The 144,179-nt window shown below is 37.8% G+C and overlaps 3 protein-coding genes across 5 annotated transcripts; 2 read left to right on the forward strand and 1 right to left on the reverse strand.

The window, feature by feature from the left end:
* Positions 1–11,243: 11,243 nt before the first annotated feature.
* MGAT4C (MGAT4 family member C) lies at positions 11,244–19,156 on the forward strand. The gene is made up of 3 exons (XM_054224472.1): positions 11,244–11,393; positions 15,976–16,123; positions 18,000–19,156. Exons 1-3 carry the CDS (start codon positions 11,265–11,267, stop codon positions 19,154–19,156), a joined length of 1,434 nt encoding a protein of 477 aa, XP_054080447.1. The 5' UTR covers positions 11,244–11,264.
* Positions 19,157–53,182: 34,026 nt separating this feature from the next.
* On the reverse strand, positions 53,183–66,370 carry NTS (neurotensin). The gene is made up of 4 exons (XM_054183949.1): positions 66,208–66,370; positions 61,976–62,037; positions 55,570–55,794; positions 53,183–53,497 (listed from the first exon to the last, which is right to left on the reverse strand). The coding sequence occupies exons 1-4, from the start codon at positions 66,266–66,268 to the stop codon at positions 53,351–53,353; spliced, it is 495 nt and encodes a 164-aa protein (XP_054039924.1). The 5' UTR covers positions 66,269–66,370; the 3' UTR covers positions 53,183–53,350.
* Positions 66,371–84,028: 17,658 nt separating this feature from the next.
* On the forward strand, positions 84,029–114,401 carry RASSF9 (Ras association domain family member 9). 3 transcript variants are annotated; one of them, XM_054187974.1, is made up of 2 exons: positions 84,029–84,281; positions 108,834–114,400. In XM_054187974.1, exons 1-2 carry the CDS (start codon positions 84,235–84,237, stop codon positions 110,107–110,109), a joined length of 1,323 nt encoding a protein of 440 aa, XP_054043949.1. In that variant the 5' UTR covers positions 84,029–84,234; the 3' UTR covers positions 110,110–114,400. The 3 variants fall into 3 exon arrangements, with proteins under 3 accessions (XP_054043949.1, XP_054043948.1, XP_054043950.1); XM_054187973.1 differs by lacking the exon at positions 84,029–84,281 and adding an exon at positions 84,379–84,575 and having other exon boundaries at positions 108,834–114,401; XM_054187975.1 differs by lacking the exon at positions 84,029–84,281 and adding an exon at positions 84,582–84,648.
* Positions 114,402–144,179: the final 29,778 nt, after the last annotated feature.

Below are 144,179 nucleotides of genomic sequence, written 5' to 3' on the forward strand. Positions count from 1 at the left end.
CTAAGCTTTGTTTATTTAATTGTTTCTTGGGGAAAATAGAGAACTAAAACATTTTTTGCCATTAGAAAGTTTGATAGCAAATAGTATTTTATTGTCATGTTTTGAGTTTATTTATGTGACATACGAAAGAGTGGAAAAGGTCATTTAAGCCTTTACTGATTGACATGTTTGTCATATGCTAAGGATAAGAAAGTCTATTCACCACATCTGACAGATTGGCTATATCATCCAGGTATTTTGTTGTTTTGTTTTTTCTTTAGGGTTTCTTTTTTTTTTAAAAAAAAGGTGGGGGAGAAAAGTGTTTTTCTTAGGTTACAAAATTATCTCTAGCACAAACAAGCAGATACCCCCAAATATAATGTTAGTAACCAGATAAATTGAAGCTGGAAGCAAAATGAGATAAGCATCTCCTGAAAAAATTGGAAACCAATGTGCTACAAAACAGAGGTAGTAGTCCCTTCTCCTTACCTACTAGCCCTTTGAATAATGGTGCATCAGTTTAATCAAATGAGGCTCCAGCTGCTTACTGGATAGCAGAGATTTCTATGGGAAGATGCATGCAGAAGTATGCAGGCTTTGGAGAGATGTTCCCTACCCAGATGGAACTAGTTTTACTTTACAGGTCACAGCGACATGGGGTAGCATGGCCCTGCTCACTGAAAGCAGCTTTAGATAAGTCCATAGGCTCACAGAGATCCCATGTTACCACCTTCATGGATCTGAAATGTCTGTTAGCTCTATGTGTAGCTATTCATCCGAGGCCTCTTTTCACTCTGCTTAGAGCTTTTTTTCTGAAGTCTACAGGAAATCTGGTGATTGAGGTTGAAATCGTCATTGTGGCAGTTGAAAGCTGCTAGTGTACCTAGTCTGCTTCCTTTCTATGAAGCATTTATTTACAAGGTCTCTAATCTAGCATTAACTCAGAAGGCAGAAGCAGTGATCATACTTGCAACAGCAGCTATTAACCCCTCCCACTACAGATCCCACTTAGCTTGCATGACCTAATTGCATTACAGTGCAAGATACAACGTTGCAGATTTTATCGTACCTCTAAAACCATCTCCATTAGTTATACAATCAACATTAGATCAAGGCTAGACTAGCCCATAATTAGCAAAGTCCACTTAACAGCAAAAATAATTTTAATTATTTCTTGTTAAAAAACAAATAAATACAAACAAGACTACCAGTTTGTGAGTTCATTAATAGCTTCAGAGATATTAGTTGGGTTTCTACTAGTAAATCTGACTGCAGAATCAGAGCTGAAGATGACAAATTTTGGACATACCTTGTCCACACCGGATTGCTTCTACTGAAAAGAAATGATCATAGCAATATATTTTGTGTGTGAAAATATATGAAGTTCAGCACACAAAACATTTAAAAAAAGAAACAAAAACCAAGCAACAAGTGTAGGATTTAATAAAGAATTGTTTTCATTTTATAAATGCTTATTCACCAAAATTTACTGAAGTTCATCATGTTTATCTTAAAACAATAAACTAATTGTTGGTCCCAAACACCCATACGTAGTTTTCTAAGCCTTCTCTACAGAATGAGTTATTTTATTGATCAGGAAGCTGCTGTCTGGGTGCTCAGTGGAAAGTCTTAATGAAACACTTATCTTAGAAAAAGATTAGTAATATGGCCAGTGAAAACCAATTTTCTCATGTTTGATCTCCTAATCTATTTTACATTATTTCCCAGGGGTACCATGAACTTCACGGACACATGGCTCTGTGCAAATAATCAATTATATGTCAGAATCTCATGAGTGTGAGAGTTGCTCTATAACAGTTACCCACCTTTCTAAATGGACTGTTTCCTCTTTTGAAATAGGCAAATCTAGTACAACTGGAGGGTAAAGGACCCAGCAATGCCATTAGTTAAAAAAAGAAAAAAAATTATTCAGAAATCACACAATGAAAATTCATTTGTCAGTGAAAAATATGTAAGCATGTCATGCTAAAACATCTTTCATTACCTAACATGGGTCCCTTAGATGGTTCAAGACCATCTAAGGAACCTGAAGGTTCCCAAGTCCATGGGACCTGATGAGATTCATCCCTGGGTCCTGAGGGAACTGGTGGATGAAGTTGCTAAGCCACTATTCATCATATTTGAGAAGTTGTGGCAGTTTGGTGAAGTTCCCACTGACTGGAAATGGAGGAACATAACGCCCATTTTTAGAAAGGGAAGAAAGGAAGACCCAGGGAACTACAGGCCGGTCAGTCTCACCTCTGTGTGCAGCAAGATCATGGAGCAGATCCTCCTGGAAAGTATGCTAAGGCACATGGAAAACAAGGAGGGGATTGGTGACAGCCAGCATGGCTTCACTAAGTACAAATCATGCCTGACAAATTTGATGGCCTTCTACGATGGCATTACAGCGTTGGTGGATAAGGGAAAAGCGACTGGTGTCATCTGCCTGGACTCCTTCAAAGCATTTGATACTGTCCCACGTGACATCCTGGTCTCTAAATGGGAGAAATGTGGATTTGATGGCACTTGGTGGATAAGGAATTGGCTGGGTGGCCGCACTCAAAGAGTTGCAGTCAATGGCTCGATATCCAAGTGGTGACCAGTGACGAGTGATGTTCGTCAGGGGAACGGGTGCTTTTTAACATCTTTGTTGGTGACATGGACAGTGGGACTGAGTGCACCATCAGCAAGTTTGATGATGACACCAAGCTGTGTGGCACGGTCGACACACTGGAGGGAAGGTATGCCACCCAGAGGAACCTGGACATGCTTACGAGATGGGCCTGTGCAAACCTCATGAAGTTCAACAAGGCCAAGTGCAAAGTCCTGCACATGGGTTGCGGCAATCCCAAGCACAAATACAGAGTGGGTGGAGAATGGCTTGAGAGCAGCCCTGAGGAGAAAGACTTGGGGGTGTCAGTAGATGAGAAACTCAACATGACCCAGCAATGTGTGCTTGCAGCCCAGAAATCCAACCGCTCCTGGGCTGCATCAAAAGAAGCATGGCCAGCAGGTCAAGGTAGGTGATTCTACCCCTCTACTCTGCTCTCATGAGACACCACCTGGAGTACTGCATCCAGCTCTGGAGCCCCCAACATAAGAAGAACATGGACTACTTGGAGTGAATTCAGAGGAGGGCCATGAAGATGATCCGAGGGCTGGAGCACCTCTCTTATGAAGACTGGCTGAGAGAACTGGGGTTGTTCAGCCTGGAGAAGAGAAGGCTCCAGGGAGACGTTTTAGCAGCCATTCAGTACCTAAACGGGGCCTACAGGAAAGGTGGGGAGGGACTCTTTATCAGGGAGTGTAACAATAGGATAAGAGGTAATGGTTTCAAACTGAAAGAGGGTAGATTTAGATTAGATATAAGGAAGAAATTATTTTCTGTCAGGGTGGTGAGACACTGGAACAGGTTGCTCAGAGAAGCTGTTGATGCCCCATCCCTGGAAGTGTTCAAGGCCAGGCTGGATGGGGCTTTGATTAACCTGGTCTAGTGAGAGGTGTCTCTGCCCAGGGCAGGGGTTTGGAACTAGATGATCTTTAAGGTCCTTTCCAAACCAAAGAATTTTTTGATTCTATCATATACTACACAAAGGATATCTTCCCGGAAGTGAATACTTATCACAAAAAAAGTTACATGTTCCTCATCATATAAAACCTCTGAGGGTTGTGCACCTCCAGTAATGCCACCTTCTGACAGGCCACAAACACTGTGAAGCAAGAAGAGGATGGAGATTATCACAAGTCAGTGGCTAGCATCACCTTTTAGGTTAAGGTTGCATCAAATGATTGGTCCATATTAGTCATACACACATGCAACTGAATGCAGGCTCTTTTTTTATTTTTCTCCACATCAGGATTACAAATGACTAAATGATGGCGGATGACACAAAACTGTGAAGAGTAGCTGATATGTCACAGGGTCGTGCTGCAATCCAAAGGTATCTTGACAGGCTGGAGAAATGAGCTGACAGGAACCACATGAACGTCAACAACAGGAAGTTCAAAGTCCTGCACCAACAATAACCCCAAGCACCAATATATGCTGGAGGCCACCCAACTGGAAAACAGCTTATCAGAAAAGGACCTGGTAGTCATGCTGGACATTAAATTGAAGAATAGCCAGCAATGTGCCCTTGCAGCAAAGAAGGTGAATGGTATCCTGAGCTGCATTAGACAAAGCACTGCCAGCAGGTCGAGGGTGGTGATCCTTCTCCTCTACTCAGCACTGGTGAGGCCACAGCTGGAGTGCTGTATTCAGATCTGGAGTCCCAAGCACAAGGAGACATGGACATATTTGAGACAGTCTAAAGGTCACAAGAATGATTGAGGGACTGAAGCATCTCTGTTCAGCCTGAAGAAGACAAGGCTCAGGGGGAAACTTATCAGTGTATATGAATACCTGAAGGGAGGATGCAAAGAAGACTGAGCCAGGCTCTTTTCAGGACAGGACAAAGTGCAAAGGGCACAAACTGAAACACAGGAGGTTCCTTCTGAACATCAGGAAACACTTTTTTGCTGTAAGGGTGACCAAGCACGGGCACAGGCTGCCCAGTGTAGTTGTGGAATCTCCTTCCTTGAAGATATTCAAAAGCCACGTGTACACAGTCCTGGGCACCCACCTCCAAGTGACTCTACTTGAACAGTGGGGTTGGACCACAATGAATTCTGGAGTATCCTTCCAACCTCAACTATTCTGTGATTCTGCGGTTCTGTGAAAAAGCTACTCACTTTTCTGTTAGATGAGGCTACAGGAAATATTGCAGAGAAAACCATAACCAGATTTAGCCAGGGTCAGATGAAACTTTTCTCATTAAGCCTAATTGACTTTGGTCAAGCACTTACATTGATTTTCTTTTCACCACCAAAATAAGTTTGTCTACATCTCTGTCCAATTCCACTACAACAGTGATGTCCAGGTTACTTGATTACGGCAAAAGGCAAGCTCTTAGCTATAAATCTCAGGTAAGAGACTGTGGGACCTTGAGGCAAAAGTTAGCTCACAGAATAGGTGTTGCTGAGAGATTAGCTCACATAGTCTGTGCTTTGGGTGAAGGGACTGTGATCTGCAGGGATGTCTGCAGCCCAGATATCCCTGTAGTTTATTCAGTTTGATGCCTAACAGACTCAAGAAATTTGGTTTGCCTGATAGCCCATTGTATGCAATAATCCCTGCACTCACATACTATAGAAATGTACTGTATGATAATTGTCATGATAAGTTTCAGCTTTCTGTTGAATCTATCAGTGCTTGTATCCATGTCTTCCTTTCGTTCATTGATGAGTCAGTGGATAAAATCTCTTGAATATCTATTTAACTCAATCTCTGTCGTCACCCCACTAGAAATTCTTACCTCTGAATGGTGCCCAGTGCTATTTTCAATGTTTGAGGATTTCTGCCTGTATTTCTGATGCAGCCTAAATTCCCACTCATGTATCTTTAAAAGCTTCTAATCTCTCTCTGGATGTTACAGTGAGCTGTCTCTTCCCTCTTCAGGCTCATGCTGTTTTATTTTCACCTCTACTTTGTCTCTGTGAAGCAGAACTTGAGGGCTATTTCAGATTCCTTTGCCATTTTTTCTTGCCTTCCAGGCTCTTTCCACATCCCATTAACTCATTGTCTATATTATTTTTCCTAAAACCCATTTTTTACTCTACTACATACTTGATAAAATATATCCAGTGGTATACACTGCCATCCATCCAGTGATGGATTAGATAGTGCTTTACCATCTAAATCAATACGTCTTCACACTTCTTAGTCACCTCTTCCCCTTGATTAGACTTGACTCCTCCACGCCAGAAGAAATACATTACGTTTTGCTCAGAGCACTACAGCCAAAGTAAGTTTTGTGACTCCATTTTATGTCACTCTGAAGCTGTCAGACAGGGAAGACACTTCATCTTCCAATACCCACATTGAATTTCAGCTCTTTACTTTTCTGTATTGTTTTGTAACTTGACTCAGCTGAAACATCTGTTCCCTCCAAAACTCTCATCCCTTTTCCCAAATTGTTGGGTTCTGTATATATCTATATGCTACACCAGTGTTTGAAATAATTTCTCACTTTCTGCAGATCAAGTATGAACATGCCTTTCAAATCCTTTTTTAAAGTACACTTCTTTTGCTCAACCTTTTATTAACGTTATTTTTTGAGTAATCTACCCACTTGTGTACTTCTTTTTAAACTTTCTGTATCAAGAATATAAATCTCAGAAGACATGATAATCTTTAAACTATTTACTTTGAGCATGTGGAGCTACACAATGATAAGCCATCAAAAAATATATTATGGCCAATTTAAAATGCGCCCCCTACCCTCTGGATTTGTTAGCCTCATTCTGGGTTAAACCTTCCTTTCCCCCAGACCAGTTTTTACTTCTCTGCTGCCAGTGACAGCAAACATCCTGCCTGTCAGCCTTAAACATTTTATATATACTTTCAGGCTTTCAGTAAGACAGACAGAGAATCTTGCTGGGAGTCTATCTGAGCCCCATGGAATAGCTTATCCATTATAATTTTCCACTTCACTACCAACTGTAGCTCAAATGTATATCACCACTTAGATTTTGTTTTTTCTGTCTTGTACAAGAAAACCATGACACATGCAAAATGTAATAATAACCATGTAAAAACAAAAAACCTTCTTTCTTTTCCTTTTTTTTTTCCCTTTTTTTTTTTTTCTGGAAGTGTTTTCTTTGCCACTTTGTAAAGAGGACTGAATATAAACCTTGAGGCATCACGTGCAGCCTTCCAAAAAGAAAAGCTGAAAAACATATTGGACAAGCATTAAGGACTGCAAGTAAAGCAATTCAGTTAGACAATGGTGGAATCATACGTCACAAGGTTGAGGAATGAAGAACCTGCTTCTCAGTGTTTTAGTCAAATCAGGGGTTGCGATAAAGTTCACAAGGGCTTTAATAATCCAATCACGGGGTTTTGTGTGTTATCTATGGATTTTGTTGATGTAATAATTGTGGTACCTTCTGGAATACAGACCTTGCAGTGACAGGCAAAGCTACATGCCTAATTTGGAAATATTACAGTATAAAAATAATGCAGCTGTCATTTCTGATAGCCATCAGTTCCTCTGCAAATAAGCAACTTTTCTTGAGCTGTTTGGGCATGGCACTCAAGGAGACCAGAATATAATCCAAAGATAACCTTGTTGCTACATCTCTGTACAACTGTAGATACAAGCAGATTCACTGCGTTTGTTAGGTAAGGCTAAGCCATTAACAGAGGTTGGCATACTTAAGGGTAAAGGAACACCACTGAGCATTTTTAAGTACGTGTTTGAGGATAAAGCATCATCCAAGTAAAGAATAATCTCTGAAAGTAGGACAAAAGACAAATCCCTAGTATTGTCAGAAAATGATGAAGAATTAGAGTGGCTTGAACATGAAATGGTTCACCACAGCGAGTATGCATGTATCTGATCTGGAGGAAATTACTATGGGGCTGGAAAAAAAAGGTTTTTCCTCTGAAAAAAAGGAAAATAAGGGAAAAAATCTTGCTTTGTCTTGCATTTGCCTCTTGGGAACAGCTACATTCACATCATAATTGAAAGATGTTTAAAAAATTTTTATCAGCTTTAAAGTTAAATATTTTAATTTCAGGTTTTGGTTTCAAAAATTTGACTTGTTAAGAACAAACTCTTGCTGGAAAGTCATTTGGAATTTGGTTTTTAAAGCAACAATTTTTAAAATTCTTCTAAGTGTTGCAAATTCTACAAGAGAAAGCATCGCGTTATCATGTGAAAATCAGTCTTGGCCTTTGCACGGCTTTCACACCTTTGAAGATCCTATAAAGAACAGCTTCTTCACTCTGTAAGCTATGGCATTGAATTTTTTTAGTTCACTGTCTTTTCATTGCTGTATCATTTTAGAAAGTCAAAAGAATTATAGTTTTATATTACTATGCAAAACTGCACATGTATATGTGATGGCAAATATATATTTAAGGATCTGGGATCTGAAGAGATCCCTCTGAAGAGACGGAGGAAAACAATACATCTCATTTAGAAAGGAAAAGATTTCTAATTCATGCATGTTTATTAATTATTACATTTAACTGCTTAATGACAGTTTTATGAAACAAATTGCATTTATACCATCCTGATAGCTACTTAATTGTGCCTGAAAAATGAAGGCATAAAATCTTCAAGCAAAGCTGTGACTTCAGAATTGAATTATGAGTTGAAGCATTTATTTTTTTTTTCAATATCAGAGTCTCAGTTTTGAGTCAGGGTGAATATCCTGCTCAAACGGGCTTAAAGAACAGCAGGGGTCTCACCGTGGGAAGTTCTGACACTATTTTTCAAAAGATGACTGCCATCGCCTGCAAAAAAAAGTAAAATTTACCTTCCTTTTTCCTTGCAAATTTCACTTGCGCAGTGCTCCACAAGGCAGCGTCACAGATTGGAAACGGAGCTGCAAGAAGCAGTAGGTCTAGGAAACGTGAGTGATTCTGGATGTGCATATGTATGAGCCTGTGCGCATTTTTAGCTAAAGGCTTACAGTATAAAGCATGCCAAATAGTCCCTTCAGACAAACCGGTCGGAAGGGCCGGGTTTAGGAGCAGGTCGAAGGCTGGCAAGTGCGCGTCGGCAGTGCCACCTGCTGTCAGTGGTCGCCCCGCGGCCTCCTCCCTGCCGCGGGGTCCGCGACGGGTCGCAGCCGGGTCGGAGTGTCCTTCCCTTCGGGTCCTGCAGTTGGTATTAACCTACCAATAGGTCTTACGGACAAAGAAACCTCACTGAAACGGTGCTTTTAACCGTTTCACGGACTCTACTCGTAAAATGAGAACGTTGTGTTGACTTTGTGTGAAACCAACGCATGAAATGCAAGTGTTTGCCTCTGAATGGTGGCCGTAACAGGCTCTCTCTTGTACATAAGCATTAGTAATGTCAGTCCCGTGTTCCTCCAGTCTCACCTGTCTAATTCCCTCAGTTTCTATCTCTAATCCAACATAATAATGATCTCATGAAAACTGCACGGGGAAAAACTAATATAATCTAACCAGCAAACATAGCTGTAAGTCCCCTTCCTCCCACTTAGGGACTTCAGTCAGGCTGCACAGAGCAAAGATGAGGGAAACCCTGTAATACTGCAGCCCCATTAGTAAACATGGCACATACAGTCATCCTGTGACTGCACTTATTTATTCCTAAATTTTCCAAAGAAAGACTACAATATGTGCAACTGTAGTGTATCTCTGTTACCCCTGAGGCTGCCAGTGGCTGCCAAGTGCTCCAACCCAGACTACTTGAACCTTCAATAGTCAAGTTAGTTCATGCTATTCTCTGAGACGTGTCAGTATTTAATCCATATAGTTATCCCTGATAAGTTTTTAAAAGAGTGTATTGCTTTGAAAATCAGTAGTTATGCTGGGAGGAAAAAAAAAAAAGAAAAAGAAAAAAAGAAAAAGAAACAAAATCAAAATTAAACACAAACTGTATATGTAACACAGTCTTTTCTAAAACAAGGGCAATCTTTCATTTCCACAACAGCCTGCTGGAATCCACAGACACTCAGCAACTGCTGTGCTGTCATGGGACAGGACAAGAGTTTGGAGATTCATGGCCCTGGCAGCTCCTTCCTGATGTTTATTGTCATTAGATATTAAGGAAAAGGAAATTGTTGCCGTAACTTAAAAAAATAGCTACACTGAGCTTTTTCAGCTTTTTCAGGATAATCAGTCCACTGCAATTCAGCCAACCCTCAAATAAATAGGGAGAGAAATATATATTATTTCTTTTTTTTTTTCCTTTGTGCAACATGTAAGTTGTTCTTATTCTCAACATAATGATTTTTAAATGATTCTGCGTACAACCAGTGTCCATTTGCTGCCATTCATCTTGAATCTATATGGACAAAACCTTGCAGTTAAAAGTTTGCATTGCTAACACTTGATGTATTCACCTCCTTGTTCTCTAGAGTCTAATGGACTCATATTTTATACTGTTAGATATATTTAATCAGTTCAGCAAAGCAAATATAGATTGAATTTTGCACTTGGAAGGTTTTTTGTTAGTAGTCCAGAAAATTTTCTGTATGACATGACAAATCCTTTATGGAACTCCTAATTGGGCCTATTTTATGTCAGTTTAGATGTTCAGCACTTTCAAAAATGAAGGTATTTAAATGCAGAGTTTAACCACTGCATATGCAGTGCTCTTTACTAGTTCACATAGGCTAGCTTTAAACTCTCCATTTGTACATTTGATAGACAGACATTTTTATGGACAATGGTCAAAATACATTTGTACTTAAACAAGTGAGAACACAAATGATGAATTTATAATCTACTTTTTAGTTAAGAATCCCTCTGACATTGGACAGTCTGATTTGGAATCCGTTTCCTTAGTTTGTGGCCAGATCTTGTTCAAACACATACAGTCCTACACAGGTTAATGCTGATGATTTGGTAGCCAGGAACAACACACAGCTTGCTTTAAATAGTGAAATGACTAAACTGAATATGTAACATTGTGATATGACTAGACAGTCCTCTTTATTGAACTTGAATTGAGCTACTGAGTGGCTTTCTGGTCCTCTAAGCCACTCTTCTTTGTCTGATTCGTCTAGTTGGAGCAGTAAGGACTTTCCAATACTCTGATGTGTCCAGTCTAAGGTGGATATTGACCTTTCTTCTTCTGGAGAAAATGACACCTCCAGTGACAGTCTTTTCATCCCAATAGAGAGATCTAAGTCTAAGGGATGTTGCAGAGTCTTGCTATCTCCTTCTAAGTGCGATACTGAGAATACATCAGATACTGCATTTATGTCTGGCAGTACTGGTATCCAGACTTCTCCTATTGACAATGATAATGAGTGAAGCATTAGCTTCTTCCTTGCCTGTTGGCCTGAGCTGTCTTTGGAAGGAGACATGGGTACACAGGGAAATAGGGCAAAACATCATCTTCTTTTGACATCAAGTTGGGATCTGACAGTTATACATGGGATACAACTATTAATGCACTCCTGCCACAGTGATATAATTCCAGGCTAAAATAGGTAGGATAAAGTGTGGTTTTTTTCTTTATTGACAAAAAAAGAAAAAAGTTTAAATTAAATTATAGTTAAGATTGTATGTTAAACTTGAAGATTACCATGATTAAATTAAATTAGTTACACCTCAAGGGTATAGTCTAAGCATGTTTGAAAGGATTTGATACTTCTGAAGGTAAGTTATTTTGCTATCATGTTTATCAGATGAGCAAGTCTTGTAACTCTGTGGTTTTCTTTCATAGGTGACACTACTGTATGCCTTTCTTCACATGAGACACAACTTGAAATATTTTGATAAAATGAGATGCTTGCGGAAACGATCAGCAGTGTCGTTCTTAGGAGTCCTGGTCATTTGCTTGCTGTTTATGAACTTGTACATTGAAGACGGTTATGTTTTGGTAAGTTTCTTAGTTGGAAGTAATTATCCAGGAAAAACAGAACAGGACACATCCCTAGTTAAGCAGTAAAGTCCATAGTTCCTGCAATTTTCCCTGTTAGTGTACGATTAACAGTGAAGTATCCTCAAAATGTGTCCTTCATGATGAAGCCGTCTTATCACAGAGTGTGTCAGTAAGATCCTAACAGTCCTTTTCACAGAAGTAAAATATGTCATTGTTTGTTGGCAGTACAGGAGATAATGAATGTAGCAAAACACGGAGACGTGTCAGATATCTTCCTTTGAGTCAAAACAACCCCTGTATTTTCCATACTTCTGGATTTCCCTCAAATTTGATGATTTGATGATTTGAAAATCATCTACAACCAAAATATTCATGTGATCTAGGAGCTCCTTTTTCAGTCCACACTGCAAATCTTACCTGTGAATACTGTATTAAACAATATTACAGAAATACAATTATAGAAGAGAACTTACACTAATTCCACATATTTCAAGCTCCTTTTATGAATAATTTCTTTTTAGTGCTTTTATTCTGTGTTTTTCTCATTTCCTGTACCCCACATTTGAGTCTGGCAGGTTTACTGATTCTATGATTCTATAATCCTATGATTCTGTGATACCTAGTGTAAGTTTATGATTGTGAAAAAGATTTATTGAAAGATCTGCTTTAGGAATTTCAACAAGTAAGCTGCTGACAATGTAACCTAACTCTGCAATTTATACGTAACCTATGGGTGTCTCAGTGCTGAATGTCAAGTAAGCTCTGAAGACTTGATTAATGGATTGAATTACCAGTTCATCTGAGGTTGGACTGGGCCCAGTAAAAGAACATGAAATTAGTAACTGGAGCTTGCAAATTGTAAAAAGACTAAACTGAATATGTAACATTGTGAAATGATCAGACAGTCCTCTTTCTTGAACTTGAATTGAACTACTGAGCAGCTTTCTGATCCTTTATGCCACCTTCTTTGTTTGATTCGTCTTATTGGGACAGTATGGGCATTCCAATATTCTGAAAGGTGAAGTCTGGTCTCAGTTGGATCTGAAAAGCAACACATATGAAAATACATAAATAGTAAAATCCTTACATGTATTTAACAAAACCATAGATAACTTGCCAGTAATTTTAATGTAAAATATTATCCTTGTAACATTACTTACACAAATATTGTAAATATTTGTAAACGTTAAATCACTGAAAAGATAACCCATGCTTCTAGCATGTTACTCTATTTCAGACATATTGCTTTCTCTAACAGTACTTACCCTAAGGTTTTGCACTATGTTTTATTTATTCATCATTTCTTGGTTGTGATAGAATTTGACCTGGCTTATCACATTTTTTTTCCCAGTGGTATTTTCCCTGATGCTTCTTCTCCTTTCACTAATTGCTTCGAAGTCCCGCAGATGTTTCTGAAAGCGCTTTTATTATCACTGCTAATGGTGTTCCTCTTGGTTTGTTTTTGAAATATTTTCCTGTCCTATTTGCCAACTCCCCAGATGGCTCCATGTCTTATTCTTAATTTGCTCTTTTCCCCCTCTTTTTTAGAAATTCACTCTCTTTCATTGCTTCTCTCATCACAGTTCTGGCATGTTTGCATGCATGTAGCTCCCAGCCAAGTCTCTTGCCAAGTCTCCTGCCAAGTCTCCTGACAGTTCTCCCAGATCTCTTGGTACCTTTATGGTCCATCAAGTGTTTTTCAAATGTGTTAGGCTGCTGACTTTTCACTTTATTTATTTATTTTTATTTTCAACTTTCCTGAACATGTCTGACAGCTTTGTTAACTTGTCTGGTGTGTTTTCTCTGCTGAGGCAAAAGATGAGCAGTTTCGGTGTTGGTGGTGAGGACAGACACACTTGGGGGTAGCTTTCAAGGATGGGAGGCTAACCAGTTCCCCTCAGGGAATGGGAATCTGAAAGCCCTCAGAGGCCTGAAGGCCCTCTGACTTTCTGATTGTAGCGCGTCTCCTGCTGGAGTATCTCCTGAAGGTAACTGAGAGAGGAAGGCCCAGAGTTTCCCCTCCCAGTCTCAGGCAGCAGCAGGCTGTGCAAGGGGATGTGGCGCTGGTATCTCTTTCACCAGATTTTCAGCTGAGATGAGTGGCCTTTTTCAGGACATTAGAATATCAAAGTGAGATTCATTGTGGCAAATCTTAAGAAGGGAGAGGAGAAGTTTTCCTTTTCACTCAGAGACTCTCACATGTCTGAAGAATCCCTTCACTGTTTTCTGCAGGTTATTTACTGTGGAAATAGAAAGTAAGGGCTCACCTGAGAAAGTTACTTAAGTATGTTTGATAGAGGATATACAGAGCTGACGCATGTGTGTCAGCAGAGCAGTTTAAGTGCTTCAGCTGCAGTGTGTGAAACACATCAGATCAAATATTTTGAAGACATACTGAATTAATATAACCAAATACTGCAATATCTGCAGCAATTTTTTTTTATACATATTCTGAGTTGTAAGTAAACTGTAAGTGAAGCATGCCTTCTGAACTCTTCTATGAATACTAATCATTATTTTGGTGACTGTGAAAATAATAATACTATTGTAGCTGACACAGCATCCTCAGTGGAGTAGAGTATCTCTATAAAGAATGGAGAACTTCTGGCAGTTCTTCCCATGGCACCCACAGGAACCTCCCAAGCTCCAGCAAACACTGGAATGTAGTTAGTGGTTAGCTAACAGAAGAAAGCCAGAACCATCACAGAAAAAAATAGAGAAGACAGCTAAAGAGAGCTGACTAAGCTCTTCAGCTTCACTGACCTCTGCATAGCAGTCAGAGGTAGAAGAACCAGATTTTAAATTTGTGGAAAAAAACATATTTCAGTTTTTGCTTTTCACTCAACAAAGGAATGCAAATTACAACAGTTTAAAAACCAAACCAAAACAAAAGATTGTTAGTCATTTCTTGAAAGGCATTTCTTAAAGAGGAAAAAAAATAGGAAAATTTTTGTGGTCAGTTCAAATATTCTGCTTGTTAAAATCAAAACGTTTTGTCCTGACATTCTGTATTTCTAAACATTTTGAAACTTTTTATGTAGAAAGACCTCGCCGAATGGGTTTCCATTCCTAAACCTTCTTATGAAACAAAGAATTTTGTTGCTCCATTCTGGAACCAATGACACATGATGTTTTGACATTAAAGAAAGGCTGGGTTTAAAAAAAGAAAGTTTTTGGACCAGCCTTTTTTTTTTAATCCATTTGACAGTTTTCATCAAAATCTCCTGAAGTTTTGGTGCATTCTCTTCCTAGCCCACTAAGTTACACTTTAGTCTGAAATACGATCAACATAAATCTTCCTTTGATAACTTATGAGCAAATGAAAGGTAGCATAGCACCACTTAGAAAGAAATTACTGGATAGACATTGCAGATCAAGAGAGCATAACAGTGCAGGTAGATGCGCCTGGATGTCCACCAAAGGTCTTCACTAACATTAGAAGTGGGTTATTTACTACTTCTATAAAAGAAAATAATGAAATTAAAATGAAACTAGGATTGCTTTACAGAAATATTTCTTTGTGCTATAAAATACATCTTTAACACATTTTTAAATATTTATACCATTGAATATGAGTGCTGTTTACTGTTTCTGTGGTTGTTCTTGACAGCTGCAGTACTATCACTGTACAATGCTCCCATTTAATGACAGAACAGGAAGTTTTTAGTGCATTAGCATACTGCATACAACAGAAGAAATGAACTAATTCATACATTGGCCTGTCATCAGATTACAATCAAGTACTGTAAATAAGCAATCCTACCTTTAAATTCAGTCTCACGACACTACAACATTTTAGATATTTTCCCTGTTCTTAAGGACTAAGGTACAGACTTTCCCTGAGATTCAACTGAGCTTATGGATAGGGCACTGCTGATGAAGCCGCTCCTTCCCTTGTGTGACTTTACTATGACTCGAGAAGCCTCTTGGAAGAAAAAGACGGGAGAAGGAGGCAGGAAGAGGAGGCATGGTGATAAATATGCCTTTTTTCTATACCATCAAGCAGTGTTCACCAAAACCAGAGAGAGCTTTGGCTGTCTGGATGATCACATGCATTTCTTCTTATCACAAATCTCAATTGGAACGACTCAGAAAAATGTCAAAATAAGCCAGATGTCAGGATCTAGTTTCGTCTTTCCTTTGAAACAGTTTTGGTGTTTTTTTGAATCACTGAAAATATTTTAAAAAAATCTCCCCCACTTCTCCATCTATGAAAATTATCTCACCTGTTGCTGATTGATGCTTTCTGATCCTGATTTTGAATACCGCAGCATTTTTTGGCAATAATTTAGCATTTGCAACCTTTCCAGAGTTTTTTGTCCAAAATATTTTTTTTATCTTTTCATGTTACCGTAATCTGAAGGGTTATGGTAGATTTTCTGTAGCCAAAAATGTATGATATTCAGTAATGGGTTTTTAAAAAAATGAGGTGACATCTACATGCTTTCACGAAAGCTGACACTGAAAAATGTTATTCTTGGAAACCTGCCTGTCCGTGTTTCCTCTTTGGCTGGCATTCACAAATGTGTTTCTCTCTGTCTCTTTCCCTCTCCTATTCTTTTTGTTTTCTCACTAATAGGAAGGGGACAAGCAATTAATCAGAGAAACAGCCACGCACCAGCTCAACCCAGAGCGCTATGTTCACACTTTTAAAGATTTGTCTAATTTCTCAGGATCTATAAACATTTCCTATCGCTACCTAGCTGGCACGCCTTTGCCAAGGAAAAGTAAGTAACTGCAATCTGAATGTTATGAAATGAGGTAATTTAAAAATGGGTGAAATCCATACAGTCCTTGTGGTATTTCTAGGCAAGAGGGGCTGAGTTACGCAGTGACGATCTCAGAGAGTTAGTGGGACAGCTATCTCTCTCTGCATAGGCAGTTCCTGGGCAGCTGCTGGTTCAGCCCGAGCAGTGAGTGCCCCACAGCCTGGTTGCCTTCTGACCAAATGCCTGATGTGTAGTCATCCTGCAGGCAGCCCCTGAATGGTCTGTGCGAGTATATTTTTGTGGATCTTCTCCCAGGCTTCCCCCAGAAGATTTAGAAAGAAAGAGCAAGGCACATGCTGGTGGTGCTCTGTAACCACTCCCTGAGACCATACTGTCAGCCTCTGTCTGTATAACCAGTAAATCCAATCTAAGGTATGCTTGGGATCACATAGATACACCCTTCAGGTCCCCTGTTCTGCCAGTCCAGCAGCTATGAGTGGATCTCCTTGTTCCTTTATCTCTGATAAAGAGGGAGGTGAATTGTACTATTATGGGGATGGTAAAGGAGGATTCTTCTCGCAGCCCTCTGAAGATGGACTATCTACTTATTCTGACTTCAGGCAGGGTTCAAGACTTTCATCTCAAAGTGAAATATGGCCATACCTAACTTTTAGACAGGTGTCCTCTGGGTTCCAAATCCATCATTTCACAAACATAAAGAAGGCTCAGAAGTCCAAGCACAGAAGGTAAAATAAAATCATCTATGAGTTGTTGATCTTCACAGAAAGCTATAAAGTAAAGTTTGTTCAAATTAGATTTGAGAAATCTGGGCTTATGTAGGCCGAGTAAATGGCTTCTAGGGGTTGTACTTCACTGTACAACTGCATTTTGAGCACACTTAAGCCTAGAGGGAAACTCTAAATCACTTTATCAGAGCAGTCTTTTACAAACCACAATATTTTAAGAAAGTTGGGGTAGGTTCAAGTAAAGTACGCCCTGTCACTTATAAAGTCTTAACATTTTTTTACATCAGAAGTTAAAAAAATAAAGATATATTAGCAAATATCTAAAAAAAAACCCTGATTTGGACTGCCGGTAAAAATGCAATGGCAGTGACTCCAAAACAGCAGAGATGAAAATTCTGCCCTCATAATTAAGATGCATCTCTCCCAAGAAAGATGTAACAGCATTAAAAATTATTTATACAAGCACAGGTATGCAGTAGTAAGTTCTCTTCTACTTTAAAATAATATCTAAATTATATCTTACAAGAGGGAGTTCCCTGTAAAATGCTCAATGAGTCCTGAAAGAGGGTTAGAAGAAGAGCTATGATCAAGGAAAATTGGACGAATTCAGTTAAAAATGAACACACAGGAAAAAAATTATCCATGCAACATTGATAAGACTGTAAAGTTATGCATAAATGTAACTAGTGTTGTAGAGTGTTTAAAATTATAAAAGTTTGGCAATTGATCTATAGCTCATGTTTTTGTGCTGCATTTCATAGTTCTTTGCTTTAAAACTATTGTGTGAATCATATCTCATAATCCCCTTTCTTTTAGCAGATTTTACAGCCTTATCATTGCCTATGTGGTTTCCTCTACCAGGCATATACGTGCACATTGCTTTGGCTTTCGTCCACTTCATGCCGTTCCTTGCAGTTAACAAGTGAATGTTTAATGCAATAGTCTCCATATGTCTATTTGCTTGCAATGTGATTCTTCTTTAATGAAAAGACAATAAGCATCCTTTGTTGCATGCAGCTTAATATTCTCAGTCTTCACCACTGAAAAGGTTTATTTAATATAAGCACAGCTCTGGAGGATAGCTTTGTGGTGTGAAATGGTTTCTAGCGTCAGATACTCAGTTTTTGTTTGAATTGTCTTTTGTACAGGATATCTTACAATTGGGCTATCCTCTGTGAAACGGAAAAAGGGAAACTACTTGCTTGAGACCATCAAGTCCATATTTGAGCAGTCAAGTTATGAGGAACTCAAAGAAATTGCAGTGGTAGTGCAGCTGGCAGATTTTGACTCAGCCTGGTGCGAGGGGATGGTCCAGGATATTTCACAGAAATTTGCACATCACATAATTGCGGGCAGATTAATAGTTATTCACGTCCCTGAGGAGTATTACCCTGTACTGGATGGCCTCAAGAGAAATTACAATGACCCAGAGGACCGTGTGAAGTTTCGATCCAAACAAAATGTAGATTATGCTTTCCTGCTTAACTTTTGTGCTAATCTTTCTGACTATTATGTGATGCTAGAAGATGATGTTCGCTGCTCAAAGAATTTTTTGACTGCTGTTAAGAAAGTAATTACCTCACGAGAAGGATCCTACTGGGTGACTTTGGAATTCTCCAAACTGGGATACATTGGAAAGCTTTACCATTCCCATGACCTCCCACGCCTGGCCCATTTTTTGCTGATGTTCTACCAAGAAATGCCTTGTGATTGGCTGCTCATCCACTTCCGTGGGCTGTTAGCTCAAAAGGAAGTGATACGTTTTAAGCCATCTCTGTTCCAGCACATGGGATACTACTCATCTTACAAAGGAGCTGAAAACAAGCTAAAGGATGATGATTTTGAAGAGGAATCATTTGATATCCCTGACAACCCACCTGCAAACTTGCACACCAACATGAATGTATTTGAAAACTATGAGGCAAGCAAGGCTTACAGCAGCATTGATGAGTACTTCTGGGGTAAAGCTCCTTCTACTGGAGATTTCTATGGGATTGTATTTGAAAAGCCCATTAAAATCACTAAAATTAAAGTTGTCACTGGAACTGAAGACCGGCAAAATGACATTTTGCAGCATGGGGCCCTGGAAGTAGGAGAAAAGATTGTAGGAAGTAAAAAAGGGAGACAATGTACCACTTACTTGAGACTAGGGGAATTCAAAAATGGGAATTTCGAAATAACAGATTTAGAGCACAAAGTTCTGTTTGATATTAACTGCATGAGAATACTTGTTACCAAAAGTCAAAAAGAATGGCTGATCATTAGGAGCATTAGCGTCTGGACTTCTCAAACATCAGTTCAATAAAGCAAAGCCACCTGAGAAGGTACAGGGTGCGTACAATCAGCTGGGTCCCAACTGGTGCCATTCCCCAGAAAAACTGACACTTCCAACTCTTCACTAGAGACACAGAAAATCTGGGGAAATCACAAAACAAGCAAAGCAATTTATTTTTTACTAGTTTGGCCAGGCAATATACAAACACTTATTTGTTGAAAATTTTGAATTTTATAAGAAATGCACAGTTCTCAATCCTCTCTTGAGATCTTGAACCCCTTTTTTATTATCATTTCTCTGTAAGAGAGATCTTCTGGACTAAACAGAACAAAACAAAGCATCCTATAATTACCAAAAGTTGTAAAGCTATGACGAGTATGTTGTGAAAAGAAATTGGATTGCACCTTACGCATATATAAATATAAAATGTTATGGTAGTATGCGTTTGTACAATAGTTGGTGATGTGTTTCTTTTAAAGGCAGTTGTGACAAGGAAATCTGTCCTGAAACTGGCAGTTTCATTCTGAGCACTGTAAGAAAATAGTGTGGCTAATCATTGCAACTTCTTTTCAAAAGGGAATGTATGTAAAATTATAAATCTGACATGACAACTATGTAAAAAATAGATAATTGCATCTGTTATTCTGTCTCAACAAATATCCTTTGTTCTTTTTCCTGGGTCCTTTCACTGAAACAAGCACTACTTGGATTCTGTATTACTTAGGGGACCAATTTTCTCTCCTTATTCGAACAAAATGCCTCACAGTAAGCAAGCATTCTGCTTGAGTACAGATGTCGCTATCAAACCCAAGCACCTCAAGGGCAACACTGTTCTCTTAGACAGGCATCTTAACAGATCTCAGCTTCAACATTTTCTGTTCCTTCAAAATATGCATAACTCCCTACGAGAAATTTGCACATAGCTGAATACCGCAGCATGCTTTCCAAGGACTGTTATGCATTCCACATCTACATGTCCAGTCCATGTATGATACAAACATTAAGTGTGTCAGGTTAATCAATTGGAGGTGAATGTAATCACCAGACTTTCCTGGATGATCTCTAGCCAATAGAGCACACACAAAATGAAGAATCTTGATTCAATGAAAAAATAATGTATTTCTAAATTAATGTGGGTGTTTTTTCTTCAGTTTTCTAATTCTAATCATGTTAGTTTTGTAGACATCTTCCCACTGCCTCAGGTTATTCCCTGTAGGCTTATTTTTCCTGGCTTTAGCCAATAAGCAGAAAAGTTCCCTCAGTCCTCACGCCCCATCCCTGGAAGTGTTCAAGGCCAGGCTGGATGGGGCTTTGAGCACCCTGCTCTAGTAGGAGGTGTCCCTGCCCGTGACAGGGGGGTTGGAACTAGATGATCTTTAAGGTCCCTTCCAATTCTAACCATTCTATGATTCTATGATACTGTGACTCAGCTCTGGGTTTTTAGTGCATCACACAGGGAGGCTGTATAGCTACATGATTTATACTATATGCTTACATTTGGATTAGGAAAATCTGTGAGGGGTTTTTCCTCTAAGAAATTCTCCAGACTCTCTCAGTAGACACACTAAGAAATCCATGAGTATCAAATGTGACACAAGTGAACACAGCATTGTCAATCTCATGAATACTGTGGTTATCATCTAATTGCATGTATGGGTTTTAGTTAAATCTGGAAGGCAAGGATTACATTTCAAGAATGCCTTCACTGTCCAAGAGTGAACTAAGCACTGTACTCAGTACATCCAAACCTAGCATGGCTATTTCAGAAGGGTAAATTATTCAAAAATCTACACAAAACAGCAATGCAATTGCTTTTCCTGGTTCATAAATCCTGGTAAATTCAGGTCCAGGTTTGGCAAATCCCCCGATACAGACGTAAAGGTCCATTTTAAAACAAATCTTCTGATATATGCTTCTACATAATTCAGAAAAGCATCCTCTTCTCAAAGAAAGTCTTTGTTTCTTTGTTCCTTAATACACACCTAAATCTCTGTTCTTCATATACATATCTCCAATAAAATAGATTAAAGGCAGTGTACATGTTCAGTCCAAAAAGGAGAATAGCACCATTTTTTAAAAGGAAAAATACGTGCTAATCTCAAATGGTTACAAATAGTTATGAAGGACTTGCTTTTTAACAGTCATCTTCCATGACTGTCAAATAATTACTTGATAATTAGTCCTCAGTCAGCACGAATTCTTTTAATGAACTGCCATTCCTCTATTTTTCCTTTCCTTGATCATTAACTATTAGTGCCAAATAAACATAATTAAGTTAACCAGGTACATTACTTTTACTTTTATTCAGAAATGCAGTACGTCCAAATCAATCTTCTAAATTAGAATGGAAAATAAATTCAGTCTCAAGGTTTAAAATGTTCTTTTAATCAAAACCACATACAATGTGAATGGCTAGTATGTATTAAATGCTCTCAACATAAGCCTGATGTAACTTAAATGATACTTTTGAATTAGGAGCTGAACAAAATTGCTTTCCTTTTTAAAACAACAGTAACAATGAGTCTCATCTTTGATACCATGGCTTAGCAGTGAGACCTCTCATCTGGCTGTTACCAGTCTGAGAAGGTCAAACAAATGCCAAGTGAGTACACTCCGAGGAAGCTTTCTTTGGGTGTAGATAGCGGTACATGCTGGGAATGAGAGGCATGCATTACTCTTCCTGTTGAATTTGAGTTGGTTTGGAAAAAAATAATTAACAATGCATCTGTTCCAGGAGAGGAAAGAACGCAGTTCTGTAAGCTAGTGTTTTGGGCATTCACCTTCGTGCGTGGGTCCCAGCTCCCACCTCACAGATTGCATATTTTATGCAACTCATCACAAGAAAAAGGTTGCCAGATTTTTTTGGGGGAAAAATGATAAACAGTTTTCAGACAAACTTCAGAAGTATATATTTGAAGATACCTTTTTTTTCTTCATGTCCTAAGAAAATTGATTGCTTTCTGAAAGGGAAATATTTAATCAGATGCGTCTATGTTCAGTAACACTTCTCAAAGTATGGATTTTCTTTTCTTTGGTGATGTAGCAAAAGATTAGCAGTGTCACAAAGCATCGTTTATTGGTGTATACAGTTGGTTCTGTGGGTGTGTGTATCCTGGGTTCATTTGTGGACTGAACATCAATGTTTTCATACTGAAATGCCAATACTGAAAATAATACACTGTGGTCTGCGCACTGATTGATCTAATCTTCACTAACATACATTTATTGTTCCTACTGGCACATTTTGGGATTCCTCATTGTGTGATGTCCCTGGGCCTTTTTTTTTAGTTCTTAACCAGAAGCCAGTTTGTCTTCTATCTTTCTTCACACAGTGTAATCCCTCTGACATAGGGAATTCTTGGGAATTAAAATACTACTCACTTCAAATTAAAAGAAGAATGGAGCCCTTCATTTAGTGCAGAATAAGCAAACCAGAAGACAGTAATTTTCAGGCAAAACAGTTTTAGCATATTTACTATATGTACTTGGATAAAGATAATTCACGAAGGTGTTATTTAAATGTGTTATTTTTAGATCAGTGTTCTAACATTATGCTCTGTTTTATTCTGCTCAGTATTCTCTAGTGTTAGGCACTAATGTTTTTGCTTTTATAAAGGGAAATCAGGAAATTGTTCATTATTGAATTATTAAAAGTTAAATAAACAGCAAACGGTAACACCTTAGAAAATATTTCATCTTGGAAAACTATTAAAGGAAAAAAAAGCATGGTTAACCATCTAAAAAACTGCTTTCATTGTGAAGCATTTTAGAGATTCTGATGGAAATGATGGTTCTTACTACTCTCATGTTAAATTTACAGTTCTGTTAGGCTACATTTCAATAACTGTTAAATTATGAGTAGAAATACAGATCATGTATCATGAGCTCAAGCAGTGTTGTATCCTCAAATGGTACAGTATAATGTTTTGCAAAACACAGGTGGAAAATACAGATGCATCATAACGAAAACAAATTAAGTGGTTTTGGTGTCATATTCTACATACAAAGACAAATGAATTGAAGTGTCTCCACCACTCCATCAGCTTTTCAGATAAGGTAAAACAAGGGGCTTAATCCTTTTTCTTCTCTCCTTAGTCCTTGGACATGAAAACTCCAAAATATTTATTGCCTTTAGTGCAAGCACGATTGACCTATATAACATAAAAGACTGTAAATGTTGATTTTGTAAAATAATTATTTTTTAAATATAAACAAATATTTGCCATACCTTTTCCATTTTAGTTTTAGCCATCCTGGAAGGCTGAAATTAAAATTGTCTGGAAACAGATGTATTTTGGGATCTCCGGAGATCCAAGTTCTTGCCTCTTTTACTAGTTTTGTCACAGCAAATACATTCTGTGTCACCTAGGTATTCATGCCCTTTAGCAGCACAGTCAGGCATGTAGACTAAGGCTAGATTGCAGGTTCTGCTGTAAATGATGAGAAAGAGAAGCACTTCCAGAGTCATCTCAGCACACAATGGTTGTCCAAGATCTGTTTCTCTCTACTGACTATGGTGGAAGGCTAGGCAAGTTATTTGGCCTGAAAGTTCATTTCCTCGATAATTAAAGACACCAGACATCTGTTTCTTTTGCATGATTACATATAATACATACAAATCTAGATAAAAAATGTATAATACATATAAACTTTTACAGATAATTTCCTATCAGCAGCACACACTCGGGATGTTCAGTATCTTCTCCATAAATACTGTCTTGCAATTTCAATGAAATTTTTTTTCCACTTTAAAATAAGGAATCTTGAATTTAAAGCTTTATTTATTACATGATAGTTTAACAATAAAATTAAGGACAGAGAAAGATTAATTACAATAGCGTGTCCATAATAGTAGTTTGTCATTAAATTGGCATAAAAATGAATTGTCATCTGGGCAGATATTAGGCTATTTTTCAGCCACATTTCTAGGTATTTTTTCAACTGTCATACTACCTACTACAAATTCTCAAATAAAATTCCACTTTGTCCTGACAGTTGTAAAAAGGCTCTTAAAATTCCATGTAGAACTTGAAAGTACTTTAAGTAGGGTTATATTGCTAATTAAACCCTTTGCCAGCCCTTTGCTGGGCTTATGTAAGAGTTCCACATTTAATGAGTAAAGCTGAACATCAAAAGCTGATGCTCATTTCCTCCATTCAGCTCGTTAAATAGCTGCCTTCCCTCTTTCTTGCTATTTACTCATTAACATTGGTTTTGCTTTTGCCAGTTCAGGAAAACCTGCCTGGCAGACATGGAAATCTCGGGCTGTGAATTCTCAGTCTCAAAGATACTTTGTTTGTACTTTATGAAATGTTCCCATTTCTTAACAGACACGTACCATTTTTCAAAAAACAGCACAAGCAGAGTGTTCGGTTTCTTAGGCTCTCCCTTGGTGTTATTAGAGTGGGTTTTCTTCCTAGATAACTGCATCAAGTAAAGAAATTCAAAAAGACATCGCCAGGAAAAAAAAAAGAACTGCTATGCAAAAGACCTACTTTTAATTTTTAAAACCGGGTTCAAAGGTTTCTTTGTGATCAGGCTTCATCTATGCTGAGCAATTTAAGTAGAAGAGATGAAAATACCATGACGGCAAGAAAAGGTTAAATAATTATTATGTGTGTATATTTCTGTTGTATGATTGCACTTAAACTCACTTATCATTTAAAGGTGTCTGTTTGTCAGAGTACTGTCATTGTATTAATCCTTGGCCCCTAGAACTGGTCTTTTTTGCTGTCTCAATAAAAATAATAGATTCAGTTTTCAAAAGCATTGCCTTGGGCATGCACACTGATGTTGTACACAAAGAACAATATTGGCTGTCTGTCCAGCCTGCTGTAATGCAGCACTGGAATACTTATGTCTACCAGAGTGGGGGTAGAAATGTAACAAGGAGCAGTAACTATCCTTGCTACAATACCTGTAATATTTTTGGAAATAAATGTAAGATATAAAAGACCCTTTGGCTTAATGCCTTCTCTTTAACCATAGTACTATTCAGTTTTCTTTTAACTGTAGATACCACATTTTCATTCGTTTAAGTTGGGCCAAAAGTGCGTATAACCCAAGAGGAAAAAGAACACTTTAAAGGAAATTTGACAACAAGTTACTGTATACTTTGTTTTCTCAAATGTATGTTCACCTTGTTCTGATAACCTGGATTTAGAGTTCCTGCTCAAACTGAAGTTTAGAGCTGCAATTTAAAACGTTCTGTCTTTTTTTTCCGTAGTATGCCATGCAACGATAAGAGCAGAGATCTTAAGTTATAAGTTAAACCCTTATGCCAACAGTTGCGGCTACTGGAAGTCCCTGTTTTTGTGCTGATGCCACTTGGGATATTTCAGTTCATCTGCAACTTCAGAGTCTATTCTAATGTCACGTTACGCTTTCACCAGCACACACAGGCATTCCCTCCCGCTCTCTTTAATTTCAATACTGAATAAATGAACATCATGAATAAATATTGCCAAACCACTTTCACCTCCATTCAGGAAACTGGGACTGTTACTGTCATTTATTTCTCAGAATTACTTCCTTCATTTGGCCATTGCTCACTATATTTAAATGCCACATCTGCTGAGAGGACAATAAGCATGCTATAATGAGACACCCTTTAAAGGGAGAAGTGCTAATTCTTTTTTTTTTGCTGTATAACTCTAAGGGCACGCTATTCGATTGTGTGAAAATTATATGTGTACATTTTTACCTTTGTGAGAATCTCGTAAAGCAAACTGGTTTTGTGAATCTCTCCTGCAAATGGTTCCTGGCAGCAGTCTGGTTTTGCATTTGCAAAGTAAGCAAGGTTTCTCTCCTCCACAGAGCTGAATAGCATCTTTCAAGGAAGGAAAAAAAAAGCCCAAACCAGGTCTTCTCTCTAGTGGTTGTCTGCCACCTTTCAAGGATGCAATTTCTTCTGTATGTTTCCTCCCTTCTATCCCTCAAAATTGTATATTAAAATCAACATGTGGTCTCTCTTCTGCCTGATACCTCAGCTCGCTCCCCTCTGCACACTCGTATTTTTCTTTTGGAAAGGGATAGTTTTAATTTATGCAGAAACTCTTATATTTGGGGAATAAATGACACAACATAGCCAGAAATCTTTTCAAATTTTTTTTTTCCATTTTTTTTAAGCATTCAAAATGAGATATGCAATATGTTCCCTCAAAGGAGATAAAGTGTTTGCTCAAGTAAATTTTTGTTAACTTCTCCTCACATAAAAACAAACAAAAAGTCGGATAAGGCCTTTTAGGTAAGTAAGCATGTGCGTGTGTGTGTGAATAAAAAAGTTGCAAAAAACCACATCTATAGCTGCCTTCTGCACCAAAGACTTTAAGCTCTCTGGCTAAGGAGAGAAACCATTTTTTGATCAAAGCAGTGTGTCAGAAATAATTTGGACATTAACTTTTCTACAGTTAATCACTCTTTCTTCTGATACTAAGCCAATTCCATAGAATATAAACTCTTGGGTAATATCTCTTGCCAAGCTGTTGCATGTATTTTGTAAACAGATGTTACTTTTCCTGACTGTTGATTATAATTAATACATTTACCTTGACCATAAATTATTGATAAAATATTTTTCTTGTCTTGTTCTATTTTGAAAACTTTTTTCTTTTTTAAACTGAGGAAATGCATTTGCTCTTTCCAATAGCTTTAGTATAAACACTCTAGAACATGGGATTAGGAACCACATGTGTATTCTAGTACAAAACTGGATTCTACCATTGTACTTGTAGCATATTTGAGAAAAAAAGTATTCAAGCCATAAAAGTATATTTAAGCATTTATCTGTTCTAAAAAACATTAGAGCATCTTTATTTCAGGCCTTTGTGAGAAAAAAATGCACAAGACCATCTTACTGGAAAAATTCCCTTTCCCAAACTTTAATTTCTTCTGCGAGCAGCAAGGCAGTTCTCCAGTTCTGCTTCACGAGACCTAGTTTCTTTGTAACATGTATTTCCATCACCTCCACAAAATTAAGTCAGATTCCCACCAGGTTTGGATGCATTTAGTTCAATGAACTTTTATCTTTTTATGCTTATTAAAGATTGAACAGCTATGTTCCATAGTCCCAAACAAGAAAATATTGTAAAGTTCTGGTCTCCTTGTTTTGATAATTAGTGGCTAGTAGCTGTTTTTATTTATTTATTTTCATAGACATAGATTTCCCGAGGGGTGGAAAAAATGGTTGGATTTCTGTCATCACCTTCTTCATATCCAGATTTTGCTATTCCCTCATTCACTGCAGGCACAAACTCATACAGTGAAAAAAATCCAAATAAACAGAAAGGCATTGTAAGCAATAGGTTTCTGGAAGAGACAGGAGCATGAGAGAGAGAATTAGAAGCTGTCTTAGATATTTCAAGTTCAGTACAAAGAAAGCTAAAGAACATTTTCTCCTGCTGTCCTGCCTTTTCACTGTGACATTTCTTCCATTTCATGTGCCTCTGTGGATACATGATTTAAAGCTCATCACACTTAGTGGGAACTTTTCTATTAACTTCACACTACTTTGCTATGCCGCTTCAGCTATAAATCTTCTGTCATGTAAGCCAGCTTGCTTTCTGGTCGAACTACGCCATGCTGTGTAGATGTACCCTCTAGCTGCCTACGTGGTTTTAAAGCTGGGATAAATCACTAACCCAGCAAACATTTATGCAGATGTTTAAGTTAGAGAGGTGTCTACTCCTGCTGAGACTGGGTACTGAAGCCAAACTTGGCATGCTACATCACCTCAAGGACTCCTTGGGCGTACATTATAGCACCATAGGCCTCTGACTCACACCCAGCCACACACAGCTATAGTGGTTTACAACCGTACCACTTGCCAGCTTCTGTTGCATCCCCCTCTCCTCACTTTGCTTAAAGTCACAGCCCCAACAATGGAGCCGGTGGAAGGGAAGAGCTCAGCAAAGCCACTGCTCGGTGAAACATCTTTGTGCAAACCTACTTTCATCAGTATTTTAAATATGCTGGGGACATGGCGTGTCAGTGGCGTTGCCCCACACTGCCTTCTGCCCCTGCCCTACCAGGCAGCAGTGACTGGCAGGGAGCTGGTTGCCCAAAGTGCTCAGCTGGCCCTTAAAACAGGTTCCTGTTTTTTGACATTTCCTTCCCCAAAACAAAACGATCCTTCTTGCCATCGTTTGCGGAGCTATCACATTTTTGTGCATTAAGCTTTGGAATAGCAAAGTAATAAAGATATTAAGGAAAGAAAAGAAAAAAATAATAATAATTAAAAAAAGCTTTTAACTCTAAAGTCTCCCAAATTTGTCATTAGCAATAGGTCCAATAACAAATTATAAGCCTTTTTTTTAAATTTTTTTTCATTAAATTTAGATTTCTTCAGGGTTTTTTCCGCCCACGTTTATTAGTTGCAGAGGCAACTAAAACTGAAAAACAACAGCAAACCTTTCCCACCCTTACTTCTCAGTTTGCATAGATTTAGAACTTTTTAATACTTACACACATGGAAACATCTACCATCTGGTGAGCATACTTTGGTCAGACGCTCTGCTCCCAGTAGTCAGGACGTGTTGGAAAAATTCCTAGTTCTTAAAAAAAACCAAACAAATCCTTCTCTGTGCCAGGACAGTTTGTGGGCCAGATGCTTATCTGAATTACCCTGGTGCAAATAACTACTTGCCATACTAGTTGAAAAACAAAAGCTATACCTAATTTTTTTCCTTCTTTATTTTATTTTCTTCAATTTAATGCTATAATTAAACAGATCAAGATGATTAAAATAGCCTCAAAAGTCTTTTAAGGGAAACAGGACCTTTAGTTTAACTCAGAATAAGAAACCAGAGACTTAAATTCCCTTCTCTCTCACAAAAGCAAGTGCTAAAGCAGATCTCCCAAGAATTTGAACCTCTGAATCTCAGAAACCTCCTTCCTCCTTCCTCATCTCAGTATGAGCTATAGAAAAGCACCTGTCTTCCAAAACAGTCTTTATTCCAAAGGATAAAATTAATAAATTCATAAATAGGGTGTACATCTACTAGGACTCTTATGAGAGCTTCTTCTGCTTGTCCCACATTTCTAAAATGCTGCATTCAGTAGCTTTATTGCCTTCACTGCATTTGTGTTAATAGACCCAGTTTTCACGTTTTGGTCTTTAATAACATAAAATTCCATAATCAGGAATTATTTTTGTTCTTCCTGATTGTTTCAGTTCACTGAAGTTTTCAGACAGAAATGTGAGAGACACATAGAAACAATTAGAAAAAATGTTTATAGCCTTCAGGAGAATTGTTCATTTTTTATCCCTTTTGTTGGAAAACAGATTCTTTTCTCCCATATGGCACCTCAGAACAGAGTTTTTGGCACTCACGCTGCTATTTGCAACATATTCCTAAGTGCTAATGCACCTTTTTTTTTTTTTCCCCTCAGATGCTGTTTTTAGTTTTCTGTTGTGTCTAAGCAATCACTGTCTGTTATGAACCTGAGGTGTTTTTTTGTGGGTTGTTTTTTTTCCCTTTTTCAGCTGCACTGGAATCCAGATGAGGACATGCTAACAGCTTCTCTTTGGAGGTTGCATCTATTCTTTTTTCTTTATCAGAATGGGAACTATTTGTAAGAAACAGTCCATCTGGTAAATTGAGCTTGTATTTTCTTTTTTACTGCTCCAAAAGAAAGGATAGAGAAAGAAGTGGGGCTAAATTGCCAGAGCACTGTTACTGAAGGGCATTTTTCCTTTGGAATGCCCTGCCATGCTTTGGTAGTGAGCATGTAGGGTGGCACACTGGATTACATCTAAACAGGCAAAGCAGAGAAATTTCTTTAGCTTAAACTATTCCTCAAGCCTGAAGGTACAGTTCCACTGCTGCTGAAGAGGAATCAGATGTGAGAAGGGGACAGTCGCTAACAAAGCAAAGGATGACTCAGGTGTTTCTAGTGCTCCCAAAATATTCTATTATTTAAAATACATCAAATAATCCAAAACCCACTGAAATTAAAAGGAGTGTATGCCTTCATTTTAACAGGTCTTTGATCACACTCTAATTTGGAAATTATCTCTAATCATTAACTAGTCTTAGTGATGGCATTTTGAGACAACAGCCATGAAAAAAAAAACAAAACACTGTTGGTATTGATAATTTTTTAAGAAATTCTCTTCAGAGTTATGCAAAATTTAATTAAAATCAGTTACCACCATATCCCCTAAGCTGAAAATAGGGTTTTGTCGTCCTGCCCGCCTTGTGTTTCTGTCTTTCCCACCTCCCTGCACTGTGCTGCTACAAGTACCAAATGAGTCAGATGATAGTGAATCAAAGAGAGGAATAAAATACAGATTATAACTTTGTTGTTAGTTCAGTTACCATTTTGCCATATCTGTGCTTGTCCTGGCAGAGCTGAGGGATTGGAGCTAATGTTGTTCAGTTAGATGGAAAGAAGACACTGTCTAGTTAATGACTAAGCAGTTGTCTATAGCCCCTGAGGTACTTATAATCCCTTTCCTTTAGTGTCTGTATTAGCACATATAATAATCTTATTGCCTCAGATCTAAAGATATAAAAACAATAAATCAAGAGAGAGAAAGAGAGAAGTGTTAATTCAAGCAGATGAAACAAAGCAAAGAAATACTAAGAGTTACCAAGACCATAAAGTAAAACTATATCATGACCATGAGCTGCGCCCAGGTCTCCATGTCTTCTCATTGTTCAGCTGCAAACATTTTGTTTGGATTTTTCTTATTCTTTGGCCTTTAATAATTTTACATAAAATATAATCTCATGGCCATAAGAAAATCCCCCCCAAAATAGCAATTGCCTGTGAAGTTATCGATCTTAAAAAGTAATACCGGTAATTAAATTCTCTTTAATTTCATTCATATCTCCTGCTACATTTTTGCTAACTGTTTTTATAGCCCAGCATTTTCCACACTGTAAAATCATACTGGTTTGAGAACTTCATCTTAACATGCATAAATTAGGACTTATTTGAATGCCAGGTATGGATTTTAATTCTCCATAGACAGAGGTGAACGCTGTTGCTAGCAGTCAGTTAAAGACAGCTGAGTATAAACCAGCAGCTTTATGAATAAGCTAAGAAAATTAAAATCAGAAAACCTAAGAATAATCTTACGGTTGTACTAAGAAAATCTTCCAATTAGAGCTTATAAGTCTATCAGTTCTTTTACAAAATTCGTAAACACGTGCATATTTTTATTATCTACTAAAGGCATAAACGTAAATAAACGTGTATGGCACGTCATTGACAATTGTCAATAGAGTGCATGAGATGATTGCAGAGAACAAACACGGACACTTTTGCAGGACCTTGGAGTTGTCCCAGTTTCCGTGTTTAGATGTCTACCTTCAGCATATCCCACACTTCCCACTACTGTGTGAAGGTTCCTACTTCCCCCAAGACACTCAAGACTGTGAGCAGAAGACAATCCTGGAGGCAGACTTCATTGTCAGTAAACAAGTTTCAAAGTGAGAGGATGCAAAGTCATGCCAGTGTGGAAGGAATGTTGTGGGAAAAAACAGGAGTGTTTTTTCAGCATAGTTGTAAAACTAGGGGCAGAAAACAGGCGACTAATTGAATTAAGTCTTGTACAATTTTCTAATGTAATTTCCTCAAACACTTTTTTTTTTTTTAAGACTGAAAAGGACATTTGGAATCGCATGGTTTTGTAAAATAACTCCAATTTTCTGTTTGCAAGATGAACAGGAGCTTTCAGCTTTAAAATAATGATATCAGAAAAACTCTGTTATAGGAAGGGAGAGAAATTGTAAGGCTGGAAGGGATAAAACTACATCAATCCTTTCGATTTCATAGAGGGCTGGACACAAAAGTTATGACCTTTAGTAAAGCAATTTTAAAAAAAATGACAAGGGTGGGAAAAATGCTTCTAGTGAAGCGAGGTCCATTGGGAGGCAAGTAGAGATTGAGAGATGCCAGACAGCTGTAGCATAGATCAATATCAGACGGATTCAGGAAGGCAGGAGAAAATAGAGATGAAGAATGTGAACCGATGAAATTTACACTCACATGAATAATTTTCTCTGAGCTGTCACTTAAAGAAGCCAACAATTCAGACAAAATGATATTTCCTATTTCTTTGTTGTTGTGCTAGAATAGAAAATAGTGAAGTCTAATGGGACCTGTGACGTTAGGTTTGGAGACACCAAATCTCTACTAGTATTACATGCAGGTTTTCAGTGTGAAGGCTGGGTTCTGAGTTATATGCATCTCAAAACGCCTGAAGTTGAGTTCGGTTCAGAAGTTATTTTCATGGGTGTTATCAGCCTACTCCATTTATTTGATTACACAGTCTCATTTTTTTCATTGAGTTCTTTTTTTAATTTCCGTTTCAGCTTAGTGTAAAAATATCAGAGATGTTATACTCGCAATATTTCATATTTGCAATTCTGCTTGTTTTAAATTAAAAATTAAGAAAATCAAAGAGACGAAAGTGGGAAAAGAAAAGAAAAATCACCTAACCTTTCAGCATTTTCAAATGCATTCAACTTGATTCTGGTCCATAAATGGGAAAAGTTTGTAATTGTTATTGGGCAGGATTCATCTTCGTGAGTAGATGTTCAGTGCCATTTTAAATATTAATATTATTTGGTATTGGAGACATCTGAAATCCAGGGTTGATCAATAGGGTATGGGATGTTAGGTAATAAACAGCCTTCAGAAGTGTCAGTGGGTGGCCAAGTATTACTACTTTTCTTTGTGATAAAAAACAGCAATAAAACTAAATATTAAAGCAACCTAAGGCTGAAGCATCTGGTTTAAGATAACCAGTATAGGAGCATCTATAGTCAGTAGAGAGAGATGCTGGCTCCAGGGAGCTATTCATTCCACGCTAGGTTAAGTGCCAAAGAGATGGCAACCTCTCAGAGTACTTCTCTTGCAAGAGGCTGTAATGGGACCTGGATAACTGGCTTAGACAAGACTTCCAGTGTTGAGTGGACTGACAGAGTGACACGTACCCTATGGTTTTGTCCATTAGTTCTATTACCCCCACACATCCACCCCAAAGACCACTCAAACCGATGTTTTAAACTTAAGATGCTTGTCTCTACACTTTTTTTCCAAAAAAAAAAGAGCAACACTTACTGCCAGTTTGCTGTTTTACTAATTTCAAGTCATTGTACAAGAACTTGAGGATTGGTTTGAAAGGCTGTCCATTCTACTGTAACATTTTGTGCCTGGATTTTATTTCGTAGACACTGATGTTTTGTCCTAATCATTTCAATGTGTATTTCTGCAAGGAACAGTACAAGGACTAATTAATGTTCTATGTTATTAAACTCACTTTTCTTCATAAGTTCCTTCCATGTTCTAAGAATCGTCTAAAATAATAAAGAACCTTGTCTCAGACTAAAAAAAAAAAAAGAAAGAAAAGGTTGTAATGTTCTCACAAATTAAGCATAAAGTTTTAAAACATCTTTCAGCTTTACTGAGTTTATCATTCTCACCAGTAGTACAATCTGTGGGTCAGAGGTTTATGGACTTAGTGTGAATATCAAGATGCTGAATGCACAAAAGCTTGTTTCCAAGATAGTTAAAGCTTCTTACTGTGGAAAACTACAGTGTCTAATTCCAGTAGTAAGAGCCTGTCAGTAACAGACCTGACCCTTTGTACCCTTTTACAGTTCACATACAGCTGCCTTGCCCAAACCCTTATTAGCCTTGCCCAGCAGTCTTTATAGAGCTTGTGCTGGGGTTTGCTGTGGCTAACAGGGAGGGAAAATTTCACAATTTTGAGCTAATGTTCAGCTTTCCAGACCTTTTTTTTTTTTTTTTCCCTTGTTTGTTATTTGGAATAAGGGTACCACCTACTGGCCATAGGTTTTTTTGTGAAATTCATCTGAAAAACACCCTCTTTTACTTCTGCTCAGTGCCTCTTATTCCTTCCCTATTGATTAAAGCAGCCTCATTCATACCTTTCCTGACATTTCATACCATACTGGGCGTGTGGATTTGAACAATGTTCTTTTTGCTATAAATATACGTATCAATAAAGGTGAAATAATTGAGACAAATATTATGCAGAAGGCCAACTGTTCTTGCTTTAGTGTATAGTTTTATTGATGCAGGTAAGCATTCATATATGAATGAACAGCTTGATTTCTCCAGTACTAGTCAGGAATCATCTCCAGAATCGTATACTTTCCTACACAGAAATGTGAAAGAGCGCTCTTACCTCTCACTCATTCAAGGGTATAGGAAACAACAAAGTCTTCCTTCTCACGATTTTCATCTCAGGTGTCCGACCTCATCCTACACACTTTCTACCTCTGCAGCAGCAGTAGGACACGACCAAACTCTTCCTCTTCAGCCTTCATTTCCCACCAGTGTGTGAAGCAGAGAAGAGGGGGGGAAGAGGTGGAGCTTCATTTAGGAGTAGCAAGGATCCACAGAGAGACTCTAAAGTCCCATAAGTGCCAGGAGGGGCATGATCTAGGTTGGGTAGGAGAAACTCAGCAGTCATTCTTCTCTTTCCTCACCCAGCACATTCACACTACTGACTCATTAAACAGTTAGCAACGTGAAATACTGCTGACCCTTTCCAGCCTCACTTCTAAGGCTAAATTTCTGAAAGTTCCTATTCATGAGCCTTTGTCCTGCCCACCCGGTAAAAATAAGCCTCATAAATTCTGCAGCCACTACCTCCATACCCAAAGGCCGAGCCTCCCTTCCTTGGCACCAGCCTACTGATGCCATTCTCCTGGACTCACCCCAAATTCCCACCACCACAGCTGATTCTTCCTACCTCGTTTCTTACAAAATTGAAATTGCCTGTGCAGAAAATCTGGCATTGGCTCTGATTTGAGCCTGACACATTTCATACAGTAAATATGAAAAGCATTTAAGAAAAAGAAAATCAAGAGGTATTTTAAATGACATTTATTAAGTATTTTACAAAGAATAATTACTGGATACTAAGGGTGATATTTCATCTGGTGGAGAAAAGCATGATAAACAAATAGCTACAAATTAACAATTGACAAATTCTAACTTGCACTGTTTATTTCTAATTTTCATCAGTTAGGGTGATTAGTCTTTGGAAAAGATGATCAAAGGTGGGAGTGAGTCTATTTGTCTTTTTGAAGCCTTCAAGTGGGGACCGGAAATTAGCTTTAGCCTTGATTACATTCTCTTGTCTCCCTTGTAGAGGAAAGGAGAATCAATGATTCGATATTTCATTCATCGTGTATTAATTATGATTCTCTGAACTCTATCCACTGATAAAAAATGTCTGAGCACCAATTTAGACATCTGGACTGCAAACCTCAAACTGTTGCTTACTGTAAGTCTAAAAAGCAAAGAACATATAGAGAGGTATAGACAGGAAAATAACATCAACTTTTGTATACTGCCACTGAAATACATCATGTAAGACCTATTTTTCTAAACATAGGGTTTAGCTCAGGCTGCCATACTTGCAAACAGGTAGGACAAAGCTCAAAGGACTTATGGAACTGGCTTCAGAAGATCAGAAAGACTGTGGCTATTCAGACCAGGCAGCAGACAGTTAAAAGATGTGACATTAACTAGTACAATAAATTTTCATAACCTTTACTCAAGTCATACAACCAACTGGAAATTCCAGAATTTGGGATGAAGCGGTGGTGTTTGTACAGTTGGGTTTTTTTTGAATAAAACTGATAGACTGCTAGGTGTGCTTTCTGATTTTGTCACTTTAAGCAGGGGAAAACTGAACCTTTGGCAAAAAATAGGACAAATAAAATTGCCTTCTTTGCAGTGAAAAAGGAGACTGCAGACTAATCCTGCAGTTCCTTCAGCCGAAGAACAGAATGGAAGATTTCATATTTTTTCTTGAATAAATTTTTATTGCATTGAAGGCTGTGTATGAAACTACTTTCTGTGCTATATGTAGTCCAGATGCTTTGGAGAGCTTCAGTCATATCCAACAGTAACGTGTTTTGCTGGGCCCGGCTGGGATACAGTTAACTTTCTTCATAGCAGCTCATATGTTGCTGTGGTTTTAGATTTGTGACCAAAACAATGCTGATAATGCGGTGATGTTGTAGCTACTGCTGAACAGTGTCTGCACAGCACCAAGGCCTTCTCTGTTGCTCACTCTGCCCCCCTACTGAATAAATTGGAGGTGCACAACAGGTAGAGAGAGGACACAACCAGGCAGATGACCCAAACTAACCAAAGAGATATTCCATACCATATAGCATCATGGTCAGCAATAGAAAGGGAAAAGAGGGGGTTTAACCGACTTTTACTCAGGAACTGGCTGGACATTGGTCTACCCGTGGGAGGTGGTGTGTGATTGCACCACTTGGTTTGTTTTCTTTCTCTCTTCTTCCACTTATCCTTCCTTTTTTTTTTTTTTTAATTATTATTTCGACCTCCAGGTTTTCTTGCTTTTACTCTTCCTTTCCTACCCCACCATCCCACTGTGGGGGAGAATGAGTGAGCGGCTGTGGGGTGCTTAGCTGCCTACTGGCGTTAAACCACAGCACATGGAGAGAACTGAGAAAGCCATACAAGAATTTTAAAAGTATAAATTTTATACTTTTAAAGTATAGGGCATACATAGTAAAGGGCATACAAGAATCTCTTTTAGGAAGAATGCAATTTTCTGAACAATGAGCTGCCCAGTGGTACAACAGAACTTTAGGCAATGGAACAATGTAATATAGCTAGGTCACATTAGTTTTAAAAAGGAAATAGAAGGACTCATCAGAAAGCAGACTATTTGTCCAAAAAAAACCCTTAGAAGTGGATAACAAGGATGCTGTTTTTCATTCTTCAAACATTAACATAATTATAGGTTGAAAACTAAAATCCACCCTCTTAAAAAATATTCAAAAAGAATTAACTATACAAGACGTGATTAACTTGTGAAACTCATTGCCATGTGATTGAAAAGGCATGAGCAGCTGCTTGCAAAACTGGCAATATTAGGCATAACAGAGATGTTGAAGATTACTCTAAGTATGATAGATGTATTCCTTGCTTTCATAAATACCTGTGGCATTAAAATGGTACAATCTTCTGAGTCATTTTAGCTGCACTTTCCACTAGATGTATGTTTCCTGTTTTCTCTTTGCAGTATAGCTTAAACCCAATCCTCTATTCCCAGTGGAATCGGAGCCCCCGTCCCACGTGCTTAGGTGCACTATGAAAAGTATACCTGCTTAATATAGTACGATTAAATTATTCTAGGCTTTTGCTTTAAAATTTAATTTAATTTAAAATAAATAAATAAATAAGAACACTTTTCATCTATGTGAGATAATGACTTACCAGAAACATAGGCCTAATTTTTTAAAAGTTAAATCTGAACCATTCCAGTTTTTGGTGGGTAGGAGGAGGCTCAAAATCTGAGTCTGGATATTGAACTGAATTTAAGAGCTAGCCCCCACTCTTGCAAAGGGGAGCACCCAGAAACAATGAATTTTGAAGCAGGTGTCCATATGTGCTGGGTACAGCTACGAATTGTGTCATCCTGCGCATAGCCTCTCTTAAAAATAACAAGCAAAAGAAACAGACCCTATCCCTCCTTGACTATGTGGCAGCCTTTCTGAACACATGCCACATTCAACATTTTCCTTATGTCGCCGTCGAGATGTCTTCCGCGCGGGTACACTGGGAGGGGAATGGAAGCTTTAGGCCATTGAAGGCCCTCTCCTTCCTGCACCACTCCCTCTGGCTTTCTAGAGACCAGAGGCAATCCTTCTATCAAGTATAAGAGAGGCAGCAAAGCCAATGCCAAAATTTTTATCCACAACAACCCATTAGGCCTGGTCAAAATGTTGTAACAAAACATTTTTCCATCACAAAATGCCAGTTATCTGGCCTTGGCAAACTCCTGTGTACTGGCTGATCTTGCCAAAACTCCAGCAGAAACTGGCAGACAGGTGGACCACTTGGCTGTGACCTAGCTGAGCAAGACTTAATTCCCCTGGAAAGCTTTTGCTGGCTTGCTGGTATCCAAGACTGCATAAGGTGCCTGGCTATAAGCCCGCTTAGGTCTCTCTGCAGCCACTTCCTCAACATCTAGTGGTACCAGACCTCAGGTCCCCAGATAACTGGTTGGTGGAAATTTGGGATGCCTGAGCATTTAGCTTGGGAGCCTAGCAGCTGGCAAAAAATACGTGAAGATACTGAGGATCCTGGAAAACAGCTTCAGAGCAGAATATTTACTTCTACAATAAAACAAACATCAATGTAATTATTTGGCTTTTTTTTTTTACAATATTTTTCTAGTAAGGTTTTTTTTTAATGGATATATATTTTATTTCTAATCTTGTTATATAATATAATATATTGTTATCTTGTTATATATATAATATATAATATTTAACAACGTTTGCTAGTGATAATACAGACAGCACATGCTCACCACAGAGAGAACACAGATACTACCAGCATATATCATGAACTCTGGTAACACATAAATTTTCAATGCAGTGCAAAATGAAGTTTAGCTCCTAAAGTGCATGGGCAATATGAGCAGAATTTTTTCCCTAAGATTTTAACCAAAATTTGAGGGGAAAAAACTCCTAATAACAAAAATAAAGTCATCTTGCTACCAACTTTTTGAAAGAGAAAGAAATCAAATATTACCAATACCTAGAATGTACAGTAATAGCCTATATTCTATATGATAAATCTTTCTTGATATTTAGCAAAATATTTTGAAGTATCTTATATCATAAGGTGCAAAATTCTGTCTTGTCTTGCAAAGCAGATACATTAAGAAACACTGAAGTGTGTATTTAGCTTTGAGAACATCCTTAAACCCCTTAAAAGTAAATTCTGTAAAATTAAATAACTGTTTGAAGTAAATAAGCTGCATAGAGCAGTGTGGAAATTTCTCATGTTTTTAAATGATTTGGTACACTAAAGCCTTAAGGGCCCACTGAAGTCAATTAGTACCAGGAAACTAAAGCTTCCCAATTATTAAGGCAGGTTAACTGCTCAAAAGCTTTGTCTTTCTCTTTACTTCCACCAGATGGTGGTATGTTGCAAAAAAAACACACTCGTGAAGACTGTTCCACTCGTTACCTAAAAAGCAAGTGAAATTTTTCATTAGTAAAATGACTTTCCTTCTAGTCTGTTCATTATCGTTTCAGATATCAGATAGCTTTATTTTCACCAGATTAAGTAGGAGAGATATTCACATTTTTTGTTTTTTAAAATAAAATATTTTAATGTATTTCTAACCCACTTCAGCAGTGATTCCCAGCTACACTGTTTTAATCTATTTCTTTTTAGCAGAGTTACTAGTTGTATTTTGCTCTCTGTCTCACCTGTAATACCGGTGCGCATTTCTGGTGGCTTAAGTGTAAGGTCCTGGGCACTCCAAAGTAAGTACTTAAACCGTATTTAGATATCATGATATAATTCCTGTATGTTATGAATGCTTTGACATCAGCTCAAGGAAGATTTAACTTTGGCTTAAAGATGGGCCTTGGCTTAAAGATGGGTCTTGGCTTCAACACAGGAAAATTCCTGATGATTCTGAAAGAATTGCCTCAGCTAACAGGTAAGCATGTGCGTAAAGCCACATCAGCATCTCCAGTATCTTCTAGAACTGAGTAACTCAGTAGAAACTGTGAATTTTGAAGTTCTTACAGGGTATGGGGTTTTGTTGCAAAAGCTGTGGGTATTGGTGGCAGGAGGTGATGTGACTAGTGATGTTTCAAGCTTTGTTCTAGGTAGTCAATACTCTTACACTTCATCTCCAAGTATTGACTTAGAATCTGTATATGTAGCTATTTAAGTGCTTACACGTAAAAAAAAAAAAAAAAAAAAGCTGAAGGGCTCCCACTTAAAAACTTTGTATTCTCATCTGAGAATATAGTGATTTTTTTCTATTGAGAAACTGTAATTTCATCATCTGAGCTGAGTGGAAGCTGTATGTGACTGGTTTTAACAAAGGAAAAACTTAAAAGGCAAAACATAATGTTGCCTATGCTTTATTCACCGTGTCTCTCCAGGCTATGCCTTGATATGTATTTGCAAGAAAAAAAAAGGGGTCCAACTTGCTAATCCTTAAATTCCAGAGGGTGAGCTTGGGGCCCCTGGGAATATGACGCTTAACGCAAGTCCTGACACTCCACCCTAAGCTGTGTGGATGTGAAAAATAGGCTTCCAGCCTGGAGCAGGGCTGGTTTCTAATTATCCTCTGTTCATGTGAAAGTCAACTCTCAGAAGCTAAAAGTAATTAAAACAGATATTCTACCCTTTGGTCCCAAAGATGAAGCAGCCCAAACTCCCAGCTCTGTCATCCGTAGTCTGCCGAGTTGTTCTCTGCCAGGTTGACTTCTGCCTCCTCAGCTACCTGCTCACTGATAACGTAGATCATCGTAAGACCACTGATCGTGAACAGCAGCTTATCATTCGGTCTCCCTACCCTGAGCTACCAAGTGACTGATGTGACATGGGTGCATGCTGAACTGGTTGTGTCCTCTACAAAAGCTTCTTGAATTGACAGTAATCTCCTCAAGTCCACAGTAGGGACTAATCTACCTCACACAAAAAAAAGAAGACAAAGGGAAAATGTATGTTTTTGTCTGCTAAAATCAAGTGTTCACCATGGCCTGGGAAACTGATGCACCACAAGAGTTATGGAAACTTTTGTGATTTATTCATAGCTTTATTTACACCTGAAAATGACGCTGAAACACTGTCAGAGCAGGGAATTTGATTCAAAACCTCCCAGTAAGTTTCAAGTGGCAGTTTATGGTTTACATGCTGCCTTAGTTTGTAGGTGCTTAGCTTGAAAAAGTTCAGGGAAAAAAGCCGTATGAAAAATGTACCATTTTCTAAAAGGCAGTCTTGATTAACATGGTACAAGTCAGGTATGCAGAGCCAGTAGCAGGTTTAAAAAAACTGATTCCTTATTTTACAACATGTCAAATAGTGTCTGCTTGCAACGGTAAGGTCTAAGACATTGTGTTTGCTATCAGTTGCCGTAAAACAAGGCAAAGAGCATTATCCTTAGAGTCTCTCTCTCTTGCTTTCTCTCTTTCGTCTTTGTCTGCTCCTGCCCAGAATATTCACCAACTCATCACTATTTCTCTTTTTCTTAAAGATTTAAAGAAAAAGTACACATCTGATAACAATATATTCCAAAATTTTGGAATACAGATGCAAATTTTATAGCTTCAGGCTCCAGTTCCAAAATTAAATCAAATCCTGAACGAAAGTTTATAGTGTATAAAACCTGATAAAAACTTATTGATAGTTTATTGATAGTGTATAAAACCTGATAAAAAACGTCAACAGTAATCACAAACACTTTTGAACGGAAAATTGTGATTGCCAGCCCAAAACTTCAATAACACTGCTTTTGCTAGTAACAGAATTACAAATGTAAAGATGGTCTCTTTGAGATTCATGATTCACCCAGAAACAATGGATAATCTGTAAAATGAAAAAGAAAGCAATACTCATGCCACTGATAACAAAGATAAGTTAAAGAAGGGTGAGTATTTTGTTTGCACAGAGAAATTACTCAAGGTACATAAACTTCAGCACATTCACAAATACTTATTGAATCAAGACCTAAATACTGCAGTATATGCAATATTCTGTCATATGCTGTAAGTCAGCTTCCCTTTTAGAGAATGTTTTCAAGCTTTTCTGTCATTTTCTCCGTGACAAAAATTTCCAAATTGACATAATCTCTGTGGCCACAGGAGTTTCACAGAACACATCCTTTGAAACAAATGTTTAATCTTTAATCATTTTTCACACTCTGCAATATTTTTTTCCCAACAGTTCCTTACGTAGATTGTCTTCAAGGCTTTCTTTAGCTGCAGATACATAACACACTGATAGCCACAGGCCGGTATTTTCTATCAGATCTGAGAAGCTAATTTTTAATTCAATAATACAAACTTACTGCTAAAGTTTTACCTTATGTCCATGTTATCCGAAATGTTATTTCTATGTTATTTCTCTCCCCTTTTTATTTCCAGAAATATTTCCTAAATCTTTGACAGTTCTCTCAAGCATCCACTCAATGGGTATCCCACATGGCACTGGAAAAATATTTTCTATGACACCAGATAGCAGGACCATTACTTCAAACTGGCTTTATTCTTTTTCACCATTGTTTCAGGGTTGTTTCATCATTGTTTCTTTTGTTGGCTCGTATTTTTTGTCTCATGATGTAGAGAGAAATATTGTGTAGAGAGAAACTTCTATGACTCATTTCAGCTCAAACTAAGATTCACCTGCCATATTTGTAACACTCAAAGATGAATTGCCAAGTCCAAGGTAGACTGTTTGTTAACAGACAGATAATTCCTGATGCAGGAAATGCCTCTCTCTTCATTAGTCATGGAGGAAGTCTGCATAACTAGCTTAGACCTCGATATCTAACTTTCAGATTGTTACAGCTACATGAGATAAATTCAACGTGAAAAGTTTATATTTGCCAGCCTGAAATTGTGAAGGATTGAACTCAGTGACCTGGATGGCATCTTCTGTTCTTACTGTCTTTTGTGTTACTTCACATCAAATTTCATGCGCTTTCAACTCTGTAGTGACACTAAGTTTACAATTCATGCAACATCAGGATGCTTTTAAGGAATTCCACAGGAAACTCTGTTTTGCTGAATAGTACTGATCTCCTGTAATTTAGAATGGGACAAATTTCTAGAGACCAGTTAAAAAAAAATAAATAAGTGCAGCAGGATACCCATGTATGTTACTCTTTTCAAAAATAAAAAAAAAAAAAGATTAGACTCTGGCTTGTGCACTTCCACATTGTGCTGCTGACTGCGTGCTACTTCAATAGGAAAACTGAAATACTAGTTCTCACAAGTTTGATTTCTGCAATCCCAGACAGACAGGTAAAAGCCTGCTGTTTCATGTTCTTGGAAAAGGACAGACATAAGGTCGTTGTACTCAGTGTCAGAAAGGAAGCAACTTCAAAGGACTTGTTTAAAAAGTCCTTTAAAAAAAAACCCAACAACTTTTAAAGAAGTTTAAGTTATGTAGGGAGCAACATAATATCTCTCTCCCTGTATTCTTCATTTAGCTTTAATAGCAGCTATTTGCTCCTTTTTTTTTTATTATTTGGGTCACCTATGCTATGCATCTGATCATTTCCAGCTTCCAGAACACTGCATTGCTGTCACCTTTGCAATATCTGGGGTTTTTTTATATGTTTACTGCTGCCTTAGAAAACCCAGGCTTCTCTAACAATCACATCTTTTCCTCTTCTCCCACTCCAAACTGTGTGTTCAGTTCAGGTCCAGTGTGACTGTACAGGACCTGGAACTGATTTTGTGAATGTTGGAAGGTGACCATCAGGCATACTACCCAGTAGTGCAGCTCACACTGACACTAGGCAAGATCAGCTATGGGGCATTGTTTTGGCCAGCTCTGCTAATACACACCAAGAATTATGAAACTATTGGCATTTTTTTACACATGAAAGAAGCATAGACATTCATTTTTTGGCCAGAAAGATCAAGTAACATCCCTGCAAAGATCTTCTTGTGATGAGATACAGCTTAACAGAGACATGGCAGAGGACATTATATGCAGTGTCTTCATATAAAAGTGTGTGCTCTGTGTTGTATACCTATATATTAGCAAAAGAAATATTGACCATTTTTTTTGACCTTTTCCCTGTTTCCCCAAACCCTTTCCACAGTTTGTACAAAACTGTGCTGTTTAGTAAGCTTTAGCTTACTATAGTATCAGTCTCAATGACTATATATAATGGTGAATCTGAGCTATCCTTTCTCATTCACACCTGGTGCCAAACACATTTTCTTGGTAAAAGTTTAGCTAAGGAAGATGAGTCAGAGACACTTTGAGCATCCTCAAAGGGGCAGATGCACTTCTAGCAGAAAAGCACCAAAGTGCTTAAGTGAACAGAAATCAGGTTTACAAGCACCATGCTTCAGATATTTTAATGCTCACTCTATCTAAATAAAGACTTTACTTTTCACAGTAAATGTCAGCTCCTTCTTTCGCATTAAGACATGCCTTGGAAAGTGGTGCAAATAGTACATTATGTTTCTTCACACACTACTGAAAGCTGCTAATAAGGCATCAAAAATGTTTTAGCACAGCATATCTTCTTTTCCCTTCTGCCTTGTTGAATGCTCAGAAGAGATCTTGTTTATAAGCTATATTCATCCAGGTCACAGAAACATAGATTTCGGGACCAGGTCAGATAGTATTGAAGTAGGCTGATTTGCCACAATTATGCTGTATATGTGAAGAAAATCTAATTTTTTTCAAAGACCAGTTCCAGATTACTTTTTTTAAAATAATATAAATTTCTGGAGGTTTTCTCTAAACTTTTATCTGTGAAGTCTGTCTGATAAAAACTGCAGTTCTCAATGCCACTCCTTGACCTTAGGAGGGGAGAAGTTGATGTTAGGCTGAAGGAGAAGTTTCACAGAGATTCAGATGTTTCTCATAGGTATTTTTTTCCCCCAAAGGAAACACAGCGTTCAGAAATGTAGGCTCACACATTTTTTGTATGAAGTCTAATATCAGTGATCCCAGATCATTTCAGTTTCTGGACACAGTGAGTGGGTTCTCAACAGATATTTTGCTGTTCTTTTTCTGTATCTTTAACATTTAAAGGAAACCTCATTTGGAGTGCCAGCCATGCAGAAATCATCCAGGTTTGAACCCTGAAGACTTGCACGTTATTTTGCATTTTCTGCACAGCCTCATTTGACTTTCTCTATTCCCTCCAATTATAAGAGCATCCTATCTGAAGAGGAGCAACAAACCATATAGAGTAAAGAGAACAGAATGGACTAAGAATGGAAATACAGAGGAAAAAAAAATCAAAACTACTAGAGAAAAAAACATTATGAAAAACTAAATTCATTTTTTTTTAAGTTAACTTAGTCCATGTGCAGCAACGCTTTTATTACCTAGGCATAGTTTGTATTAGAACATTTCCTGGACCTCTTCATTGTCCTTGATACTATACAAGTATTTAACAAAGATATTACTTAGACTGTTCAAAGAGTAATTTCTTCACTTTGCATTAATAATAAGTACTAACTTAAATAGAAAGAAGAAAGTGGGAAACAGATCATATTTCAACCCTGTAAACAAAGGTGAATTTTCCCTAAAGCATAATCTTCTCTATGCTAGCGTTAGATAGTGTCAGACGTTCGAGTTAGGTGTTAGTGCTAGATACTAGTTTTAGATATTTCTAGCATGCAAAATATCTTATTACCATGGAAAAACCATAAAACCTGAGGTGTCGTCAACATGCAATCATGAGCAGTAATGAAACCCATACAAAATTACTTTCTAATTCTGTTTTTTTTTTAGTTCAAAACTCTGTTGTGGAATAGGGAGTTACTTTCAAGTCTTTCTGTCTTTCTATATTTCTTTGGGGGTGTAAAGGATGTCAAGAGATCATTACCTGAGCGTCATTTTTGAACTATATGTGTAGCTACACTTCCTGAAGATTATCAGGGCATGAATGACACAGAGGATTGGGTCAGGGTTCTGGTTAAGCTCCATGCCAATATTCAAAGCAATAAATATGAATTCTGAAGCTGCACATATTGGTTTTAACAATATATACATCTTAGACTAGTATGACACAAAGAGAAAATAGAAAATCTATATTTAAGAGCTGGTGGGAAGAAAACTAATCTGTACAACTATAGACTAATGTAATGTAGTAGAATTTGAGTCTTTCAATGAAAAATTTAACTAGCTATGTGTAAAAGGTAATAAAATTCAGTTCACATATTACTCAATATTTTTCTCTGATAAAATAACTTTCTTTTATACATGCCAAATGCACTATATGTAATTTATTTTTATTTCAGTAACGTTTGATTCAACCCTATTAGGAAACTTGCTAAATGAACCAGAGTAAATAACGGCACAGGAATTTGAAGTAGGACAAGGAATTAGGGCTATGGTGGATGAGAATGAGCAGATCAGAGATGGAAAATATCAAGGGACATTAATAATTAAATTCCTAATTCACTCTTTTTTGAATACTTTCGTAAATTGTAATAAATGGTCTCACCACAGTGCAGGGAAAAAAAAAACAACACAAGGAAAAGAATATAAAGTAGAGAAGATAAGCAGTGTATGATCTATCAATGTATACACACCTACAAATGTAAATTTCTTGTTACCTTTCAAGAATGAAATGGTCTTCTGCTTTATGATCAGGCCTTCTCCTTGGAGCTAAGTTTTCTTCTGTTCTTTTTCATAGTCCTTAAGAGGTCTTCCTTGCCCCCTGCAATCCAATTCGTGGTATCCAATACCGCCATGCCTTCTAATTCTGAGACTAGCGTGAGAAAATGGACCTAATTTGTTTGAGACATGATTCAATCAAGCCTTCTCAAACTTGGACAGACTGGTGTTGATAACTCCAAAGTATTAACAGCAATTGGTATTTCAGCCCTACTCAGTATTGACATTCCTAGCTCTGCACAGCTTACTGAATGATTGAACTGACTCTGATTTGTGTCATTCCTGACCCTTGCCACCCACTCTCTCCTTTTCCTGATCAGCTTTCTTTAGTTGTTCTAGTTTCAGCTTAAAAACTCTCAATTTGAAACCTCTCAGTTTCAAACTGCTTTTCTTGATTCAAGGGTTGGGAATGGGGGCCAGATGGTTGCCTTACTATCTTCTGCAGTGGACTCCCCTTTTTTTTCAGAATATCCTGTATCTTCTAGTTCATACAGCCTGTGTACACCCTAGTCCTCAACTAACAATAACCTAGCTAGACTTAAATCAGTGCTAGATTCCCTTTCCTCCTTTCTCCCTGACCTTCCCCTCCCTTTCTCCCTCGCAGCTTCCAAATACATGTGACCTATGCCTCAGCCAGCTCTGACACTCTTTGGTTGGAGCCAGACAGAAGGAATACTTAGTTAATGTCTTCCCACATTTTCTCATGAAGTCCCTTATCTGTCTGTATTTCATTTCCCATTTGCTTGTTCCCTTACAGCCCCTTTCAGTTCAACTCCCTAATACAGAAATCTGTAAAATCGCAAAGGTAAACTGGAGGTACATGTAATATTTATAACCCCCCCCCCCCCCAAATCATAATGTTCATAACTCCCTCATTCTCCACAGGCAGGGTTTTGGAATAGTAACTCTTAACTCCACTATAATGGAAAAACTGCTTTCAGTAAATGGTAACTTTTGAGGAGAATCGAAGTTAAGTATTCACCAAGGATTTTAGCATCAAAAGCAGCTGCAATCTTAGTACTTCAGTGCCTTCTGCATACTAAAGACAATCATTTAGAAATTTGTGTCATTATTGTCTATTGCTGCAGTAAACAGCAAAAGTACCATGGTACTGTAGTATTCTGCAGTTACATATCCCCATAAGTTATATGTTATTTGCTGTAACATTGAGACTAATTTGAATAATTTCTTTATTTGTGGGTACATACACATGTACCTTTGCTCCATGTGGTGCTATTTTTTTGATTTCTTCTTTTTAAACAGAACAAAAGACATGTTGTCTGTTCCAAACAGCTCTTTATTTAAAAGATCATTAAATAAGATACCAAAATACAACAACAACTGCAGTATATGGGTTATACAACCACCTTAAGGATTTGGTAGTACACAAAAATAACCAACAGATTTAATTCATGCAAGAACTGTTAAGTAAACTATTTCTAAGACCTTTTCTATACCTGCTATAAAATAGGAAATCTTTGTTTTTATTTTTTTTTTAAGGAGGAGGATTGTTTTTTAACCACAGGGGTTATTCATTGAATCAACAAAATTGGTTTTTGCGTCATAATAAAAGGCTTTGCAATATTAGATTCTAGGAAGTGTTGTCTTTAAATACATACAAAAAATGTGGGTTTGAAAAAAAATATTTGGAGGAATCACACGATTCATTCCATACAAAATGATTCCCAAGTCATATTGCTGTGTGACAACTTTCTTTAAGAAAATGATGCGCAATATAGCATATGCTAGTTGGTTTTTTTTTTCTTTTCTCTTTTTTTTTTTGTACGTATTAATTTTAGACTTTGAGTTAAATACTTACAGGGGGAAAAAAACCTTAAATTCTAAAACACTGGATTACAAAAATACGTTATTCAGCTTGGATTTTTAAATAATGAATCAGAAAAAGCTGCAATAATGATGTCAAGATTGTCTTTTAGGATGTTTCCAGTCTATTGTCAAGATCAGATTCACTGACGTACAAACCCAGAAGTTTTTCATTCAGATACTGTTAACACTTTGTTAAGCAGCATAGACTCTACATCTGGACAGAGGTCCTCAGGCTGCTGGCAGTCGCTTATGAAAGCAATGCGTAGACTATCTGCGAAGCCCCTTATGTAGACATAAGAGAAACACATCCTGCGAAGATTCCTACAACTGAACTTCAAGACTAAAGTAGAAAATGGTTCCAAACTAATGCTGCACTGTAAATTTTGAGACAAAACAGACTGGTACTTGACCCACTGGGAGCTCAAACAAATGCTGTTCCTTCGTAATTCAAGTCCGGTTATGTATAGTCCCATCATTTCCTTCAGTATGAGGGGATGTGAGGAGTCTCCTGAGACAACATCTGTACGGTCTCATCTACTTGGAAAATGCAAGTCTTGGTTGGGCAACCAACAGCTCCTGAAGGCTTTATGTTTCTTAAGAGCTGACACCCTCCAAAAGTTCCTGTGTGGCTCCCATGCCATTTCCCCGTATCGCCACCTCAGAGGAGTCATTCGGCCAGCCAAAGTTTGCCTGATAATGCGGTACCACAAAGCTCTCTCTAGTCCACTGTCTGATTATTGGGTCTGTCAGATCCATACAAGTATCCTGGATCTGTCAGGTTTTAAAATCTGATCATCAACATTATGCTTTTGTGTGTATCTCAATGTGACACCTGCTGGATTCAAGAGATTAGATGAGAATGTCAATTTGCAGTAGCAATGAATAAAGACAAACAAATATGTTTTAGCTCCTCATGCTGACAAAGCTTAAAAATGTGATTCAGATGCTCCCTGGCAGTCCAGGAAATAGAGGGAAATAAAAATAATTTGACATCTATTTATTACTTTATTTAGATGTCAGGGCTATTTATTTATTTATATATTTATGGTCTCACTCTCGCACGCATGCTCTCCCTCTGTCTTTATTTGCAGGTTTTTGCAGCCTCACTCACAACTTCTGAATGCTTGAATTTGGTAGAAATTAAAATCTCATTCCCCGGGTTCCTTGTGGAGATCAACCCCTCCCTCCACATTCTTTGCTTCCTGGACAGCAAGGTGGAAGTTCTGGCTCTATCGTTACGTTGTGGAAGTCAGTATATCTTACTTTGCAGTTTCTCTGCAACTCTTGTTTTATGACTGCCTTCAGTCAGTCCAGTATTTTGGATGTGGAGAACGTCAATGATCAGTTTGGAACCTTGGGGAATTTCAGAAGAACCTGCTCCTCTTTCTGCCCTCCTACACTCAAGTCTTATAGTGGTGGCTTGCATCTCCAATTTGACACTGCGTAGTGCAAACTGATAACTAATCTTGGGGAAAAAGAATAAAGATCAAGACCAAAGTATCATGTCTCCATTGTGTGTTAGTTAAGAGTAGGGTATGAGGCACAGCCACAATCATACATTGCAAAATTAAATCTCTTTTAATCTGCAAACTCCACATTTCATCCACTCTGTTCACACCACAGCCATTAAACTCTTACCTAAAACATAGAATAAAGTTTAGTCTTAAAATAGAAAAGACAGAAAACAGCAAATTTTATAATATACCACAAGCAAGACTCAAGAAAGCTGAAGACTTACTTCATCATCACATTTAACCTCGAGAACAGTAACCATTGTTTTTTAATGTTTCTTTTAAAGAAAAACTAACAAATCTATGCTTCAGGGATGACAAAATTATTAATTTCTCTATGTTTTACTTTTCTTGTATAGGACATTTGTAAGATTATGGATGATAACTGTTAAAAATATATAAAATCAAATTAAATCTCAGTTACATTTAATTCTACATTAGAAATAACTGAGAGGTTTCTGCAATTGCTCTGTATGACAATATCCAATATTTTAGGAGTATGAGAAATAATGAAGTATAAAGTTTCTGAATAATTGGTATGATTATTCATCTATGAACTTAGTAAAATGGAATATGTAGGAAAAAATGTGTTCCTTTGTGGAGACAGACAGCAAATATCTCAGTAATTGCCTTTATAAAACAAAATTGTTCATATCAAGAGGCAGTTCTTTAAGCCAAGGTAGCATTCTGAGTTAATGATCTTCAAAACAACATTTTTAAACTTGAGGCAATTACGGAAAAGGAAAAAAATACCACCACTGTCTGAATTTACGAATCTTTACATACTGTGAGGAACTCCTCTGGCTTGAACTTTATTCAGCACCCCTTGCTGCTGCAAAGCAATGCACAGCTCGGGCCAAGGCAGGTACCCGAGGATCCCACTGAACGAATGTGAGAGACAAATACGCATAAGCCTGCTTATTTTTTTGCTGCCATCATCCAAAAAGGAGGGCTGAAGAAAGGCTGTGATTCCACAGCAGCGAGGTCATCAGGAGGTAGCAACAGCTAGAAGTGAGAGGAGATTTCAGGATCCCCCAGACACCAAAATAGCCCTTAACAGCTCTGTATACCTGGCTTAATCATATGGTTTAATTGTGTTTTCTAACATCTTAATGCTGCTATGCTTGCTTTTTGCCAATGACCAATAAGCTGAAAGGCCAGCTTTGGCTTTTGTATCTTTACTGACCATGTTACAATTATGGATATTGTTTCCTCATCTAGTTAGGACTGTCTCTCAGTTCCTCTGACATTCCTCTGACAGTTTCCTGAACGGCTCCGTCAGAGGCTAGGGAACAACTGAACAAGCTGCCTCCTGCCATACTTTAAGCTCTGCCTCCTTCAGTGGCACAGAGTAGCTGACCCTGTGTGGATTCGCAGCGTGCAGAAAGGAAATGGGTTATTTTAAGCCATTTTCAGTCAGTCCGTCTGGCTAATCTGTTAACTCTACGCTGCAGGGAACAAGTACACAGTCACAGGGTAAATCCCACTTGAGTGTGGAGTACTAGATGAAGGTGGAACAGATAATCATCATCATTTGAGGTCCGCCACCATCACCGTGAATATCTAAATCACTTCCAAAATGAAACATGGAAGGGTGCTTTTGTTTTCAAAAATTTTAACATTCTCTATCAGATGACAACCACCTTATCCTTTTAGGGGATTACCTTACCCTACTGTTTTTTTTAACTCTTATACTCTTAAACTGAACACGAGAGAAAAATATCAGCGCAAGCTATTTCTTTTTGTCTTATTTTTCTGTGTTCCCCATGAAATAGTGATCTGAAGCTTTTTTTCTTTTTTCCTCATATATTGCTAGCAGTGAATTTTGGGACAAACTCTGTTCTGCCTTGCTATTTCAGACCAATGGGTAATTTAGAATTTAAAGTGTCCATAACTAGTCCATGACTAGGGAGCTTGTAGTTTTGTTAGGAAGAGGGATGTTTCTTAGCCACTTGAGAGCATACTGTGTCTCCAGTCTAATTCTATGACAGTTTCATAAAAAATAAAGGGTATGAATCTGCTAGAACCTTACTTAAGCAAAGCCCTTAAGCACATTAAGCATTTAAAACATTGAGACCAAATGTGCTTAAGTGCTTTGCTGTATTCAAGTCATAACAATTATTACAGTAATTAGTGTATGCTCAGTTATATCTTGTGAGTGCATGCATTTATTTGCTATTGAGTAAATAAACTGATTAACATTTGTAGTGAGAAAAGGAAATACAATTAGCTTTACTACAGTAAAAATACATTTTACTGTAAAAAAACCATCCTTCCCCATGTAACAAAATTGCTATAGCGGTTGGTATGGGTATGTTTTTTCTATGTATATCCCTGTGTATGTTTAATAATAATTGACCTGTGACAGGATTTAGAAATTCTCTGAGTGTTTTTCTTCAGGCAATTTGTTGGAACAGCATTGCTTTGAGGAAATAGCTCAAACATAAAACAGGTACATTTTCAAAAGCAACGTCTGTCCCATTTCTTGCCTCCTGATCTGAGCATCCAGGCTTCTGGATGCTCATCGATTCGTTGATCTTGGACTGTCCCTCTATTTTGACTGTTGTTGTGACCCCCAGTTCTTTCAGAGTGTTTTCCTCCAGACTGGAACCCAGGATCATTGAGATCCTAAGTCTCATGTACACATCACAGACACAGAGCTGGAAAATCTGTAAATTTCAGGTGACACTCGATTCCTCATGGCCTGAAAACAATTTTTTCCATGCTGGGAGCTCCCCTCTCTGTCAGCTTCCAAGGCTGTCTTTAACTCCTGAAACTGCCTGTTGTTATTACAAATTAGTAGAGGAAGGGAATGGGAATGCCTTTTAATTGTAAGTTTAAGGTGTTCTAATTTTAATTCCTCTTGCAAATATTTCTCCCAAGTTTCTCATATAACCAGATTAGTATTTTGACTTTAACAGTGACAGCACAGGAGCATGAATCAGCTTTTATTTTTTGTCTTTATTTTTTTTTCCTGAGCATTCGTAGATTAAGTAAACATTGCAAATTTTTTTACTGATTTAATAACCTGTTTTTCTTATTTAGTTGGTGATACACAAGACTCTGAAGCACATCTGGATTTGTTATCCCTAGCATACTCTGTTAAAATCTCCTTTAGGTATTGTTTTCTTAAATTATGACTTTTCAGTGGTAAGTTAGGAGTCAAGAATTTAAAACTCATTTACAAGCAGACCATTTAAAATACAAATTTTGAAATTGCCATTTAATAGCTAGCTGATAGTATTTGATTCCTTTCTTAGACCTAATCCCTAAGAAATTGAATTGTCCAATATATAAAATATCGTGGCATTTTTGACCAGTGTATTATACAAAAATTTGCAAGCATATATACGTTTGAGGTGTTGCAATAAGAAACTGTAAGATTCCCAGTATGGTTTGTGGACAATATCAATTTACTTGGTGTATGTCAGTGTGCTTTATAAAATAGGAAAACACTACAATATTGTTGGAAATATGTTGAAATCTCAGTTTTGTACAATACATCATGCTTAGAAACTAGATTTATTTGCAAATGTATTGGTCCAATTAATCTCAAGTAGGAAAAAATCACAATCAAGAAACAGCAATTGCAAAAAAGACACAGTTATCATCTTGATGATTTTCCATAATATGTTTTCACACAAGTATGATTTTAGATTTAAATAAGATAACCATAACGCACAGTTACCTATAAACTAAATATACATTGTTTTCTTCTGCTGCATCAGTAATATGAACTTCTCTTGAGTATGTATGGTCTTCTAGCTTTGTTCACATGTAGCTGTCGTTTCAGAATATAGGGATTTTTTCTTTTCATTATTTCCTTCTCTTGGCTTGAGTTATCTAGATCAAAAGCATCTTGCTGAAGTAACTGTAGGATGCAAGAAGAGACACAATGTTATCAGCTTTTTTTGGTAATGAAGATTATCAATTCCTAGCAGTTTTATAAAACTTTGTTTTAATATCTGCCACCAAGAAAAGTCTTTACCATAATAGTTGCAGCTTTAAAAAAAAAAAAAGAAGAGGAAAGCCCAAAACTCAAGACATGAAACTAAGGTCAGGCTAAAGTTGAGATGAATCCTATGGAGGTGATATTTAAATTCCACTGAAATGAATTAGATCATTGGTTTTGACTAGAGAGAAAAGCTGGTATGTCCTTTCTGGTCTAAAACTCAAATTGACTGAAAACTTCCTAATGTTTGTCACTCTGTAATCACTCATTTAGGCTAAACACCTCCTAAAACACCCACTGCTTGCTGGCTTCAGCTTTTGAGCAATATTTTTATCTGCAACTTCCTACAGCTGAAAAATCAAAATGTGCAATAAACAAATAAGAAATTAAATAAAGCATAAGAAAGCCAAAATTTTGACAATCAAAACTTCTTATATAACTCTATTTAAACTTTTATTTGGAGTTTTTAAAGTGTTTTCTTCAGATGCATTCTTGCTTTATCTGTTAAGATTTCATCCATTCTCTCACCACATTCTTCCATGGTCAAGTACAGTCCTACTGTCTGGCTGAAAGGCATTAAACTGAAAACATTTTTATACTCACCTCAGTATTTCCCTAAACAATCAAACTCTGTTACTCACTTAATTACTTAATAAATGAGTGCTCATCTAAATTCTATTAAAATGAATGGAAAGACTCTCATGGTTTCAACAGACTTTGGAGTCAATCCTGGATGAATAAGATCACAAGAACTTCTTTCATTACAGAAATGGTTTATTTCAAGCCTTCTTCAGTCCTTCTCCCTCTGGCTCTATCCCTTCTTCTTTTATTGCACTTTATAAACCACTGCACTGCATAAGAATGTTCCTAAGATGAGAGAGGAATATTTTTTTTCAGTTTCACATGCAGTACTGTTAGGAGTGATGCTCCCCAGCCACCACATGAGATGATGATGAAACAGCAAAGTAAGGAACTGTGATTAAGTCATATGGGCTATTGCATATAGTCAGCTCTGTGGTAGCTCCTTTTCAGCAATTCATGTACTGATGAAAAGAGTCCTTAGAAAACTCTGGTTGTCAAAGATGTTGCAGTCTTTTGTATGGACCATCCCAGCTAATATGAAGATTGAGAATAAGCCTGTAAATACAGAGCTGTGATTAAGCAAACAAAAGAGGATCAAGATTCAGCCAGACTGTCCATGAACCTGCGACAGCGGAAGAAATTGGTTTCACTGAAAAGTGGGTAGTGACACTGAGGTATCTTTTTTCGCTACACAAAGCAGCTTTTAATGTAATATATAACAACGCAAGCAGACTGTGCTCAGTGTACTTCTGTGTGATCATTGCACTAAGATAAATATAACAAATGGACTATAAACAATCATTATTTAAGAACGTCAATCCTCATACAATCACAATGTCAACTTACAGGGCCCTCTTTAGGTGTGGGGAAGTGAAAAACAGGAGTTCCCTTTCTATTGGTTTCCTAGCAATGGTAAGAAGCCCAGAGTACCTGGTAAAATTACATGGACACATGGGCATGTGTCCCTGCATTTTGAATCCAGTTTGCCTTAGGGCCTTAAAAGGGTTTTCAGAAACTCTGCCTACATTTACTTATGCCTCAATACATCTGCAGTAACTTCATGTCTGCTAAGCAGATATTAATTTCATGTTCTGGCATAGACCTCACTTTTATGTGTTTGTTTGGTTCCTTGGAATGGCTACAAAGAGTGGAGAAAGTATGTAGTTAAGAATAGTTCTCATTTATCCATGGGTTGTTATAAAACACAGACACTCACTCATCAGGAACTACATTAATTCATAACTTTTTCAATAAGAGGCATATTAGAGGTATTAGAGAATATAAAAAAGGGAAGGAAAGCTCAGACAAAGTGACGGGGGTTACACGGATATGGATTTTAAAACATCAGTACAAACCGAGCCTGAAAACTTAAACGCAGTTGAAACATGCGTTTGTGGCAGTTTGTTTACCTCCCAGTGCTGAAAGGCTCTACTGTGGCAAACTTTTTGGAGTTGATATACTGTCAGCATTGCTTCCAAGCTGAAGCCATCCAGAGCAGCAGGAAACTGTCTTCCTGAAACAAGTTCCTCTTCATCCACCTCTACTGTTTCCCCCACTTGGTTGTTTATGTTGTTGACAAGATTGCAGACGTTTAGCAGGGTCACTTTCCAGTAAGGAAGTTTTGCTCTGGTAATCTGAAAATACAAATACCCACCATTTAACACAATTTTTGGTTTGTTGTTTTTTTTTTTTTTTAGCAATGATGTGTGGCACTCAAACATTTTGTGAGGAATAAGTTTATATGCTTGAACTACTTTTCATCTGCTCAACTTTTAGACAATAATTAGAGAGTGCTGAAATTAGGACAACTCATTTATTAAACACACCAAGTCTGCTTCCCCACAGCCTTACCCCCCAGGTAGATATACACGATGAAAAACTAAACTCCTACCAAACCAGAATGGTAGCATTTCATAGTCATTCTGCACAGGTGCAAACAAAAACACAGATGAAAATTAATATAATATAAATTCACAGGTGTAAATCAGGACAATGAGTCAAACCCACTGGATAAATTCCCAGTACTGGAATCCACGGTGGATGCCTGTGGTTAGCTAGACGCTCCTCCTCAGTTCAGAACAAATACCAGTCATTTCAAAATTCCCTGAGAAAAGGAACGGAGTCCCTGCTTCAGGGCAAGCTGTCTGATGAGGCTGGGTCTGAAGTTATGGAATCTGTAAGCCCCAGGAGTTTTGGATGCTGGAGAGCCATGAGCCTGGGAGATGTGAATCAAAGGTCTGCGGGCTTAGCTGAAGATGGATCAAAGATGAAACAGAGCTGTGCAAACAATGTAATCCTGATTTGGTAACTGGACTGAAAACCTCAGACCAACTGTATTTAGTTGGTACATAATGGACCTGTTCAGAGATGTTACAGAAAGACAGAAATAGAGAACATAGTTTGTCTCAAAAGTTGCTTGCTCCAGTATCTTGCATGATTTAGGAGCTATTTAACTTTTAAACCCTTTTTAAAAATGTTGAGAAAAAATAATTGTACTTTTCTACTAGTACTGTTCTTCCCAAGCAGTTGCGGCAGTAGTCTTCTTTAGTTTTGATTATCAATTGAAAAATATAAGTGAAAAACCTAATTCCTACCTCATTCACTGCTTTTCATGTCTTTGCTGCTTTCTTGGTTCTCCCACTATAAATCATTCCTTTCAAACTGTATTCCTTTTAGCGGTGAGTATAGAAATTAATTTCCTTAAACTAAAACTGGTGACACAGCAATCTCCAATCAAAAGGCAAAGAGCAAATTCCTACTTATTACTGGCAAGGGCTTCCTTGCTGTGCACATTAGGATTACACTTTACTTATGAACTGAAACGTAGTTGCTTCTTTTCCTGGATGTACAAAGTTAAATATAGGTATTACATTAACCCAGACATTGCCTTTTACATACTGACAGCATTAATTAAGAGCGTGGATGCAGGGCTTACTTAGCTGAACATTAGGTAATCATATAATCTGTTATTTCTTTAAACCACCTTCCTAACAAAGGGGCATTGTATGCAAGATTTATGTGTATTCACCACACTTTACTATTTTTTGAGGGAAAAGAATGAAAATGGAGAGGAGTGGGGGAAGAAAGAAGAAGAGCTGGCATCACTATTTGCATTAGTTAAAAAAAAATTCCTTTTTGGCCATAATCATTACTCCAATATACATCTGATATATGCATGCCTTTCAAAATGAGAATAATTTAGTCCTTTAATAAAACCACTATGTATTCTCAGATTCCTGACAGAGCTCAGGGAAACAAGCAAACAAAAAGAGTATGTTGCTTTGAGGCTAAGAAGAAAACAAATCTCAAATCTTATTCAGAAGCTTGAAATTGATTCTGCATTGTTTACTTTGAGCTCATCTGTTGTCCCACCTAGGTGCCCTAATTAGTCTATCGAATTATTTGAAAAGACGTGACGGGTCCAAACCAAAAACTAATCTTTTTGCAGAATCTCTAATTTAATTAACAGAAGTTAAACTAGCTAAAAGAGCAAGTGTCCACTGCAATTTCAAAATCTGTGGTCTGTTTTAAAAGAATCTCTGAAATATAAAAATATGGAGCGTTCCATGACAACTTAGGAGGCTTTTCCAGTGCAATTCTCTCTCCAGCATATAGGAAAGAAATGTGAGCTTGCACTACAATAGCTAAATTTCAATGAAGAAAAAAATCTAGGGGCAGTGTTAAGGGAGCAAGTGAGAGTTCTGAGTTAAAAAAAAAAAAAAATATTCCAGTGGATGAGAAGAGGAAAGAACAGGAAAGAATAGGGAAATTTGTTATGCCTTCTTGCGCAATTTATAGAATATTTTTGATCTAAAATTACTACTTTAGGTTAGCCTGATGCATGTCTATGTTTAAAGGAACTTTCCCCTGCATATTGGTAAAAGACTTAAATAGCAGACCTCATTAGGTGGAATTGGTCTTAGCTGCTACTTACGAGGTTAGGGGAAAAAAATTTGCAGTGCTGTTTGCAAGCATACTGGGTTTGTTAAGGGAGTCTAATTCTCATTAATACCACACATATATCACCAGAAAGTATTTTTACCCTGATACACCTGCTTCTGACTGCTGCCAGCTCACAGAATGAGACTATAAAACATGGAGAACTCCAGTCAAGAGTGAACAATTTTTAACTGCACTTGGAGCTCTCCAGGTCATTGCCAGTCACTGAACATGAAGCATTGCGATCAGACAAGTTTGTTTTATAGGTTATGGGAAATCCTTGAGGTGGTTATCCTAAAGGAATATGTGAAAATACAGTTTAAGATGACCATAACCTAAATGTTCAAGTGCATTTCCAATGTGTGACATATTTTCCACACGGGTAAGACATGCTTTGGAAAACACCTACACAAGATATCAAGAAACAGATATCTGCCAAGATGGAACTAGGTTTTTTTAAGATTAACTTGAAAAATACCTGGGAGTGATCTGAAGGAACAAAAGAAACTGCAATATGAATCAGAAATTAAAAATTATGAATGCTGAGGTGAAGATGATGTATGCATTTCCATTGTTGAACGTGCTTCTGAAATAAGACTCAGATATATGGTTTCCCACACCTCATATATCTTGAAAGAGAATTTTACATCTTCTAAGAAACTGAAATGAGCTTGAGAATACTTCCTTCTTTGACAATAGGCTTGTCCTATGAAAGTTTAAAGAGAATCACAAATTATAACTTATAGGATATCTTTTTCTTCCCCTTTCTGGTTGAATGATACCCCTGATAGTTTGTTTAAGATACTTCTTATGTACTTCACAACTGCCTTTTTTTTTTTTTTTTTTTTCAGAAAATGAAAGTTCAGTTCTCTGCTTTTTATATTCTTGTCTTTATCTAGTGAAAGCAGATGAAAAACAAATTCATAACCAAGTAAAACCCAAGGAAATGTTGGATCTCTGTGGTTCCTTTCTGGTGTAGTAGTTGAATTTTGTTCAGAATGTAACCGTAGAAATAATAAAAATACTCTCTGTCTTTAGGCACATATGGTATTGAGTTCTGTTACAGCAGAAGTTCTTCCGTGGTGTATACTAATGCCTGTAAATGTAATGAATTTTTATGTGAGGACTGCGTCAGGCAGTCAGTAACTCCTAGGCAGCTGTAATCTCATCTGCCTCTGACAAAAAGGCCAAACTGTTTGGGCACGTACAGTCAGCAAGAGGCATCCTAGGACTATAAGAAGCTCAGAAGGTCCAAGATTTCAGAAAATGAATGTGGGGGAGTACATTCTAGTGATGATAAATTCTTCAAGAAAACACATTTTTCTTCTTTGGTTTTTTTTTGGTTTGTTTTTTTTTTTTCCTTTAACTAACATAATCTCAGTCTTGTTTGAGTTCAGGACATTCTTCATGCACGTGGTGGTTTCAGGTAAGCATTTAGGCATCTGGGAATAGAGCTGTCTATTTGATACAAAAGAGAGACAGCAGATAACTGTCCACATATTTGGGACACTTCAGGTTGTGTTGTCTTACCAGGTCTTCCAAATGGCTTTTTTGGATTTTATCTTAGAGGAAAGACAGATAAAGCATTTTAGGGATTTGTTTGACCCCTGTGTCTTCTTTGAGATGTAATAGCAGGGTAGGGTGATAAACTATTAGAAGTTGAAGACAGGTCGTAATAAGCATGGACATACTTCTTTAAAGATGGAGAGTGATTCAGCATATAGATGACTTTAAAGAGCAGTTTGAAAAGGGCCCATAGGCACTGGACAGCACTCTGTGAAGTCAAAGGCATATGGTAACTCTTTCCGTAATATTGGATAGACTACTGAAGGTTACAAAAGGTGTGTGCTTAAACCCTAGCTGTAGTCTTGATACTTTACTTCACAAATGCCTACTTAGGAAGATTTTTTCTGTCAAGTACTAGAACCACAATTGATAATCCACTTACTTTCCTGCATTTTTAGATCTGAGCTTCCATAAACAATTTTTTTTCTTTTTTTTCCCCCATCTAAACGCTATTTAAATCGTCTGGATTTCGCTTGCTGCTTTTTACCAAGTCAGTGTCAAAGACAGATAATGCAACTTAACAGTAATTGCCCTCAACTGGAACCAGATCTCAGGCACAATACAAGACAGTTATGACACATACCATCCTCAAATTTGTCTCTCACACCAGAACCACACTTTTGCTCTAATGAGGGTTAAAAGCTAGCAGAGGACAATAGAAAAAAAATAAAAGAATTTGTCATTTCAGTAATGAATGGAATAGTGGCAAGCCTGTTGTAGAAGCATTTATGCACACATTTTAGTGGTTCCACCATGCCTTACTTTGATGTCAAGAGACAATATATACTGGACTAATAAATTTTAGGTGGTGATTTAAGGCGGTATAATGCAGAATTAAAACAACGTCTCCACCATGCATCTACTGCTTCTGTCAACTTCAAGCGTCATTTGACTGCTGGTATATACCATAAGGGAATTGAATAGCAAGCTACATGATGTAAAACAACATATAAGAGTATTATGGCAGACATCATTACATTATCAACTGTCGCATTTTTGTGCATTTTTAGTTACGTGAGATTGTGCTCTGTGCTGAGAGAGATGAAAAGATGGAAGTGGAAGGTAGGTTCACAATTCCACTAAAGTCAGCAGGAGAAATACCAGTAGCTGCAGGGTTTCCTCCCAGGGCATACTATGTTTTGCCACACAGAGAAAGAACTATTTTTGTCGGCCTCCTACATTTAAATTTGTCTCAGGAAAAGAATTTCTATTAAATCTTTCTGTACCTTAGAGAAGCAAGTGGCAAACAGGTTTATTTGGCATCTAAGGTTAATTACCATGCCAGTAAAGAACATGGGAACCTAAGAACTGCCAGACCAGATCAAAACAATGTATTTTCTGGCCTCATTTCTTATTCTAGTTTATTCAAAGGATCCTGTGAAAAAGTTCGCATGTAAGCAAATACAGTAAATGCAGAAGTCTTCCAGGCAGGTTTTGTCCTTAACCTTCAACTAGTCATTGGCTTATGAAATTCTTTTTGGAGGGAAATTTTTCATTTCTCATTTTATTTTCCGTTGAATTCAAGTACCACTTGAACTTCATTAGAATAATGAATTAAAACATTCGACCTTAAGCCCATGGCACTTGTTTCAGGGTTTGTTCTTAAATATGTTGTTGAAGAAATATTAGACATGTATATTTCTTAGACTATTTGTGGAAAATAACAGTACTGAGAAAGTGTTTGTCTATCAGCCTGTTCAATACATATGTGCAACACTTGCTGCCTCACCTTGTCAATACGAGGTTGGAGCTGAATTTTTGTCTGTTTGCATTAAATAACATGTACATCGCTCACAGTCTGGCAACTTGTCAAGGAAATGTCATTTATCAAATTAATATTTTCACAGTCGTGTCCCCATGTTCCTGTACTAACACTATGATTAAATTCCTAAGCCAAAATCGGCATATGTATTAACAGTTTTTGCTTTATGACTGCCTCAATTTTATATGCATATAGGAAAAGTTCTGCATAAAAATAGCACTTAGAGATTCAACTCAAGGTTAATTTAGCTTTCATCAGGCATAATCCTGCTGGAAACACATTTCCTGATATAAATTTACATCTCTGCACATAACACAGTTTTGACAGTTTAATGGAAGTACCAGTGTCACGAGTGAGGAGCACTTTTAGTGTGTCACATCAACACCTTTAAATTTCCTTTGAACTGAAGAAAATCTCGCACCAAAGTAATGTCTAGCACTGAACTTTTTGGTCTTGACCATAGGTTATTACTTTGTGCAGAGACTTCTGGGTTTGTAATGAGAATTCATTTGCTCCCTACCCGTCAGCTAAAGAGGAAAAATAATTACCTTTGATGTGTACATATTGGTCAATAAATCTGCTTCTAACGCTTTCATTTCCTCTTCTGAATCTGAGAATAAACCAGAAACACATGTTTATTATTTCATCATAAATCATGGACATTTCAATTCCGCATACAGAATTTAGATATATCAATGAATTTTGAAAAACAAAAAACCAAACAAGCCAAACAAACAACTTTGATAAAAACAAAGCAAAATGATCTAGAGGGACTGTGAGGAGTCTTCAGGTAACAGCAACGTTACGCTATAATGGACACTCACTACCTTTTTAAAGCATGATCAAGCTTATTGAAGTGAATGAAATGATTCATTAATCTCAGTTCACTGGTAGACAGGCCCACTAATCTGCAGTCCTTTCAGTAAACAAAACTGCTGCAATATTCCTCGTTCAAAAACAGGATGATTTTCATAATCACTATTTGTCACCTCTGCTTACTTTGGAAGAAGATTTTTGACATTTCTTTTCAAAGAATATTTATTTAAGTATCAGCTAAATATGCAGGTGTATGGCAGTTATGATTACTTGACAAGATTTAGTCTTGATTATTATTGGTTAAATTTAGAACATTTTTACTCATATGAGGGAATTGAGCTTGGCCAGTTTGTGATACAAGCTCTTGACAATGTATATATCAAAATAAAGTATTTTCACTGAAAGTTTTAGGATTTTCTTTACTAATTTAATTGACTTTTGATAGCTCAGCAGACTTGCAAGATTTGGTGAATAGGGTAAAAAAATGCAGTAGAAAGAGAAAACAGCCATAAACTTTTCTGCTTTGTGCTGTACAGAATCACAAGGAAAATCTGGTGCCTTGGAAATGTAGCAGCAATCGCAGCTCGAAGACAAGATATATACAGAAATCAGTTAAGTCTTCAAGCAGAACAGAATTCCACATGGCTTTTAGCTTTCATGGAATACCAGCAATCCAAAGCCAAACAATATGCTTACTTATATGTAAAACCAAACTAAAACAAAATCTATTCCATATTCATATAAGTCATATTTCACTTTCATTCCAGTGATCGATGCTGTTGGCATGCAACACCCTACCATAAAATCTATGGATAGATTCTGCCTATGCCTTCATTTCAGGGACCATCACCAGGTTGTGTCACTACCTTTCCCAGAACACAAGACTGTAAGGAAGCTTTAATACAGATATTTTCTAATCTGCCATAGATTTCTGCTAGCACAGGAAGGCAACCATTATAATGCTCTTAAAAATCTATCACGTTCAATCTTAATAACAAGATCCCACCACCACTGTGTTTTTTCTCTGGGAAATTCTTCCAAACTATCATTGGTTATTCACCTTCTTCTAATTTCAAGCCTAATTTATTTCTAATTACAAATTTGTTAATCATTTGTGTATAGCTTCCTTCACTATAAATTATACCTTTCTATTTGTAGTGTTTACCCAAATCATGTATTTTTTGAGAGTAATCACGGCCCTTCCCAGCTTAGATCTTTAGAGTGTGCTTACATGGTGATTAGCAAACAAATGCAAGATCACTGTGTCTTTCGGACATAAACCATTCCCCTGGAAATCCCATAAATACTTAACTGAAAGGCTGTGCCCAGAGCTATTAGACTCTCATCTGTTCTCCTGTCTTGTAATAGCCTTGTACTCCACAACTCAGGAGAATGGCCCTCCTCTGTGCCTGACGTGATCTCAAGACAGCACAGTACAGTACAGTTCGGATCAGAAGCCCCAGTACTTAACTACCTTAATGCCTACCATTAGCTACAGGAGGTAGCTTTCTTGCACATTTTTTTTATTTTGTTTGTCTTCCATGGCTGAAAAACTTTAGTATCTCACAAAAAAAAAAAATGAGGTCAGATAATATGACCAAGTCTTTCATCTCCTCAGACATTTCCAACAGCTGTGCTTCTGTTAAAAGGAGTTTTTAATAGGAACTTCTGTTATTTACTAAGCTATTGCATTTTGTACTGCTGGACTGCTTCTCATTTCTAGTTTTCAGGTCATCAAAAACTTCTTCTGTGTGTTATGCAAATCTTCTTCTGTAGTGATGCTCCTGTTCACTTTTGCATTACCAGCACACTACATTCATTTATTTTTACTTCTTGCATTAAAGTTGTTATTGAAAATATTAAGTAAGACTGGTTTGTAAATCAGTATTACAGCAAGTCACTAGCAACTAATCTCCAACCTAATGCCTTTCAGCCCTTTCAGCACTACTGGTTGTCAGCGTTATCTAATCTCTTAACCATTTACCATTAGCCAAAGTTCTGCTGGCAGCACAAGATCACCTCAGCTGAATTTCCACTAACGATAGCAGCAGCTCCCGTGAATGTGTGAGCGGCACACGTGTGACAGCATCATGATTCATGGTGTCCTGGGTCATAGCAGCTGAGGACAATGAAAGGACTTGTGTCTGGTTAGCACCTGTTTGTTATACTCTATAGAGGATGGAAGATAGCTTCCACACCATGGAGGTTGGAAGATAGCTGCAGATGTGGAAGATAGGTAGGTATTAAGAAATATTTTGACTGAGAAAAGAAATCTGAAGGCCATTATTTAGACGGCTCATCAAGATTCCTCAGGTGAAGACTAAAGCAAGGCTTCGAGGAGAAGGGAGCGCATCCAGGTAATTGAGGAGTGAAAGAGACAGATGAGGAGTAAAAGCATAAAAAGTGCAGGTTCTCAGAGAGCAATGTGTAAAAAGCCTGCTTACACATTATTGTTCAAATCAGAGGGAAATTCACACAGCTTTATGTCCTCTTGATTCCCTTGTTATTGACAAGAAATACGGCTCCTATTCATATATTCACATTCTACAGGCATGGCTACGTTCTACAAGCACACACTTCCCCTGAGAGCAAACACTTTCAAAAGAAAATTAAAATCAATTATCATTTTCTTTATAACATAACTGTCCATATTATTAGCCCCTCCACAAAATGCTTTTCCATAGCATTTCTCATATAAATATAATTTCAAATTTTCAAGCAAATAAACCATCATGTCAGTTATACATACAATCTTGCTTCTTGTTTTTTTATGAGCCTATTTTAATTTCCACTGAAATTTTTTACTTTAGTGGGCTTTCATTCAGACTCCACAAACAGTTGAATTTTAAACTGCCTCACTGAAAATACCAGTCAAGTATTTGTTTAAAAAGCTTCAAATATATGGGGATAAAACAACAAGTATTAAGCCCTGTCATTACAATCACCAGTTCTCTGTAATATACAGAAAGATTATGCTTAAACTGTGATAAAATGTAGGCATTACTTGTGTTACGTTTTTCTTCTGCGGAGGAATACAAATTGGAAGGTTTCATCTAAAAGTGAGAATTAGGAAATCTGAGTCCTCCTGAATACTGAAGATGAAAAATTAAGCTACTTGTAAATTTACTCTTTAAATTTTGTGGAGTTAAAGTAATTTGCGAGTTAGTTAAGATTGGATTTTGAAGACTATTCTGCTTCATGTCAGTGAGTGTACACCTGTTTAACCGCCACCATACCTATCTTTGATCATAAACTTAGGGCATAAATGACACACACTTAGCTGTGTCATTTTCCAAAGGAGCAGAGAATGCATATTAATGTATGGTCCTCCTTTTTTAGGTTTCTAAAGAAATTGCACTTAGAGTCGAAATGCACTTACATTAACCTTCCTATTGTGTGATCTGCACCTGATTCAGCATTTTTTGTCATAATTTCAGACCAGTTGCTGGCAATTTTTTCCCCAGGATACTAAAATCGTATTTCTGTCACTAAAAAGTGACCGAAGTGCATATATATTCATGTCGATTTGGATTATGGCAGCTAGTCGCGAGAGCTGCAGAAATTGTAATCTCTATGATAGTCTGGCAATACATGGCACTCAATAAATCACAAATGAGGCAGCATAATCAAGCAGATGGTCTACACTGGTGTATATCTGTAATGCCTAGCCTGTGCTACCTGCCGTGGTACGGATGCTGTGGGGAGGGACGGTTTATATGAAGGGAGAAAGTTACGGGAGCAACATAAAAAATGATGCTGGGCAGATCCCGTTATCAGGGCCAGCTCCTTGGCGCCTATTGGGTGGAACCGCGGTAGCCCGAGGCGACTTCGGTCCCTCTGACGGCTCCGGGAGCGGCTCGGTGCCGACCCGTCAGAGACACGTCGGGGGACGGTGGCGAGCGCCCAGCCCGCGGTGCGGGACGGTGCGGGGCGGTGGTGGGGGGCGGGGGGGGGGGGGGCTTACCTGAGCAGAGGCTGCAGGAGGCCAAGGCCAGCAGCACCACGCACACCAGCTGGGCTCTCATCCTCGTGTCGCGCCGCCCGCTTAGAAAGTAAAGTCCATAAATCCTGGGGAGAGACGGAGAGAGAGAGAGAGACAGACAGACAGACAGAGTCCCGCCGCTCCGCGCCGCTCCGCGCCTCTCCGCGCCTTCAGCACACGCGCTGGCGGGCGGCTGCCGGCACCAGACGGGGGACCTGGACCCTTCCCCAACTATATAAGCCGCGGGGTGATGTCACGGCGGTGCCGCCATCGCCTCCTGATGAAGCTCCCTCCCTCCTCCCCCTCCATCCTCCCACTCCATCCTCCCCCTCCATCCTCTTCCCCCCCTACCCCCCCCCCCGCATTCCCCCCCCCCCCCCTCCGGCGCTGACGCCACTGGCCGCCTGACGCACGCGGAGCCCCGCGGGGCGCGCAGCGAACCCCCGCACCCACCGCCGCGGGCTTTTCCCGGAACGATTTGGAAAGGCCCCCCAGTAATAATATGGGTTTTTAAAAATTATTTTAAAAGAAAATAAGGAAAAAAAAAAGTTACGGCAGTTGCTCGGACCGCTGGCGCGTAGCGCCGCGGTCCTCGTGCGGTGCCGTCTGATGCGCTTTGTCTGTCACCTCTTTTAGCTTCCCCCACCGCGAGGGGAAAAAAAAAAAAAACAACAAAAAAAAACCAAACAGGGAGAGAACCGCACACCGGTCGCGGGCGGGGGTGTGACACCGGGCAGGGTGTCAAACCGGGGATGGGCAGGGGGTGCGTGACATCGGGCGTGGGCAGGGGTATAACCCTGGGCATGGGCAGGGGGTGCGTGACATCGGGCATGGGCAGGGGTATAACCCTGGGCAGGGGTATAACCCTGGGCACGGGCAGGGGGTGTGTGACATCGGGCATGGGCAGCAGAGGGAAGGAAAAAAAAAAAAAAAAAAAAAAGGAATGTGTGAAAGAGAGCGCGATGGAGAAAGAGTACGGGAAAGTGTCTGGATAAAGATTTTTCACAGATGCGCAAAAAATTCTAACACCCCACACAGCGAGACTTCCTATTACTTCTGAAGAGGGCTTGCCATAAGCCAACAGCCACGGTTTCACGAGAGTTAAGCGCTCCTAAGAGACGTTTCTCTCAAGATGTACTTTTCCTGGTTGAATTTTACAATAGATGATACCTTTTCTCAACGACCAGCAAAGAACAGCGCCCACAGCTCAAGACCCAGTGAAACAGGCAGGGGAGCCGAGGCGGGAGACAGCGCGGGGGCGCAGCGGGCGCGCACTGCCCCGGGAGGGGCCGCGGTGGCAGAGGATGGGGGGGGCGCGGGGTCTCCCGGCTCTTCATCGCACGCCCTGCCTTCGGTGCCATAAAAACCACGGCAATTATCCGAAGTGGAGGGTAGGGCAGGGTAATCTTTAACGTATGAGTATATAAATGTAAAGCTGAATAGTCGCATCAGCCTCCATCGCGCTCCTGCTCTTACTGTGATTTTTTATTTTTTTTTTCTCAGATGCAGACAAATGCTCCATCTGTTGAATGCAGATACTACAATGCGGAACATTTTGATCTCTGTGAATACATTTAAGGACAGATACACATGCCACACATAGCAGGAACACACTCCGCGAATGGTTAAATTCTGCTAGCGTGGATGTTCTCTTCACTGCAGAAAGTTTGCTTTAAAATACCAAGAGCAGTGACGGGCGCTGCTTTCCCCCCGTACCCTCTGTGCCTGTCTACGTGACTCAATAGATGCGTCAGAAACAGAAAACATGCAGAATTTTCAAAATCCTGCCACAAGGAACACCTGGTGAGAAAAGTTTAATTGACTGAACACCTTCTTCCCTGAATCAACTTTTGCAGCACAACAAAATTTCAATTTGAACGTTGTTTTGGTTTATGGTCAAATAAATACAAGTAGAAATAACGTTGAGTGCATTGTGGTGGTGTTAGCTGTTTTAAGAGTACGGATTTTTGCATACCGTTGGGAACGCATCTTTCTGTCCTACTAAGAGAGAATTTAAAATCAAACAAACAAACAAACAAACAAGACCCCCAAAACATGTTTATCACATTGTATGGGCTGTGCTAGTCTGCCAGAAAGTTTCAGCTATTGCTCGTCTGCCTCAGTACGGAGGTTAGATTAGATAGCCACTCACACTCCCCTCCAGTCCTATTTTCTATTATTTCCATGATGTAGAAAGACCAATCTGCAGCTGATTTTGGTCTGTGGGTGTTCTGCAGTTCAGAAAGCTCTATGAATGAGAATCGTATTTCATAGATATTTTCTAGTGCCTACTCTCTGTCACAGATTTCTTCAATAGCGTAATTGCCCATAACCTTATGTAACTGGAATTTATAGGAATGAAGTTTTATTTTTTACTCAGTAACAGAGTAATTGTCATTTTTCCTGCAATTAAAATCTGTGATCATCTAATCGTTGCCTTTTCTTTTTTTTTTTAATGCTGAGATACTAAATATTAGTGATGTCAAGAGGATGAATGTATGGTATGTTATGGGCCATATTCTTTTTCATCATTGCTCTGTTTTCACCTTGTCTTTTTTCCCCCCCTCCCCCCCAGAAAGTGACAAGGCAGAAATGTCAGTGCTAAAAATCTTCTTTGCTTTCTTATCACGTTGAATGTTCTTGACATATTGTCTTCAAGTCCCCTGGATCAGGCACAAGTGAGCTTAGACAATTACATTATTTTCTCAGTAGAACTGAACAGTTTCTCAGGTCCTCCATAACTTACTTTTTCTGCCTCTTTCCTACATCTGTAGCTTCTACTGCTCCATGAAGAAACGTATAATAGGAATTTTAACCCTTTCAAATAATTCCCTAAATCACCTTGACTTCCTCAAGTCATCTTCACATCACATTTCTCCTAAAGAGAAATGTGGCCCAGAGAAGCTTTTATAAGAAAAAAAACAAAACAAAACAAAACAAAAAAACACAAAACAAACCCAAAAACTTCTTTGCAGCTCGGTCTCTCTTTTTCTCTCCCTCATTCTTTTTAAATATTCCTCAGCTAAAGAAAGTATTTATAACTATTCATTAGTGTCAGTCAATTTGGGAAACTCGGTTTATCTTTACTTGCCCTCAACATGTGATTTAAACAGCCTGTCCAGGCCTATAACTCAGCTCCATTCAAAACTGTGAGGCACATAAAGATAATGAAACAATCAGGCAAATGGTAGATTGATGAAAGAACAGATACACGGACCTCTATTTACTTTTAACATAAGACTACCATCATAACAGATGGATGACGCCAAACACAAAAGCTGTAATCACCAAACAGAAGGAGAAGACCATTCTGCTAATGATCCTGCAGTAGAAGGTACTGGAGACTATAATAAGGAACAGTCGATGTTCCAGTTAGCAGTCTTGGGACTTGCCTTGGGAACAGAAATAAACACAGTGAGAATGAATAGAGGACAACTCAAGCTGTTCAATCCTGTCATTAAATATATTAACATCTAGATTTTTTTATGGATTTTCTATTTTTTTTATGTTTTTTAGCCAAAGTTTGTGGTAGTTATGGAAGTTTAGGTTAATGCTGGACAGAAAACTGGTGACTCAAATGAATTTCTATCATGTCAGCTGAAGGGACAATAATCTCAAGCAAAGCAGCAGGACAGACAGGGAAGGGTATTCAAAGCACTAAAGCATAGTCAGGCACTGCAGCTGGATTTCCCAGGCATTGTGAGTTGTCAGCCTCTCTTTCTCTGAGCTGAAAATATGCCCAGGGTTTTTATTCTGTGTTGTCAGGACAGCGATGCTCAAAAATTGATGATGTATTCAATTGCTCAAAATCCCAGAGATCACCTGTGTGGCGGAGGATATCAGAAAAAAATTCAAAAGTAAAAAAGAGGTGATACTTAACACACGGGATCATTTCTAAGTTAGTAAAACGTTAAACATCCTCTCTACTTCAAACCCATTCTCCTTTAGCCATTCTGTGACTCAATTTTTCAGATTTGTGAGGTTATGTACTTTAGGGAGACCTTGATAATATTCAAGAACTTACTGTTGTACAAAAAAACCCAAACACATAAGCAACCACATTATTATCTGAATTAGAAATATTTCTTACCATGCATATCTATGCCACATTTGTAAGGAGCTGCAAATCAGCAGAAAATTCTTGCACATCTAACAAGCTATTTATGTTTTAAAGTTCCAGACTCTGAAACTGTGAAAGTGGTATTCTGTGTAGCCTCTACATATGAGGTCGACATTCACGGCAGAGCTTTTTTTCTCAATGCTTTGATGTTTCAAACAGCAACAACATCTCAATATGCCAGGGGATCGTGATTCTCAAATCACAGAAGATTTTAAAGCATCATCTCAACAAGATGATCTGAAGTATCACTTCTTCTTTTGAATTCAATTTTTTTTTTCCATTAAAGCACAGACATTACTTTTTCAGAACTTTGAGATTTTCTAGCCCTTCTCATGAAAAAGACAGGTTCTACATCTCCATTACTATAAAGCAAATACAACATGTATGCATCTACGCACCTACAGTTAAAACCACTGAAAATGTGAACCTTTTGGTTGTGTGTGTATATATATATGTGTAACTTTTTGGAAATTGTTTAGGAAATGTCATTTTGGATCAAAAAGGCTATAAGAAAACAATCTTCCCTCCTAATCCTAATTTCCATTTCCTTTTTTTTTTTTTTTTGCTTTTACTAGAGTCCTCCTATCTGAGAAAGCAAACAGTGCAGTTAGAAGTGCCACCACAGTGTGTCATGGGAGTTATGCTTTGGGCACCTCCTCCTTACTTTCACCTCTCAGCAATGCATTCCCAGTCCAGACTGCATCTTTCTCATTTCTCTGATTACACATTTTCCCCAAATACCTAAGTTAATCAATTTTTCATTTCTCTCCAGTGAGCTATGAATATTTTAATTTAAGTTTCAGGATATAATATATACAATGGACATGGGTGAAAAGCCTGATATAACTTTGTTGAAGATTGCATATTCATGTAATCCACTGTTCATCAGAGTGATCATGCTTTGAAATTCTGTGTTAAACAGACAAAATAGTTACAAGGTGCAAAATTATTGTTTTAATAGTGTTACTGTTGGACTGATCAGATAACAATGATTATCCGCAATTCCTGAAAGAGCAAAATGAAATTGATCTGCATGCAGAGGGATGACTCTCTTTTTCCCATGATATTCAGTTTTTGTCTCCAATTATTCCTCAGTTTTCCCTGGAACACGGTAACTGAAGACATGCAGTATACACTGTTATATTACAATTATGTCACATAAGTAGGAACTGGGCTCCACACTGTGAAAGTCTTGAAATTATTCTGTCTTTCCTGCCATCTTCACAAGTTTCTTAAATAATCATGCTGTTTCCTTGTACTCAAGAGACAATTTGGCTTTAACTAGTTATTTAGAATCACACAGCCGTGAAAAGATTTTGAGTTAAGAATACTGAGGAATATTTCTTGTATGCACAGGAAGAGGCCACACGTTATTATTACCGTAAATCAGTGAGATGATGCCAAGACGTTCATCTTGGACAGATACAGGTTCTTCACCAGGAGTCCTTAAGAGGTTTTCTAACAACCAGTAACCTCTTCTTTTTCTTTTTCTTTTTCTTTTTCTTTTTCTTTTTCTTTTTCTTTTTCTTTTTACCTTTTTCTTTTTACCTTTTTCTTTTTCTTTTTCTTTTTCTTTTTTCTTTTTTCTTTTTCTTTTTTCTTTTTTCTTTTTCTTTTTCTTTTTCTCTTTTTCTTTTTTTTTATAAAAGGGAGCCTTGAGAGTCATGGACAGTCTTCCACAGTTCTTCTACTGCAACATAAGACAAGACTAAGAACCACTGCCTCATTTCATAGATTTATTTCCCTTATTCAATTTGTAGTTATTTTTCCTTATCTTCTTCAGGAAATTTCATTAAGCAGGGCAGAAGCACTTGTAAATTTATTCTTCATATACAAGGTGCTTGGTTTGACCATTTATGAGCAGACCATCTAAAAATCATTGTTAAATCTTACTGGTTTTGATTTAGGAGTAATCCTCAGAAGCAAAATATGAATTCAAAGAGCTCTGGTTTCTGTACTGTGCCAGCATGCACATTCCAAATATACACCCTTTCTGCAACTTCCAGCCTTTTTACCTATGAGGGATGGAAAGCATCTATGTAATTTGCACATCTGTGAACTGAAATTTGCATGCATAGCATTTAAGAAATTCCTTGGAGATTGAAAAGCAGACATCCCAATAAAGACAAGCAAAGTGGTAATAAGAATACATGTTACAACAGCAAACACAGGCAACCAATCATTTACAACATAAGCAAAAACATAACTGACAAAGAAAGCAGCCTTTCTGAAAAATAAAATAAGGCTTTGCATCTGAAGAATATTTTACATTTGCATAACACCTTTCAATTTCAGTGCTTTACAAACATTAATTAACTATAGCCATGTCTAAACTAGAATACAGTTTATAAATATACACTGCTCTGGAAAAAGAAAGTGTTTGTAATCTGTGACAGCCTATACCAGCCTTGTTGTTACGGGTAAGGCTTATCACAAGGAACGCTGAAGAGCTGCAATCTTTACCTTTATCCTTTATCAAAACTATCCCTTATCAAAACCATCCAGAGCAGTGCAACCTTCTGGACAGGTGTAATGATAGTAGTTGCCCATCTGCGATCGCCATCCAGATCGTAATGGTACCAAGCCTTGGTTTGCTCACTCCTCTCTCTCTCTCTCTCTCTCTCTCTCCCTCTCCGCTCTTCCTCCCAACAGAAATATGTTTGACTGGCAAGAGAACAGTTGTGCTGCTATAACTGCAGGTAAACTAGGGGATTCAGCGAGCACAGAGTGCTCACACCCCAGATTAACACGGTGATGTCAGCCGTGCCTTGTGCTGTAGACATGATCTCAGCTTCAAACCACCCCCCTGGTGCATTGATTTGTGCTACTGGAGCCATGTTTAATTGAGACCCAGAGGGGACTGTTTTCTAATCACTTGATGATGTAGCCCCAACCCTGCAAACACCTCCATACATGCCTAATTTTAAGAAGATGAGTACCATGACTCAAATGCTAAAACTTAAGCTTGTCTGTATCTGTAAATTTCATGTGCCCACACTGGGGAACACGAATTGTTGATTTAAACAGTGAGGCCTGGATTGCAACTCTTGATTTTTGTAAGATACCTGTGTAACACTTTGGGCATCACTGAAAATATGTTAGCAGTCAAAGATTACAAGTAAGTTTGAAGAACATCACATTTAGCTGGCGGTGCCCCGTAACGTTTCACATTGTTGACTTAGGTAAAACTGAAACTTCTGAAAATCACAAATAACTATTTAGGGCAAAGAGAGAAACTTCAGTTTCTTCTTCCTTGGCTTGTCATTGTCCCCAGTCTCTCCTGGACGAACAAGTGCTCCAGTTGTATTCACTGGTAACTGGGGAGACAGCTTGATATTCGCTGTTAGGGCTAACACGTAAAGGATAGCTTTGCACAGATGTAGCTGCAATGGTCTCACTCCATAGGGCCGTATCTTTACGAGAAAGGAAAAGCGTTGGAAGTGAACCTCTCTGCCCCTATTTCAGTGGATATCACCAAGGGGAGAAGGGTTGTTTACACAGACAAGGTCCCTCTGTTGTGTGAACAGCCAGCTGAGGTCTTAATGCAGAAAGAATGTTAGCTAGAATCCCTACAGAGCTAAGGGGTGTTAGAAGGTGTGAAGGAGTTCCAAAACTCAGCAGGTGTGGCATGTTATCCACGGCAGACTTACATAGGTACAGCAAGTATAGGTAGCTCCTACCCCTACAGTCTAAAGTCACGGAAGAAGGATGTGCACCAGGGGCCAATGCCTCAGTTAAAGTGTCAGATGCATTTGATTAGCCCTCTTTACAGGTTTTCAGATATTCAACTCTTATTGGCCATAGTAGAGAACACAGGACAACACTGACCAACTTTACCACTCTCCAAAGTTTCTCAGAAACATAAACATTAGAGATAAGGAGTTGGCTGTTATTTACACATTAGTTTATAACAGGTAGTTCAGATATAATGATTACTTCATCAGATAGCCTGTGCTGGGTGATCCTGTACATTTTCTTTTTGTGGAATAAGGCTTGCGGTTGTGTTTTGAAATGCTTACAGTCTGCAGACACCAGCACCATCATAACGTAGCCTACAGTCCTTCTACTGGGGTCAGATCCAATATGTGTTTCTAACAGTAATTTTTGCTATGGAGGAGGGAAGAGAATAAAACACTTCTCTGTCATGTGTAACAACCATTCCAGCTCCCTCCCCGCCGCCACACACTGCTGCTAGATGCCGTTTGTATTTGCAGTACTGAACCTGTGCTTTTGCATATGTAATTCAGTGGCAGCAGTTTCTTGCCAGATCATACCCTTGGTGCTTATGTAGCTGGTTGTACACCAGTCCCAGACACAGATTTATGCGGGCAACCGACTAGACCTTTTTTGAATAGGGCCTTTAAGCCATCACGCAGGCCTGCGCAGTCAGTCACAGTCAGACTGACCGTCTTCCCCCTAATGCTACATCTTCTAGCACAAGGGAGCTAGGCTTAAATAGTAAAAGCATCCATACATATTAAAATCGGTGGGAGCTAATTATCTAAACAACTTTGTGTAATTGGACTGAGGCAATGCTAAGTCGAAAGCCTCTATACTTTTTTAATAGATAACCATATTTCCTTTATACTGCTTCAGGAGTTAGGATACTAGCAGCCAGCGGGATGGGGAAAAAAAACCAGGGCAGTACATTCCTTTTATCCTCGAGAGTTTAGGTGCCTGGGCCTCAGGCAATTTTCTTGCTGAAATAATAATTAACAAATTAGCTGGGAAAAAAAAAAATACTTGACCAAGAGGCAGAAAAGAGTTTCACAGGAGCAATTGTTTACAAGGAGGCAAGTCTCCTCCATTGTGAGGAATTATACCCCAGTTCAATACAGGATGACATCTTCAGCAGAAGGTGCGCGTCGTGACATACTTATCTCCGCTACGTAAACTGTCTCATCCTGCTGCTTCTTTTTGGTCTGTCAGATGCAAGCATGCATCCCACATGGCTTTCCGCCCTTTAAAAATCTTCCTGCTATTAGCTGGTCTGGAATGCCGTCTCTGGCATCTCTGTCAGAAACATTCAAGCACGAAAAAGCCTCTGAAACCTTTCATTAGTGACCTATGTTCCTTATTGTAACTAATGCTAAATCTGTGAAAGAGCAAATGTGTCTTACATTTCTGAAGGACTCAGGTAGTTTTGATTGTATTATTTGATATATTTGAAACAGACAAAGACACTAGAAAATACAATATAAAATATTCTGCCCCATCTGGAGAGTAAGCTTAATACAATTTTATCTTTTCTTTTTTTTTTTTTTTTGCCATTTCTGTGTCTTAAATTGGTCCTATTTGAATTGCTTTATTCTGAAGTTAACACCAGGTTGATTCTTAAGTTAATGTTCTGTGCAATAAATCTGCTTTCCAGCTAAGATGAAAGTAAGAAATTCTTTTGGATTTGAGTTACTGAACAGTCTCAAGAGTTTTTTTTTTTCTTCTAAAGGAGACAAAACACTTGTGATTCACTGTCCCAGAGATCAGTCTTTCCTAACACATTTGCAGTTGTTCGTTTGTGTAAGAAGGCCTTGATCAGACAAAATTCCCACTGGCTTCAATGCAAAAAGCTTCAAAAAAGCACACAGAAATGTGAATTTAATTGTCTCCAGGTATTACATCATATGCAGATTCCTACCCTGCTGATTGGGTTTTTTTATAAGAAATGGAGTGAGAGAGAGATTTAGAAGCTGCTTTAGCCTAGAATTTTCATATGTTGTGTATTAGAAGATTTCTTATTCTTCATGCTGCCCTAATTTCCTTTAAAAGTAGTTCATGAACTGGCAGCATGCCATTATAAGATTATGAAACAGCAGCTTTCTGCCACTGTGGAATTATCTGTGATACTTTCCACGTTCCCTTAGATGAGACGAGATAGCGTAGGGGAGTGTAAACATTTGTTTCTGTCCTTCACAAAAATAGACTGTGGGGCTGGAGTTATTTTGCTGTTTAGGTAGGGTTTGAGTGTTTTCCATGCATGGCTGGAATCTAGGAAGGGGAGAGGGCTTGTATCTTAATGTGTGTCTGGCCCACATGTGAGCCGACATCTGGAGAAGATATCTCTCTCTGTGCAGGAAGACGAGAACAGGCATGCTGGAAACGTACATCGGGAAAACAATATCAAGGATTTTGGTGTAAAGTTGAAAAGTGATAGGCTTAATGGGTGCAGGTACTGACAGGATCTCAGGGACTGGCATTAAAGAAGAACATGAGAACTCCCTCGGTAATGACTGGAGTAGTGCACACCTCCAGGGGGCATTTGTTTCAGATGTTTGTCTCTAAAAGATGTTCTCATTCAGCAGACAAGAGCACACTGAGGGGCTTGTTTCTTCCTGAAAATCATTTTCAGTTGCAAAGGTCAGTTCTTCTAAATACTGTAAAATCTACTTAAATGACCTAAAAAATTAGGTTCCTCTTTTGAAATATGAAATAATGACCCAAAGTTAAATAACGAACCAATTGATCCAGCTCAGTTGAGCAAGAGGCTTCTGAAATACAGCTGCAAGAAAAATAAAATATTGCTTCTGCATATGTGCTGCTTTGAGGTATCAAACCTGGCCATGAGCATGTCAATAGTTTATCTTTAATTCCAGTGAGAATGTATCACTCTGTTAAGAAGCAATTTTAAATACAACATTCAGAAATAGAGGTAAACTTTATAAACAGGGCATGAAGACTCCTTACCTCAGAGGCTATCTGGTGGATACATGGTCCTTGTCCTTCTTAAAGCTTACATGATGAAAATTTGGGTAGGAAGAGGAGGAACAATAGTGTTATTCTCTAGTTTGTGGTTTGAAACCATGTATTCTCCTAATGTGTGGACCAAGATCTTGGGAGAGTCCTAACTAAACATAAACTCAGAAAACCATGAAATACGAAATGAATGGGACATTATCACTGCGGACCAAAAGGCATACGATTAATATTCCCTTTTTTAATCACACAGTGGAGGGTAAAGCATATCATCATTAATCGAGGTTTAAAGTCAGGGGGATTGTTCTGACAATATTTCCATACATTCTTCCTGTATTCCTTTGCTTCCCGTGCGCTTAAAAGTCTTCAGATCATTGAAAAGAATGCTGTCAATTGTATATCTGCATATCCTGTGCTCATCTTTGCTCATTTAGTGCTGCAAGGACTGTCATTGCTTATCCTTGGATGTAGGCAGCATAAGTAGCTTCATTCAGAACACAGGAGTAGGTTATAGTACACTATGCAAATTTAGCACGTCTTTTGAAAGAAAAAATTGCTATATAGAAAAAGTTTTATTAAAGATATTTAGAACCCTATATTATATTTGTATCAAGAAAATGTTTTTGTCACATTCTTAAATAAGGAAAATTATTTTCTTTGTGTCTCTTCTCTTCAACGTCTAGACCCTTCCAGTAATAAGAGAGTTTCTTTGGTGTACCTGGTGTGTTTCCAATGTGCCCTTTGCAATGGATGTAATTTGAGCTAGGGCTCCCGGGCGTGTGCTCAGATCAGTTTTACGTTTTGCGATAAATCCTCTACACAAATGATCAGTGACCCAAGAATGGCAGCTTGGGACACAGCAATTCATCGAAACTGCTCTCTTTGACTTAGTTGCCACAATAGTCAGAGCTGCTACTAAGTCAGGCACTTACACCAAAGAATATAACCACTGAACACTATTGCAGCACGCTGCAAAAACTGTTATGAAAAGTAATTATATGATATGTTTCATAAGAGGATTAAAAAAAAAAAAATAAAGAAGGGTATTAGATGGATCCCTTAACCCTGTCTGCTGTTTCCATGATTACCGTGCAAATCCGTAGGAGCTGGGAATTTAGTTCATGTCTCTTAACACACTATAATCAAAATTGCAGAGTGCAGAAAAAGGATCTGCTAGGGAGCTGGACAAGAGGCAGAAGAGGAGGAGTAATTGTCCTGTCATATCCAATCATTAACAGAAGAGCTGTTCTACTAGATCACACCAAATGACTTGCTGGCATCATATCCTGTCTCTGATAGTGGGCACAAGCAGGTATTTAGGGAAGAATATAAAAGCAAGGCAAATATGAGGTAGTCTTTTTACTCCCAGCATCAGGTAATCAACGATTCAAGTATTTTCAGAGTGGAAAGCTTATTTGGACCATTATATTTAATAGTCCCTGCAATAGACAGGAGGATGTTCTTTCATATACCTCGATGATCACTTAATTTGTTTTGGCCTCTTTATTGCAGAGTCTTCAGGTACCTAACTGACAAACACTTACACCATTACAGAAACAGAGGGAACACATAAGGGAGGAGGTTGTTGGAAATGGAGAAAATGGTAAATTCAGTCACAGGATATCTTCTCAGTACCTAAAGAAAGCAAGGAGAGAAAAAGATTTGGGGCTGGACAAAGAATGTGCTGACTGGGACAGTCATGAACAGACAAAGAATTTGACTCTACATCTGGGGAGTTGCTCCCTGCCTTGAGATATATGCTCAGGAGTACTTGGGGCTTGTAGAATATAAAAAATAATTCTGTATCTGCAATATTGAATAAAAATCTGCTTACAGGCGGTCAAGCTCTCTGTTTTGTTTACTGCAGTATTAAAACGCAGGAAAATCCTTACCTGAAAGTCCTCTACAGAGGTCATAGCAGCTGAGGTGGTGCTACATCTGGACCCAGTCTGCAAGTCAAAAGTAACCTGTGAGGTTTACTGTACTCAGGGCTATGCCAGTAGCTAGTGAGCTGTAGGGGAAGGAGGGAAAAGAAAAAGAGGTATGGGAAGCAGCTGGACCAAGGTGACAAAGACCCAAGAATCCAGTGATTTTTGTGACCTCTGTTGGCCATATGGGACACGGTTTTCCTAATGTCTTTTTTGACTCATTTTGTTCTCTCTGACATTTGCAGTCAGAAGGCAGTTCTGCAATTTACTTAGTTTTTGTGTGTGTATGTTTATTTTAACTTTACTGTCTGATTAATTCTTTCAGCAGGCCTTTACACTTACACTGTGAGAAATAACTGTTTCCAATTTATTTATTCCATGATATAGATTGTTATAGACCTCTCTTATAATGATCAGATGTTCACCTTTCTTCAGATTCAAGAGTCTTATCTTTCTACTTGATTTCTCCTGATATATTAAGCCATTCTTTATATTAAAACTCTCTTGCTGCTATTTGCCCTCCATTCTTTTTCAGATGGGGCACCTGGGGTATTCAAAATGTAGGTTCAGAATGAATGTTTATAGTGGCATAATGAGCTTTTCCACTTCATTGTGTGTTTCTTTCTCATTAATTGTTAACTCTCTTTTTTTTTTTTTGTCTGTTTGGTTTTGGTTTTACCAGTATAGAACATTGACCTAAGGCTTTGAATGAACTGCCCCAAATAAATTATGTTTCTGAGATGTGACAGTTAATTTAAAGGTTTGTTTAGATTTTCTTCTCAGTATATTGCTCTGCACTTACCAACATGACCTTCACCTGCCAGTTTATCGTCAGCCACCAGTCTTCTGAGTTCCTTTTGCAAATTTTCTCAAGTGAGTAAATTGAGCAGCAGAAATCCAGAGCCTCCCTGAAGACGGATCACACAGTTTCCTGCCTTTTAACCAGTAAGTTATAATCCCAGTACTGACCTTTCCCTCTCACTCCAGCAGACCATTTAGTCTAGTGTCTTGTATTCACATACCTGGCTGCATTTAAAGCAGACATAAATATTGATGATGGTTTAAAATGAGGGAGACAAGGTATTAGAAGCAGCCTGTGCACAGTCGTCTAGAGCAAGGAATGGGCAATTTATCCTGTTCCTAAGGTAGCTTTTGCTGCCTCCATTGAGCTGCTCACTGCTGCAGCCAGAATGAATTTACACAACGCGGCTGAGTCAATCCAGCTGCTCAGGTGGGACCCCTTCCTCCCACATCTCTCTGCCCACACTCTTGGCCACATGGTCCCGTTTCTCTCCTCACATGCCCGTCCTGCCAATTGTCTGACACCTCAATAAGCCAATTTAACTAGTTAGCCCAACAAAAAGCTGCTTATTCACTTTTCTCTGTCAAGTCAGGTTTCCATCCATTTCAAAAAGTTGAATGGTGTGAGCACAAAGCCTGTTGACAACCAGACCTGGCACAAGGAAGGGGTCGGGAGTCCGTGGCCAGTCGGAGAGGAATGGGATCTCCCCACTTTTAGGGACAGCAAGACATTAGATTAAGTCATTTCATGTAAACCCACTCTTAGAATAGATTTCATCAAGCTGCCAAACTGCCCTAACGCACAGCCACAGGAGGAGGTCTTGCTCCCTCCCCCTATTTCCAAGTCCTCCTTTCACTTTGCTTCTTCTCTCATTCTCTTAGTCCTGCTTCTAGTGCAACTCCTCCCTTGCATCAGCTCTGGAAATCACACTGTCTGATTGATCTTGTCTGATCTCGAGGTTAGCCAGCTCACCTCACCAGTGCGCCCAAAACAGAACGAACAAACTTTTGTTCCTGGTTTGGAATTTGAATGAGTTATGTCAGCTTACCAGGAGATCAGGTGAGATCCTAGAGAGTGTGTAGGGTAGGCACTGGAACCAAGTGGTGGGTAAGAGAGGTAAGAAAGGGAAGGAGAGAGCAGTAGCACATCTGCTCCTTGTTGCACGTAAGAAGTTTATGCGAAACCATACCCCTAGACTGTTATGGTTAAAGCTGTGTTTTAAAGCATTGCTATGCTGCAGTATTTTTGCCAAAGAGATATATACAACGCTTAGCGTGAGCTGCTTTGGAAGACAGCAAATTAAACATTTCGGTTTATTAACCTTAAGCTTTCTGATCAAGCACCCAAGATTTGCATCCAGATTTATTTTTCAGTAAGTTTACCCAGGTGGTAGGTGATAACTCTGGTGTTTATAATTCTCTTTCCTTCTCCTTCAGGTACCAGAGTGAATTGTTGACACGTCTTTCTGATGATCTCAAGTTCAGTACATATTTATTTTATGGAGTGTTTTCAAAAAACAAGTCCTGCAAACTGAGCTATCTGCCATTCATTCTTTACTTCTCCTTGGGGGAAGATACTGTGTTGGAGAACAATTTGTCTGAGCTTAACAGCTCATGGGTGAAAAATGGGATGTTACCAGATATTTTTGCATGTATAAAGCATGATTAGAAGGTGATCATGCTCAAGACTTGACCGGTGGTTGCTTCTTATGTCCACGTGGCATGCTGGGAAGCACCAGGGCCCTGGTCTGGAATGTTGGCCCAATATTCCTGGAAGATCAGAGCTGGAGTTTAGAGAAAACTGAGGACGTGTACATACAGATACAGATAGTTTGAGGCACTTTGGAAGTTTAAGGGCAAGCTAACCAAACTGTTGTGTCAACACAGTCGACAAAAATACTCTGTCCCTCTGAAATGTTTCACTACTATTGCTACTCTATTCAGAGACTGGTTTATGTGCTGAGGAATGGAAAGTCACATCCCTTCTGTTACTAAAAAAAGTATCCATGTATTTAATTTTTTTTTTATGTGTTTGTATAAAGTCATTAAGTCTTTATGCCCCCTTTGATACTTTTGTTTGGGTTCTACAGATTAATTGAATACCAAGTGACACAGCATGTATTCACTTCTTTATAGTATACTAAATGTCCTTTGGTCTTGTTTTTAACAGAGAGCAATGTTCCTTTTTCTTAGGATTCTCTCCTTTATTACTTCGTAAGACTTTATCATACACCCACTTACTTTCTTCCTGGCTTTCGTTAGCCTAATTGTGAAAGTGCATAGACTTCTCCCTCCGCTGTGGGGAAAATGTCTGCTTATTATGCTGGAGTCTTTCCTACAATTCTTTGCATAGCTACATGAATGTAACAAGCATTTTGATTTACTTGCGTAGAAGGACCCAGTTCCCACATTACATGTCTTTGGTTGAAAATTATTTTGCATTTTTTAGTAGAAGAGGAACAACTTACATGGTATTTTAATATTTGGATAAATTAAAGTTGTGAGATGACTATTCAGAAGTAAAAAAACCAGCTACAAATATTATTGAGTCCTCATTTATTTTCATAATGAAAAGTGAATATTATTCTGTAGATAAAGCTATTTCATTTTACCTCTGCCAATAAAAATAGTTCTTTGAATATTAATTATTCTCTAGGAAATTATACACTGGTTTTATTTTTATGCCAAATACACCTTGAACATCTCTTAGGGACCAAAAAATTTTTCCAGTCCTTTAGATATAAGAAAATTCCCTCTTCATGGCATATATAACCTGATTCGGAGCAAAAGGATAGATTTCTATGGCCTTAGTGTGTTTGGGCTTATGTTCATAATGCCAAAATCAGACTACTTAAAATATACCCTGGTAGCAGGATGAGAAATCTGAAAGTTATTTCGTTTCAGCTTCCCTATTTTTGTGTTATTTGGATGATTACCCAAACAAGGCTTTTAAGAGGCTCCGGTCCCTCTCTTTGTAGTTACAGCTCAGAGAATTTAGAGGCGTGGGACTGAACTGAAAATATGTGGGGTATTCCGAGAGCTGCCAGTAATAGGTAACCCATGGAATGGGCCTTGGCTTTGTTTTCTTCAGGCTGCTGTGACTATCTTGACTAAGGGAGGAAAGGGGAATTTTAGAAAAAGAAAAAGCCTTTTTTCAGATAAGCCCTTACTCTGGTAGGCTCCTATTTATTCATCCCCCCTGGTTATTAAAACAATTCCCTATTGTGCTGCACCTTTGGGCGGCCACATAAAGAATTTGCCCTGTAATCAGTGAGAAACAAGAACAAGAAAAAAGAAGAAAAAAAAGGAGTGATTTACATCTATCATGTACCTGTTCAATTAACTGTAGACAGTAGAGGGCTAGGGTGGGCTAGGGCTGTGCTGGGGGCTTCCCACCTGCTCGCCGGCCCTGGACCTTCACTCACCGGCATCAGCCTTTGGGGCTCCACCTTTGCTCTGCTCCAAATTGGAAGAGAGAAAAAGAAAAAAAAAAAAATAGAAAAAAAAGCTTTTTTGTTTTCCTTCTGAAGTTTTAAAAAGTCTTCCTTTCTGAAGCTTTACTCCAAATCTTTTGTTCCCAGAGGGTTTCAGCGAACAGGAACTGTAGCGTGCGTTCATTTCCCTTCTGGCGAAGCCAGCTTAAAATAATAACAAAAAAAAAAGGTCCTGCAACATCACGTTATGAACTGAGCCTTTCGTGTTGCTGCCTCGCTTGTTCTCTGGTAGGCCACGCTTAAGAGGTTTTCGGAGGTGCTTTTAGTCTGCGAAGGCTTTCATTCAAATAGCTGGCTTAGTTAAAAATCCAGGGACGGTAGAGGGGCCACAGCACAGCGGTCTGACTTTTTCCCTTCATCTTCCCATTACTTGTCCAACACCTTGTAAAGAGGTAGTGAAAAGGCAGGTTATTATGTACTGAGAACTTGTGTGGCAACTGTTGCCTGCCCTTCATTAACGCTGGTGTTTAGCTGAACGACTTGACCTGAAGTGGCTGGAGCCTCCCGGGAAAAGTTTTCAGTCTTTTTGTTGTGTGGTGGTTTTTGTTGTTTTTGGGGTTTTTTTGTTTGGTTGGTTTTTACAGAGTTCCCCACCGGAGCAAAACCCCTTCTTTCTCATTTGCTGGCTGGTGCCCTGAGGGTGACAGGCTGAAAGTTTAGCAAGTTCTGTGCATAACTTCACATCACAAGAGCAAGTGCGTGTTCCCCCCCCCCCCCCGCCATCCCCCTCCTTTCTTTTTCCTGCTCCTAAACGCCTCCTTCAAGTTTGCAGCTGGGCAGGACTCCAAAGGTGCAGCAGCAGCAGCAGCAACAAGCCGGAGTTCAAAGTTAGCAGTAAATTGCACAACTTCCAGCTCATCGCTACGCTCAGTGACTATTAACAAGCTGGAAGGCGCTCAGGGAAAAAAATAGGGGAGAAGGGAACACCCTCGAATTGTTTGGGGATCGCTGATGTTATGCTTCTGCCGCTGGGATCATGGCTCCCTTTGGAAGGAATTTATTAAAAACCCGGCATAAAAACAGGTAAAGCGCGTGGGTACGTGGAGGAAAAGGGAGGGCGATATGGGATGGATTTCTTTTATACTTTTTTTTTTTTTTTTTTTTTGGTTGTGGGGGAGGGATGTGTTGCTCCGGACCCGTGTCGCTCCCGGCAGCCGTGACTTCGGGGCTCACCTGCGAGTGGGAGCCGGGCCGGAGGGAGCGGGTCGGCGTGTGCGGAGGGAAGGGGCGCGTCTCCCCCTCCCTTCTCCCTCTGGACCAGTCTCTCCCCTCTTCGCTCTGGCTCCTTTGGATTCCTGGGCAATTTGTTCACGGAGGGTAAGATAGCTTTTCCTGACTTCCTGCCCCGTCTAAACCAAGGCGAACGTTGGAAGTGCCCCGTGTTAGCAAGGTGAGACTCGGCCGGGGCTGGGAGGAAAGGCTGGTGGCCCCGGCGTGCGGGTCCTGCCTGCGGCGGCAAGTGCCGAAGGCCGGGGGCGACCCGGAGCCCCTCACCCGCGCTGGGAAAAAACTCCCCGAGTTTCTCACGGGAGGGCCGGGCTCCGGGCCCCTCCGCCGTCCGCTCTCCCCCCGCTCCCCTGGGAGGGAGAACCGCAGCCTGCAGCCCCTCAGGATCGACTCATCCGCTGGCTATAAGGCTGGGAGCTAGGAGAGCATCGATCTTCCAGCATGGACAGGGGGGGGATGCTTTTTTTTTTTTTTTTGTTAGCCTTTAGCTTGAGCTGAACTTGAGTGCTTTTTTTTTTTTTTCTTTTTTTTTTTGGCTTAGAAAAATGTTCAGGCTGACAGCTGTGGTCCCTGGGTTGGGTCCTGTGAAGTTTCTTTATGGGGACTTTGCCCCTCACGTTGTGCATGCTTCCACATGCCAGGCACACCAACTGTAAAAAAAAGAAGAAAAAGAGTTATGTAAGCATTTTAAGTGCTAGGTTGGCACTAGATTTTTTTAAGAGTTAAAAAGAGTGCTTGGAGTGGAGTAAATTTGCTTGGACCTGATGGAATTTGCAGTGGCCGAACCCATCTAGCTAAGACCGAACAGAAAAAGATCGCTGAAATTTTGTCTCGGCGAGAAACTCAAAAGTTCAGTTGCAATCTCTTCCCCGCTTTGACTGGTGCTCTCCAGTGAAATTTAGTTCATATTTAAGGGTACACAAGGGAAAATCTTTTCCAGACGGAATATAATTGGACCCTAATAGTTATGTAAAAATGTCATGATTTTTTCCTGGGTTTGGCTCTCAGTTTTCCTATTCAATACCCTGAAAGATATTGTGGAGCGATTGTATTTGTTGGGTTGTGTGAAAATATTAACTTAGCATAGTATATGGAATATAAATCGGAAAGACTGTAACAGTCAAGGTTTAAAAAATAGGATACTGTTTTAGAATTATTAATTTAGTAGGTTACTGATTAAACAGTGTATTTTGCTATTGTGTCTGGAAACAGGAAAACTTTGATATACTTCTCATGTGGCCATTTTATGTTCAGAAAATCTGGAAAGGTAGATGTGAACTTTTACATGAAATAGCTTTTACATAGAGCTGTAAATTTATTACTATTTAAAAGGAAGTTTTGCTACTGCCATCAATTATGTACCTAACTGTGTCAAGTCACAAAGCATAGCTCCGCTCTGTTCAACAGTGAAACTGTTTCTCTTTCGGATGTTTAAAATGTCTTCATGCTAAGTGCATCAATTTCGCTGTTTGCTGATGTGACATTTTATTCCTCAGGAAAAGAAAGTCATAATCCAAAGCTTTGAATAGCCAATAAAAATTAAAATACCAAAGGAACTATTACCATGAACATCTAGCGCTTTCTTCTCATTTCACTCTCCCTCCCCTCCCCCCAAGAAAAGAAATTAATACCTTTAATGGCAGAGAGGTGTTGTGGCGATAAGAAGGGGCTGAAAGTCTTGTGAAATGGGGGAGGAGGGATGTCAAGAACAAAGCAAACTACGTAATTCTTAAAACATGTTATTATCTATTCAAATATTTAGATTTCTCTGTATTTAACATTAGCTTTGATAATGAATTTTGAGAATTAAACCTTGCTTATGCAGTTAGTAAAAGGGTCTTGTAGTAGGACTGAAGAGCTATGTAATAACTCTTTTTTCATTATAATTATGTCTTTGTAAACTCATTTGAAACCATGAAAAGGAAGCCAAGTGAGCTTAAAATCGTTGACTGTGTTTAGAGCAGTAGTTGGGGAGTTGGAACTTGTGGCCCATTACTTTGTTCTACTTTGACAACCTGTAAAGAGGGACCAAAAAGGGACATACATATATGTATATATTTAATCTCCTGCTTTGTTTACTAGGTCTAGCGCTTGTCCACCTCCTAGAGAAACTCAGATTTTTTGCTTTTTCACTGGAATTTTTTTAACAGGCATTTGCTACATGCAAATATACCTCCTGAGAGTTGTAAGACAAGCAAATGAGGAATAAAATCTATGTTTACAGGAAGAGGACAGAACACTAAGTCAAGGCAACAAAGGTAGTTGGGAGAAGAGCCAGAAAGAAAATGAAGGCGTTACAGTCATTTGCTCAGATAACAACATGACACCTCTGTAATTAGTGCTCGTCTTGCAGCATTGCCCAGAGGTCCCAGATCAGGGCCTTGTTTCGTAGTAGACTCTTCACATCCAGATTGTAAAATTTCAGTCTCTACCCTTAAGACCTCAGTTTTTAAACAAAGAAGTTACTCTAACTGTATCTCTGTGTGTGAGGTATTTGATCAAGAGGCGGGGGATGATGGCTGTGATGCCATGAGCCTTTGGAGAAAGAAACTGAGATTTAACCTCAGGAAGACAAAACCTGTGCTGAACTGCTTCTAGTATTTGAAAGATCTCTTGGGCTGCTGAAGTCTCAGTCATGCAAAGAGACAGCACAAGGCCTGGGTAACCACTGGTTCGTTGTAAGTCCCGATTTGATTTCATTGGAGCAGCCTCTAAGAACGTGGCCCCAACATATTTTACTTGGCCAGAAAGAGAATGAGTGATATCTTGATATCTTTTCAGGAGTCATGAGGAGTTTTTCTACTATTGTTTGATCTCCTGTGACATCCAGATATAATTGTAGTCCCCAGAGCATGTATGTGCTTGCTACTGTGTCCCTCGGAGAACAATAAATCCGAAAGGTAGCAAGGCCATTCCCCACCCACCTACAAATCCAAATGTGCTTGGCAGGGACAGGCTGTACCCTCTAAGGCAATAAAGGAAAAGGGACAGTTTCCTGCAGGACTAAGCCTCCGTAATACGAATAAACTCAAGGGGATTTATTTTTATGCACGTCTCTGAAAGATGCTATTCTTTGAAAGCGTGAGGAATGCGCAGCTCACATCACACATAGAAGTGCGATGTGAGGAAATGCTCAGGCAGAGACAGAGTAAGAGAAAGGGTACTGAGTTCTTTGCAGACAAGGTCTAGTATTGATCTGGCACATCGCACTGCAGAGAGACAGAACAGCTCCCTGTCCAAATATGAGCAACAAATAAAAGCATATGTACTTGCAGTGTTTATGTACCAGGGTTTCACATTGTATACTATTTCCTGGTTGCTAAGTAGAACAGAAATCTATGTCCCATTGATTTTCTGTAAAATTAGGATTTCTCCGCTCTTGGGTGCTAGATTTGGTCACTTCTGAGAAAGGGTTTTTAGGTTCATTTAAATACTTCAGACATTACCCACCATCTCAGGGATATCTGGATCCATCATTGTCATATCTGCCCAGTGATCTCACACCGAGAAAGCTGACTCCATTCTTATTTCTCTTTCATTGAGGCGACTTCCTTGGGTGTTTCACATAAAACTTACCCAAACTTGTTGAAGCTCTACTGTTCCATCCAGGTTGTAGCCAGGGAAGTAGCAGTCTGAAAGCGACAGGGTACAGAGAATCCATCTGCTTCACATAGTTGTCCTTGATGCTGTAGGGCTGTCCTGTTAAGCTCAAATAGCTTAAAAATACTTTTTGCCAGTGTAATTCATACTGGTCCTAAGTTGGCCACAACCATTTGTATGCTCTGTTGACATACAACACATCTGAACCCACAGTACTGTTTGATGATGAAACAGTTGGGTTATAAATCTGGTATTTAAATTTATTTCTTGCTTTCGCTTTCCCTTCCTGTTTTTGTCCATCTTTTACTGTCAATGTCTCAGTGCCGTAGCAGTTAGCATAGTGTTTCTGTATAGGAGACAAAGATCTACTTTGCCTACTCTTTGTGCCTGCCTCTCTTTAATCAGCTCATCTCTGGTTCACAAGTCAAAAGAAAGACCATATATATCCATTCATTCGTATGGATACAGAGGGAGTTCTTGCCGTCCTGACAGTCAGAGGCCCCTTCCCGGTGAGAGAAACATTCAATTATTCTCTCAGGTTTTATATTACAAGTGCAGGTTAATGAACTAGATTAGAGACTTCACCTATCTGATGCTGACCTAGCATTACCATGTTCCCTCCCTTCCTCCCTCCCTCCAGTAGTTTCTCATTGTACCTAGTTAGCACAGTGATTTGAGTATTACTCTGAACATCTCAACTGCTCTACGGTTGAGTACACTGCTGTACATTTTAAGCCTTGGTGAAGCAAAACTGAAAATACTCAGCATTTAGGTTTGGACTGGAAGATCAGCTGCTTATCTGAATGAACTGTGTGTGACCCACACTGTAAGTCTCATGGGATCACGTGAGATGTCCAATAATTTTCCTCTTGGATGAGCAGACCTGGAGAAAAGTCTATATGAAGCTATAAAGGTGCTTTTTGATTCAAGACTACCAGACATTTGGTATGTATGTTGGAGGGGATGGATAAAAGCTTATTTAGAATCAGTGGTGCTATCTGTGTTAATTTTTTTGATTGAAAAGATGGTGCTTGTTTGGTAATGGTGGAACACAGTCTTCTTATTTTTACTTTTCCTTGAGCGTGAGATGTATTAGTGAACTATCAAAGAAGAAGTTCCTTTTTGAGCCAGAGGTCATACATTATAATTTATTTTCTGGTCTGTCTTGTTGGCTTTTTCTCAGGGGTCAAAATGGTTGCATACATTTTCTAATAATCTTTGTACATATTTGTTCACTTCACTTTCAGGAAGAGCTTTTTGTCTAGCAAAACACTAACCTTATTTCTAAAGAGTTAATTATCTACTATTCCAGGAGGGCAGACAGCAATTTCATTCCAAAGGAGTAAATAAAATGAGTAATAGATGTGTGTAATACTATACCATCTAAGGAAAGAGCATTACTTAGGTTAAGTTGAAGCTACTCTGAAACGCTGGTGTAATGTAGAGTCAGGCCGAGAAGTTATATTTCAGACAAAGAAACACGTTTTTAGTAATTCAGAAGAAAAATTTTGCTGGTCAGTGTTGACTTCCTATTTTACTGATGAAAAATTAGCATTTTACATGCAGAGAAAAGACTCAAACATGTTGCTAAGTGTGTAATGATTTCAGTAGAGATGTACATTTTCAGATATGGGTATTTTTTAAAAGTTTTAATAACTTCAATAAAAGACAGTGATAATCAGAGAACAGTCCTCTTGATTGACCTGCAAAGATATACACTTATGAAAGAAAATCTTATTTTTTTGTTTTGTTTGTTTTATATGATGAATAATAACAACTTAAAATTATGATCTTAAACGTTATTATTTGCAAGCATTAACATCACACATGCTGTACAAGCCTTAATTAGTTCGTCTAACTTCTATATTTAGTATGTAGATAAATCCTTATTAATGGTGACAGAAGGGATGATGCAAGATAAAGCTTTCGTTTAAGACCACACTATAAGTGAAGCCCAGAACTGAACTGTTGGACATGTTGGTACCCAGTGATATGTACAGGTAATGGAGCTGTTATTGTCACTTCTATTATTTCTCTTACGTACTATGATACACTCAAGATGGTCGCTTTCTGTCGTCTTCTGCAGTGTTACCGTGCTAGCAATTCCCCAAGTATCACACAAGACACAATAGATAAGAGTCAAATGGCTTCAGGATGAACGGAAAGAAAGGGTGACCAACCAAATGGAATTAGAGGGGAAAATAGATTACTAAATTTATTTGTGTAACAAAGGCTAGAACCATCCTCTACAGAATGTAGGTACTAATCAAATACAGTTCAGTGTAATTTTCAGGTAGGTAAGATACTATATTACAGACAAATGTCACACAGACTTCTCTGAAAATGTCTATCAGATCAGTTTGTGTCTGGTCTGTTTTTTTAACCAAGTTGCCCGTGCCAATGCCTTCCATTAGGAAAAATTACTAAGAACTGCTGACTGCAGTATAGGTTTCGTGCAAATTCTGGTGATGGCATTTTGCCTTCCAGGTTTGTAAATTTTCCACGGACCTGCAAAATTCTTGCAATAAAAATGAGAATTTTTCATAAATCATTTCTCATGCGTACGTGTTACACATAAATATAAAAGCCAAGAGCTAATCAGTGATTTTGGAAGTTGCATTTTATGGGAAGTCTTGTTCAAAAGAAAAATTTTGAGCACTTTTTGGAACTTGCCTCAAATGGGCACCCACTTGTCGCCTTTTCCCGTCTCGACCTATCCAGAAATGCGTTTAAGGTGCACATGTTGTAATAGTGCAACTTATTTGCATACCCACTTGTTTGTGACCTCAGACAACTGATAAGCGTATTTAGTTTTCCTTAGCTGTAATTTGGGTGATAATATTTACATGCCTCAGGAAAATAAGTAGGGCATGACTAGACAGTGTAAAATCTGTAGAAGTGTAGAGGGTGAAAGCCAGTTAGTGGGAGAGGTATGAATAAAATCTGGGAGTTCCTTACTTCTAATTCTTGTATGGTCCACTAGCGCTGGCTGCCACGCAGAGAAATGAGAATACACTGTGGATTGTTTAGGTTTGATTTCACATGATTCACTAAGGAATTTTCAACAGCCTAAAATTTTTCATAATGTTAAAAATGGCTTGTGAGAAGGGTTGTGGCATCACAGAAAGAGAAATAAATCAAAACAATACCACGTGTATCTTAACAGATTTTGAGGTGGTTTTGTGAGGTGAACATAAGGAAAGCAAGTTAAATTTTGAATCCAAAAATCAGAAAGGAAGGTTCTCCCTGGTAATGATAATAAAGTTGTCATGTAATTATATTTTTAATGCTGTGAAACCTCAGTTCTGATATCCTGTGGAGAAGAATAAAAGAAACTAACTAACTAAACTGGAAAGAAAATTTCCCAGTGCAAGTTTGGCACACTTCTCAAATGCACTTTATTTAAAGGTGTGTTTCTCTTCCACCAACTTTTTCCTGTTTCATTTTTACTCCTGTCAGCCTGAGTACATGTTTGCCTCTGTCAATTTGAACCATTTCGTTTGTTGTTTAGATGGTTGCTAGACATACATTTTTTTGAGCATTAGCATCAGAAGAAGCCAGGCTACAAACTTCTTTCTTATGCTGTAATCTTGAAGGTGATGTAAACCTCTGTTTTCCTGTGTTTGGGTTGGGTTTTTTAATTATTTTTTTTGTCACATTCATTAGTCAGCTGCAGAATAATGATAGGAGGAAAATATATTTATACAGAGGGTAGATATTTGCTGTGAATGAAATACATAAATATAATTTGTCTGTTTTGAGGCTCAAAACTGTAAATCTGATTAATCTTCTTTCTTTATTCTCCCACCCCTAGCTGTTCTCATTCATTAATGTAAAGAATTCTGAGTTATGAATTTCTCATCATAATGGAAAATACAATTAGGTCTCTTGGAAAGCACGAGATATTTATTTTGTCCTTGTTTCAATAATACAAAACTAATTAAGCTTAAAATAAATATGAAAAATCATAACATTCTCATGTTTGGGGACAAAATCAGGTTTAAAAAAAAGGAATAATCTCTTAGACGAAGTTTTGTTTTGGCCAGGTAGGAATATGTTTTTACCTTACTTTAACTTGTAAAGATGCATGACCTCAGTGGAATAATATATTTGAGCGAAGACTACTAACTTTTAAGTGAGTCTGCCCTTGGGTCTTGAACCTGCAATTTTCTCTGTGTTAATAGATTCCTTCATCCATGTGGAACACCTTACTTTGCTTTCCTCAACTTGCTCCAAATTCAAAAAGATTATTTCTACAGAGAATAGTTTCCACTGTGAAAGCACTTTTAAACTACAATTTTTTTCAGAGCAATAGTTGGGGCACTGTTTTGATGACACAGAGCGTGTCTCATTTGTCGTAGGAAATTATCAGATTCTGCTCACTAATCAAAGAGTGGCTTAATGATATTTATAAATGTGGGATCATACGCTGATTTTCAGCTGCTCTTGTTTCTGTTGGCTTCATAAACGGTAAATTGATGTTCTGAACTGTTGTTTCACTTGGACTTTACCTGTTGACAGACTTCCTCTGTACTGATTGCTAAGGCACTAAGCGTGCTTGTTTAACTTGATTATTGTCAGTATCTCTCAGGGCCACTTTGTTGTTACTATCCTGTTTTACCAAAAAGCTCTATACAAATCCAGTTTCCTAACAAAAATTTAGGATTGATATTGACCGTACCGCTCTTTACCAGACTTCTGGTACTTTAAGGTCTAGGTAGATAACTTAATCAAGTTTGCTTACCTATGAAGGCCACTACAGGTGTCAGACAAAGATCTGAGTTATTTTTGGAACCACACTTGTGGATGGTCACAGTATTTACTTTTACTGACACTCATACTGTTCATAAGATTCAGGTACGCAGCAAAACACAGAAGTTGAGCTTCATCTTACTCAACTTGAGCCATTGAAAATTTAGGTATCTAGTCATCTATGTACTCTTTGTACTTAATGGATACATCTAAACACTTCCAGAGGGCAATTCATTCAACCTTAGACAGGCTTTCAGTATGGGATTAGTCAGCCTTTTGGAGGTGCCTATCTTATGCCACTGATTACAGAGGAAGGTCAGAAAATTATCTTTGACTACACATCTACATTTTAAATAGCTCAAGGTAGATGACATGAGCTCCACCCCAATCACTTTCAAAGGCAAGGTCTTCATGGAGCATGCGCAGGCTTTGGTAGAGCACCTAATTAACCATCTTTTGTACCATTCATTTTAGAAATTAAAAAGGCAATAGTGAATTGAGAGGTGAATTACAGGATAATGTATGATTAAGGGAGAACCATCCTAACAGCATGGATGTTTTTCCTGCCCCTGCTGCAAAATTTCTACGTGATGTTGGGCAGGTCACATAAACCACAGTTTACAGAAGTGGTTACTCACTGCATGATCCTCGTTTGCTAATTCAATGTCCTGTAATCTGTTTTGCACAAGGGCTAAGCAAGGGAAGTTTATGGATGTCCTGCTTTGGACATCTCTACAGGTATCGGCTCAGTTAGTCAGAGCGGGAACTTAAACGAGCGGATAGCTTTGACCTAAATCTTTTTGAGCTTTGGTGTGTAAAAGGGAGTTCTCTCCCTACAAGAGTATATGGAGGTAAAATCGGTAATGTGACAGCTTGTGAAGCAATTGAATATCAGGTGATAAAAGACATACAGCAAAATATATTTAAAAATATGTCTTCTATAAAGGATGGTACTGTACATAGGAAAGAAGATATAAAAATGAACACATACTGAACAAACATAAGTGATAAGAGCTAGATTTATGAAGGAGACTGTGATACCTAAGACAAGCTTTAAGAACTCTGATGTTTACAAAATTATGATTAAATCCTGAGGTAGTAACATTTTGACTGGCAGCACTCCCTATATCCCATCATGTCTTCCACCGGTCCTGAAAACCCTGCAGTTATGTGCCTCCCTCACACCCTACCAAAGTTAAAAAAAAAAAAGATAGTCTTTAATTTTTTTGATCATGAGGTGCCATCTAATAGCCTTGTTCAGACCATATGCCACAACACACAAAATGCAGCCAAGGCACCCTGGTGGCCAGAACACCCCTGTGAGATGCCCGGCCTGGCATCCTCAACATGTATTTGTCAGGAAAGTCCTATTGGTATTCTAGACTGAAATTTTCTCAGTATTTCCTGTTGAAGCAGTTTCATTTTGTGCTGGCTTGTATGAGTTACAGTAACCCAGAGAAAGACAAGGATTCGTGTTGAAGGCTTCAGTGGGAAAAGGGGATCAGGCTTTTGGTTGCTGTTCTAATTAATATTATATTTTTTTATGCAGTGAACGTCTGAATGTAGTCTAACATTACATAAGTCCTGCCCTTTTTTTCATGTTTCTGACTACTTTAGGTCAGCTCCTGCTGAACTTGCCAGTGTCAGCAAATCCCATTGTTAGGAGTTGAACTCTTCCATGGCACTTTTTGTGGAAGTTTAGGTGTCCAAGAGGGAATTATGAATTTCAGCGTGGGAGGACACCTGAAAGTTGTAACACTCAGTGTCCACAATGCCTCAGTACATTCTGTGACCGTGGCAAAACTAAGTATTGTCTCTTGTATGCATTCAAGTGAGGCAGGGGTCCGATGTAAGGGAGAGAACACACCTTGCTAAGGATAGGCTGAATCAAATTCATTTTCATTGAACTAAGTACCATGGAAAACTTTAACACCAATGCTTAAAATTTTTGAGTGCTTGACTGCAACTTAAGCATATTTCTTTCCGCTAAAGCATTTGTGCATGATAGGCATATATTCAGTATACAAATGCATATATGACAGTTTGTGTTGTGTGTGATCGAGTAATGCACATGTGTAGCACATAAGATATACTGTCACATATCTTATTATAGATCTAATCTGTATCATCTACATCTAACGTACAATAAAATATATTACAAACCCCAAATCATCCTATATATAAACAATATGTGCAGAAATAGCCGCTTCTGTAGATTGCATTCATATGCATCTACATATTACAAAACTGTGTACATACAAAGGTCCTTTAAAAGTCAGAAGTGACAAACAAAATGTGAATATGCCATGGAAGAATGCTAAATATATATATTTCTCCAAACATCACAGAGTTGTTTGCATGGCAGAAGGAAGAATGTCTTCATTCAGCTGTCACTGTGGTATCCATTCAGCTTATGACATGCCTTATTAGAAGTAAACTGCCTTTTTATCCTCCCTGAGCTATGAAGTCATCTGAATTGCTCATATGTTGAAAGGATCCCCACCTGCAAAGACATTTGGATATGTGAAATAAAGAAACATTGGATTAATTTGAATGTTGACTCAGTCTGCCTTTCTGTGAACTAAAGACAACAAGTAGCTTGCAGTGTCTTTCTGGTGTCACAGCCTTCTTGGGATAATCACTGTCCTGCCATCGACGCGTCTCGCAAAGCTAGTGCCATTATTTCTTGGGCTTGCCTTGGTCTTTGGCCACAGACACCTGGCCTCATTTGGCTTCAGCTGTGCTCACTGCTGGTTTTTGGCCCACACCTGTTCTCAATGTTCAACACAAATCCTTTGGCAGGGGTTACCATCTTTTCAGATGCATCAAATTTTTGAATGATTTCTTCCTAAAACTGTTCAATCACATTCAGGTGGGTTATCTTAGATGGTTTAACAAGGCCTTTATCTTTATGGTCTAATTCATCATGATTCATGTGGCTTGGAGAACAGTCAGACAAGAAGCTCAGCTCCAGTGGAAGAGTTGGGATGGACAACTGACATTGCTATGAGCCTCTTCAGGTGGCCACAGCTGGAAACTCGTTATATGTACTCACTATCTCTTTTCTAGAACAGTTTTTCGGCTTAAGTCACGATCTTTCAAATATTTTAGGATTCACATGCCTTTTTATCTGAATCATGGAATGTCTTTCCTCTCAGTCAGCTTCCTTCATCTTCTCACAGCTAAAAATTTTGTGTTTGCTACTGGACACTATTCTCTGTATCTCTCTCTTGCCTACGCTTTCTTCTTTACGTTAATCCAGTGAATTTCCCATTACTCTTGATCTTTATTATTCAGCATTAACCTTGCTTCCAGACAGCAATTCCTCCCTTTTTGCCTTCCCTATCTCTATTGCTCAGCTGGCTAGAACTAGTTTTGCGAGTTTCTGTGCCCTCTTTAGCATATCCATTGCTAGGGCAGAGCACAGTTGGTAAGGTTAACAATTTATTTCATTTGTTCAGTAGCTTCTTCAGAGAGTATGTGATGATATTTCAGAGACCCTATCAGCCTGACTAACTACATATTGAAGCATTCATTGATAAGTAATTTTAGAAAATTACTTGAAAGCATAAGCTGCACAAATCTCTCAGATTGTCAATGGATGCCAAAAAGCTTCAGGTTTCTTTTTATAAAATTTATGTCCACTCTTCTTGTTAGCATAATTATGTGTGTAGTACTCAATTTAGCTCTTTAGGGTGAAGATTTATGTAAGAGTCCGCTTCATCATCTCATCTTTTTTTCCTTTCATCTCTTCAAATATTGTAAGTAATGGAACACATTTGTCACTGAATTATCTTTCAGAAAGTTTAAGGGAGAAATCTGGAAAAAAAAAAATTGATTGTAAATGCAGTCTTGATAGAACCCTTTTTGAGGTGACATCTTCAATATAATTTAGTGAAGGCAAATGAAAAGGGGAAAATCGTAGAGTATAATGTCAAAGTGGGGTGGTTCAATCTTTGCAAAATTTATTGCAACAAATACAGAAAAAAAATTAAGGCCCATCCTGCCTTTCTCACTCCTGGCAAACTGTGAAGACCTCAAAACTAGGTTTTAGGACATACAAAAAAAGCTATTTTGAAAGATCATTAGATGTCAAAAAGTTAAGAAAGGGTAATGTTTGATGAGATAGCAAGCCTTTAGATGTGTTCAGCTGTTGCACAAAGGGCAGTCCTAAGCCCCTTTTCTGGGCTCTTGACCACTCTCTGCTGTTTCCTTTGCCTTGGTACTATTCTCACCTGACACCATAGAACCCAGGGAGCACTACTGAAAAAAAAAAAAATATTTTTTTTTTCCTTTTTATTTCCTTCCCTCCCTTTCCCCTTTTTAGTTTTTCCTCTTTTCCTTTTCTTTTTTTTCTTTTTCACCCCTTTTTTGTTCCCTGTTTTCCTGTTCTTTTTTCCTTTTTCCCCTGTTTTTTTTTGTTTGTTCCGTTTTTCTTGTCTTTTTTTTTTTTTTTTTTAGTTTTTTTCAGGGTTAGCTTGCTGCCAGTTTAACACATTGGAAATCCTTTGATTAATCTAGCAGATCTGGTGCAAGCAAGCAGATAGGAATGCCAGTTAAATGTCAGATTGCCTGAACTACTTAATGAAATCTTAAATCACGCAGTTCCTAACCTGTAAGACTAATTTAGCTGTAAAAATAGTATGTAAGATAATCACTTTCCTAAGGTAGTTACCTTGTAAATAATTTTATATATTTTGGGGATGGATCTGGGGAGTGTTGGGGCGTTTAAAAACCAGAAGATAAATATACTGATTCCTAGAATGTTCTTTTTCAGAATCACAAAGTACAGTGTCCAAACTCTGAAGTTCACCACAGGCTGCCGCTTGAGCAGCTACAGAAGTAGTTCCAGTGGGTAGCCGTTAGGAAAAAAAAATACAAGGAAAAGAAGAGATACTTTGCTGAGCCTTGGGGCTTGGGGAATTGGTGAAAAGAAAGAAATCCATCTGGCCTTTCTTTCCTTTCATTGTGAATGCGGTTAGCATCTGCCTCACAAGATGCCATCAGGAGTAGAGAAGAGATACGCTGAACTGTTTGAGCCATGCACTGTGTATAAGGGTAACCTTACACCACTGTGTATAAGAAGGTAACCATCCCAGCCTCCTTTAGCCCAGGGAGTGTTGGAAAGGTGGCACGAAATCTTATTATTTCTTTGTGTTATCTTGTTTCTTTATTTAACGTACCTTGTTATCACTGGTCTCCATATAGTGTGCTTTGTTCATGCTTTGGCAGTCCAGACCCAACCTCAGAATGCTTTGTGTTTATTTCTGCACTGGGCAAGATGTAAACAAACCCAGGGGAGGGAAATAGTATACATTTGCCTTTCAACAAAAGCTGAACTGAATTTCATGGAACAACAACAGCAAAAATCGTGCTTTCAACCCTTGGAATTCCCCTCGCTTCTTTGATCTCAAAAGCTCATAAACAGCCAGGGTGCTTCTAAAAGGCAGTTATAAAAATTCGAAGGGGAGAAGTTAGATAAACCAAATTTCTGTTAGCTGTAACAGCAGCTCTGACTTTGTCGCTTAGAATCCTATGTTCTAAATGAGTTGTAAGTGATTCTGCTTCCTCTTGAAGGTGATGGAAATTAGAAACATTCTGTACATTATTAATAAGGACTCCCATAAAGCTTATGTAGTTCAACCAGTGCTAAAATATGCATAGGCACTTAAATAGACACAGAAACAATATAGAGAATTACGGTTTTTGCAATGTAGCAAAATTCCTGTGGTAGATAAAAAGTACTGGTGGCATCTTCATTTGTCAACTAGTGAGAGCTATCCACTGCCCAAAATCAAGATGTAGCATTTGTTATATTGATATTCCTAAACTTTGCATGTTGCTTACTAACTCAGAGGAATTTGAAAATGCCCATCTTCCCATTCCCCCCCCCATGGTCTAAAGAATTATTACCACTGAATACGTCAGTGTTTGGTTTGGCTCTGGAGTTTTTCCTGGACCTTCCATTCCTTTATCACAGCTGCTTCCTCAGTAGCAGTTGCAATATATACATCAAAGCATGTTTTCTCAGTAAAGCAAATTGTTAATGTTATTGTGGCTCATCTTTGAAAATATTTTGGTGGACAGCTAGCTCTCCTCTGTTTTCAAACCTCCACTGTATCAGGCCACCACAAATACAGACCTGATATGATGAACTTGTTACCTGTCATGGCATTTTGTGTACGCAGCACACTTGCTGATGTTACTCACTGCAATTCCAAACATTTTTTTGACTAATATCCACTTACCAACCTTTTGACTTTGCATATACAATGGCAAAATGATGATTTGTCTGACAGGAAGGCAGATTTAAAGCATAGATGTAATTTATAGAGAATGTGTACCCTTAGGGGGAGAAGAATAATTTCAGAGGTAAGACAGGAGAAAAGGGCAGGGGCAGATGCAGCCTTCATCTGAAGGGACACTGCAGCCTTAGAACTTGCCTGGAGGTTAAGTGATTGGGAGCATAAACATGGTATAGGGCAGAGCTAATAAGTGAAGGGGAGGACTTAGTAGTCTTTTGGTCACCTGTGCTGAAAATCTGCGCTTGAACTTTGCAAATGAGATTTTGCAAAACAGTGTCAACCACTGGAGCAATGACAGAGGGTTGTGTCATTATTAAATGGGGAGGTAGGAAGGTGTTCAGGATAATCCACCATAATTCTCACTTTTATCTAGTGAGCAAGGTGTAGAATTCCTCTTACAGCCTTTTATTTCATTTTTTTTTTCCTATTAGTGCAACATTCTGAGTTAGTGCAATTTCTTGGCTTATTTTCTACGTAGTACAAACTCTGCTATCCGTCTACTTCTCAGATGATGGAATTACTACTGTCAGTCCTTGTTGGTCTTTTTACTGGCTGCTTTTATTCTTTTACATCTATTTTAAGTAGTGTCAGGGATTTTTTTCTGTTTTTATTTTTCTTAAATATTTGTCCCTGTACAGGCACCTGTGTCCAAGAAGTACAGTTATTAGAATGAAGCACATGATTTCCCATGGGATTTTTACAGAAGTCTGACATTTCAAGTCAGCAAGAACTCTGGTGTGAATGACTTATTTGCAATGAAATAATTATCTTACAGAACTCTTTTTTTTTTTTAAAAAAAACCTTCACACCTTTCACGTTATTTATTCTGTGACAGAATAGTACTATCCCGTCCCAATTCAAAATTATTTAACTGAAATTTGTATTTGTTATAGAGCACTAATATACTGTAAAATGATTGCATGAACAAAAATTTTCACCATAGATCATTGCTGAATTATAATTTATGCAATTTTGTACAGTAGCTGACTGAGGTGATGGCATTCCTCTGCAGAAAAGATTAAGGAACTTGTTATAGTTTTAAGTGCACAAATGATAATTGATATTAGACATAATTTTCAACAGCTGTTGCTAATTAAAATGTTTCATAAAGGCTTCCTGACAGTATGGGAATCTTGCTGAGTTAAAAATTTATGCATTTAAAAAGGAATTACAAAATTAACATAAACTTACACTAGGAGAAATGTGTTGTGCATAGCTAGTTAAAATAACCTTGGTTTAATTTTTTTTCTCATTTCAAATATCTGAAATATTTCAGTTAGAACATCCAAACTACTGTGTATTTGTATATGTTTGCAAAATGTTGCATGAATATTGAGATGCCTGATTTTCTTTTATTTTTAATAAATGCCTATGTACATTTCTGTAAAGGAGGAAGCTTTATCATAGAGAAACATTAAATGGATACAGAAACAGATGGTAGGGAGAAATTGAAGTTATCTCTTTTGAAAGAATTATTTTGTTTTCACAAGTTCTATGGTGTTCTTTACAAGTCTTCCTGCAGTATTGGGATTATGCTGATTATCTATATTGAAAGGTTGTTTATTATTATAGCTATTATTGTTATAGTTAAAGTACCAGACCTGCTTTGCCATGATACTTGTTAAGTAGACATTGCCCTGGCTTTTGTGTGATGCAGAAGGGAAAAGGACCAAGTTTCTGACATATCATGTATGGAATTTCTACCTCCTACATGATATGGACATTAACTGTGCCTCCATTAATATTGCTTTTTAGGGATAGGGGAAGGGGAATGGGAATGCAGTTAGTTAATAGGCTGTCTTGAATCCTTAAGGCTTTGGAGTAATTCCAGCTTCATCGGGTGGTGAGAGAGCAGATACTTCCTCATTGCTGCCCTTAAGAAACTCAGAAGCATGTAATCTACTTAGGCAGGAGGCATACTGAGTATGAGGTTTGGCCTTTATTGCTCTCTGAATAACTTTACAGAAGGTGACAGAAAGTTGAGAAAAAAGGTGGATTAAATGTGGATAGTCTGAATAAACTTAGTGTGAACTTTTAATATGATCCATTTGTGCCTGAAAGGTTGAAATACTTCTGACCTCAGCTTTCATATGGGCTATGTATTCTTTATAGCTTTAATGTTTAAACTCACTGTCAAATATCCGTTTGGATCAAATTAAGTTAGAGTTTCTTCCAAGAAAGGTCTGCAACACATGGCACCAATGCTTTACTTTTTTGCAAATTTCACAGATAAAAATCCCACAGACCCAAAATATGTTTTGATCTCTTCTTTCAGAATAATCTTCCATTGTCTCATATATGCTTTTTTTTTTATTATTTTATTTTATATTATTTTATATATATATACACACATATGGTAGCATGCTGAGATTTTGAAAAATGAATAAGAAAAGCAATATTATATTATCATTTCTAAATGGAATGTGGTGACTGGTAAACTAATTAGCCCTTATATACCCTGACATGTAAATATCACTCGTATCAGAAGGTCTCAAATGACATGAAGCATGTGTCCTATGCTACAATGCAGATTGCTTGTATGAAGTAGGTATCCCTGTAATATTTGCCTCTCTTTATTTCCAGCAATTAAATATAATTAAAAGCCATCAGATTTCTTTGATAGGTCGTTATGGTTCAGATCTGAGACACAGAGGTAACAAGGTTATTAGCAACTGCTTGAATAAGGCATGTGTTCTCTGGGCCCTGGCACATGAAGGAAACATTTATGGGTGCAGAACAAAGAGAAGACCATAGCACAAATAGTTACTTGCCAAAATCTAAGTGGGCAGATTTGTGTGCCCCAGCAGCATGCCTAAAGACCATCCCTTGAAAACAACGGATTATTAAATGCTTTTGTGGCAGATGTCTCTTGTTTTCCCAGGATGTTTTATGCCATTGTGTCACACCATTTTCAAAAGAGAGCAAGGGGCTCAACAACCGAGCATGCTTGGCTGGGACATTGTTCCCTACTGCAATGTGGTAGGTAGTAGATGAAGCACGGAAGGTCTTGGTGAGGAGCTGGGACTGTGCAGCTTGATAAAAGAAAAGCCTGCTGAAGGGTGCAGAGAGCACAGACCTTGCCTGGGTGTGCCTAAAATTTTCATGTTTCTTGGTAGATTCCAAGAAAGCACTGCGATGGCAGAGACACCAAAGCTCTAGGCAAGGACTTCACTGCAAGGCTGCAGGAGCGTTGTCACTTAAAGCGTTTTTTTTTTCCTGTTCTGTCAGCCACTTTTGGTTTCTCCCTTGAAGAAGTGAATTGTTCTGGGTGGTATCTTGACATAAAGTAGGGCTTTGTTTTTAGAAGTTTAGAGGTCTATCTCCGGGGAGGTCAAGACAACAGCATACCAACCTGAGAGCTCTGGTTAGCTGAGGACCCCATCACGGCAGCCAGTCTGTCATAAACCACAATTATCATCTGATTTGCTGCAGATTAAACTGTATCTTCAAATGCGCTATTAAGAGAGTTTATGCTGTCAATAGGAGGCTGTTTATATATTATTATTCTCTTGCTTTTTTTGCGTTGCAAATGACAGTTGTGTCATGTGTCTTTCTGGGTCGTCTGTATGCTGAAATGTATTGATGGAAGCAATGCATCAAAAAGAAAAAAACAGTTGAAGAGAAAAAAAGGTCTCAAAAGTACAAAATTTCATTCATTTCCTACACTAAAATGGACTAAGTTATATCATCTGCTAGTATAATACTAGAAACAATCCTTCTCAAATAAAGGATAATTAATTACAGATTATGTGCCACTTGCAGATGAAATGATGAAAGAAAAAAAGGTGACATTATTACACCAAGAAGTACAAAAATATCCCAACCTACAAACTAACAGATACAACTTTATAACATCTGATTAGCAGTAATTTAATTCATACATAATAAATAAAAGCTCTTCCACCTCTGAAAATTAAGATTATAAAACATGATTTCTCCAATAAATTGTTGAAAAAATGACTAAGCTATTTCACACAAATGGCTTTCCATCCATCTTTGATGTCAAATTTATAAAATATTAAGTTGTATATGTTTTCAAGCAAAGGATTAATGTATTTCTCTGTGTGCCATTTATTTTTGACTGCAGATTTTTTTAATCTGTATAAATTATTTCAATGACTCAGAGGAGACAATTGATACAATTTTTGATCATAAATGTATTCTCAAGTTTCTAATCCCTTTCCTAACTCAAAAAACTTTCATGAACGTGTTGACTTAAAATTGGTTCAATTGGTCATTCTGACTTAAAATCTGTAAAGCATTAAACAATAGCACGAGCAAGGGATTCACAAAAATATCTTGGCTGTGAAACTTTCTAGGCATTATCTAGGTATTTTTGAGTTACTCAGTTTGATTGGTTCTTTGGGGGCAGGACACCAAGAAATACGGGAATGTTGAGAAAGGAATTCCATTTTATTTTTCTGTGAAAGTCTACAAAGAGTTTTATCTGTGGTTTTTTTTTCCTCAACAGAGACAAAATATTCTTTTATTGTCAATGATATGTCAGAAATGCTATATTAATCTGCTAACAATATGATATGTAAGTGATCTAGTCCAACAGACTGCTGAAATTAGTAAGGAAAAATAAGCATCTTGTAGACATGTAGATGAAATTCTAAAAAGTAGGGGGATCCCTTTATTTGATTGGCATGATTTGTTGTAAAACTATATGTTGCATGTTTAGGAGGAATGTTAAAATTTTCAGGAAGGCAAAGAATTAAGTGTTTGATATGTATGTTTTTGTGCCAGGCATCCCTTAAAGCTAGTGAATATCAAAAGTGCCGCTTCCAGCATTTAAGCTATCTCATATTTTGACTTTGTGCAACCTAAGTGCATGTTTTTGTTTTGTCTATACATTGCTGGAATGTATTATCTTTCTTCCCCTAGGCCTGAATAATAAATTAATGAATTAATGAAGTGTATATCTGACACGCAACAGTCAGCTTGTGCTGACACAATCAAGACTTTGTGTGAGGTATATAACATGATTAGAATGTTTTTTTGGGTCATCATGAAGAGAAGCAAAGAGTAGAAGGCATGAAACTAGCAATGACAACAAACCAGCAAAAAAAGATTGGAAATACACTTTTGACCATTCTTAAGCTTAAATTCTCATCTGTTCCTGAGCAAGAAGTGACTTTGCAAAAAAGGATAGACCTGCATGTTCTTGTTAACATCAAAGATTTAAAATCACAGATGGATAGACAGAACATTTCAGTGATCAATTCAAAGAAACAGAATTCAAGCCAGAACTGAAAGCTTTAAAGCCTGTTTACAGGAACAGCAATAAACTTCTGGGAAAAAAAAAAAAAAAGTTGCCTAGCTAGTTTGAAGAAGTTGCTACTGAAACGGTTTTTCAAGAAAGCCAGGCATTTAAACTGGAACAACACCTTAGCTATTACAGCCTCTTTAATTGATAGGTTATTAAAAATGACAATTCTTTTGCTTTCTTTACAAAACTGCAGCATTTCAGGGACAAGGAATTAGTAAATATAAAAATCTTGTCTCTCCATTAAAATGACCATGTAAAATCAGATCTTTGTTGCTAAATATTGTTATTTTTAGTATTACATCTGAGGAAAAAAAAAAGTCACTGTCAATGACTGACATTTATTCAAGATAAGGAGTTACAAACTGCGTTACATCTTCCTCGCTATTGAAATGACTTAATGGATTTCCTTATAAATGATAGTAATAAGTTGAACAGTGGAGTAGTAAGCATCTAAACTAAGCTATGAAATCATAATATGTAGGTCCCCTGTTAAGTTATCTTTATTAAATCTATTGCTGTCTGACCCATTCTTCTTCCATTTCTTTCAGACAATAAACCAGAATCTGCTTGGATTCTCTCTCCTGTATTTAGCTACCTGAAAATGAGGTATTTAGTTGAAGGTGGCCACATAGGTCTCTTGTAGGTAATGACAGAGAGAAATAGCTTCATTTGAGGATTTGTTCTGATGATTATATGTGGTTAAGGCTGTGGTGACTTTCCCCTTGGAGGTCGACTCTCCTCCCATAACAAGGAGGAACGATTATGGTGAATTTATATTGAAATCTTGACTTCCAGATGCCTAAAAGAGATGAACTCCACTTTGTATATGCAGAATCTGCTCTCCCCTTTCCATGAGGAAAGCACAGCTTAAAGAAAGATGGTATTAGTATTAGCATCTTCTTTGCAGTCTGAAAGCAAGTCTTTAATAATTGTTATGCTGTGACTGACAGACTGAAGCTTCATTTTTTTTTTGGCACTACCTGAATTAACTACGATTAAAGAATTAAACAGTAAATTTTACTTAAAAGGTCCATAGTAGGCCACACCAGTTTACCATTTTTTAGTGGCAGATAATAATGAACACTTTTGACTTTTTAGAAGATATTAGAATTCCATGGCACTGTAAGAGTATAAATGACTTGCTAATTCTTTTTGATTAAAAAGAAAGATCAAAAATTTAGTGAGGCTACTGAATAAAAACGAAGATAATATATGTTGTGACAAACACATGGAAAAAATAACGAAAGAATTTGCACTTTACAGTTCTGTTTTGATGCAAGTATTACAGAGATGTTCAGAATTCCTTTTTTTCTCTTCTCTCCTTTTCTGTAAAGGGTGACAATATAATTACAAGGTGTATGTTACGTATGTTATACATAGATATATATATTTATAAGTATATATTTTCATGTGTAAGCTACTTGAGTTCTTTTTGTACCCGCATGTGCATACATTATCCATTTGTGCAGTGCTACTACTAGTTATGGACTTCAGTATGTTATATATGCTATAGACAAAGTAAAGAAGAATCCTTCCCAAAAAATCTCAAAGTCAAGCCTGGATAGACAGGTGCATCATAACTGAAAAAATAACAGGGGGTTATAAACAGCTAAAAAATTATTGAAAACAGTAATTTAAAAATGTTATTTTATACCCATATTGTTTGCAGAGATCCTGTAGAGTTTGCTTTACAATAAATAATGTATTTCCATCAGGAGCTTGTTTAACTCCTGCTGAAGTCTGTGGGAAGTCCATGCAAAAAATGGGTGTAGCAAAAGTATTTATCGGTATACTAATACTAGGGAGTATCTTGAGGGCTTCAAATTTATCTGAAGATTTACTAATATCACAAAGAGAAACTGTCTTCGTAGGAAAGTTTTAAAGGAGCCAAGAGGAAAAGAGACAGTAAGCTTTTTCTTAACTCACATAATCTGTTACACATTGAAAATATTGACTAGGAGAAAATGTGGCAATCAACCAAAAACGAGAAGGAGAAAAAAGATAGGAAGAGTTTCAAAGTGCAAAAAAATTGCATAAGACTCTCAGAAGAATGCTAAAAGACTGAGGTAACACTCATTCCCTGAAATGCATTTATTGACTACAAAAAAAAATCAGGAAAGACACACTGAATATACTGCCTCAAAGTCTCAATCTGGCATTTCTTATTATGCTTTTTTTTTTTTTATGAGTACTTTTATAAATTTAGATTCAATGACTGGTGATACACTTCTGTTTCTAAGTCAGTTATTTAGGTATCAGTAGTGAACATGGTTTAAGACACTGTATTTTTTATAATTCATTTTGCATAACTGTAGTTTATCTGTTTCTTTTTTCTTTTTATAGCTGTAGTGTAAAACAAATACTGAGTTATTTGACAGTCACAGCTGACTTGTGTTGCAATTGTCTATTTATGTAAGTTTCATTTAATTACCAATCTGTCAACAGACAAAAATATTTCTATAGCATCCTGTACTCTGTAAACCTAAAAACACAGATACTGACTTTTTAGCATGTGACATACTTAACAGCAATGTCACTTAATCCAATGTCACCTTTCATTCCCTCCCCTCTGCTTAAACTTGAATATTTCTGGGAGTTTGTGCCATTTTGCCATTTCGTGTGACATATGCTTTCCTATTTTGAGAAGTAGTCTGTGAAAATATTATTAATCTTCTAAACACCAGTTTTAAAAAATAATTACTGTAAAATGTTGGTGTGTAAGAGGGAGGTATTGAAGTGGGAAAATGATGTCATCACTCAGAATAATCTACCGAAACACAAATTTTACAGAGGAATGTTCCAAGTCTTGGCGTGATGTAGCTGGACTGAGCTCTCCTGTGCGATGATACTAATAAACTCACCCTTGTAGGTTTTATTAGTATTCATTTGCAGTCTCCTGTCTTTTGAGGATTATTGCCTCCTGGTCAGAGTGGCACCTAGAGCTGAGTCAATCATAGTTCAATTTGTTGGATAGTAGTTTGTCTCTCGTGTTGCGTAGTAATTAAGAAAAAGAAACAAGTTGGATTGCTTTGATAATCATATGGTATAACCCTAATTAAGCCAAGTAAAACTCCATTCCTACTACATCTCCAAAGACTAGAAAAGTACTGTGAATAAGTAGTCCCAGATAGAAACAAACGTGGTATTGAGCCCTTAGAATATTGTCTGAATTTTCATTTTCAAGCTTTCTCTGTCAGACTGGGTTAAATCTCATTCACTCAAATGAACTGGAAGTGATATCAGAAAATCCAAAGAAATGCACTTTTCCTCAGCAAATGTATTGGTTTATCGTTTTAGGCAAAAGTCCAAATCACCAGGTCTGGGCAAGCAGCAAATTATGCACGTGGAGGCTAGAGGACAGGAATATCCTGGACAGGTTCCACAAGGCCACTCTGCCAACGTAGAGCCATGACAATCCAGGGCTGCTGAGAAGGGGACAGACTTAAGGGTTAACTGTAAAGTGAACTTCTACATTTGGTCAGCTGAATAGCTCTGTAGGCTCCACTGATTGTATTGATTACACAGCTACAGTAGCCATAATGGGATCTTAGACACCTGAAGTTAGGAATCTCTATGTATAAGGAGGTACCAGCTGCTAATTAATGTCAGCTTAATACCACATTCATTGGTATTCATAGATAAATAAAAAAAAAAAAGAAAATAAACTTTTTACAGTTTCTGGCATTTCTGTATCATTACAAAGGTTATAAAATAGGGACCTAAATATGTCTTCTCTCACGGTGTTCTCTCACAATTCACAGCAATTCAGACTATTTGGTACTTCAGCAAAAGCAAGAAATTTCTTGAGACTTGTTAGTCAAAAATCACAGTGGAAAACAATGGTGTTTATGCGTGTGTGGGTGCAGGTGTGGCAAAAGAGCTATAGATTTATCCTATCATCAAGTTCTTTTAACTTAGCTGGTGTTCAATCATCTTTTCTTAGTCCATCTCTGTTCAGCATTTGCACAGTGTTTGGAGGCATGATTCTTCCCTTCAGAAGCTTCGGTGTTATTAAGAGCTTACAAAAGTTTGCGCAACGTCTGTGTGATGAGAACAGATATGCAGATCTGAAAGTTATGCTAACCTAGGACAGTCTGGAAATGTAATGCAGATTGCCAAACTTTACCACTTATTGTTAATGCACATTTATTATGTGTATCAAAACTAAATTTGAAAATGACATTTTGCGTGAGATTCACGTTCAGCTGGACTAGTAATAATATTAAAGCAGTAGCTGAAATGGGTGTGTTTTTCTGTTACTTAATCCAAAGGTATTTCTTCATGTAATTTAAACAAGTATATTGTCTTGTACAATAATACGGGAATTTTTCAATGTGGTAGTCATATCAGAATTATAGTTATTATTTATACAGTCTGTGCCATTGATATGTAATTTATATTCAGTCTCTTGTTTTCCAGGTCTCCCAACAAGGACATGGCTTCAAATGAAAGAGAGATTGTGGTTTGGGTTTGCCAGGAAGAGAAGATTGTATGTGGCCTGACAAAGCGCACAACTTGTGCAGAAGTGATTCAAGCACTGCTTGAGGAGCATCAGGCAACATTTGGAGAGAAAAAGGTCCTTTTTGGGAAACCTAGTGATTACTGCATTGTAGAAAAATGGAGAGGCTCGGAGCGAGTACTTCCTCCCTTGACAAAGATTCTGAGACTTTGGAAGGCCTGGGGGGAAGAGCAGTCTAATTTGCACTTTGTGTTGGTAAAATCAGATGCTTTCCTCTCGTTTCCATTGTGGAAGACAGCTGAAGCTAAGGTAGTACAAAATGTAGAAAAACAGTGGGAGCTCAGTCCAGCAAATTACATGAAGATGTTGCCAATAGACAAACAAAAGAAAATTGTCAGGAAGACTTTCCGGAAACTGGCCAAGCTTAAACAGGACAGTGTTCAGCAAGAGAGAGATAATATGGAGACACTGATTCATCTGATCATTTCTCAAGATCATACCATTCATCAACAAGTCCTTAGAATGAAGGAACTAGATATGGAAATTGAAAAATGTGAAGCGAAATTCCATCTAGATCGTGTGGCTAATGATGGAGAAAATTATGTGCAGGACTCCTATTTAATGATCAATCCAAGTGAGGCTGAACAGCAAGGGAGTAGGCCAGATGATCAAAAGGAGATGCATGATTATTTGAGCAACAGTGAGGGAATTTTACAGGTTGAAGAAAGACTGAAACATCACAAACAATTAATAGAGAAGCTGTGTGCTGAAATTGAAAGAGAGGTACATGGTATATGCACAGAAAAAAGTGGAGACGATGTTCGCACAGAAGGATCTGCTGATGCTGAACTGGAAAACTCAAATTTGGAAAGTGTAAAATATGAGCTGGAAAAAAGTATGAAAGATGGTCTGAGAATCAACTCATACCTGAGCTGCATTCAGAAAGAACTTACATACAGGGACTCATTGCTTCAAAAGAAGGAAAAAGAATACGAACTTCTTACAGAGGAATTTAATTTACTACATGTTAAAGACAACATTGAAACTAGGCTTCCATCAAATGAAGAGCCATCCAAGGGCAGTGGCATCTCCAGTAACAGCATTGCTGTTCCTGACTTTGTTCATAGAGTGACTAATCTGGACATAAATGATACAGACTCTGACACTGGAATCAGCTCTACACACAGTCAGGACTCTGAAATAACTTCAGGGGACACGGTACTGTTGTCAACATAGTTGAAAATAGTCATGTGTTTATGAAAAGTCATATTTTGGAGGATATTTATAAGAATTAGTAAACCTTGTTGTCTTGAGAGTTCAGCCCTTTGAGATATTAAAACTGTGGCACCGCTTTAGCAAAGTAAACGCGTCTATTTATGTGCTTAATGGTATACTTGTGCTTAAATGCATGGTCAGTCTCATGGGTTAACTGCTAATAGGTGCAAGGTTGTTGGCTTTGCTAAGTCAGGACAGACTGTTTAGACCTTGTAATACTGATAGTGAAACAAGAATTCTGACTGGCTTGGACCAAAAGTCTGGAGATTTGATATCCCCTTGATCTTTGGATCCACATGTCTAACTTTTTAGAAACGCGAATTAGAGATTAGACCAAACTAGACAGAGAGCTTGATTTTCTGCTCTGTTACATTAGCTTTATTCAGCTGGAGTTTCCCCACCATGAAGCTGCTGTAAAGGAATACATAATTGAGCATATAATCTGTTAAAAAATAGGTTTTTATGCTACTATAGGACAAAAAAATGCAATTGCATTTATGCTGTACATTTAAATTTAGTTTTGAGTTATCGTGATGATATTTTCAAAAACGCCTACGTCTCATTTTAAAAATGAACCTTACACACACATAAGTTTTTAATTTCCATTCTCTTTCAGCAGCATTTAACTGCTCCTAAGATCCTTAAAGCCACTACTTATCTGCTGTTACCCTGTAGTTGCCCCAGTGATGCTTAAGTCCACATAGTTTCTGCCAGCGGGCATGTCAGAACTGCCTACATCCTGCTTGTGCGAGACACTCAAATCCCAAGCTCACACCTCACCCCAGGGGCTTTTTCAGCAAGGCTTTCTCCTGCCTACCTCACCGGCCGGATCCAGTGTCTTAGGCCTCCTCAGAATCATGACTACCAAATAAAGTGTAACAGAAAGGACAGGCAGGAGCCAGACATTTTTGGCTTTGGCTAGACACCGTTTCCTAATAGCCAAGTAGTTACCATTTTCAAATAGCAGGTAGGTTGTCAAATCCTGTCTCATGCTGTTTTGGAGCAGGGATATGGACCTGTAAATCCTACTTTCTCGGTGAGGACTTTGGAATACAGCTAACGCTGATCCATTTTGTATAGCTAATTAAATATCAGGCCCCAGGAAAAAAAAAGGACTGAAAAACATGAGAATTTTACAAGTGTGTGGTTAAGTCAAATGACTTCGCTTAGGCTGTAGTAGTTGATCTCAAATCCTCCAGCGTGTTGCTGTAAATCCAAAGTGAAGGTTTAGAACTGAGGTGTTCTCAGTTACCAAACAGGATTTATAACTCTGAGCTTAGAGACTCTACTAACAGGAAGAGTATGAATAATTCCTGGGTTGCCATGTTTGTATTTTGCAGAGCAATCTGTTAAATGCTTTTGATTAAATGAATTGTATGGAGAAATAGTTACAGTGTTTCTAAACAAAGTTTAGCTCCAGCAAAATTCAAACACTTCCTGGAATTAAAAGCCTACAAGGTAAATGAACAGACAGTACTTAGAAGGTATAAATGTAAAATACTTTCAGATACATTATTGTCTCTTTCTGTATTTTTCTTTTCTTAAATGTCTGTCAACCATCTGTTTTCTAAAATGACCAAAGTGCTAGAACTGCTGATTAGCACATATTAGATGTAGAAAAAGAAAAAAAAGGCAAAAAAAAGCACCTTTTCTAAAAAAGGCAATTTTTTGTGGTTTTTTTAAAAGTTTTTTTTTTTTAATCCTGGATATTATAAATAGTTTCTATTCCAGCAAAGTGTGCTAGTTGCCTTAATATATTTTGTGTCATGTTTTTGTCATACAATGTTATTTGAATACTTCAATAATAATATGTCATATTTAGACTCATCAGCTCCTGATGGAAACACAAGTATGTATCAAATATATTATCTTATCTTTGTAATAATTTATTAACGCAACTCAGCATCGTTTGAGCTCTGTGGTATCACTCTGACAAGTGGTAAGCACAGAGTTCTGAATACTGAGAATAGGATAATGTATTCTCTGCGTTCTTGTGAATTTAGCTAACAGTTAGTTCTAATGAGTCATTTTTTTTTTTTATATAAATACTTAGGGGATAAAGGATTCAAACAGAATAATAGTCACAGCTGTGCAGGCTAGTACAGGATCCATGGGGGAACTAATTTCCACTCGTATTCTATCAGATTTATTTAACTCATAGGAACTTGTACTGGTTCTCAGAACTGATCTTTATCCACATTACGTGCTTGATTGTACATCCCCTGCAATGTGTAGATTTTAAGAGTATTACTGTGTTTTAAGAAGAACATAGGAAAAATAGGTTGGGAAAGAGTATTTCTTAAAAAATAAAATAATATTTTAAAAAATCCAGTGTTTTGAAGCTTATATTTTGATATCTCAAACAAACTTGTTTCTTTCAGAATTTAGATGAATGTACAAGATGGGTAAAGACTGTGTGCGCTCTTTGCTGTTTATCTACCTCTACACTCTTCATATACTTGCTTGACCTGGTTTTAGGATGCTAAACATATGGTTTATGAGCCTTTATGCTCCTTACTTAACCATTCTTCCTTTGTCTCATCTACCTATGATTTTTATTTTTTTTAATTCCCATAAGAGCATGCACAATCACACACTTTGGTTCATTTCCTGTTATTCTCTTAAGCAAGTTCCCTTTCCATCTTCATATTTTTGTTCAATTTTATAAAATTTTCCATGGACTATGTTATACCTACTGACAAAGGGGAAGATCAAAAGTCCTGCATAAGAGGAGTGAAAAATTCTACCCAGGGAGTGGAAATGTGAAATGTCAAAGTGAAATGGAAGGAAATTCAGTCCATTACAGTCGTCTGTGCACGAGGGTTTTGATAGAAAGAAAGTTATTTCTTCAGAGGGAGGGGAATATCGTGGTGAGTAGGTGCCAGTCTCAGCCTGTATCATGACTATTTTGGGGTGGGAAAGGTTAGTCCCTGATATGAATCTAGGCGGAGATCTTCAGTGTCTTCCAAGCTAACAGTACTGAAATGAATGGACTTGCCTAATACAAATTTCTTTGGATCCTACATACTTAAATAGTTTCACGTATATATATTTATAACCAGTATAACTCCAACAATTTCCAGAGAACACAGTGTATACCCCAGTCTCATGTTTCTGCCTGACTTTATTATGTACTTATACAAATTTGATGAAAGCAGATGAGTCAATTTAATTACCTGCTTCAGTTCCTTGATGACTTTTTCAAATATAAAACATAATTATCATTTGGTTATATACAAATTTACAGTATTTACCATCCGTTTATGGTCTTGAAAATTACCATGTAATTACAGAATTATTGCTTCTTTTTTTTTTTTCTTTCCCCCTACAAAACTGAGTAATTCCTAAGAATTTATATCACTTCAAACTTATCAATTACACATTTTTCTTCAGATTGTGCATTCAGGGGTTCTTTTGTGGGTTGTCTTGTGCTACATACATACATACATATTGCTAACACATAGTATTTGATTATATGAGATGAGAGCTTCAACTTGCAGCTTTAGGCTGCTAAGATTAATAGGTTTTACATTTCTCTACATGCCCAGAATCATCATTTGTTAGTTTCTGCATATTCCCAACTCTGTAGAGACATAAATGGATGTAATGTAACAAATCACTATTACAAAATCATATAATTTCTACTTCTGATTGCCTAATTGTGTTCATCAATTTGAACCAAGACCTAGATCCATGAACATAATTCAGCAAAGTACCGAAATATCTAACTGTAAGGAAATAGCAATTTGAATGATTTCATCTGTGATCCATATTACATTTTCTTTAATAATATGTGAGCATTCCTTCCTGAATTTTTAGTATCCTTGTGACTGTTCATTCTGTTAAAAAAACCCAAACCTTATTATTTTCCATTTTCATCTCATTAAATACTGGGTTTGTAAAAAATTGTCTTTGATAGTTATAAATATTTTCATTAGCAGTGTTTAATCCAAAGGGCTTTTTTCTAAACCTGCCTCAGACCATCTCTTCCCATCTTGCCAGTTCAGTTAGCTTGAACATAAATGACTGTTTTCTTCCAAGAGTAGCATGCTTATAATGATTACACACATAATATTTTTCTTTTCCTAGAGCTGTTGTGTTTATCCTTCTGGGTATTTCACTACAGCATTTAAAATACAACTAGGTTATTTGGCATTTTGTAACTTCCAAAAATAAATTGCTGCTTGGTATCTTTCTCAGAACTCCATCTGACAACATAAACATACTTCAAAACAAATATGACTGCATTTCCATTGTCCGTAACATAATCATTATTACATATATTAAAACCATTAATTTTTTCCTGAAATGTGTTTAAATGAGTATAGGGGGCTTTTAAATATTATATTGTCTTTGTGAATACAGAATTTTGTAAAATGCAATAGCCTCATTCCAAAGTTTTTTGTTATTTTTTTTTTTTAATTTAACAAGAAACTCAGAATATATTCTGCTGTGTAAAAATCTCATAGTCCTTTCTGAAACAAAGGTTTCCATGACTGAAATTATTATCTTCCAAAGAGTGGACTGCTGGTATATAAAATACAAGCATAAAGATTTTCTTTCTAATACTTAACAGGTTCTAATATTTAGTTAATGTGCCTTACATCAAACATAGCTTTTCAGACAGATGATTACAGACTGATTTTCCAGAATCAGATCTGTGGCTGCCTTGCATCTCCGACAGATCAGGTCCAACTGGAATCCAGTCACTGATTTCAATGGGAGCTGTTCATAATATTTTACAAGCCTTCAGGTTTAATTCAGGAAACAGTCTCAGATAAGAACCTGTAGTTACATTTGGGCAGTACTTCACTTTTTTTTTTCAGATGTAAAAAAATATAAAATCCAAAACTTTCAATCTGACTAGACTTTTTACCAGTTTTCTGTTTCACTCATTGGAATTTGAGAGTTTTTGCATCAATGATTTATTCAAAAAACAAATGGTCATCGCATTTTCAAAAATATTTACAGTAATGACTATTGACTGTGCTAGCTTTGTCAGCTGAATCCCACAAAAGGGTGTGAAAACATAGTCTTTGTGCATGTAAATGCAGGTTTTTGCTTATGCAATTACTATATGCATATTTTGCTTGACTAGCCTGTTGGTTGAGATTTTAATTTACCCAAATATTTGAAAATTTAACTTACGATGTTCAGTCCATTCACTGACATCCATTTTTCGGGAAATAATAATTCTTTCTGGGGTAAGAGGAATTATTTTGTTAAGAACAATACAGGGATCATCTTGCTAAGATGCAGGTAAGATAAAGTAAAAGCCCAGCTGGTAGAAAAAGTTCACTGTCAGCTAGAAGTTCAATTTAATCTTGCGAAGTATTGAGGTTGGATAGATCATAAAATACTAACTATGCAGAAAGTTGTGCAGTTACTTGCTATGGTAAAAACTGTCGTTTGTTCCACAATGCAAAGCATTAGAGGAGTATACAAGATATAAAAGTATCTCAGTGCGTTCACGAGAACACTACGTCAGCAACTCTGTTACAGATTATAGGGGGAAAAAAAGAGTTACTTGCATGAGAAAGTAGCTGTTAATTCCTTTCTATCTGTATTAGGAATTTTTTTAGTAGGAATAGAGAGGGACCTTTTGATTTAGAGAGCTTTTGTCATTCATGACATGGAAGTAGTGTGGGCCCCTTTTTCTACAGCGACAGAAAAATATAGTGTTCATGGTAATTTTAATTCTTTTGCAGATTGCCACAGACTGTGTGAATCTAAATCTTATTTGATGATTTCCCCCAATTCTAATTTGACTCATCTCCATACTTTACCTAAATAATTACCAGGTTTATGTATTTGCAGCTCCATGCAACTTCCATTATGTTTGTATCTGCACTTTTTTGTTATTCAGTGGTTAGATCAGATTTTATTTAGAATTTCTTCTGACTTCAAATATCATCCTCTTTTATTTTATGTTCATTCCTATTTTGCTTCAGATCAGCTATATTTCAAGTTCTTATTTCCGAGTGCATGTATTTGTTTTAAACTGCAGATAAAGTGAATGCTGCTGCATGTTTTATTTTGCTTCAGTAATCATAAAATAGACAGACATACTTTCTTGGGAAAGGGGGTTGCTGCTTAAATCTCAGTTCAACAAGTTAATTGGCCTGTTAATAGTTGTCATACAGTAAATTGTCCTTACTTTTACTCTTCTTTATGTATGAAAAAATTTAAGTGGATAACAAAATACTTTTATGTAACATAGGAATGTCTTGATTAAAATATTTCCTGCATTATTTTTAGTTGCACTGAACTCTGACAGCAGAGAAGTTATGCAAAAAGTATTCTGAACTGGTATTTCTTTTCTGGTATTTTCATGTCAAACAGGGCCAGGTCAATCATAAACCCAGGACTGTATTGCACAGTCACATATTTCTAGAATAATAGATTAGCAATACAGCGATTAGCTAATGTTCACTAAACTGTTCTGGTATGCTTAAAACTGAGAGCTTGGAATAGTTGTTATGAAACTGTTACTGATAATGACCCTAAGAGGCATAGTCTTCCTCTTAACATTTACCATTTTCAGGGTTGCTTATTTTTTCCATCCTGATGATTATTTTACTGTGCAAACAATTTTGTTCTGTAAATTTGAACCCTCCTTTTCTTTGGAAAGGACTTTGTATTAACAAGCAGATCTTTAGTTGTTTTTAATTTCTCTTTTTTTGGAAAAGCGGAATGCTATAAACAAATTTTGGCGTGTTTTGAAAAAAAAAAAAAAGTGCTATTCCCTTCTGTACATATTAGTCACTTGCATACTATTGCTGCTTTCAGTGTTCTTTTCCAACACATATTTCATATATTTGGTTTTGGTGTCTAAAATTACAGGCTGAGAGTGTTCGTAGTTAAGTCAATATTTGAGCTACACAACATAGGCATTTAGAGAAAGGCCAAGTCCTGTACACATGTAACTGTTTCATTGCTGTAAGATTCCATGAGATTCAGGAAAGAGACTGTTTATATATAAGCGTGGAAGCAGAGTCATCCTGCAGCATCTGCTGTAACACGAATCTTCTACAACTGCATCTTGGTGAAGATGGCAAGAGAGTGCTTTATGACCTGTAATTTCCTGATAAGGAAATTTCTTGAATTTTGAGATTACGTGGAACACTGCTTTCACTAGGAGAGGGGAGGGGAATAAACTTCCTGTTCTAGCTTTGCAGAAGACTGCCTGAAAAATGATCCAGGTATAATTTTTAGTGAAACACAACAAGGAAGTTCAAGACCAACAAATTTTTATCATCTTTAAGCTAAATTAATGACCAGGAGGTCTTGATAATATTTTTTAGTTCTTGGGTTGGTAAAACTACAGTTTTAAATCACAAATTATTGCCTCTCAAAATTGTTCATGCCTGAATTCACTGAACCACAACAGAACCTCATAGTACTATGTAAGAAAAGCATCTGACAAAATAACATCCTGACATCTGGCATGTGAGAAATTGCTTTGATTCCATCATTGAACTCTCCCCTAAATTGTACACAAAAACTATAGGATTTTCCTCAGAAATATGTTACGCTCCTTCTTATATTAAATGAGTGATGCACTAGTTCAAATTTATGCCATAAATAAATTCAGCAGAATAAAACAAAGAAAGAATACTCTCACCTGTTTTCTAAAAGTAGATTAATATCCTTATATTTCTGTATAAAAGCCCTACAGTTTCTTGCGATTCCCAGTTAATTTTTCAGTTTTATAGCATTCTTTACCTGACATCCTTTTTCTTTTTTGAAACATAGTGGGGGTTTTTATACACTACTGGATTAACTAATCTTTTATGTTGCTAAGTAATAATCTTACAGTTCATTCCTATCTATACTTTGTTAATTAACATTTGAGTTTCCTTCTTTTCAGACTATGACACTCCCCAAATAACATTTTGACCCATAATCTGTGCATGCAGCTTTAGACACTTTGGTTTGTTAGTGCAGCTAGTATGCTATCGAGACAGAGGTTTTATCAATAATTTTAAAAATGTATTTATAAGGCAAATACATGATTTTGCCAAGTACAGTGAGAAGGGAAAATCACCAACACATAAGAGTGTAAGGAAACTCTATCTGTAGGATTTCACTGTGGGAGAAGTTGAGGGGTTGTTCTTTTGTTAAAAAGTCAAAAGAGTACGGAAATATGCTGGGAATGGACTTGTATGACTTATGCATTTGTATGTGTCTTCTGCCAACTTCAAGTTTTCCTGTTACAGTACTAGTATTTCTGGCATTCACCATGGTGACACTCTCCTACTCCGTGATCACACGTGCCTGATGCAGGCAGCAGGCTGAGATGACCAGTTGCATCTGGTAGTTGAGGTCCCAGCATGATTTATGCAGAAGTTGGTAAATTTATGCTTGTCAGATGCTTGGCTCACAAGGCAGATAATTCTGAGGCTCACACCTCAGAACCGTGCTACCATAGTTTTTCTCCTAACACATAATCTCATATGAGTAAGAAGCACGATCATTACACAATCCACTGTCCGTTACATCCCATGACATACCAGATAATTCCTGCCTCCTCTTTTCTGTGGCCTGGGACAGCTTTTGAGAGGCCTGAGAGAGGAATAAATTTAAGTGTGGTTTAGCATGAAATAGGATAAAAGTAAAGTAAGGGTTGATCTTTAGCCAACCATAATGTAAAACCTTTGAAACATGGTTATAAAAGGCTGTCAGAGCAAGGACATATGCACAGATAGAAAGTAGAATATTGTCCCTTGTTGTGGGTGTGACAAAGTCACAGGCCATACCCACCCGTATCATATGGCAGCCTCATATTTGTTTCTGGTTCAAAATGAAAATTAGAAACAACTGTTCTGCAGTGATAGTAATCATCCATTGCCAAGGAAGATGGAAATTAATCATCTCCAGGATTCCTTAAATTGAGACAGGATGTTTTTATGCTCTAGTAAACCGCAAGTTATTGAGCTTGACGGTATTCACTTATATTTTAGGGGAAGATGATATGTTCCACTACAAGAATTATTGGTGAAATTTTATGGCCTGTGTTAGGCACAGATCAGGCACAGATCAAACCAGATGATCCTTATGTCTTAAAATCTGCCCTTAGAATTTACAGCTGCTCAGAAAAAAAACCTTGTCAGAAAATGATGAACGGAAAGAGGAGGGCTGAAACACTGATCTAAAACGTTTTCCTTATAATAAAGCACCACTGTTTCCCGAGTGGGAAAATATGATTGTCCTGGAGTTGTTATGTCCTTAGACTTGGTTATAGTCACAGCTTAACTGAAAATTTCATGCACAAACAAAAGCAAGCTGCAAATTCTCTACTCCTTTCCCTTCTGGCAGTTGAAAGAAGTATTGCCTACACCTCCACATTGTATACCTCTCATGTCAAGCCATGTAGAGATTTACCTGCCCATGCAATGACTGTCGAGGCAGACAAAGAAATAGTGTCTTCTTACATGTGAGAAACTAGGCTCAGAATGACTGAGTCACTCAAAGCTGTGAAGTTTCTGTCAGAGACAGGGAGTAAACAGAATTAGGTGTCGATCTATCATGCTACTAATGGTAAGACTTTCCCTCCTATCTAGTTTCTGCCATCTTGTCTCACATCATAGAGCACTTTACCAGAGGAAGAGAAGAAAAAAGTCCTAAGGAACTAAACTGCAAAAGCCCTGGCACACAGTAAATCTTTCCTACTTCCTCCTGCTGAAACTGTAATACTACACAGGGCTCAAAGAGTGGGAGTACTCTGTGTGCAACACCTGACAAAAGGTGAAAAGAAGATGGGGAGAATGGATGAATGCAAAGGGAAAATAATTTGCCATGTAAAATAAAGGAGAGGAAGCAATTTCTGACTCTCTTCACCACTGCAAAAGATGGAGACGGGAAATACCATAGCCCAAAGGTATTAATTTTGTCTTCTGCTTTAGGTTTTAGCTGTATGTTACATCCTTTTTAAGATGAATGCAAATTTTCAAACTAATTCAACTTGACTTCTTATTTTTCCATTCACTATTTCAGTCCAGGTTTGGGACAGTTCTGATGCATGTGAGTGTTTGAAGTAAAATTCTAAAAATGAATCTTGGTATTATTTTATTAAGGTTAAGATCTGAGCTGGTTTACATTATTTAAACTTTATGTCATGTAATCACAGTCATTTTACCCTATTCCTATGAAACTATAGCTGCAAAGATGACTTCTGCATATTTTTTTCTTTATATATTTACTGTAAATCATGAAGCACACAAACAGAAGCGCTGTAATTACGTTAGGCTTGCACTGCCAGTTACAAAGCTTAGTACGTTCTCAGAAGCTGTTTGTAAGATCAAGGAGTAAGAGGTACATTACATGGAAGAAATGTCAAAAACATGAGAACAGTGTCATAGGGTTTGGTATTGACATATACCCTTTTAAACCACAAACTATTGATCTGCTCTCTTGAGCTTACATGGAAAACAGAAACCTTGTGCCAGCAAGGGAAAACGGAATTTTTCATCTTTTTCAGAATATTTCCAGAAGTTTAACACAACGGACCTTCAGACGACCCCACCCCAGAACTGTAGCAAAAATGTTCTTCCATCCCTTCTCCCTTTCCTTCCAGCTGTCTCTACATTACAAGCTGGTCATGGCTGGAAAGGCATCTAAGGTGTTTTTCAGAAGAATAGCACCTGAAAACTCATCCCTGATAAGAAAAGTGTCAGATGAGAACACTTAATAGACAAGTTATCTGACTTAATGGCGGGGTACAGTTGAAAACTTGAAAAAGGGATAAAGGATGAGAAATATGGAGTGTTTGATAGCCTCCCTTTACAAAAGCATGAAATTTGAACACCCCCAAAATCATGCTTTCGGATTGAGCCTATGGACAATGCAAGCTAGTCAGTAAAAGAACAGTTTGAGAAGGATCAATCTGTCTTTCAATACTTTTAACAAAATATTCTGTCCTACGTGGTATTTCTCACTCATGACTTGCAAAGCATTTTATGAAAATTATTTCACCAGTAGTGATTTAAGTGAAACTCATTTAGCATCGATACCTGATCTCACTTTCTTGGTTTTCTCTACTAATACTTCTAATATCTATATTGAAAGCAAAAAGCCTGTACAGTGAACCATAATTCATCATGTATTGTTCAAGGTCCAGCACATGAACTATTCAATACAATGGCAGTTCATTATAAGGCATTTTCAGTATAATTGCGTTTACCCTGATTGACAAAAGTAAGATGAAGGATCTCATTTAAGGTGTGAGAGCACACTAAGTAGAAATGCTCCTGTGTATTCTTCGCCTTTAGTTTCAGTGAAGACATCAGCTAATAAAATTCAGATGGTCCAATATGAGACATCATCTAATTGCTGCACTCCATCTGTTGTAACGGGAATTGGATAATATACTATATAACAAAGTTGATAGACTATTGGCGCAAATGTGCTTTTTTGATAGCAGCCCCTGGAAAGTAATTTTTCAAATAGCCTTTTATTAAATAAAGTTATTTTGGAAACAGCCTGCTTCCCTGCAGAACTATGTGGAACTCTGAATATACACACCCATGCTGAGCAGCAAATTACATGTGAAAGCATAAGAACATCTGCAGTTTAAGCTCAATTTATTCCTTAAACAAATAGCTATTTCGCATGGAGTTGCATGACTTTCCTCACTAGTAAGTTAAATGCACTCTTCCTCACCTAGCTTGGCAAATGATACAATATTCTTGGGAACAGACAAGTAGAGACCAAAAGAAGAACTGGAATTGTTGCTTTGACAGTCGCTCAAAGCCTAGGTGTACTTAGAAATGGTACCATGAGGCCTGCAAAAGCCATGAGGCATTGAAAAAAAAAGGAAGAATTGCTCAAGGGTTGTCAAGGTGGAAATAACGGTCTGACTTCACGTAACTGGCAGGGAACTTGGTGCACTTAGTTTTCAAATAGGCAGGGCTGAATCTTCAGCAAACATTGTGCTGCATCTTAAAGCAATCTCAGGGCTGATACAGCAAATACAGTCACGATGAATGCTATATGATGCTACAAGCATCAAGAAGCAATTTCTCTGTTATTCCATATGAAAGCATCATGTATTTGTGCAAGATGCAACACAATGCTCTCCCAGTTTAGGATGCTAGTAGTCCACAACAAGTAATTAATGAAATTGTGTCAGTTGCAGGCCTATGCTATGGACCTTTTGCTATAGATGGAAAACCTGGGTAACTTTTTTCTTTTTTGCCTTGTATTTGCATAGACGGTTGATTTTTTTTAATAAATGTCAGAAAATTTGCATGTGACTTAGAAGTGTAAAAATTTGCAGGAACATCGACAGTGAAGTCATTCATAGCAAACTATTGCTGCCAGGCAAAAGAATTAAGGAGCATAAGGTATTTTATAAATACATTGAAGGGAGGAAGTGCTAGAGAGAAAACTGATCCCGGAATAACTGTTCAAAACTAGTTATGGCAATGCAGATTTCTAAGAAAAAACATTTCACAAGGGAGAGAAGTAAAAATGGTAAGATACTGAGAAATACTCATTCCTAGTCTGTCTAACCTCTTCAAAAGCTACTCACTTTAGACATACTCGTCTCATCTCATAGAAGGAAATTGTTTAATAACAAGGTACTGTGCAAAGTTTTATGCTACAAAACCTGACCAGTTATAACCCAGGCATCCAGCAGAATAAGCCTCTGTTGGACTCTTTGGTTGGGAGTGGATTTTGAGCTGCAAAGAAGAAATGGGAAGGAGAGATGAGGGAAGATGCACCAGTAGTGAAATTCCCTCCATACTTTCCTGCTAGCATTAAGATGTGGGAGAGAAAGGGAGAATAAATATGCTGCACATGGATTTTTCTCTTTAAAAATGGGCTTCCTCAGCTCAAAAGAGGCCGGGAAACTGTGAGTGAGGCTTCTGGGTGATGTGGCTGGCAGTGCCCCTGGTTCAGAGGAAGAACTGTTGTCCAGTTTCCTTCTAGTGCTCAAGGTGGCGTTTCTCCATGCATGGAGTCTAGTATCTGCACCATGGCTGATCATGGGCACCAGGAAAGCTGTGGACTGAGTATTGATTAAGTGTGGAATAAAACAACCATCAGCTTTACAGCAGATCATTGCTTCCTCATGCCAAAGGCGCTATTGCACAAAATGTTTCAGTGTTTATTAACAGTCATTTTCCAAAAACAATAGCGGGGGTTTTTGCCAAGTGTACAGACGTTATGCAACAGCCTCTTTATTTTATTTGTGGAACTGCTTAGTTTTGCACTGCAAAGGACATGCTGGGCATATGAATTAGGAATAACATGTAGGATTTATTTTGAATTTTCTGCTATACAATACATCATCTGGGGCATAGTTAGGAGTTTTCTTTTGTGGCAACAAATGACATAGGGTCCACCATCACTACCAAATACAATAGAATGTCATGGCTTTTGCTATCACCATAGGATCATGTCTCTAAATATTTTCAAAGCAAAAGCAAGAAAGAAAGTGACGAGTGATAGAGGCATTGCCACTTGTGACCATGACTTGCCTCTATTAGGCAGTGACTGTAGGGGATATGTTTTGAAAACTTTCCTTCCCATATACTATCCAAATAGAAATGCCATCTTGTTCAAGAGCCTGCTAAGAGAGCTGAGCTCTTTTGGAGATAGGTACTGGGGAAGCCATTTGACCCACAAGAGTGTGGGGATGGTTTCATGAGCATGTTTTCAGATGTGCAAAACTTACACGTATGTGTACATTGGGGAGGAGGAATGATGAAAAAAAGTCAGTATGCCTGAATTTTAATATAACATACAGCAGCAATTTCATTACATCTGACCATTTCAGTAGCAGCTTTTAGGAAAGCATAGCTCTAATGCTTCTAATGCTTCTAATGCTTTTCATTTTATGGTTTTATACCTTATAAAATATGTTAGTATTACTATTTCCAAGGAAAATCAAGGCAGATGAAGAAAATGGAGTTGGCCAAGGTCACTTAGACAGTCATTTAGTGGTAGAGTTGGGATTTTTAATAAGATAACTGAGTCCTAGAATAGTCTTTTATCCGTTATTTTCTACCAGTTCCCATTTAGGAGAATGAAAAGATCCATGGTAGTAGTTATTTATAGGACCAGACGTTTTTAACTGTCTTCTTTCTGGAATACTATTGCCTTCTAATCCACAGACAGTTAACAGCAAATAGAACAACAATAGGTTTTCTGGGATTTGCAGTATTACATAAAATAAAAAATGTCTGTAAAGAAACCCAGAATTTCAAACATAAAAGTTTCTTTTTTAAAAAGTAAAATTATTTAATGCATTTTTAGCAATAAACTTATGGTAAATGATAATTTATAACATTTATATGAAAACCAGAAAAAATACAGTGTTCCCTTTTCCCTCTGTCAACATGCAAGTACTTTATATGGGAAAAGATTTGTAACTTTAAAAGTGACATTTCCTTTTGTATAACGGAAATAGTTCTTAAATCATTGGTATTTGAGGGTTTTAAATAGCTTTTTTTTTTAATATCTGTGTTATTTCTGCATACAGATTACAGATGCATAGCTTTTATTTTAAAATATACTATCCAAGAAAACAACTTTAAAACCATATAATTTAACTTCAATATCAAGCACTCAAATGTCAGTGTTAGTTTCCTTTCACAAAATGAATTCACTTCCTTTGACATCATGCATTATAATATACAGGCACCAATCACATTAACATATGATATTTTTTCAGCAGGACCTTGCTTTATGCAGTTCAGGAAAAGTTCTTAACACATAATGGACCACTGTTTCAGGTATTATTCTCTTTTTGTTCTCTGTGTGGCCTTCTCCTGTATGCATCGCACACTATTCAGATATTAAGAAGACTTATTAATTCCCTCCTGGATTTCACTGTGGGAAGCATCCATGGAATCAAAGACACAAAAGATTCACAAAGACTCACAAATTTCTTGTTATAAGAGCGGAAGCTGAAGCAGAAAGCGCTTAAGGTCAAACATTTCCATTAATATTGTGTGTTTAACAATAGTTCTTTAGCACATGACTCATGGCATTAACATACAGCCCTCAATGAGAAGTATGAGTTCAAAGTCCTGGCTTCCATTGATTTCATTTACTTTTAAAAGAGTTTTCAGGATACCCCTCAATAAGACATTGGGTTTTCAGTGGAAAAAGTGGTCCAGCAAGAGAGGGAGAAGAGCAATGCAGCTACAGCACTGCAACCACAGCATGCCATTGCACAACACAAGGACTAGGGACTAGGTAGGATGGTACTGTTTGTCAGGGAGGGAGTAGATCTATCAGTCTTCTTCCTATGAAATCCATCTGTTTAGGAGTCAAGGAATGCAAAATCAGTAGTTGTCCTTTAAATGCCTGTTTCATCATCATGCACCAGATTTGCTGATCTTTCAGCCAACTACTTAGACCTTTTGCTTATGATGAGCTCCCCAGAGTTTTTAAAGTAAAAAAAAAATAAAAATCATTAAAAATCTAACGAAATCAAAACCTCAAAGAAACCCCATCAAATCTCTAGGTATTTTAGGATTAGATATTACAATGCACATTTTTTAAAAAATGAAGTAGAAATAGAAACAGAATAGAAATAAAAAATCCACACTTGCTTTGTCCCTGAAGACAGGTCCTGGCTTGCTGTCAGTCAGTTGTGCAACAAATCACAGTCCCTGCTGGTTCCTAGGAATTTTCTCTTTTCATTGTCTTGGAGGCATGTTGGCCCATTCGCTGATCTTCATAGTGGTTTGTGCTCCCAGTCTCTTGCTGTCGTTTGCCTTCTTGTTCTGCTCTTCTCTGCAGTCTGTGGCAAACTTTTCTGCCTATCCATGATCTAAGGAGCAACTTCGTATCCTTCCGAGGAGTTGACCTAACCCTCTCACTCTGTGATAGGGAAGATAATATGCAAGTTGGAAGCAAATTAATCAGACACCCACTTTCCTTCACAGTCATGTAGGAACTTCTAGGAACGGTCTGGGTTACAATCCAAAATTTCTGTTCCCTATTATTTTCCTGAGGTGTCCTGTTTGGTTCACAAATGGTCTTGTTGTTTGTTTTGTTGTTGGTCGTTCTTTAAAATATGGTACCTACTCCTCACCAGAAAAAGTTTAGTTAGCAGCAGGAATTGCATGGTCACAAGGGGGCAATTTCCTGGACCCTAAATCTGATATTTCACAGGTGAAATAATGCTCTATTATCAGTGAAGTTAGGAAGGAGGTGAGAATTTTTTGAAGATATGAGGAAAAATTAAGCTTTGTGATGTAGTTTCATATTGACACCTGCATGGGTCTTTGAAGTTGGAATATTTATATCCCTTATTCAAGCCAATGGAATAAAAGAAAAAATTTAAGCTTACCAAAGCTAATGAAGTCAAAGGAATAATTAACAAATTTTTATCCTCTCCATGGACAAGCCATAGAGGAAAATGAGCAATTTTGCTCGTGGCTTTTATGGCTATTTGCCCACAGGAGGAATGAACAATGAGATTACGGAGTTTAGGGCTCTGCTCTGAGCTCCAGAGAAGATGGTGCTGCAACACCACAGGCTGTTCCAGCATCATAGCCCATCCTCATGTTCCAACTTCCCTCATGTAATGCCTGTTTCCCAGTCTTTCCTATTCACGGTTTCTTGTACCAGTCATATTGTTGCATCCATAATATTTTATTGCCAGCTCCTCAGGCTTGTCCTTTTCTAATATATATTTCTTGATTCTCTGTCTTAGTTTTTCCTTGTAGTCCTAGATTACTTCTGCCACTGCCAGTCTGAGTTTCCTCTTCCAGGCATCCCCAGTCCCACTCACATTCCCTGGTTTCTCTGTGCCCGTCTTCTTGCCTAGTCAGTCCTAGCTCTTGAAAAGGGCTGAATGGTTTTGTTTGGAGTTTTCCAGAAGAATTCAGCCTGAGGCAGCTATGAAGCGTATGGGATTTCAGCTTAAATGGTTAAAGTCTGGCAAAGTTTTATGCAACATGAAAGAAGGTCTTTAATAATAAGCAGTGTTACTGGCCAAATTTGTATAAATCCTAATCTGGTTCGCTTTGAAGTCAATGGTAAAAGTCCCAATGGGACCATTGATGTTAAAACTTTGTAATACAGTAAGCAAGTAAGTACATGCTTAAAGTGCTTTTGTGGATTGGACAGCAATTAAAAATGAGAATGTATCTCTAGCTAATATGAACATGAATATATTATTTGCATTTACTACTTTCACTTCCATTTTATGAAGGTATCCAATGAAATCTGTGAAATTTCTCTTTGAAATTTCTCATTGAATAATGTGGTCACATGTGCTGAACTTCCAAACCCACAGAAAATGAAGAAAATTGATAAACTGGTGTTTCTGCATATAACACTTTAAATGGCTTTCCACTCCACTTTAAAAAGTATTGTTCTTTGTTGTGGCTGTATTGGGTAGAAGCATTTCAGTTTGTAAGCATTTTGAGCATGTGTTCAAAGTAGCATGGAAGAGACGAACATGATCTTTTGCCTTTGTTTTCATTTGTTATTCCAAAGAACATGAAGGACTCTTTCATGCTTTTCCTATGGAGTACAATTTGTTTGAAATTCTCATACGGGTCAGGTTACAGTCTAGTAGCCTTTGGCAATATGGCCAGGATACAAGACCTCACAGAAAAAAAACAAATATGAAGAAAATAATTGATGAGACTGGGAAAGAAAAGGCAGTGGCAACATGTTGCAAGATTGTGACACACTGGCTGTTCAAAAAAATGAAGGCAGAACTGTGTGGGTTTCATGGATTATGTAGATGCAGAGTCTCTTTTTGAAGAGAAACCCCTCAAACCCTACAATTCTCTGTACACATTCTATTTCCCAAACTGTAACTCAGAGGCCATGGACAATAACAGTCAAAATTTCCCCCTATTTAGTACAGTGATGAGATCTACAGCTGTGCTATCTATGGAGTTTGTGCTGTACTACCTAGGAAATCATCCTGTGATCCACATCACTTTAGGCTGTGTTGGAACTTTCCAATTAAAAACAAAACAAAACAAAACAAAACACAACCTCCTTCTTTTCACTTCTATCGCATTTATCTCAGATATAATTTTTTGATGTATGTAAGCTAACATACCATAATCAAGGTCATCATGAGAAACAAATTATGGGTCATGGAAGCAGTATAAATAGTATCTAACAACTTTTTTTTTTTGTTTTCCTGTTAGGAAATTCAGTTTCTCTGATGCCCTTTGGGAATAACAAACTGCCTTTATTTTTTTATTCCAAATTCCATAGTGATTCTTCTGAGTATCATAATTTATAAGAACAAATAATTTTCTTTGCTACTCACTGCTGTCCTCTTTCAGGTAGGTCTTGAAGTCTGAATGACTTGCTTGTGATCTGACTTTTGCACTGGAAAACTCTTTAGCAAGGTTAGTCTTATTCATATTGGTGTAATTAAAATCAGAACTGGGTCCAAAGCTTTTGCTGCTTGTTGTAGAGTCTCAGTTTCTCATTAATCAGAACACAATCCTCTCCAGAGCTCTCCTCAATAGAGTATTGGTTCATTTCTTTCTGCCAAATGAAATTGTTTCCAGGTTAAGTTGACCTAATTATATTAGACAAATTGTTAATTAATTTTCTCGTTCCAGTTTCTCAGGTATCAGGGTACAAACTGAATTACTCCCTATCTTCTATAAACTGACCAGCTGATTTCTGACATTTGCATATATTTTTTTAATATATGTAAATTTCCTTCTTGCTTCTTTAGAGAACTGTTTTCTCTCTTCTGTTTTTCATTGCCAGTACTTTCATATTCTTACAAACAGTTGCTCTCTTGTTCTGTAACAGGCTGCAGATTATTTTCCTAGCTGTGTGGTAGCTCCCCTCATAAGGTGTCTGGTCCAAAATTAGACAATGTACAGGGCTGTTATTCTCCTCTTTGGAAAGGTCCCATTGAAATTCAGAAGTGTTCACTTTCAACATAGTTCCCAACAGTGCCACCGCTGTTTAGAAAGCAGTAGCTTTTTTGGGAAGATTTTTCAGTCATCATTTGTTTTTGTGATAGAATTAAATGGAACAGTGAAAAAAAACCCCTAGAGCCATGCCAGTTCATTTCTATAAGCTGATCCTCCCTCCTCTCTCCACCCATTTCTTTTGCCCTGAGGCTTTTTCCCAGGCATCATCATCTTCTCCTATTGCCATGATTCTCCATGTATCTTTCCTGCATGAGAAGAGGCCTGCCATTCCTATGCTTTTATGTTGCAGAGCTAACATTGCCTTCTGATTGAGTGATTCATAACAAGCTCTTCACTGCAGTATAGCATATAGGGGAAATATAAACGCTTCTTACATCTTTTATGGAAAGCCTGTCCAAGCAACAAAGATGAACAATTAATTCTCATGGCAATTGTAAATAGGACATCCTTAATTATATCATATTATACAATATTATACAATTATACAGCACAGCAATGAGGAAACATCACTAATATCAAAACACAGTAACATATATATGCATGCAAACGTATAGGAAAGTATCTCACATGCTAACAACCTGCTAACTTGCAGGACATTTATAGCAGTGCCATTAGGCAGAGAATACATGACCTGTCGTAGATGCTGCAGAGGCATCTTCCCTTTGGCCAGCTATACATAAACATTATTCTAGGACAGCCCTAGCATCTAATGAAGCCGAACAAGGTTCTGAAATTCACTTCTTCAGAAGCAAGAGCAGGCCCAGCATGGCACATATAGATAGCTCAAAGACTATATTGAGTATCAGAATTTTTAAAAGGTAGAAATCATGTAGTAAATCACTACAGACAGCCTGTTAAAAATACAGTGTATTTATTGGTTGCAAGGAAAGGAAACTTGATCTCACCATAAACTCATACAACTCAGACTTTTAAGACAATAGTGAAACAAAAATATTTTCAAGTGTTTATAGCCCAGATCCTGAAAGATATTTAGGGACTTAAACGGATGGAAGTTAGATCCTGAAATACCATTCAGTCTAACTACTAGCTGTTTACATACACAACTGCCTTCAGTTGCAATACATGTGCAAGTACCTCTCTAAGAGGTGAGGCCTACAGGACTGTAAGACAGATCTCCTATGTTTCCAAGCAGTTTTCTAATTGATAGCCACCTATACATAAGAAGGCACATGCAGACTTATCAGACAGGCAGACTGATGAAAAGCAGGCCGAGAGAGATCACATCCTTTGGAACCTCCCAGTTTTAGCAGGATAGCACTGGTGTATGCAAAGATGAGTGCTGAAAACATTAAAGTAATTGTCATTCTAGTAAAAACAGAAATATCTGCTAAATTTTGCTTTTTTCTCTATGGGAAGTTGATACACATTTAGATTTTAGTATGTGTTTGAACATTTTTCTTATTAGAGATGCTTTCTGGTGGTGAAAAAAACGCCACAGGGAAAAATAAAAAAAGCAAACCTCAAACTGTTTCCATCAGTTATCTGAGCTTTAAAATAATTTTTAACTTTAAATTTGTAAATTAGGAGACCACTTTAATGATATAACTGTGAAAATGTACCATATGGAGAGGGACAAAAAATTGGGTTTGGACCTTATTTGATCTTGGTTATCTCTCAGCAATAAAAAGGATTAGAAACTGAAAAATAAATACATAACAAACCCAGAAATGTTATAAGAGTTGAAAAGGTACCATGGGCAGGAAACCAAGGCAAGAAAAAAGAAGCAAGTTTAAAATTCTTCAGTAAGAAAAGGTGAAGAGTTTACAGATGTATTCTGTCCCCAGAGACTGATTTCTTTTCTATCTGTGGAGCCCTTGTACTGCTGTCTATTGTAGCCTTTATTCATCTCCTTTACATGGAGTAAAGCAGTTTTTTTTAAAATATTCTATAAGCCAGTCATTGGAATGTCAGATAAAAATAATAAAAAATTCTGAGCCTCTTGTTTAATTAAAAAAACATATTGGCAATAAAGCTCTGCTAGTTTGACTCCAAGTTAGTTACTGCGTGTCAATGTACATAACATTTCACCATTTCTGGGTGTTATATTCTGCTGTTACAGTGTGATGTCTGAAGTTGAAAGAGTTCGAAGGGAGAGGAATATATTAATTGAAAATGTCATGAATGTAAATATACTAACAGAAAAGAGAACTGCAAAAAAGAAGAAAAGCTGAAGTAGAAAGAAATCTGTAACAAGACGAAAATGAACTTCCAGATGCAATGAATTCTAGCTAAGTTACTTAAAATGAAACTGAAGATGGCAGTATGCATTTAAATGGTTCAATAGCTGTTTCAGTCATGGGCCAAATGAATCCACAGTCTAACAGTTATTTTTCTTGATATATATTTTAAAATTCCCCTTACAGTTCATTATTTAAAAGTAGGGTTAAAGTGATGTTAAACATCATTGTTCAACAGTAGGGTTTATATGAATAATTATAGTGTTCGTATACAGTGCTTCTTATTTGAGAATCATAGAAGTTTTGTAGTACTCTAAAGTGTGGAGTGTCCACTTAAAACCAGTGCCATGTATTCTTTTTTTTTTTTTTTTTTTTAGTTGTCACAAATTTAAGTTCTTATTGCAGTAACGAAAACAGAAAGAACAAAACCCTTTCTTAGATTGTGTTTTCAGCTGTGTTAAATGGAAGAATTCCTGGAAAGTCAGTAGATTATATGCAGTTCACTCTGGCGGTGTTTTGCCCTTCCTGTGACATTCTTATACACAAGAGTGAGAAGGAGCACATGCAGTTTCCTAATACTGGGTTGCAAGATGCGGATTGTCTGTACAAATATGGAGAAAACCAGCCAATACTTCATCATCTAGAACAGGTAGGGGGGTTTGGGGATTTGGGGTTGGTTTTTGGGTTGGGAGGAACTGGCATATGTGGCCATTTTCACAGGACAGAGTGGCCCAGGTGCAAGCACCTTGGTGCTCTTTGGCTTTCTGTCCATGCGAGCTGTGCCGAGTGAGCCGTGAGCTCTGCAGCCTTTGCAGACACTACTCCTTGAAGACTAACATTCCCAGGAGCTCCCCAGGAAACCTGCCACGAATGACTGTCAGTAAAACTGTGTCCAACCTTAGTGACTGCGAAATATTTTAATCAGATCTCAACTGAGATACCAGGGAAAGGAGCTTCCTTTGATTCACAATGTCTGGATTTTACATAATCTACAACAGGAAACTCCATCCTTTATTTCAATGTACATGTAAACAGAGCAGCAGTTGCTGTTGTCTGCAGCTCACGGAGCTAACCTGCCAACAGTACTGTAATCCAAAATCTTCCAAACAAATCTTCAAACACACAGCAGTAAGGAAAATAGTACTGTTGGAAAAGTATATTGTTCAAACAAAAGAAATCAACAAAGCTGGTGATTTCTGGCCTGTTTTACAATTGTTTCAACTTCTAGAAACATGAATGGTTAGAATTATACTCAGTAGACTAGCTTGTGTTTTAAGTAATTTCATTTTGAGAAGTATTTGGGTATTCTGTATTTTCCCATTACAAACTCTAGCTCTCCTATACACCCAAATTCTTGGGTAAGATTCTCAAAACCATAGAGCTCTAACACATTGCAATGTGGTTGCATTTTACCAACAAGTTTTATTGTTCTCCTTACAAGTTGTTTTTCAAGTTTCAATGCAATATGAAGTAGAAAGCATCCTTTCTTGCTCCTACGTTTCTAATAAGTGTGCAAGTCAAATGATTTTGTCATTCTCCTTTGTTATCGATGTAACCTAAAATGATTTTTGAATGGGAAAAGGTAATAAAATATACTTTCAAGAGATATTTTGCTAGTAATGCGTTGTATCAAAAATATCTCCAAGTGAAATAACCAGATTAAAGGGTAGAGAACATTTAGTGTATTTGTAAAATTTTACTATTGCAAAATCCATTTAGTTTTTGGTCTAACATGAAACATTTATTTTTATCAGCTGCTACTGAAACACTCCTTTTGAAGTCCATAGCACTAAGAAATGGCACGGAGGAGCTGACAACACATTTAAAGATGAAAACTAGTAGGAATTAGATGTGTCCAAGCCTGATGAAATGGAATATTAGTCAATATAGGTATCAGTGAGAAATTGTTTGGAGTCAGTGAACAAGAAAATATACATCTAACGCTGCAACGTAAGTTTCAGGTGAACAGCAATGCAAAGCATAAACTATCATTTTTCTACACTCAGGAAGCAAAATGAAACAGAGAAGTTTTATTCTGCAATCATTTGATTGCCAAAAAAAAAGAAAAAAAAATAGCTTGGCTGTCCATCTCTGAATTCAAGTTATAATCTTAGCTCTATTTAGATTGAAAGATACAAATCACAGAGCATCTGGTGAACAACCTCAGAAAAAAGTGCCTAGCATTAGCAAATAGGCTTCAGTTTGGGTTCCAGTTGCAAACTATTTTCACGGAAAAAATTCCCACATACATCTGAAGAAGCAGCCATGTGGAAACTTAAAATACTTTGGGTAGGTCTTACTAATTATTTTAAAGGGAAAGGCCTTGCTAATTCCCTAATAGACACAGAGAAAAGCTACCTCACTGTCTAAGAATAGAGGAATTCTTCAGTTAGTGCTAAGGAGAATTGGATTAATGAGACTAATGGTCCATGGACACATGATAATTTCTTGCTGCCAGAAGCCTGACTGGCTTTAGCTGTAGCATTCCTACCCTGGGTGATTTTGGCCCAAAGCCCAGCAAGCAGCCACGGACCAGCTCCACTGGTCTCTCACCCCAGCAAGAGCCTTCAGATCAAATTCTCTCTCTGCTACAGCACAGGGGTGCGCTTGAGAAAGCTAGGAGTTGTAAATATTCTCCAGCTTGGCCTTAGTGAGCTCTGGAAGGTAAATGGGTTATGGGCAGTCAGTCAGACTTCAGACCTGAGAGTAAAGAAATAATGATTTCGTCCTACACCCAGCCGTTCCTGAACAGCTTTCCTTACTCACAGTTCAGGTGAAGGAATGAATCACCACTGGTGCCCCGAGGCTGTTCTCTGAAACTTTGCCAGCAGTGAATTTGGTCTGGTATCTCAGAATTTGCTCCTGTCACGGAGGCTGATTTAGGATTTAAATGAAGCCTGCAAGTTGACAGCAGCCCCTTTGCCCCTTGGCTTCTCTGTTCAAGACCAAACTCACAAGCTGTACAAAGTCTGGCACAATGCTCAGTTTTTTCTGGCTGTTGTTCCCTTTTAGTGCATTTCCATTTTCTAAAAATACCCTCTTATATGGAAAAAAAAGCAAAACTTATATTTAAAAACGTCAGTCATAACTGTTATCATGTGTCAAAAGGAATACAATAGCTCTTGCATTACATAAGTTATCAATCATTGCTCTTTTAAAAATGGAGTCTGAACAAAATGAATCTTAATATTCTACATTTTCCCTTTTTTTCCTGTTATTTATCTGTTCAGAAATGGAAGGCATTATTTTATCAAGGCATGATATTCCAAATTGCCTACAAACTAATGACTGATTTTATTCCAGTAAATCTGCTGAGTTTATGGTCTAGATGCATTTTATGATCCTACCTGTCTAGCCCCCTTTGGATGATGAGTGACCTGCCTGTCTGTTTTGCTGAAGACAAGACATACTCACTCTGCTGTCGTACGGCATTAATGATCTGCCTGTCCATTCTAAGCAGAATGGAGAGTACTGCTGCTCTTTTCCTAGATGGCAATCTCTCTTCTGTGTGACAGCAAAGTAGTAATGGAGAAGAACAGAAGCAAAAAAATTCTAGGAAATCCATGGGGATTAACTAGGAGAATGCATTTTATTTTTTTTTTTAAATCACCTATTTTATTGGATCTCCCAGGAGCTGCAATACTACTCATCTCTGGGGCTAATGAAGTTCCCTTGTGAATCATGCTGTTTCAACTATGTGGGGCATATCTTGATTAGCATATGTTTCTTCTAAAAATACATCTTGAAACCCACAGGACTTGCCATTTGTTTGCAAGCCATACTAGTCTTTCAGCCTTGCGTCACTGATTTTAGGACAAAAACTTTACTTTTAATCCTTGTGGAAGTAGGCCTAGCTTTGTCTGCAATCCCTATCTGCAGCGAAAGTTTAGAAAGAACAATAGTCCCCTCCAGAAAACAGCAAAAACAAGGAGCTTTCTCAATGTGAAAGTGGAATGGGAGACTATCAGCTAGCCTTGATTTTAAAGATTTTCTAATTTGGGAGCTCTTGGGAAGCTGACGTTTTAACCAGAATTCTGAAATATTATTGTTTAAATTTATTTCTTTTTTAAACTCCAGTCCCTTTCTTTGGCATCTAGGGTCCTGGCTGTAAGGACACAGGGGTTATAATGTCAGTCCTGAGTCTTTTTTTAAAAAAGAGTATCATGAGGGAAAACTGCCAAATCTTGTTCCTACAGATTTGCTGTAGTATTGGCTATAGTGTATTGGCTATACCCTATCCCTATCTGTACACCAGACTCAAGGCATGTGTTGTACCTAACACAACATCCTCACTTTGGGATTTCAAGGCATAAAGAGCAGTCCTGAATTGCGAGCTCCACCCCTAATCATTCCCAGAGTCTGTAGTGGAAGCAAAAGTGTGGCTACCTGCGCTTCTTTCCAGAAAGTCCTTCAGTGTGATTTCCACCTGTCCAGAACCACCATGTTCTGGCCACCAGACACTCCTGGCAGGAGGGGCTGTTTTCAGGACAGGGCAGTGTGGTTGCACAGGAGGTTTCTCAGTGAAGGAAGCTCCCAGGGGTTGCTACCACCAAAAGACATGTATGCTGCAACTGAACATGTTACATTTCCCTTTCCCAGCCTGACGTGCCCTTGTTCCTCAGCCAAGTCACTGTGAGGCAAGAATGTAAACACAGAAGACATCCTCTCTTGACATGACTCATCTTGCTTTAGTCCTAATCTAACCAACTTTTCACACTGCCTAATGTATCTTCTTCATGCCCTAGGAAAATGAAAAATTTCCTTTTCTTGCACTGCAGGTAGATTAGTACTTCAGGAATTGCCTTGGCTAAAATGATGTTGAAACAATCTCTAACATTTGTAGATGTTTTTATTGTAACTGTGTTTGGTTTTGTTTAAAAAATATATCTTTTGAAACACACTTCTCTTTCATCTGGAAATATTTTACTATCAAATTTGATCGGAAAATGATACACAGGAGAGTATTATACAAAAATTAATCAATGTATTAAACTGTGGCCTTAATCTTGGCAGAACATGAAGTGAATTATAGTATTTTTCTCTTTAATAATATATGAAACATATAGTAGAGTTGCACCATCTCTGTCTTTCAAGCTGATGAACCATAACGGAAAATGAAAGTCTTTAGCTTGCTTACGTTGTTTCTAAGCATTATGTGATCAGCCTTTAGTGATTTGGTTAACGTTTTCATTCACTTGCAAGTTTTAGGTGGGCAAAAAGAAGGCCACCGGTAGCTGTTGTGCTGCTGCTGCCCTTCCTTCAGGCTAAAAAGCCCATTCTCCAAGAGCTGACTTCTGTTTCAGACATACTTACTCCTATCTGCTGTTGGTAAACCCCACTTGGCATCACTTAATAGATCTCTAGTTCAGTTGACATTCCTGTGGTTCTTCTGTCTGTCCATTTCCACTAGCCCTTAGTTTTTATGGAGATTAGCCTTTAATCAATTAACACACCTATTCCATGTACAAATCAGACTCCAAGAGCAATTCTCCAAAGGAACCAAGCTTTTTCTCTACATTCCCAGAGCTAGGAGTGCCTGAGACAGAAGCAGGAAGGATCCAAAACCGTTTATGAGTCTGGGAGAAACAAACCTCTCAAAGTCTTTGTGAACCAGCTCTCAGAACATTTTGGTTAGTGAGGCGTTAGGAATTTTGAGATATTCTCACAGAAGACTGTCAAGTCCATGAAGCCTTGCATACCACAGTGGACTTGCAGGTCTGTGCTAAGGGACAAATACAACTCAGTAATATCACTAGTGGAAATGACTAGCTAACCTAAGACTCATGTCCTGCACAGATAAATGCAGTAGTAAATGTGCAGCCTGAAAACCACTTTGGTTCCTTTCTTCAGTGAAGAGAATGGGAACTTTCAGCCAACTGAAATAATTTTCAACAATCACACAGAGAAAATGACATAGCCTCATCTGAAAAAGGGTGGTGGTGTTTCTAAATAACCATCCTACTAACTCTCATTATGAATCCTTTCTTCTTCCACATCATAAGCCGTGATTAAGTTGCTGTATGAGTGAAAATAGATGTGTTTCCAAAAATGCTTTAGGAAATTAAGAGTATCTTGACGGAAAGGGTGTTAACTGGTGTGAGCATGACATAGAAAGTCACAAAAGTAATGGTGGCATCATTAACAGCATTCATGTTTAGAGTTTTTGCTGGAAATTTGCACCACATTTAGGCCTAGCTTGCGGACATAGTTGATATAGAATTTTACTGTTTGTGGGAAATTCTAACTAGAAAAACCACCACCAGCTGTATGCGGGGTAATGGAATTTCTGCTTGCTGAGCTCGTGCTCTTTTGCTGAACCTTTCGTCTTCTGGGTGACTGAAGTAGTCTGGGTGAAGTTAAAAGCTACCTGATCTTGAAGATTTTTTGATCTATGTATGTATTAATAATAATTGTATTTTTAAAAAATCAGTCTTCTGACCATTTCCTAGATAAGGCTAGAGTTTCCCCTCAGAAATATTATATTTTACTCTTGCAGTTAAAATACAGCATTGTGGAAGTAATAAAGTTCTAACAAAGAAAATCCCACGGAAAGCAGTACTTCTTTGCAAACTTTTAACGTATTATGCTAATTACTTCATGTTTCTTGGCTCATTAATTTCCATTACATTTTATAATCTAATATGATGTGTTTTGCATTATCACTACATCATTCATAAAGCAAAGATGATATAAAAGTCTTAAATAATTTTGAAATTCTTAAATATTTTTTGCAAGCTTCAGTGAAAATAAGGAAGACTTATCTGAAAGCCTGATTTTCAGGCTTAGTCAATTACTTTAATAGCAGTTCAATTGCCCCTCTCAGAAGTGACAAAAGTAATTTCAAATTTGTATTTAATTTACAAAGATTAGAAGATGATCTTAGATCAGTAGAGCATTTCAGATAGTATACTTTTCGTAGAAGATGTGATAGAGGTGCATAGTGTTGTTTATATGCATGTTGAATTATAAGAAAGAAAAAAAAAAAAAGAAAAAAAAAACCTTTGACCTAAGTTACAATCGTTAGAATTAATACACCAGAAATTACTACCCCAAATATGATTTTACCAAAAAAAAAAAAAGATATCTACTTTTGGATCATATTCATATTAAAATCTCAAGAGGCCCCATTTACAAACTGCAGTTATGCAAATGCAACCATTTAGTTAGGCAGGAAAGCATTCCTGTGGCATTGTACACAGGAGAAAAAATAATGGATGATTTTATTGCAGTTGGTGAAGTGAAACATACCATATGGAAAATGTTTTTCAAAATTAAATACTTAAATTAATCCAGTGCTATGTAGTCATCCGAGATAGCCAAACCCACAAAGGAACATGAGCTAGGTCCACAAGGGTGTGGCACTGACCAGTACCCGGAACCTTGATTTAACCATCTGGAGCAGGAAAATAAGTTTTACTCCACATGTAACAGCAATGTTTAACATTTACTCTGTGCAGTGGTCCTGGAGGTGATTTGGATGAATACTGTGACAGGTGTTTCTCCTCCCCCCTGCCTCAAGGAACTCATCATAACCTCTCCCTGTGCATCTCTGGTGTTGCGTCTTGCAGTGATGATTCCTGCTTCACCACCAGAGGACGGATTTTCAGGAAAGGGCAAGGGCTATGTTTTAAGAAGGCGGCTGTGTGAGTCAGCACCCTTTGCCAGCCCCCTGCTCTCGCAGTTTTCCTGCCTTCTCCCTGCCAGTGCTGTCTGCAGCCAGCAGGAGGAAACGGCTCTTTTACTGGCAGCTTTCCAACACTTATCCCCTGATAGCTCAGCTCCAGCCAGGCAACGCTCCCGCACAGCAACAACTGTGTCACTCTTGACTTCCCTCCAACCAAGACCAGTAGACATAGTTGTGGCGCACCTTTGCCGCAGCCATGGCTGCCAAGGAAAACTGGGCCTAGCAAACCCCTGCCATTATTCTCACAGGAAACAGATTACACGATAAGGCTGTAAAAGCAGTGCTGTAAAGGTTAAAAATTCTTCCTATTGTCCAAAACCGCTACAGTGGGATGGAATGCTCTTTATCTGGCGTGACACTGGTAAAAAAAAAATAATCCCCAAACTCCTCTTGCGTGTTTATCACACATCAGAGCATTTCTAGTTACATACTAGACCAAGTCATGCATCAATCAAGGATGGGCAATAGAATACAGTGCAACAGCTCTCATACAACTTATCTTCCTTAAAAAGGCACTTTATGCACTCTAACATTCTTAATCACGACTTAAATGTGGTTACAAAGACCCAGAAAGAATCACTTTGTCTCTGTCCTTCACCTGTTTATCTGTACTTGCCAAACAGCTGTTGCTGAAATCTCAAGTGCAGATCATTGTAAAGTTACACATCACTGGAACTAAACTCAAAATCCTGTTTTTCCTTGAAGGCTTAGGTAGACTTGCAGGTTACAGGTGGGACATTTTCTTCAAAGTTGTTTTACTAGAAGTCCTACTTTGACAACATCTGCAAAGGAGTTGTTCTAGCCTAGACATGCTATTTTGCAGTGGAAAAGGTGGCTTGTTGATTCCAGAGTGGGGATGGCTACAGACATGCTACTCTATAGCCATCTACAACTCTTCAGAGAATACTGTGTTCTCTACCTTTGACTCCAGAGACTGACTGGATGGAGAGCTTTTGGCCCTCCTTGCAACCTACCATCTTCCCTGCACACCAAATGGAACCATGAAACAATGCACAAATAAGAGCTGTTAGAAAGCACCTTGTCCCAGATCTACGTTACATGGAACTGCTGGAGAAGCCGCTTCAACTGCAACAGAAGTGGTTCTGAAGAGAGCGTAAGCAAGCCCACGAGTATGAGGAGCTGGTGCATTTCCACCAGAAATGTCCCTAGGAGCAGTATGAAACTGTGAAAAGAGACAGTGATTCATAATGGAGGTCCCTAGTGAGTCCAGGGAGCAAAGACTGAAGAGACGAAAGTAGGACTGACAACTATGGGAAGTAGGCTTCTGCCCATTTCATAAGCCATTGTGGTTACTCTCATCAAACCAGAAACACAGGAGGAGGCTTTCCTGTCCTCTCCTTGGTTGCAGATGCCCATGACCACAATCTGCTCGGCCTGGCCTTCCTGGCTCTGTGTTAGCCTTCCCTCTGAAGAGGCCCACTCAGTCCCACCATGACCTCCAGCCTCCACATCAGCTAGGAAGTGCGGGGAGGAAGAGTAGGGAGGAAAGGTGAAAAGAAGGCCCTTACAGGCTTCGCTCCACGTAGGAAGTTTAGAAATCTGTGAATACACAGGTGTTCCTATGGTCTGAAACTATCAATTCAAACAAAGTAGAACAGTTTCAAGGGGTGGGTTGTGAGAGAGACGATTACACTGAAGTTTTGACTTCAGAATGTTCTTGTTATGTAGGTTTTATGTTTGTTACAATAGTATGTAATGTATTCTTTTTACTGTCATGTTAGTGTTCTGCAAAATGTTCCTTTATTCCTCTTCTCTCGTACTCATTTTCACATTTTCTTTCACCATGTACCCTATGCTTATCACAGTCTACTTTGTCCCCTGTCTTCCTTCTGCCTTTAGATCAACTGTTCTGAATCCTTTCGTAGCTTTATTTTCTTTTCATTAATTACACTATAACATATATCTGCATAAACAACTGTCGAATGTTTTTCTTTTCTCACCATCTCTCTTTGTCTATAAGATTTTCAAGAAAGCTACTGTCTTTCTCTGCTTTGCAATGTGTTTTGGCCATTTTCTGAGTTAAATTGGTAATTTCTAACAATGTACTAAGGAGGAGATCCACAACTCATTTTCCATTTGTCTGCCTGTCAGTATTAGAAGTTTTATCTAGCTGGTACGTTTGCCACTGACTCATTAATGTGTGCAGCTCATATCATGTTAAACTAGATCCCTGCCAAGCCTTTCCCACCCTGATGCTATCTTGTGGTATTTTAGATTAATTGGAATTTTGGACTAAGTGAAAGCCTGAGGCATTTAACTAACAAAATGAGATTAACATAGGTTGAGTCTGTTATTGAGAACTACTAAACTAAAACCTCAGGTGTGTAGATTACTCATTTTTTCAGCATATAGATATGCTGACTATTTAAAAAGAATTAACTTTACCTGCTACCATATGCGTCAAAACTGAGGGAACTTATCACTCCCTCACCCTTTTTGCTTTCGGATGTATCATTTGTACATGCTGTTTCCTGGTACGTTCTCTCTCTCTATTCTATAAATTATATGTTTGTTCCACTAATTATGTGTTCTCCTTTCCATCTCATCCAATCACAAAGCTGTTGCAGAGTGTTCGTGTTGGACTAAGCCTTGCATCCAAAGCAGACACAGACTAAACATCTTTGCTGGTATATTTCCAAATACAATACCCAGTCTAGGAGCGAAACCCCCATTCAGAAGTCCACATTGCTTAATTTATACAGCCTCTTCAGCATTCTGTGGTGGGCATAGCTCCATCTCTCACCTTTAATTATAACTCTGATACAAATATTTAATTATTCACTGTTCCAGACTCTCATTAAAAAAAAAAAAAATCTATTACACAATGATCATAGCTGTTGCACAATGGTCATGGCTTGCTCTATGGTTGTGGAAAGCAAAATGAGAACAATTATTTAACAAAGATTGCTGGCAGATGCAAATATGTTTTCAGTCTTCACAGGGAGTTTTACAATTTTAGGAGAGTAAATATAATGACTGCTGTGGGATTTTGTGAAGTTGCAATTATGTTCCATCTCTGTCATTCATATCTTCTCTTTAACACCAGAGAAATCACTAAAGGACTGATTATTTTTTTCTTTATATCTATTTGCTAGACCAAGGCCAAGAAGGTGTCCAACGTGCTGGCAAATTATGTGGACAAGAAAAAATGATGTAAAATCAGTGTCTTGAGAAGAATAAAGTGGAACATGCTGCTTACTATCAAAATCATGCTTCAACCTGAAGTTGCAGTTGACATTTACAAGTTGACAATTAAGTTAGCTCAAGAGATCACTGCAGACAGAATGAGTCTGGGATTCATTTACGCCCTACACTGCAGTAGTGTACTTGTTAGGTATCGTTTGCATTTTCTTTACAGTTATTTCAAACTCGGACTTTAGACTGAAGAAATGGCAAGACTCAACAATTTGGTTATCAGGTTACGTTAGTGAATTTTGGTGAATAACCACATTAAGAGTTTTAAGACCGATCTACTTTATGTGTGATTTTCCCATCAAAACACAATATTTGAATATCTGTACCTTGTTGTGTTTTGTTTTTTTTTTTCCTAAAACATTACTAATTACTAGGAAATGCCCTACGGATAAAAAGAGGGGAAGGCACTAGCTATTATAGTTTAATAGTTCAGAATTTTCTAAGGTGCCTGTATCCAAAGGCTTTAATATTAATATCTCCTACCTATACAGCTAACTCCAGCTGATAGCAGAGCCACGGTAGTTGGGAGTGGCAAGCTCCACAAAGGGACCTGGGGCTTTTTGATCCACAAAGGCCCTGTGTCATCCTTTTGACACTGTAACAGCCTTAAAGCCCCAACTTTTCACTTTAAAAACCCTCACATGTCAGTGTGCCTTTCCTGTGCGTATAGCCTACCTCAGGATCTGGATATTAATGATTTCACTCCTTTATATGTCTGTCAAACTATTAGATACCATGGCATCCAGTATCACAGTGTCCACACACCTGTGCGCTCAGGGCATAAACACAGTTCTTTATCTGAGCCTATGTCTATTACTGAAAACAGCAAAGGTGAAATAGCACTACTTGAAAATACTACCCTTAATATTAATCCTTATTCTTCAGCCTCACTGAAAGGTTTTGTGATAAAGTCCTGTAAGCGTGTCCCAAGGCAAATTATATAGACAAGTACAATTTTGCTTTCATCATTTTCATTTGCAAGCATATTTTACATTGTGGTTGCTGATGATATATATCAATGTTCTACAAGAACATTTTGTGGGCATGCTGTACTTCTGAGGAAATTAAAAAGATGGAGAAAACTAGGGCAGGCACCATATAAAAAGCTCAGGCCTCTGCTTAATATGTCTTGTAAGCACATGCTTAATTCTCGGATCTGCCTATGCTGAAATGTGTTTGAAGCTGTTTTCCTTTGAGTTAAACTATGTGATCACCCCCAGCCTAAACCTTTCTGATCTCATGTCTAAAATGTACATCTTTTACTAGCTACAGTAGTAAGATAGTACCATAGTAATATAGTAACTACACACATTCCTTCACCTTAGACATATTTGTACTATTACTGCTGGCTAAAATAATTTTAATCAAACTTTTCGAACAAAATGTAGCACTTCTGCAAAAAATCTTTTTATACTGCTTTGGCTTTTTATCAGACAAAAATTAAACATTGCAGAGAAAAATATTTCACAGTCTTATTATAAATTTAAAGTCTGTAAACTCTTACAGAAACTCCACTAATCCCAAAGTTGTCTTCCGTTCCCTAGCTGCAGCAATAAGTGAAAAGACAAGCTTAGTTCAAAGTTGCCCCAGAAATATTTTGGTTACTTTTGGCAAAAACATGCATCTTTATTCATAAGAAGTTGTAAGGAATCCTTTTTGCCTGTAGATTTTAGTTTCATCAGTCATTGCCATGCAAGTTTTAGTTAAGTCTAAAAGTTTAAGTAATTTCAATAGAAATTATTATGCCAATTTTGTTATTAAGCAGTTTCCTAATAAAAACATTACAAACACCAATTTAGGAATAGGAACAATAATCAATGATATAAATGAGCTATTATGCAAAATCATGTTCCAAATATTTAAGCTGATCAGTTTTTGAATAGCTAAGGATTATAAAAATTATTTGAGAAATATTTTCTTACAATTTAGTGAATAGATGGCATTAAAATTAATTACCAAATGACTATATGGGCAAAGACAGTAATAATAACTACATTTCATAATGAATTATTTGCCTTTATTTTTTTGGTCAGGACTCAGATTTTT

This window comes from Rissa tridactyla, chromosome 1 (genome assembly GCF_028500815.1).
Source record: "Rissa tridactyla isolate bRisTri1 chromosome 1, bRisTri1.patW.cur.20221130, whole genome shotgun sequence".
Taxonomy (NCBI): Eukaryota; Metazoa; Chordata; class Aves; order Charadriiformes; family Laridae; genus Rissa; species Rissa tridactyla.

Bases quoted from the DNA above. Each gene is read 5' to 3' on its own strand.
- NTS (XM_054183949.1), bottom strand. From the start codon at position 66,268: ATGAGAGCCCAGCTGGTGTGCGTGGTGCTGCTGGCCTTGGCCTCCTGC. The intron at 62,038-66,207 runs GTAAGCCCCCCC...GTTTATTCTCAG, and splicing joins CTCCTGCAGCCTCTGCTCAG to ATTCAGAAGAGGAAATGAAA. The intron at 55,795-61,975 runs GTAATTATTTTT...TTGTATTTTCAG, and splicing joins CCAATATGTACACATCAAAG to ATTACCAGAGCAAAACTTCC.
- RASSF9 (XM_054187973.1), top strand. From the start codon at position 84,379: ATGTGTTGCTCCGGACCCGTGTCGCTCCCGGCAGCCGTGACTTCGGGG. The intron at 84,576-108,833 runs GTAAGATAGCTT...CTTGTTTTCCAG, and splicing joins GGGCAATTTGTTCACGGAGG to GTCTCCCAACAAGGACATGG.
- MGAT4C (XM_054224472.1), top strand. From the start codon at position 11,265: ATGAGACACAACTTGAAATATTTTGATAAAATGAGATGCTTGCGGAAA. The intron at 11,394-15,975 runs GTAAGTTTCTTA...TCTCACTAATAG, and splicing joins TTGAAGACGGTTATGTTTTG to GAAGGGGACAAGCAATTAAT. The intron at 16,124-17,999 runs GTAAGTAACTGC...TCTTTTGTACAG, and splicing joins CACGCCTTTGCCAAGGAAAA to GATATCTTACAATTGGGCTA.